Source organism: Ictidomys tridecemlineatus, chromosome 14 (genome assembly GCF_052094955.1).
Source record: "Ictidomys tridecemlineatus isolate mIctTri1 chromosome 14, mIctTri1.hap1, whole genome shotgun sequence".
Classification (NCBI taxonomy): Eukaryota; Metazoa; Chordata; class Mammalia; order Rodentia; family Sciuridae; genus Ictidomys; species Ictidomys tridecemlineatus.
Genome location: NC_135490.1, coordinates 69505922 through 69650100, shown reverse-complemented (window position 1 = coordinate 69650100; position 144179 = coordinate 69505922). Strand labels below are relative to the sequence as shown.

General features: G+C 42.1%; 1 protein-coding gene and 1 long non-coding RNA gene across 3 annotated transcripts; one reads left to right on the top strand and one right to left on the bottom strand.

Annotated features, from left to right (window-relative positions):
* Positions 1-42374: 42374 nt before the first annotated feature.
* LOC120891948 (uncharacterized) lies at positions 42375-51151 on the bottom strand. The gene is made up of 3 exons (XR_013430541.1): positions 51062-51151; positions 49962-50057; positions 42375-42490 (listed from the first exon to the last, which is right to left on the bottom strand). It is a non-coding gene; the product is annotated as an uncharacterized LOC120891948 (long non-coding RNA).
* Positions 51152-51347: 196 nt separating this feature from the next.
* Prag1 (PEAK1 related, kinase-activating pseudokinase 1) lies at positions 51348-106398 on the top strand. 2 transcript variants are annotated; one of them, XM_078031311.1, is made up of 7 exons: positions 51348-51580; positions 55244-55336; positions 56409-56825; positions 58900-60734; positions 87374-87531; positions 97813-98570; positions 104876-106398. In XM_078031311.1, exons 2-7 carry the CDS (start codon positions 55256-55258, stop codon positions 106010-106012), a joined length of 4386 nt encoding a protein of 1461 aa, XP_077887437.1. In that variant the 5' UTR covers positions 51348-51580; positions 55244-55255; the 3' UTR covers positions 106013-106398. The 2 variants fall into 2 exon arrangements, with proteins under 2 accessions (XP_077887437.1, XP_005330841.2); XM_005330784.5 differs by lacking the exon at positions 55244-55336.
* Positions 106399-144179: the final 37781 nt, after the last annotated feature.

Here is a 144179-nt window from a genome sequence, read left to right as displayed (position 1 = left end):
CCCAGTGCCTCATACATGCTAGGCAAGTGCTCTGCCACTGAGCCACAACCTCAGCCCCTTCAGCTAATTCTTAAGGGTGGTCATGACCCCAAGTAATACTTGAGATGATAAAAATAAACATCTGTGATTTTATTGTAAAAAAGAAAAATGGGTTAAAAATATAGTACAAAAAAATGTTATCAGGAGACTAGGCTTATGATCTTAGCATCTGATAAATTACTTGGAAGCTTTAGAAATCTTCTCAGAAGCTCAATCTAGAAATTTGCACAGTTCATATCGTTAGCAATTTTTAGTCTTATAATATAAATCCAATGTTCCCTCTCAGAAGATTTCCTAGGATGCTATGTTCCACAAAGTCCCTAAGAGTTCTTAAACTACTCTATTTAAGTAGAAATGGATATTGAATTTTTTTTTTTACTATGATTCTCCCCACATATTAAGGTAATCAATCATTCTGATTTCCCTGGAAGTTTTCAATTTTAGCACTGAAAGTCCTTGTCCCAAGAAACCTTTGGGTCCTAAGCAAAATGATACGATTGGTCAGCCCCTGTTTTCCACCATCTCTTTCTTTCCTTATAAATCCTCCTGTCTATACGATTCAGACACTGCTTCATCTCAGAATCTCAGCTCTTGTGCTTGGAAGAATGTATATGCGCACGCACACACACATACACACCCTCACAGTATTCCTCACAATGCTAACCCATGTACCACTATGTATTTCTCTTCCATTTCTACCTCATCTTTCCCATTGCCTTCACCACCTTATCTCTCCACAGGGACGATTCCAAAAACATCTTGTTCCCTTTAATCACGCTGCCAGAACAAATGTGGGGAACAAAGGAAAGTGATTCGTATATTTCAGAGCTGAGCTGAGATGAAAGGGTACCTCATAAAAGTTACAGGATGCCTTTTTATCCAGTGAAATAAATTTTTATTATCTACTCCTTCTGTGCCAGATACTGTGCTACCCAGAATCCATAGAGTATCTGGTGTCCAACTAATGAATGAGATAAATGTGCTCTCTTAACTTGGCAAGACTCATCCGCATCCTGGATTTCCCTGTTCTTTGAGTTTCCATCAGACTGGGAAAATGTAATTCTGATTTTGCCATTCTTTTTTTTTTTTTGTACCAGGGATTGAACCTAGGGTCACTGGGCCACTCAGCCACATCCCCAGCCCTATTTTTATTTTATTTAGAGACTCACTGAGTTGCTTGGTGCCTCACCAGTGCTGAGGCTGGCTTTGAACGCGTCATTCTCCTTTCTCAGCCTCCTCAGCCACTGGGATTACAGGCATGGGCCACCAGACCCCGCCTGGTTTTTGCCATTCTTTATCTTGGACTTTTAGTAGCAACTGACTCATTCCACTACCAATTCTTGCTTTCTAACTTCAGTGCTATTCCGAGGTTATTATGATACCCTCAATTAATTACTCTTAGAGGTTCCAGATCTTTCCCACACTTCGATGCCTTAGCCCACTATCACGTGGGACATGACTTTGTCGTCTCCCTTCCTGAGATCAAAATCACTGGATGGAATTCCAGCTAGCATTTCTCTCTCTACATTCAACTTTCTCTGGCTCATTGGGGTCCTTTTCTCTTGCCCTCTTATCTTGAATTTGACAATGTGTTTTCTCCCCTCTGAGGCTACAGCCTTTATTCATTATCACTTCCTCTTTTAACTTGCCTTTTTACTCATGACTCATCAGATGTAGCTTTTCCTTCTGTCTTCCGACTCCTCTTCAACATACAAATGTGCTTAAATCATAAGTGAGCTTAAGATGAAAAAAAGACATCGTCTGACTCCACCAATTAGAATTCCCACAGGATTTTTCCTTTCTTCACTTCCTCTCCCCCTTTCTTACCTCCCATCCATTTCTCAACCTTCTGCAGTCGGGAATTTGCTGCTAATGGACTAAAATGCTCCCTCCAGGGATACCAATAAACTGCTTATAGAATGCCATGCCCCCTCTGAAGTTCTCATCCTTCTCAGCTTCTTTGTGTCATTTGGAAATGTTAGAAATACCCTCTTTCAACTCCTGTCACATTATGTACCCTGATTCTCCTTGTCCTTCTATCACAGGGCAGTTACCTCCTATTGTCTATTCCTCTCCCTTGTCTGGTTCTTTACCTTCCTCCAGTCTCACTCCACGCCTAGTCCATGCCGTGGGCTTCAGATACTTCTCCATCCAGGAACTCCCAAACCCATATCTCCATCTGACATCTCCTCCCAGAGTTTTCCGTTCATATTTCCAAACACCTAATAGATAGGTCCATGTGGAACAATCCAAAGATCGTCAAATTCAGTAAGTCCAGAGTTCATTGGCATTAAAAATCATCATCCAAAATTCATTGACACCTGCTATAAAATGTGTTGCTAACTGCATCTTCCCTGCTAGACACGCCTGTATCATTCCTTACACTTTTTTGTTCATTCCCACATCTAAGAATTTAACACATTACAACATATTAGCTTCTTTGGTAGAACTTTCAATCAGCAATGGCAGAATACCAACTCAATTAGATTCAACAAGAAGGAATTTATTGGCCCATGGAACCAAACCATAGAGAGGAAGCTTCCACATGAATCATGCAGATTTCCCTCTCCACCGCTCAGCTCAGCTTTGTGGTTTTGCTTGGCCTCATCCTTTCAGGCCCCATGTAGAGGGAATCATGGCCACTAGCCACTCAGAAGGCATATCCTGATAACAGTAATGAGAAGAGACACAACATATGCCAGGTACCATTCTAGGCACTGCAGAGCCCATGAGGCAAAAAGAAAGAGAAGAAATTTTTTTTTTCACTTTAAATTTAAATCCATTGGGCTGGGGATGTGGCTCAAGCGGTAGCGCGCTCGCCTGGCATGCGTGCGGCCCAGGTTCGATCCTCAGCACCACATACAAACGAAGATGTTGTGTCTGCCGAGAACTAAGAAAAAAATAAATAAATGTTAAAATTAATTCTCTCTCTCTCTCTCTGTCCCCCTCTCTCTCACACTCTCTTAAAAAAAAAAAAAAAAAAAAAAAAAACCTCTTATAACTCAATCGTTTCTTCTCTGAACCTTTTAAATAAATAAATAAATAAATAAATAAATAAATAAATTTAAATCCATAAATGAAATGTAAATTGAGCTGGGTCATGGGTCATGCCCTCACTGCCAGAACAAACATGAGCCTAAAGCCATGAAGTAGATGGACAGGCTATGTTATGTGCCCACCTTAGAGGTTGGGTGTTTCAAGTAAGAGGGTCCCAGTAATCAGAGCATGTGAGAAAGTGTGCCAAGCTAGGCTTCAGGGCAAGAAACGAAATGCAGAAGCTCGATGGTGCTGATTAAGGTTCAGAGGTCTCTGCCTTATCTTTCTTCTTTCTCATAGAACTTTGGAAAGATGTCTAGCTGGAAAACTTTCATAGGGAATGCTGAAATTGTGCACCAAAGCCATAAAAATCTCAGTAACACACCAGCAGAATGTTTGTTTTTATATAATTTAACCTACCAGGGTCCCTTTTTTCAGATAAATAGTTGTTCGTTATGCCATTATGTAACTGCATAAGTAAACTCAATGTTTATCAGCATTTTTGACTCTGGAATTCTGCACAGAGGAGATGGCGTTTGTCATGGGTAGTGTCCTTGTTTTTCTTCTGGTTATATATCTACAGTCCTTCTGTTGCTTTACTGACTTTTCATTCATCAGAAGAAAATTTCTAAACATAATGAAGCCTAAATGGCACACACAGGCACATGAATTCCATGGCATGTGTAAATTAAGCCTCTTGCTGCAACATGTGGGGGAGATATTTCTCCCAGAGCTGAATGCTGCCAACAGCCAGGTGTGTGATGAGATGCTATTTTCGTCTCTCGTGGTTTAGGATGTGTGTGTTTGAGGGGGAGGGTTGCCCCAAGTCATTGTTGTGAGAAATCATTATCCTACCTCATGCTCCATTGAGCTGGAGAATGAATAAGAACCAATGTTCAAGAATGCAGTCTCCACATTAAGCTATTTCATCTGTTTTCTTTTCCTCTTGCACTTACATGTGATCAAAAGATCTTCCAAAATGGAATGCAGTCTTGTACGAAATTAAATTAATCTCTTATTTGTGTTTTACCAGAGAATATTTATCCAGAGTACGATTAGGCTGCAAAGCTTCCTAATTTGTTAAAAATAAAGGAAAGAAAGAGCAAAAGCCATTTAAGAGGAACATTCAAAAGAGAAAGCGCTCAGTATATTCTATGTTTGAAATTCTACACGCTGTCAATCAACTGAATCCTTCCTGTGAGAGACATGGGTGTCCTTTTGCTGGATGTCCCCACCTCGCTCTTCACTTTGACTCTGCCCAGTCAGTTGTGTACAAAGTCCAAAGCTTTCTAAGAAATGTCCTGCCTGAGCCAGAATCAAAGGGAAATGGAATACCAGCAGCACAGCTCCTTTTGTTCATGTTTTCCACTCCACATTATTTTTTTTACTGTTAGCAGTGTTCACATTTCATACACAAAGCCACCTGCTATCAAATACAAATGAAGGAACAGTCTTTGTGGGTGTGCATGCTTGTGTGCTTGTGTGTGCCTGTGTGTGTCAGTCTTGGGCCTGGGGTAGCAATTTGGGTGTTGCCATGAAAGAGTCATTTATATGTCTGTATTTGAACGGTATTGCACTCAACAGGCAGGAATTACCCCCACCTCAGACTGCTAAATCCCAAATGAACATGACAGGGTGTGACATTTCGGTCACCTCTTCATAGGAAGGGTCAAAATCATTCCATGAAGGCACTCATGCTGAGAGGCATTTGGCTTAACAGAGAGACCATTGGCCTGGGGGGTCAGGGGACCCTCGTCTTCCTTAGCTGTGGAAATTGGAGTACACAGGCTGTTGTTGTGGCTCAGTGGTAGGGTGCTTGCCTAGTACATGTAAGGCACTGGGTTCCATCCTTAGCGCTAAATAAAAATGAACAAATAAAAGAAAAAAAGACAATTGGGCTACATCACATTACTGTGGGAGTTGCAATTTTCTCATCTGAAAAATGAAAAGTTTGGACTAAGTCAGGAGGTCTCTATTCTAGATGCTCATTCAACTTATTTGATTTTTTTTTTTAAATGGGGATGCAAGAGCCTCACCCTAGACCAGTAAAATTAAACCTATGGGTTGAGTAGGTGGAGCCCAGACATGTGTTTTTTATAACTCCCAGCTGAGCCTAGGTATGGCCAGGGTGGAGAACCACCAGGCTAGGTGACCTCCAACGTCTCTACCGTGCTAACCCTGATGGGTTTTGCCCATTGGCTCAGTCATACCTCCTCTGCCATCCACGTTGCCCAGTCATACTCTAATGGAACGTCCTATGTGCCTAAATCATTAGCACCACAGCTCCAACAGAATGTGCTGAAACAATCAACGTCATTAGCTGGATTTTTCCAAACTAATGGCTGAGGAGTTTGAGGGCTGGGAGTGAAGGCACTATTGTCAAAAGAACCTTCATGGCTCCTAAGCAAACTGCAGGACAGCAGTGAAGCCAGCTCTTTCCTCTCTCAGAACTCTGCACTTCTAGCTCATTTGCCTGCTTACACCCGGCTGAGATTTTGCTTCTGCAGCTCAGTTCTGTGCTGCAGAGATAAAATAATTTAATCAATAGCAAGAGCTGCATTTTGATCTTGCAATCATGTCACATAATTTCCTTTTCCAGGGCAGCGCACATTCCCGCCAGCCCCATCCTCTCGTCTCTCAGAGCTCTTTTCCTCCTACTTCTTTTCAGCCTGCCCATCGCCACGTGTTGTTCCACTGCCCACAGATCTGCTCCACTGCTCTGTGCTCCCAACCCCCACCACAGGGTCTTCTTTTGTGATTTTTCTCTCTCCCCCTCCCCTTTTGTACACTCTCTTCTTCTTTCCACTCTTGCATTTCCCTGACAATATTGCATGGCCACTGATGATCGGGAGGAAGTGAAAATATGAGACACCGGCATGAATAATAAATCAGAAGAGCCAGACCGAAGGCAGCAGAACTGAGAACAGTATTTCAGAAATGCAGCCAAATTATTGAGCAAGAGGCAATATCAAGTTACCGCAATCCGTGGAAGCCCCCAGAAACACTTAATTATGAAAATGCCACTCTAAGGAAGAACGCATGGTCTTCCAGAGGTGAGCTGAGGCTTCATCCCCTCCTGTGCACTGAATCTGGGCGTGTGCCCACTCCCATTGCACTGACCTGCTGGATGTCTTGCCAGCCCATTCCTGGAATAGCATTGCCACACTTGGGGGAGTGGGGCAGGTTGCAGAGGGAAGGGAATGGTTATAAGGGCTGGAACCAGAAACTCCACATAGCAGCCAGGTCAGGAAGCTGGGAGGAAAGAAAAATCCAGATTGTGAGATTGTCAGAGGGGAAATAAACCAGGGGTCTGAAAGCCAAAGACAGTGGCCTTGTTGCTCTTCGAAGTCACTAGAAGCCAATCTAAGTTTGAGATCTCAGCTCAGTTAGGTTAGGAAGGTCTGATCACACACTGTTGCATGAGGTCTGAGCTGCTGTTGGACCTCCATTTATATTCAAGATGTGGTCGATGTGTCTGTGAAATCCTTGGTCTAATCTGGGGACTTGCTGGAGCTGTTTTGTGAGTGAGAAGACTTTGGGACATCTTAGCCAGTACTCTCACTGCCCCTTTTCACCAATCCCCCAAATGCCTGTGTAAATTATAAATCCAGCTATATCACTATCTTGCCAGAAACCAGCCCTTAGCTCTTCATCAACTACAGAATCGAGGCTAAATTCTTAATCATGGCGTTCAAGTCCCTCTGTGACTTGGCCCAGCCTTATGCCATGTCCAACTTCATCTCTCTCCATCTGCAACTTTACCCGACCATCCAGCAGTGCTGAATGCTTTGTCCTCTGGGCACACTCTGCTGCCCTTCACCTACATGCCTTTCTTTCTCAGGTTTGTGTCTTTAGCCAGAAATTCCTTCTTAACCTCTCACCTGCTATAAACAGCTCCCACTTAACCTCTAAGACTTAGGAGTCCTCTTTTCTAGAAATTATTCCAGAGCCTTCCAACTGACCTAACTCTCCTCTCCTCTTGCTCCCTCCATGCCTACGCCCACTGCCCCTGAGAAGGACCTTCCTGGGAGCCTGGAATAGACATGATGAGGGCAGGGACCACATCTCATTCACATGCTAATGTTCCCAACATTCAACACAATGCCTGGAATACAGTACGCAAGACTCATGTTTATATGGAGAATTCTAGCTGGAAAAGAATAGTGACCTATGATGACAGTATTCCAGTGATATAGGTAGGAAATAACCACAGTCTCTGCATTGGATGAAGTTCAGCAATCTGAGCTACATTTCCCTTCCATGTCCCCCTTGATGAAGAGGTCCCTAGCACATCCCCCATCCTGAGGAGCTACAACTGTGATCTCATGATGTCAGCTGCTCCCACGTCCCCAGGCTCTTCTCATCTTGGTTGGGCCTTGGCAGGCAGCGGGGACACACCCTGATGACTCTTAGGTTGCCAGTGGTGAACTGGATCTTTCAAGCCAAAACTTACTTCATTTTTCCCCCCAATGAAGGCAATGTCTGAGTCAGAGAGGAAACAGGTAGAACAGGTATGAATCCCCATCTGCGAATTCAAATCCACAAAAGAAACTCGCCTTGATTTTTTTTTTTTTTTGTAACTCATTTGAATTTCTACTTCAGTCTCATTTGTTTTCAGAGTCACTGTTCCTTTCTGTCCCTTTTCTAGGCATCTAAGCCCCAGGAGGATTTGTGAGTCCTCAAGGTGAGGGTGCACCTCCTCTTCGTCCTCCATGCCATCTGTGTTCACGCTGGTCCCCAACGGGAAAGCCAACCTTGCCCAACATCACTGCCCACCTCGGTGGCTGCCAAGGGGACCTCATTCCTATCTTCTGTCTGCCACTTTGGGGGGACAAGAAACCATGCTGGTGCTCTGAGAGGGCCTGGAGAACTCTGTAGGCTGACTATGGCACCAAATCAGCCAAGACACACTAGACAGTCATTGCTAATTCCTCAGAACCTTAAAGACATAGGACACATGGTCACTCAATTCTCAGATCCTATGAACTTATATGTATGGTGGGGGGATTGGGTTAGTTGTTTTTTTCCTCCATAGTTCCTGACATTTGGCACAGGAACTGGGACTCGTGAGCCTCTTTCTCAGGAAGCTGCCTGGACCCATACTCTCACAGAGCCCCTATGGAACCTGCTCTCTATGGAGTCTATGGCATCCCATTGCAGCCAGTGTATATGTGGGGAGAAGGGCAGAGAGTCTTCCTACCTCATCTGATATTCTGCTGCCCCATTATCTTGCATGTTTCCATTTCCTCAGAGCCTATTTTTGGAAAAATCAAAAGCCACAGAAGACATTATTCTTCCTTCTGATCTTTGTGGCCACATCCTTCTGTGTGTCAACAATCAAAAACTGCGGTCCTTCATTGACTGGAGAGTAGGGGCTACGTTGGAATGTAGGAAGAGCTTCAAAGGGGAAATAGTTAAGAATATAAGCAAGAATATAAGCCAAGAGTTAGATAGCATTTGTAATGAAACAGGTACCATTTTAAGATTTTGCAAATATTACCTCGTGAAATCACAGCAGCCCAGTGAGGCAGATACCATTATTATTCCTGTGTTACAGATGGGGAAACTAAGGTTAAGCAGTGACCAAGTGGAGGAGTTGGAACTTCAGTGCAGGCAATGTGGCTCCAGAGTCTGTACCCTCACACACTGAAATGACAGCTTCTCACAAACCAGAACCCTGCCACACATGTTCTTATTGTAAGATTCTTCCTTGAAGACATGTAGGAGAAGAAATATGTTTTAAATATTATGATGGTGTCTTTCTTTTCCTACTCAAAGTGCTTATGCTGGGATTTAATTTTGATTGTTGTGAGACATCTATCAGTCATCTGTGTGCCTGTCAAAAAAAAAAAAAAAAAGGAATAGAAAAAGTCTAGAAGTCCTTAAAAATTCTCCACCATTACCAATGCCTTTATCTGCCTGCAGATGCTTTATTAAACCCTTCAGCCGTGGGGAAAGAGTTATAAGGCCTGACCTCTGAAAAGATCTGCTAATTCCATATACTTCATTTTGCATGCCATTAATGGCTCTGCTAATTATCCTCCCTCTTGAAGGAAAAGGTACCCAAGAACACTTGTGGGCTTCTAATTTCTCTAGAACAATCATTTTCAACACTTTTTGTGTCTTAGAACTTTTGCAATCTATGAAATTCTTCTCCAAGAAAAATAAGTGCATAGATCCAAATGCACATGCCATTTGTCATAAAATGCTAAGCAAATTACTAAGTTCTGTACATGCAAATTCTTCCCAGAAGGGAAGTCATTTGACTCATTTCTGTGTTTTCAATACCTAGCAAAGATTTAACTAATTGAGTTAGATACATTCTGTTCCCACTCCAGCCCCCAGCCCGTCAATAATGTCTCTCTGTGGTACCATAAAAGAAAGAAACTCTTCCCCTATTCTTCATCCAACCCAGATTTTCTGCAAATGCCTGATGCTAACAAAGGACTGTTCTTTGTTTATTGTATGCCTGTACATTAGCCTCAGAGGCCCAAGCACTTACTCTTTGCGGGAGCTGATAAGAAGGGACCCCTTTGGTTTCTACACAATTTTGGGGTGGCACATACAGCTCTATTTGTCCCATGGGAGGGATCTGGGATGGAAGGCACTGAGGTTCTCATCCTCTTTGGAACCCTTGGAGGATTCCTTCCTGCCCCATTACTGCAGGACAGGCCACCCTCTAGCTTTTTCTCTCTCGGAAGGAAAACCACCTCAAATTTTAAAACACCTTCTCAAAGAAAACGAGTTACCCTGGAAGTTCACCTAACTCATCTTTTCACTTCTCTAATCAAGCAGCAGACAGAATGTTTGGGTCATGGCCAAACATTATTCTCCCTTTGAAGGAAACACAGAGGTAGTTCAGGATAAACTATATGCAACTCAGAAACCTCTGCAAGAATCATTGTACCAGTAAGTACAAACTCGTATATATGTCTTGTGCTTAGTTGGGTTCATGCCATTATTAAGAATAAATGGGCCAGGCACAGTGGTGCTTGCTTGTAAATAGTGGTTTGGGAGGTTGAGGCAGGAGGATCCTGAGTTCAAAGCCAGCCTCAGCAAAAGCAAGGCATAAGCAACTCAGTGAGACCCTGTCTCTAAATAAGATACAAAATAGGGCTGAGGATGAGGCTCAGTGGTGGAGTGTCTCTGAGTTCAATCCCTGGTACCAAAATAATAATAATAATAATAATAATAATAATAATAATAATAATAATAATAAATGAGGCAAAGAAGGCAGAGGCAGTTAAAAAGATCTTGGGAAATAATAAGAATGCCTTCTCCATTCTCCTTTTCCTTTTCCTTTCCTCTGGTGTTGGGTTGGCATAGTTTATCCTTTTTATTCATTCCTATGAATGTTCTCTGTTTCTTTGGTGATTTCTTTCTTGTGATCTATTCCTGTCATTAAAGTTTAGGATCTTAACTGTATTCATGAATTTTTATATGTATCATGGAAAAGACCATCTTTGTTTCTTACAGTGATCTCTGATCCTTTATGATTGCATATGCATTGGTAACTTCTCCCTGACCCGCTGCAGGGCTAGAGATCAAATCCAGAGCCTTGTATATGATGAGCAAGTGCTCTACCTCTGAGCCACCTTTCCGGATTCAGTTATTGGGCTTGATGTATTTCCCATTCTATTTATGATTAAGGAAATCACATATATGTAAAACTCTATGATGACCGTCTGCATATTATAAAATACCACAAAAATAAGTTATAAAAAGATTAGATGAAAACCATTATAGATGGAACTCCAATATTTTACCCTTTCTCATAATAAATTATGAATGCCCCCTAAGGGTTTAAGCATCATGGTTTGGAACACAGAACTATGTACCATCAAACATGTAAAACAGCAGAGCAAAACCCACCAAAAGGTATAAAGCTGACTGTCACTGGCTCAGGTCTGCTGTGTAAAACTCCCATCACCTTCCATTCCTATAGGTGAATTCATCAGAAATGACCAGAAAACCCATCCTACTTTTCCTTTACTCTTAACTCTGTAAACACAGATTATTCTTTTTCCTCTAAAATTTTATAAACTCTATAAAGTTTGTTATCTGTTACCAATTTTATGGTCAGCTTTGAAGAAAATATTTAAATACAAATACACATATGTCGTATGTTGTTGTTGCTTTCATTGTTTGTTTGTTTGTGTGAATGAATGCTTTCATTTATAGACTTTAGAGGAAAGGAATAATCTAGGGAATTTACAGAGTTTCAGAAGTGTGCAGGCTTTCCCACTGCGCTATGTAGTAATTGCTCCCATATCTTGATTCCAGCATATGTCTCTGAGAGGCAAGAATTGAAGGGGCTGTGGGAAATAGTCAGAAACTGAAGCTCTGCTCTTGAAATTTTTATGAGCTGCTGTTTCTTGACATGATTCTGAGGAGATAGCCTAATCTGTTCTTCCACTGAAAACAACAAAAACAGACGCTGGTTTTGTTTATTTAACTTCTAAAAAGTAAACCTCTTTCTAAATGAATTCATCAACAAAAAAAGATAAGAAAAATTATTGGAGAGTAAACGTTATTTAAAGGGAGAAATGCGTGTAGATAACAAAGCACCGAATTTGGCTTTTGTCCTGGGAATATTTTAAACCATGATTATTTTGAACTTCTGTTTTCAACAAATATGTAGAGTGTGGGAGACATGAGACAAATCCTCGAACCCAACTGAGGGAGACAGTCTGGAAGGAAACCTCAGAGGAGTCTGGGAAAATTAGACAAAGCTCAGAACCCACAGAAAGGACTATCATAAAGAACTTTTTCTCAACCTTGGCAATAGGTTGAAGGGAAAAATATCTCTATTGAGAATTCCTAAGCATCATCTAGTTTTCATAGGAATTTTCAAACCAAATTCACACTACAAACCTAGAATTGATTTTAAAATATCCACTGGCTGGAAGTCCCCTCCTGGTATCAAGTATAAATAAATGCATCTTCCTTCTGATAGAACTTCTCTTCAAACAGGACCTCAAAAATGACTAAAGATAAAAACCCCAAGAAACATCTATCCATAGTCAATAATCATAATAAACATATAAATACAAGGTATTATGAATGACAGTTTATAAAAATCAATAAAGAAGATTCAAAACAAATCCAAAACAACATTTAAAAGTACATAGTAATTGCAATCAAACCCAATATTCATGTGACATAGCAAATACCGCTTAAGACTAATTTAGAGAAATGGAAAATAGTCCTGCAGAAATTACCCAGAGTTCAACACAGAGAATACAATGTAGAAAAAAAAAACTAAAGGCCTTAAGAAACTTTTTAGTTAAGAACCTTTTAGTTAAGTTAGTTTCAGGATCACAGAATCAGAGAGTTGCTGAAGAACATACTAGAATGAGGAAGAGGCAATATTCAAATTGAAAATAACTAAGGGTTTTCTGTTGTTGTGAGAGATTCCCGTTTTCATACTTAAAAGATGGACATATGCAAGGAAGATTAAAATTCCAGGAATCTACAATTATGCACAGCACAGTCATATTGCAGAAGGATAGTAATGAGAGAATTTACAAATAGTCAGAAAAAAAGAAGTCTTGTCTACAAAAGAGTGACAATTGGCAGCAGACTTCTTAATTAATATAATGGAAGTCAGAAGGTAGTGGAATGAGATTTTCAATATGTTGAGAGGAAAAAAAACTCAAAAACTACAATTTTATACCCACAAGTTTGTTATTCAAATATGAGAATTACATGAAGATATTTTAAGATAAACAAAAACTAGTAATGATTCCAACAAACAGATCTCCATATTAGGATTTCTAATAAGCATTCCCTCCAGAAAGAAACAAGTCCCAGACACAAGGTTTGAGATGAAAGAAGGAAAAGAAGTTTTAAGAAAGAAATGAGTAGAATTGTGGGTATACATAAGTGAATTTTAACGTGCAAAAGAATAATATCCTCTAATAATAATATTACTAAATACATGATGTCATAGAAGAAAATAATTGCAGTTAAGGTGCTCATAAAGTAGATTGTTTGGGACAATGGTAAATATATTGATTAGTTTTAGATTTTAAGTTTGCATTCATATAAAAAATCGACAAGGTGTTGAGCATGGTAGCACACACCTGTAATCCCAGCTACTTGAGAGTCAAAACAAGAGGATCACAAGTTTGAGGCCAACCTGGTTGGCTTGGCAAGACCCTATTTTAAAACAAAAAGACCTCTGGGATTCAGCTCAGTGGTAAATTCAATCCCCAATACCACCAAAACATAAAACTAAAAATAATGCCTAGCTAACCATTGTAAAAGTAACACAAGACACATATCCAACAATTCTACTTCTAGGAATTTATAGGGATAGAAACAAACTGGAAACAATATAAATGATTATTAACAGAGAATTGGTTAAAATAATTGTGGTATGATAATAAGATGCTATGTTTTCATTTTAAAAATGTAATTTTTTTGAAATGGATTGGGAAGTACAGAATATCATGTGCACTATCTTTTGTGTTTTTTTTAAAGGACCAAAATAGATACTATATGCATATACACATGCCTACGTTTTGACTGGTATTAATGAAAGAGTCACAGGATACTGACAACAGTAATTGCCTCCAGGTTAACTTTTGGATTTTCTAGTGCATATGTTACAACAAGATTTTTTTTTCTTTTAAAAACTTATCAGATAGACAGCAATAAAAACAGGGGGGAAACATGCAGAAACAAATACTCAGAGACATGCACATATGCAAACACACCTGGATAAAAATACATAAAGGAACTTATGGCAAAATTTGTTACATTAGTGTAAATTTATGGGGGAAAACTGGCTAAAAGAAGCACTTTGAATGCCTTTTCTCCTAAATAATGACAGAGCTCGCTAATCCTTACATTGTCTATAATATCTATTATGAGGATCACCCTGTATCTTCTCTGTGCCTCTTCCAATTGCACTTTTCTTGAAGTCCTGACTCAAGTCTATTATTTCCTTTCTAAATCTCACAAAACACATGGTAGGAAGTTTTGTATATAAAAGATGCTTAATAAGTAATGAATATGTATGAATCTATTTTTATTTTTTAGATGCTTCTGGGGATCAAACCCAGGGCCTTATATATGCTAGGATGTGCTATATTTTCTGAGTTTGAAATTTTAACTTACTGCTATATCTTTCTGAATCATATTAATGAGTTTTTAAAAATGTATAAAATTCAACTGCACACATAAGTTTGGGGTGGTTTTGAAATTTTTTTTCTTTTTTTTTATTTGTTTTAATTAGTTACACAAGACGGTACAATGATCTTGACATATCATACATTTGAATCAGATGGGGCATAATTTCTCATTTTTCTGAGTGTACAGTTTGCAGAATCACATTGGTCATGCAGTCACTATATACATACAGCAATAATAATGTATTTTATTCTGCTGTCCTTAGGATGGTTTTGAAATTTGAAAATTCTTTTTTTTTTTTTTTTGGTGAGGGGAGGTACTAGGGTTTGAACTCAGGGCACTTAACCACTGAGCCTCATCCACAGTCCTTTTTATTTTTATTTTTTGAGACAAGTTCTGGATAAGTTACTGAACTTGCAATCCTCCTACCTCCGCCTCCTGATTTCACTGGGATTACAGGCATGTGCTACCATGCTCAGCTGAAAATCCATTTTTTAAAACTTCTAGATTAGTTGCTAAATTTGGCACAATAAGAAAGGCTTATTTCAAGCATTTAGGAAAGCAAACATATACATAAGCATGTGTGCACTCATGCACACTACAAAATTGTCTCAAAGGTGCTATATTAGCATGGTTTAATGTCTTCATTCTGTGTGACTTAAAAGTTGGCATATACAATGCATTCTGTGGTCGTGTTTGTATATGTCACGTTCTTAAACTTTATCAGAAATGAGGAGGAACTCTTGGGATGCAGGCCAGAACTGAGCACTGCATGAGCGGTAGGGTCTTGGGTATGCAACTAACAAGGGCATTAATCCCAGATACCATAGCCAACACTCATGAAGGTCTTAAAAAAAACCACTGAGTTGACAAATCAGTTGCAGCTGCAGTTACTGAACTGTGTCCTAGGCACTGATTAAGTAAGTGGCTTTCTTGTCCTGAAGTTATAGACAAAAATCACTTTCTTGCCTATTTCATTTGTATATTTTTTGGAGGGTTGAGGGGTGCCAGGGATTGAACTCAGGGGCACTCAACCACTGAGCCACATCCCCAGCCCAATTTTTGTATTTTATTAGAGACAGGGTCTCACTGAGTTGCTTAGCACCTCACTGCTGCTGAGGCTGGCTTTGAACTCATGATCTTCCTGTCTCAGCCTCACCCCCGATCTGCTTGGATTACAGGGGTGTACCACCAAGCCTGACCTTCATTTGTAAACTGCAAGATGTAATCACTGAAGAGGAGCATGAGAAGGTTCCTTTCAAATGTATATGATGGCAGAGTTGTCTCTAATTTTTTTTTGTCTGGCCACAGAAGCATTTCTTTAAACAAAAGTGTAGAAGGGAATCCCATGGGGGTTATGACAGCTCAGAACTCCCAATTTCCAACTCCTAGCCTGGGATCCCTCAATCAGCAATGTCAAACTTTAGTGGGTGTAAGAATCATGTGGGAGTCCATAAAATGGCAAACTATTGGATCTAACCCCTAGAGAGTCTGATCAGAAGGGCTGAGTGGGGTCTGGCAGTCTATTTTTATTTTTTAGGTGCTGGGGATCGAACCCAGGGCCTTACATATGCTGGGCAGGTTTTCTACCACTGAGTTACATCCCAGGCCCTGACAGTCTAAATTTTAACAAGTACCCCAGGAGAGTCCACACTCTCATCCTCTGCAAAACCCAGTGTGAAAATTTAAAATCATCATGCAAGTGTTCTCATGTCAGTTTCACTCTTTGAGTCACCAATGAAATGATGGAGGCCTCTGATTCTCAACTAACTTTAGTTCATTTTACCATAAGTTTTCTATAGTTCCAAACCTGAAGAGGCAACCTGATTTTATCAGGTTAGGGAAAAAAAAAAAAATCTGAGAACTTGCTGAGAGTTCTCAAGTCACTGGGATCACGCACACCTGTGATCCCAGTGACTTGAGAAGCTTAGGTGGGAGGATTGCAAGTTCAAGGCCAGCCTGGGACACCTAGCAAGACCCTGTCTCAAACTTTTAAAAATAAAAAGGCTGGGGATGGAGTTCAGTGGCAGAGCACCCTGGGTTCCATCTCTATTATCAAAAAAGAAAAAAGAATTCTAAGGACTTCTTGGTCAAGAAGCAGCAGCAGTGATAACGCAAAGACTAAAATTCCATCCACCACTCATCTCCCAAATTACCTCAGTAGAAGGACCGTGTGGGACTGGTAGAGACACCAGCTGAAACCCTAAAAATAACTGCATCATGTCCTAGGCCCGGTCAGGGAATTCCTTCCTGACACTTGGCTTCAATGGATTTCCATGCATGCACAGCTGCTGGGGAAATGTAATAAAACAAAGAGCTTTATATTTTAGAAATAATGGTCATTAATGGCCCCACATGTGACTTGGCTACTTATATGCCCAAGAACTTGGGCATTGGCAAAACCTGAATATCCCGAATGGGAGAGTTCTGCAGAGTAGCAAATGCATTGCTATCTTCATTTTGAATGTGGTAATGCATTTCTTCCTGTGCCCAGCCCATCTCTAGGGTTAGAAGTGGGCTGGGCACAGGAAGCTGAAACCCGTAGATGTGGCTTGCTTTATCCAGATTCAATCAGAGTGTTTTTTGATGGTGTCAAAAAATTCCAGATGATTCCATTTGGACATAAACGTCCTGGTAAGATGGTTCTGAGGTCTTTTTTTTTTTTTTCTTTTCTTTCTTTCTTTCTTTTTTTTTTAGGAAGACATCATAAGGATACTTTCATTTGTTTTGACAAAGTTTGCAGGATTGTAGTTTCTTGTTTTTTTTTTTTTAAATAACATTAAAAACTACACATTAGCCAAAAAAAAAAAAAAAACAACAACTCAATTGTGGTAGTTATATTTGGTCTTTCTCTAGAACCTGAAGTTTCAGAACCCGTGAGAACTTAATAAAAAGACACTATATAGCTTGCTCTTTTCATAAAGATTGTGAAAATGTTTAGTCTAAAATCCGCAAAGCCCTTCAACTTGGGGGGAAATAATCGAATAGGAAAGACAAGATCATCATATATTAATCTAATGTTTAAATGAATATAGTACAACTCTAGTATTAAAATAAGAATTACTTTCTAAATAGTCACATTATAATAGTCAGGGAGGTGCACACCTGTAATTCCAGTGTTTTGGAAGGCTGAGGCAGAAAGATCGCAAGTTCAAGGTCAGCCTCAACAACTTAACAAGACCCTCAGCAACTTTGTGAGACCCTGTCTCAAAATAAAATATAAGAAAGGACTAGGGATGTAGTTCAGTGGTAAATACGCACCCATGGGTTCAATCCCTAGTACAAAACAAAAAGAAAAAAGAAAGAAAAATAGTCATCCTGTAAGTCTTTATTACAATGCAGCTGTCGTTTTTCAAATATTTATAGACTCCTTTAAAGTCAAGTTGGGAGCCACTTAAGAAAATCAGTCTTATTACAGTATATGTTAACCTTTTTTTAAGTTCATATATTTTTTGAGATATTAAGAGCGGGGGGGGGGGGGGACCCTCAGCCATTCTCCATCCGAAATACTGTTTTACTTATTGTATCTTCTAAGAAAACTTAAAGTTGAAATTTTATTTTTGTTGTTTAATGAAAATGAGACTTTTTTTCATTTTTAACTATGAATATATTTTCAAAATACACCACAGAAGACATTCCCAGAATTTTCATTTACCCACTGAGAATCATAGCCTTATATTTTAGTCAAAGCTTTTAATCAAAACAAAAGTTTAATTCTCAGCTTGACTATTCACTTGAGTCAACAGCTTGCCTATAAATGGAGGTTTTTTCCAAAACTCAAATGCATGTTGAACAAGAATTTTCTATGATAAACTAAGAAATGGTACAGACTCTGGAAGGCAGTTCAGACAGAGCCTTAAAGATTTTTATGTTCTTATGTCAGAAAAGGACAGTACTTATTTGTGTGCTACAAATCTAGCAGGCTGGTTTTTAAAAATCAATCCTAATAGCTCTTTTTAGTTAGTTAGAGTTATTAAACATAGATGTTCTTATAACGCAGGTCATTGGATCGAGACCCCCTGTGTGTTTAAAGAGTCTGATACCTAGTTTATCAACCATACAGCATATAAATCTGAGATCTGGAAGGACAGGCAATGGGAGAAGGCATTGTATTTATATAACAAATTCAAAAGCAAGAGTGAAGTGCATTTCTAGAAGTTGTGTGTGTATGTATGTGTGTGTGAGTGTGTGTGCGTATGCTGTTCACATGGGTGCATGTATGTTTTAGGAGGTCGGAAATGGTGTGAATTAGGAAAAGGATATATTCAAATTTACTTCAAAGACATTTTTAAAGGCTGACCACTTCCAAATAAACAACAAGAAGAATTTGAGTGATCAAAGAAAGGAGTTTGTTCACAACCTCTGCCATTAATGCATCTTGGATATTTGTTTTTGCTCTCTGGAAGTCTGTGTCCTGTCAAAGTCACGTTGAAACAGTTGAAGTTTGAACAGGCATGGCTAATTGTGGGAAATACCATTTTCCTAAAACAACAATGAAAACCATCCATGCGATAGTCACAGGAGGAAGAGAAAAAGCTGCCTCTGTCCTAGTGTAAGAAAGTCTGAGATGATGATGATGATGACGATGATGATGACGATGGTGCTGTTGGTGGTGGAATATGTAGTGTGGGGCTGAGATTTCAGAGGTGTGTGGCCCTTTCTCTCAGGAGCCTCCCCCAAAGTGGAAAATATGATTTCCTGAAGTTTCAAATTACCTCAGAAGCAAAAATGAGTCACTTACGTTTTGAAAGATTGGAAGAAAATGAATCAAAGTGCGAGACGGTGTACATTATCAGAAGTCGTCCTTGGCCTCCATTGTGAACCTGGGAACAGAGCCTTGGTTTGCAGATGTACCACCGCAGCCACATAAATTCACAGTGACATGCCATGGGGTACTTGAGCTTTGGTTTTTCTCTGGTAAATATTTTTAAAAAATACATATTTTTGAAGTGCTACTGTGAATTCCTCTTGAAATATAGTTTTTTAATACAAATACAGTTTTAATACAGGACTAATACAAAACTTCCAGAAGTTGATCAGTATTTTTTTAAGAGTGAAGAGCATATCCCCCGTACCACATAAAGAAATAAACAAATAAAAAGAGTAAAGAGCACGGTATTATAGGATAAAGGGAACTTGGTTCAAATTCCAGCTCTCCCACAGTCACATTGTTTGAAGTTAAGCAAGTTAACTTCCCTGGGCCTCAGTTTCCCCATCTGTGAAATGAGGATGAGAATCAACATGTCACACGGTAGTTAAGAAGAGTCAATCTGTCACTTGTTGGCAAACACAGGGGACCCAGGAAGTGCCCCCTTGGTGACAATTACCTTATCTTTCCTCTTTCTATAAGAACACAGCAACCACTTCCTTTGTGCCAATCTCTGAGCCAGGCATTCTGAGGGATGCAGAAAATAAAAAAGAGACAGGTTACAGTCTGCCAAACACCTAGGCAGAATCATGTGGGCCTTTTCGGGGGATAATGCTCTGCCACCAAAGAAATTTAGTCCTCAGAGTGGTTGGGCATTCGTTGTTTGTGTCAAATAACAGAGCATCTCAAATGTCAATGATTAGCTTACCTCCACCCAGACTTAGAAGACCCACTTTAGTATTTGTTTAGAGATCAAGGCCTGTGGTACCAAAAAAGGAAATGGAAAACAGTTGTCACTTGTGCTAAAGCTAGAAAGCTCTTCGGAGCTGCTAATGTCTACCTTGTCTTTTGCAATGAATTATTGTTTATACCTTTACTTAAAAATAAAATAAAAAAAGAAAGAAACCCACACAGCTACACTGGCAGTAAAGTGTTATTCAGAGGAGATCAAACATTTAAGCACTTTATGAAGGATTCAGAACCCTACAAGTGTTTGGCAAGCTTCCACTTACACATTTTATGACCTTTGTTGTTTTAGTGTGGGTTATAGCAAAGGCTTTAGGATTGGGAGAACACAGACCTCCACCTGCATGGAGAGAAGACTGAGAGAGAAGACTGTGTTTACGTGTGTGCGCGCACACACACTGGGGCCCATGTGAAGGAGACCAAGGGAGGCCTTGTTCCTAAGGGCTGCCATTAGTTTAAAATGTTTGAAATAGTGTTCTATTTTTAAATGCTAGGGGTTTTGCCCTCCAAATTATGTACGGAATTTGTTTCTGATGAGCAATGTCATGCCTTTCTTGGGACAAAATGCATAGAACAGTGTTCAGGGGCTGGAAAAAAAAAAAAAAAAAAAACTAAGTTCAACCTTTGCATCCCTGGCGTTCCCAAACTCTGACCTTCAATGACAATTGCACTGTCTTTGCACCCAAGATATGAATCCATCAACATTCTCCAGTCGCCATAACGGATGTTCTCAGGGACAAGTTTGGGTCTTCCTTGTTTTCTATTTCTTGCTGCACTCCAGAGCCATGCGTCTCTGTCATCATAAGCACAGCTGTCTCTGCCTCCAGGAGCCACACGGTCACTTCAACTCCCCATAGTAGTCCACATAGAGTACATAAGCTACCAGGCATCAGGCTCTTACTAGGACTTTTTGTTTGTCAGCTAAGTGTTGCTCACAACCTCTTCTGGAATAGTACACTCAATTTCAAGCTCTGACCGAGCCTCTGTATACCTATGGAACCTAGGTGTCCCCAGGACTGGGGTGTCCCCAGGGTACCTCAGAGTCTAAGCCCAATTCAGTCTCCATAGAAATTTTCCTTCCTAGTCCAAAACCCAACCCCTTTCCTCTCCTAAAACAACTGATCACTCTTCCTTCTCTTTGAGTGCCCTTCTCCCAGACTAGTCAGACCCCATAGTTAAGGCTTGGCAATCACAGAAGCCACAAGAACGACCCAAGTTCTGGTCCATGTGGCCTCCAGCACTGGCCCACGCAGGCAATGGCTGCAGTTGGTGGGGCGTGCGCTCCACCAGCCACTTCTCCTCTCCTCATTTTCCTCCCTCCAGCCTGCAGGAAAGAGAAGTTCAGGGAACTGCGTCCTTCCTCCCTAAACTAGGGTTGGCTCCCAATTTTTTGAAAATAACTGTTTGGACAGTAAAGTACACATGCCTCCCACGAACAAAAATCATGTTCTGGGAAAACATTTTTCTACCTCATCAGACGTAGAGTGCTGTTACTATTTCTAATCAACATTGTCAGGCACCTAATAACATCTCATCCTGAAGCTCTAGGGTTCTTTTCATGGGTTCCAAGTTTCCTATAAACAAGGGACAGTTGTTTGACTTATAATTAACATATCCAAAGATCCTACTCAACAGTCCCTCCTACCACAAGGCAAGGCTCCACCCCCCAGGTACTGTGTACCACCCCCAGTGTGGCAGTGATTACTCATCAAAGCAGAGCTCAGGGTCAGCGAAGCATCCTATTTCATAAATGTTAATAGTTTAAGTAAATCGTTCTTAAACTTTCCAACTCAGTCATACAATCCCATAGTAATCTTCCTCTCTAGTCTTCAATCAGACCCACTTGCAGCTGTGGAAATAGCCCTCATCCAAGACCACCTGAAACAACTATATGGTTCATGGTCATCCTGTGAATTAGGCAAGATGAAGGTGGAAAGATTTACAAAGGATCTGTGTCCTTAAAGAAGAGTCTCTGTGTGTTCAATTATTAATGCCAGCAAACTCATTCCCTCTCCCGTTTCCAAACAATTGCTTTTGCTTCCTTTACTGGCAAAATTTTACATTTACATTTGCTGTTTAGACAATGTGGTTGGTGCAACAAATAAACCCATTTAAAAAAAAAAAAAAAAACAATGTGGTAGATCACTTGCAACTCTGGAGTGGCTTAATTGTTGTTTTCAGCAATCCCAGATTGACAAAGGGGATTATAATTTAAATTGTGTGATGGCATTTGTATTAGACAAAAGCTACTGCTGACTTTAATAGTCATTATTCTCCTCTGCAGTTTAGATGTGTGTGGTTTTTTTTAACTAAAAGCAAAAGAGCAGTAGAAGAAAAACGAATTCTAACCTTATGCAAATGATAGTCCCCAAATAGATTATTTTTGCAGATTCTGGAACCACTGAGGGAGGTTTGGTTACACAGATCTAAGGAATCCTAGAACCTTAAGACATGTGACTATAAATATCACAATCCAGTTTTCTTAGTGCTTTCAAAACTGGGATGCCTATGCCCTGCTTATGCAAGGATTTAACAGGAACTAGAAACTATGAGATAAAGCCTCACAGACTGATGCTATTCTAGGATGAACAGGGGTAGGTACTTGGGAAATATCTGTTGAATTGATGAATCCCCCTGATTTATTAGTTACACTGAATGCTAAATAATTTAAAACATTCTTTTCCTGCTAAAATAAATCTGAACAAAGAATGAATTTTAATGTATTCAAATTTTAAAAACACTGTTCTATGGTCCAGACAAAAGGTTTTTTGGCTATGACCCGCTCCCCCCCACACACACACACCCCAATGCTCAGGGGATAACAGTAAAATTTGACTGTTGGAATCACATCAAAACAAAAAGCTTGCAGGGCACCGTGGCACATCCTATAATCCCAGTGGCTCTGGATCCTGAGGCAGGAGGATTTCAAGATCAAAGCCATCCTCAGCTACTTAGCAAGGCCCTAAGCAACTCAGCAAGACCCTGTATTTAAATAAAATATAAAAAAGAACTAGGGATGTAACTCAGTGGTAAAGTACTCCTGGGCTTAGTCCTTGGTACCAAAAGATAAAAAACAAACAAACAAAAAAAGGAAATAATCCATAAAGTAAAGAGACAACCTACAGAGTGGGAGAAATATTTATAAGCTATTCAAGGAATTAGCATCCTGAAAATAAAAGAAATTCAACAGCAAAGATAATTAAAAATATAATATAAATCCAACTGAAAAATGGACAAATGACTTGAATAGACATTTCTCAAAAGAAGATATACAAATGGCCAACTAGTATTTTTTTTTAAATAGAAAGTTAGTGTTAGAAGAAACTTTAGGACAATTTAATGTAACTGCTTAAGTTCTTTTTTTTTTTCTAAGAGAGAGGAGAGGGGGAGAGAGAGAGAGAGAGAGAGAGAGAGAGAGAGAGAGAGAGAGAGAGAGAGAGAGAGAGAATTTATTTATTTATTTATTTTAGTTTTCGGCAGACACAACATCTTTGTTTGTATGTGGTGCTGAGAATCGAACCCAGGCTGCACGCATGCCAGGCAAGCGTGCTACCGCTTGAGCCACATCCGCAGCCCCCAACCAGTATATTTTTAAATGCCCCACATCAGTAAGCATCAGGGAAATGCAAATCAAAACCACAATGAGGTATTGTCTTACTCTAGTTAGAACAGCTATAATAAAAAAAGACAAAAATAATAAATACCAGACAGGACGTGAGCAAAGAGGAACTCTCATATACCCTTTAGTACAGCCATTATGGAAAAGAATATGGAAGTTCCTTAATAAACTAGAAATATAACTGTCATATGATCCAGCACTCTGACTCTAAGAATATATCCAAAGGAAATGAAATCCGATATCAAACAAATATCTACACTCCCACATTTGTAGATTATTATTATTATTGAAGCACTATTATAACCGTGCTGTAAAATCAACCTCGGTGGTCATCAGTAGATGAATGGATAAAGAAAATGTGGTATGTGTACGCACGCAGTGGAGTATTATTCAGCTATTAAAAAAAGAAAAAAAAACTTCTGTCATTTGCAGCAACATGAATGGAACTGGAGGACATTATGTTAAATAAAATGATTTGGGCACAGAAAGACAAATACCACAAGTTCCCACTACATGTAGAAGCAAAAAAGTTAATCTCATAACAGTAGATAGTAGAATAGTAGTCACCAGAGTCTGGAAAGGGTTTGAGGAAGCAGGAATAGAGAGAGAATGTCTAATGTACAGGGATACAGTTGGATAGGAAGAATAACTTCTTAACACAATAGGGTTACTACGGTTCACAATAAGTAATTGTATATTTCAAAATAGGCTAGTAGAGAGGGTTTTGAATGTTACCAACACAAAGAAATGATAATTGTCTGAGGTGTTTAATATGCTAATTACCCTGTTCTGTCGTGACACATTTATACATGTATCGAAATGTCATACTTTGTTCAATTTCTAGGTGTCTATTAAGATTTTAAAATATACGTTAATAATCCTTTAGGAGATTTCCAGAATGGAATATAGAAAGTAACAGAACAATTAACTGTATTTTGATCTAACTGTATCAGATGAAACAACCTAATTGAGGGGATGGGGGAATGTGCTAACCTTAGTAACCCTGGAAACCAGTGGAGTCTATAAGTCTGAAAGACTGCAAGACTAAAGCTGTCTGTACACAAGACCTGTGCTCTGGCTGATAAGGGAGTTACCCATGGAGGTGTAGAGTAACGATTCAGGTACTGCTGTACATACATTCTGAAAAGAATAGTTAAGTAAATGGGTAGCAGATGGTGGGGTCAGACTTCTCCAATGGAAAGGTGTTATAGATAAGCAAAGAGAGGATTCATGTATCAGTGGATTTGAACTGGAAACTCTTGTCAATTTATGTTAATCTTAATATAGATACCAATGTGTCTGGATGAACTTTAGGTACATGTAGAAATATTTATAGAAGCTAGAATAAAGAACGCCTCACACAGCTTCTAATACCCTTCTCCGGTCAGAGGAACCAGGACTTCTTGGAGAAATAGCCTGGGGCCAGAAATCCATAAGAGGAGACTGGAGTATCATATAAGGTCAGAAAGTAAGGACGCACTTTATAAGGCCTATGAAATTCCACGGTAATAGTATGTCAAAGGGAGACTGAAGCAACTGGAAGAGCTCCTAATAACCAAAATTGGAACCATTTGAGCACCAGAGTAAATAAAGTAGAATTGGATTATAGCTTAAAGCATAAAACAAGTATTCATAGGTCTATACTAATGTCAATGATGAAATGAATAAAGAAATGAGGCAAATCCGTGCAGAAAAATCCCAAATACTTTGTGTAGTCCTCCCTCGGACATGACTATACTTCCCCACTTGATGAACCTGGGCTGGGCCAAGCGATTTCCTTCCAGAAGAGCCCAGTATAGAAAGGGGAGGAAGGAAACTTCTGGGTGAAGCAACTGGACAGGCACTCCCCCAACCAAGAGATCAAGGTCAGCATCAAGTGGTAAGTGGCAGAGGCAGTAGGTCCTCTTGGTAAAGCTGCACTTCAGCTGAGGTCTTCCTCCTAGAAACCTGCAACCCTGTCTAATCATCAGAAAGACGAGAAGAAAATCCCAATGGACATTCTTTTTTTTCCCCTATATCTTTATTGGTGATTTGTAATTACACCTAAGAGTGGAATTCCACGTTACATATTTATACATGAGGCGCACACACACACACACAAAAAAAATACTAGGTTAAAAACCAAGGAAATCTGAATAAATTAGGGACGTTAGTTTGTAATAATGAGTCAACATTGATCCACTAATTATCATACTAATATATAATGTTAATAATGGAGGCAACTGGCTATAGGGTATATGGGAACTTCAGTACTATCGTAATTTTCCTATAAATCTAAAACCTCTCTAAAAGACTTGATTTTTTAAAACTCTGCACAGGTCATGGTGAAAAGGCCAAATATGTATGAATCTTTAAATAAGTGTGTTGAATGCAGACTGATTAGGAACCACCCCAGAATGTCTGGGTGTGTTTGATTCTCTTATGAAGCTAGACTAAGGTATTCTGGTGGCGAGGTTTGTGGTTTATGAAACACTAGCTTCAGCTTTGGACTTTACCTAAGACAACTCCAAGGCAACTTTAAGGATTTATGATCTTTTTATTGTCCAAGGAGTGGGGCAAAAAGAAAGACTTGGAGTCCTCTAATAATTAACCAAAATGTTTACATTATCTAGGCTTAAAAAAAAAAAAAACCCTCTTCATTTACAGAGAGTTAAGTCAACCACTTATCAGTAAGACTTAATAAAATATTTTGTTTTCATAACATGTAAAGATGATAAGCATAGCTGTTTTATGTTAGCAATATTTCCTTGTTTGGTTTTACAATCCTGGGAAAGTTTATAGGATTGTACATAGTTATTCAAATAATGTACTCAAACTCATTTCAGTAATTTCCCTCTTTTGCTTTAAACATAGGTAATATTCCAGGTAATTCTAGAGGATGAAAAACTTATCCGCTTAATTTATATTTATTTTTTTCAAGCCTTTTGAAATGTATTGCACTTATTTTTTTTATTGCATATGGCCCATAGTACCTGTTAAATTATAACTGTTTTAATCCTAAGTAAATCATACTTGGTTATAAAATTATTATTTTTTCTTTGTGGTGCTGGGGATGGAACCCACGCATGCTAGTAAGCACGCTACCACTGAGCTACACCTCCAACCCCAGCCCTCTTTTTCTTCTAAAATGCTTATTGAACATCTACCGAGGTTAGGATTTGGGAAAATGGCAAGTTGATATTGAGGAGCTTGTAGTCTAGTGAGAGAAGTGGATAAAAGGCAGATAATGAAACCTCCTTGCAACGACCAGGATCAGGCCAGAAGTGCAGAAGATGCTCACGATGAAACACAGGACAGAAGGCTGCTTCAGACAAGGCAGGGTCCTCTCTACACTTCCTCCCCTTACCCAAAACTTGGCTAGCACCTCCAGAAGATTCCTTCTTCTGTCCTGAGATGCATCTGAAACCTGATTACTTTGATCAACTGTCAAATGCATCGGATGTAATGGACTCAATCAAACCTTCCTTTTATCATGTCCCCACGTCTCTTTGTAACACCTTCTACAAGGACATACCAAACTGTTTGCAATAAATCCTTCGAAACACAGTGAAAGTCTTTCTGTCCCCTGGCCTTCTCCGTATTAAACACATAAAACAGAAAGGGTTTAGAAAAGTGGTCAGATTTAACTACTTTCTATATTATTTAGGCTAATATTTGTCTTAAAAGACTTTTTTTAAGGGATGAGAAATATACTGAAATAATTTTTAATACTTTTAGAAAATTTTCTTCTTAGATAACATTTTGTCCTTTTTGAGTTGTGGATGATTTGAGATGCCTGGATTTTACATCAACCAAAGTGATAAACAGCTATCAAACTATCATCTGATAATGCTAAACTCAATGACTGTCTTGGAAAAAGAAGGACCCCTTTGTAACACTGCAAGGGGCAAAGTGAAAGCCTGTCCAAAAGGTCTTAGTGTCACACTTTTGCTCCCAAACATGCTGAATATCATGGGCTCGTGTCACATTACTGTGTAAGGCAGTGCCTGTGTCGGTACACAAAACCATACTATGTGGAGCAGATAAGAGCCACCAACAAACATTAATAGTGGCATGAGCTCCAAACCCATCAATCAGCTCAGTCTTTCGACTATCAAACTTGGCAGTGCCCTTTCTAAGATTTGTATGCAAGGAGTATGCTATTAAAATTCTTATTTATTATTTAATAAAGGAAAGACAGATTTAAGATTTTTTCAACATCCGAGAAGAAAAATTATTTACATATAAATTCTAATTGCCCCGCCGCACTTTACTGCATAAACTGCATCCTGCAGAGCGCTTTCTAATGGTGACTCTTAATTGAAGATACTTAGGAAACCCACTAGGGTGCCATCTGAACTCTCCCTTGTGAGAGCCAACCATTTCTGGAAGGAAAGAAGCTGTTATACACACAGAGCTTCTTACATTACCTGGCTCGAGTCAACCGTGGGGGTGAGTCTGGGTGCAGTTTTGGTTTGTCTACAATAGTTTTGCTAAATAAGGAAGGTCCCGAAGGCAGTTCATACCTCTGCTCCAGTCCAGACCAAGAGTGTTTGGGGGAAAGAGGGAGCACAGGCATCACCCCAGGTGACGGACCCTTCCAAGCTTATGGAGGGAGAAGCTGAAGGTATGTTTCCTACTGACTAAGCCACTGTTACCAGAGGAAGAAGCAGGGAGGGTTTAGAGAGCTCATGGATCCACAGAAGACACTGCCTCACCCATAGGCCTATTTCCCCGGTTTCCCCCAGCACCATCTACAGGGTAGCTGTGGGCAACAGAGAGAGGCAGAATTCCATCCAGGGAAAGTCATCCAGAAGCAGTGGCCAAGTGGTGGCCCCAGAATCCTGAGCACCTACTGCCCTTCCTCTCTTTCCTGCCTTTCTCCTTCACTTTGTTGGGAATAGCCATTACTCATCCTTTAAGATTCTCATCAGACACCACCTTCACCAAGAAATAGCTCTTGTTCCAGGATAACTCAGAGGTCCCTGGCTTCCCACTACCAGGTCCCACCCTCGGGGCGGGTGAGCACCCCCTGAATCCTCCTGATGGTATGTATCATCAAGCTGTCTGTGCATGACTGTCCCAGTCACCACTTGAACATTTGTCCAGGCAAATAAATGCTTTAAAGAGAAGTAAGAATGGTGACATTGAAGGGTGAGGGGAAGTTCCCGGGGAGAAGAGAGACTCGCAGGATGGATGCAACCTACTCTGAAGTCACCAGCATCGGTCGGTCTCAGCACAGGAGGAAAAAGGCCAGGGCAAATGTGGTCCCTCTCACATGGGAGGAGAAGAAGAATGGGGTGAAGATAAAGCCAACCTTGCCTTCTGGAAGCCATGGAGGAGCTATATCAAAGTAAATCTCACGTGTGTGTGTGTGTGTGTGTGTACGCACATACCTGTGGGCCCAGAGACATGCACACAACATGTACATTGTACACATTGCTCTGTAAACCCATGAGCCAGACCGCGGGCGTGTTTCCCTTTGCCTCTCAGGGGAATTTTCTTGGCTTGCCATGACTGGCGTTAGTTCAAATAAGATAATGCCTGCCACATTGCTCACCCTGTCACTCCAAAACCCAGAAAAGGTTCCAAGTCTTAAAGTAATCGTTTCTGTCCTCTCAAAGACGATGAGAGCCGCCAGCTGATGGATGAGGCCACCCCACTAATTCCCAGTCTCATCAAAATGAGCTCCTTGAGAAGTTTGCTACTCGTGACATTGACCCTCTCCCTAGGTTCAGAAGGACTGCTCAGAACGCCATAGGATGACTAATCTCTGTTCAAACATGAGAAACTGGGCCACAGTGACCTGGCAAGATTGTCCCCATGTCCCTAAGATTCTCTCAATGTAATACAAGGAGGTCAACTTCAAGATAAATAGGTAACAATGTGGTTTCTTATTATCCAGTCTAATTACTTGTGAAGTATTACTGTCGCATTCTCCCCAGTCAGAGGTCAAAGGTCAACAAACTTTTCTAGAAAGGGCCCGATAATCCATACTGTCAACTCCTGCAGGCCAAACTGTTCCTATCACAGCTCTGCCATGGTAGTATGAAAAAAAAAAACCTAGAAAATATGTTAACAAACGGACATGGCTATGTTTCAATAAAACTTTAGAAGCACTGTAATCCCACCAGCTCGGGAGGCTGAGGCAGGAGGATTGCAAGTTTAAAGACACCCTCAGCAAAAGAAAGGTGCTAAACAACTCAATGAGACCCTGTCTTAAACACAAAATAGGGCTGGGGATGTGGCTCAGTGGTCTAGTGCCCCTGAGTTCAATCCCTGATACTAAATGAACAAACAAACAAATAAACAAAACAACAAACTTTTTTAGAAGCATTTAGGTTTCTGACTTTTTTAGAGTTTTTTGTTTTTAAAGAGAGAGTGAAATTTTTTTAATATTTATTTTTTAGTTCTCGGCGGACACAACATCTTTGTTGGTATGTGGTGCTGAGGATCGAACCCGGGCCGCACGCATGCCAGGCGAGCGCGCTACCGCTTGAGCCACATCCCCAGCCCCTTTTTTAGAGTTTTTAATGCCTATTCTGTTTGTTTGTTTGTTTGTTTGTTTCCTCTAGGTTACAATAATATACCTCTAGGGTAAAGGATTTTATTCTGGATCCCATCTGGATGTGAATGTTTACACTGCCCCTCATTAGCTGTGTGACAATGAGGATGTCATTTAACTTCCTAAGCCTGGATTTCCTTATCAATAATACAGACTGACAATGGTACTGATTTCATGGAGTTGCTGGGAGGGTTAAATAAAACAATAGGTGTCAAACGTGACAACTGCACAATAGTGCTTGTCACACTCATTTACATTATCCTGGGAAATCCACCAAAATATCTGTGTTTATCACCAAGAGAGCCAAGCGCTGCCTCACCTGCTCATGAATGCCAGGCAATCTTGAGCTCCACAGGTGGTCCCAGCTGGTATAAAGTTCTGCTCCCTGGAAGTTCTGTGCACTGGCTCACCTAATGATCCCTATTAAGGATAAAAATTCACTAATTGCCTTTAAGCAAATCGGCCTAGGACAAGGACCTGGGATCTTTCTGCATTTTTTTAAAAACCAATTTAATGTTGCATTTAGTTGCACATGATCACAGTTTTGTGTTCTCCTCCCTCTTCTCCTGGACACAAGGGACTTTTATCTTGCAGTAATTAGCACAGTACCTATCATACAGTAAGGAATATCGGTCACAGGATGGAATGGAGAAAAGGAACCAGTATAAGGGAAAGTTCCTGTTTGTGAGTCGCAGGGCATTTCCTTGGGACCAGGATTTCCCACCCTGTATCCAGACTTTTCCAGGAAGAGGACTATCTTCAAAGCAAGGAGTCATTTTCTCTAGGTTCTTCCTGGCGATGGACAAAGCAGGCACTCATTCTTTACACCCAGCTGGGCATGAAATGTTTCTAGATTTTTTTACTGTAAACTCAACTAAAATTGTGCCTCTCATCCTCCCTCTGTTGAAGAGACTTAACCCGGTCATTCCAGTTTCTCATTCTTACTCCATCATTGCTTCGAAGACATCATGGGATCTGAGGTTCCTCTAGTCACTATCTGTCCAAGCTGCATCCCTGAGAGACCCAGTGTCCTGCCCAGCCTTGATCATCATGCGTAGAGGGCAGAGTGTGCCACCCCTCATGGCCACCGCGATGATTCTTCCAACGCAGCACTCTTTCTGTTCCGCCCCTTCCAGAAGTCACAGAGTCGACTCTGCTTGTTTCCCATCGCTGGGCAGGAGGCCTGAATGTCCCAGGTCATTTATGGAGGGAGGCCAAGGATACGTGGAAACGTGGTGGACACAAACATGCAAAGAAAACTGGTTCGTAGTTTGGAATTATTCTGCCACATAGATCATCCAAATGCAGATGAATTCAACAAGGAGAATTGTCTACCTGTGTGCAAATATCTTGCATGACTCCTAGCTACGGAATTGGACTAATGGGTGGAAGACCTTGGGAAATAGTTCGGACTACATGTAACAAACAAAAGGAGATCCTTTGAGCTGTCCTAAAGTAAAAGTAGCTGCTTCAGTGGCCGCTGGGTTACTGGTCAGAAAATATTTAGCTGAGGTCCAGCGCTTGCTTAGGCAGATGCTAGAGAAGAGATGTATGAACAAAGGAGAAGTAATTGTCTTCAATATTTTCTTAAATGTGATTCTTTAGGAAGGAGAGAGAGAGAGAGAGAGAGAGAGAGAGAGAGAGAGAGAGAGAGAGAGAGAGTGAGTTTACAGGGAACAAGAAAGGGAGAAAGATAAAAAGAAAGAGGAGGATTTGGCATATGCAATTGTGGAGTCTTGGTAAATCTAAAATCTTCAGGGTAGGTCAGCAGGCTGAAGACCCATAGAAAAGCTACAGTTCAATCCAAAAGCCACTGCTGCAGAATTCCCTCTAGCTCAGGGAATGCCAATCTTTAATTTAAAGTCTCCAATTTATTCCCCACCCACATGATGGAGGATAATCTACTTTATTTGAAGTCCACCAATTCAAATGTTTACCTTATCCAAAAAATAAATTAAGTAAACCTTCATAGAAACATCCAGAATAATGTTTGACATATATCTGGGCACCCCAAAACTGAGCCAAATTAATCACCCCTGCTGTGGTTCTCCACAGAAACTCATTCCAGATCTTTCTTGGTTTCCCACGTCCTGACAATCATGTAACATCACTTGACTCTGATTTTGAAAACAACTTTTAAGATTCTAAGATAAAAGCTGCTGTATAATTACCCAGGTTTACTACTTCCTCCTCCTCCACTCCCTCCTCCCCTTCCTCCTTCTGTGTCTTCTCCCCCAAACCTCTTTTTTCTGGAAAGAGGAAGAGGTTGGAGAAAGAAAAGAAAGAAAAGTTTTAGCTCGGGTACTTTTACAGTGTGATACCACAGCATGTTACCACCCCATGATGCCCGAGGCAAATGCATCTCAAAGACAAATTCCATTTTGGGTGCATGTACTATACAAGAAGTCAGCACTTACAGATCTTAGCACTTTGATGTCTTTATAAGTATTTTTCTTCTTACTCAGGCAGGTAATTTTCAAAATGAAACTGTTTGAACTATTAAAGTTTGGCTCCCAATTTTCTATGGGAAAAGTTTAGAAATCATTCACACCTGATTATATCTTCCCTTTATTGCAATTGTGACTGCTGGATCCCAGGCACCTGTGGCTTCTGTTGTGTGAGCCTCCTCAACTGGCAATCTCTCTGCAAGAGGTTCTGAAGCAGGCAAGAAGCAGTGCTCTCTTCCTCATGTGGAAGGTCACAGGCCTAGAATGACAAGTGCAGAAGGAAGGGCACCAGTTGGGACATCTATGTGGGAACACAAATTGCCCCGACCAGCCTGCCTTGATTATGGTCATATGTCAAAACAAATACTCCGGTGGAAAGTACAATGGAAAGTGCAAAAGACAACTTAATTTCACACCAAACTAAACATGCAATTGCTAATTGCTACATAAGTAAGTTATAAATTGCACAAAAACAAACAAAAGATAAATTAACTTACAAAAAAACCCTTCAAGTGAATTTTTATTCAAAATTATCAAATCCTGAAACAACCATAATGTCCAGTTACTGGTGAATGGAGAAAGAAATTGGAGTACATTCCTGTGGTGGAATATTACTTAGCAATGAAAAAGAACAGATATGGATATATAAACCATAACACTGTCCAAGCCCAATCAGCAGAAGTGTTTGGCTACAGGGAACAACCTGGAGAGAACTCAGAAGTATTATGCTGACTGACAGAAGCCAGACTAATATGTTCAACACTTTTATCTAATTCTACTTAAATGACTTTTGGGAAAAAGCACAACTGTAGTAGGGCTATAATCAGTGCAGCAGCTGCCATGGTGTGGGATGGCAGGAGGAGTTGACAACAAAGGAGCACAGGGAACTCGGGAAGCTGAAGGAAGGATGGGTTTTATATCTTGAATGTGGTAGTCCCACGACTTTATCAGTCTGAATCTTCAGAAATGTCACACCTAACAAGCGTGAATTTACTGCCTATAAATCATAGAATCACGACACGTAGAAAGAGTTCACCGTACATAAATGATGCCTCGGGAAATGTGACTCTGAAAAATGATGTATGGGGACGTCAATGTCTGGAGAAAGAGACAGTGGTTCCTGGGAAATGGGCCCTGAGAAAAAGTTAGACCCATTATGGAGCCTTGGTCTCCGGACCTGCCAGGGCCACCGAGAGCCCCAGCCTCTGGTTTGCAAGGGAGGTGGGAGGGGTGGAGCAGAGCTCCCCATGCAATCCTAGACTCTCCTGCTGCCCGAGCTTGGCCTGGGCTGTGGTTCACACATCCAACACTTCCCCTCCCTCTTGGAAGGCTGCAGACACAGGAGTCAAGTTTAAATTTCTTTGTGTCCAAAGAGGCCCAAGTGGCCCTTCCCCAGATGCTGGACTTTCTGCACTGAATAGACTCTCAGCTCGAGAGTCCTGCTCTCTTCTTTCCGTTTCTGGACCTTGTCTACTCTAGTTTGAATTGGTTTGTCCTCTTCAGGGGGGTGGAAATTTAATTAACTGCTGTTTAGAGGTGAGGCCTCTGGGAGCTGATTAGGATTATTAATAACCAGATAAGATTGTTAGAGTGGAGCCTCTGTGATTGAATCGTGGTGTCTTTATGAGAGAGACCCCACTCTACCTATCTCTTGTCACATGCTGCTCTCTATCCCCTTTGGACTCTGCCAACAAGAAGCTCACCTCCAGATGTGAGCCCAAACAGACTTCTTTTCTTTATAACTTATCCAGTTTGTGGTACTGTGTCACAACATCAGAAAATGGGTAAATACAGCACAGTGGTCTGCCGTACCAGGAAAACGGAAAAGACGTGTTTTTCATTTGCCTTGAAGAATTGGGAAAAAAAAAAAAAAAAAAGGAGAAGACTTGCCAGAATAGGTTAGCCAAGGAGTTTCAGGGACAGCGACGTGCCACTAAAAGTGCCGGCCAATGTTTCATTTGGACACAGTCACAGGCTGTGAGCAGAAGCAGAATAATTGAACCCTGATTATTATAAGAATGGGGAGAGTTCATGAAACGGGGGGCTGGACAGGGGGTGGGAAGAGGGACTTGAAAGATAAGCAAATCTAGGTTTCCATGGGTTGAAATGGATTTCAAATTGCATCCCACTGTGACTTAACTATAGAGCTATCTGCAGAGTATAATTTAAATATCTCCTTTCCCAGTACCAACTAGAACCCTGATTTGCTGATTTTTAAACTTTATTTCTCGGCAAAATGGGGTCATTAGTAAACTCTCTACATTTTCCCCACAGGGGAATGTGATGAAGCCATTTTTTTAGTCCTGATAGATTGCTGACTTGCATTGGGATTGCAATCTGTACCTGCGATCTGCAAAACAAACAAACAAAAACCCCCCCAAAACCCATTATTATTATTACCAGGCTAGTTGGTGAGCTCAGAATTTGCATAGCGTATAAAGCTGCCTTTTCCAACCTGTGTGTGTGTGTGCGTGCGCACGCGTGCACGCGTGCATGTGCCTGCATGCATGTGCGTGTGTGCGTGTGTGTGCATGTGTGTGTGCGTGTGCATGTGTGTTCTTTCCTTTACACACCTAAGACCACTCATTGCACTCGCCTGAATGAATGAGGAACCAGCACTTGACAACTGTGCTAAGAGCTTCAGGAGAGGGGGAAAGCCTTTCAGAGCTAATTACAGGGAATAACCTTATCTAAGAAATCAATTGAGTCCGTGAGAGTGCTGCTGTTATTAGTAAGTCTAGTTTCCAAGGAACAGTCTGTCTGTCTTGCCTTTCCCCTTCTGTTGGTCGTCTTTTCATCACTACAGTAAAATGCCTGACATAACCTACAAAAAGAAAAAGTTGATGGTGACTCCCAGTTTTGAAGTTCAAGTTCAAGATCAGTTGGTTACATTGTTTTGGGGCCTGTAGGGAGGTGGCACATCTTGGCAGGAATGTAGGGTGGAGCAAAACCACTTCATGGACAGGAAGCAAAAGAGAGAGGGTCCCACAATCTCCTTCACTGCATGTCCATCGTGACCGAAGATCATTCCCCTGGATCCCATCTCCTAAAGTCTCATAGCACCTCTCCACCGTGCCACACCAGGGATCAAGCTTTTGACACATGGGCCTCTGGGGTGGTGTTTCTCTGGTGCTTCTCTCTAATTAGGCTCTTCAGAGATGCCTCTCGGTCCTCTGCCAGCAAACTTCAGAGCAGAAAAGTATAAGAAAGAGTCCATATTCTTTTTTGTGTTTGGCGGGAGGTTACCAGGAATTGAGCTCAGGGGCACTCAACCACTGAGCCGCATCCCCAGCCCGTTTTTGTATTTGATTTAAAGACAGGAAGTGCCTCGCAGTGCCTCGCTTTTGCCGAGGTTGGCTTTGAACTCACCATCCTCCTGCCTCAGCCTCCTGAGTCTCTGGGATTACAGGCACGAGCCACTGCGCCCGGCTTCTATATTCTTTTTAATAGCTAAAACTTCCTTTCTATGTTCATGTTGTGCTGGGTGCTTTCCATATGCTACTTAATTTACTGCTAAAAACAGTGCTACCAAGACGGTAGTGTTCGCATTTCCATTTTCCAGAAAAAGACACAGAGACCTAGAGAAGTTAATGAACTTGCCGAAGGACATTCAGCTACTAAGAGGGTAGAGATGATAGGTGGTCAGTGCGTCACCAAAGCTGGAGTTCTTGCCCCCCCAAGCGAAGACTGTTTCATTTTTGTAAAGTCATTCCTTTCTGAAGTAATGGGCATCTCTGTGTTGGGCATGGTGGAGCATACCTCAGCAACGTGGGAGACTGAAGTTGGAAGATCCCAAGTTCGAGGCCAGCCTCAGCAACTTACACCCTGTCTCAAAAAATGGAAAGAGCTGGGGGTGTAGCCCAGTGTTAAAGCACCCCTTTCAGTCCTCAGTAAACAAACAAACAAACAAAAACCAGTAATGGGCATCTCTAAACATTGCTTCCCATCTTTCAAACTTTGAAGGAAATATAATTAAGGGCTACAGAATCCTGTCAAAGGGACTATGACATCAGGCAGGTTTAGAGTCAAATTTAGGCACAGTAATTTAATGATCATGTGAACTTAAATAAATTGTTTGCTCTCCCCAATTCTATAAATGCTAAAGTTAGAATAATTGTGCTTGTTTCATTGAATTATTATAATAAATAATCCAATTTAATGGGATAGTAAGTGTGACATTATCTCAAAAAATGGTTCATTTTCTTCAAAAAAAAAAAAAAGTTCCCCAACATCAAATTATTTGGGTATTTATTTTTTGCAGAGCTGGGGATTGAACCCAAGGCCTCGCACATGTTAGGCATGTGCTGTACCACTGAGCTACATCCACAACGTGGGAACTTATAAACTGACATAAAAAGAAAAAGAAATCTGGATGCACACAAAGAAACCAGTGTTTCTCAAACTTTAGGAGAAACAAATCCTGGTCTTGGTATTCGATTGGGTACTGGATGAAAAGGATGGAAGGAAATTAGAGATGCTTTCTGCATGGCTCCCATCTTTTCAGGAAAGATCTCCGACTGTGAAGACATCAAGACTGATTTGGGACAAACCTTCTCCCTTCCCATACACCACCCACAATCCTGCCTTTCTATAAAATCTTGATTCATCCATTAATTTGAAGCTAGAATCTTATTGATGATGCTCTATCTCCTGGAAGACATAAGTGGATGGGAAAGCATCGTAGACTGGAAAAACCTGGAAACCAAATTGATTTCTGTGTACCATTGGGGAGCGATCAATTTTTAGTTCTGCACAGTACAAGAATCTCTTCCACAATATCTGGATTAATTACCTGAACTCAATCTTTCTATCTTAATAATATTAGGAGCTCACTCACCATGTTACAAAGCAGCTCCTTCCATTTTTAAAGGGATAAACCTCCCTCACTGGTCCTAGCTTCCATAAAACGAAGTCCCACCTCCATGCGACGTCTAACAAGTGGAGACAAATTGTGGTCCTGCTACTCCCTCCCTGTCATGGAATTTTTAGTCGATGCCTCCATGTATTGCAGATCGATCCTGCATGGTCTCCATCCAACATCATAGTCCACTAAGTCCTCTTCTCTGGCTGATAACAGTGTCCAGGAGCTTGGCTGTGTTAGACCTTCAGCTCTGTTATTACCCCACACCCAACATTGCCGTGAGACTGATTGTATGGAATATTCTAGAGAGCCCATCACTTTGCTGTTGGCTGACCACTGAACTTGGGATGATAGAAATTGCATAAGGAACAGTGGTGAACCCTGGACTCAGAAAAGTGGTGGAACAAGCCCAGTGTTTGTGGTTAGACTGGGACAGAGCACCAGATTCTATCAGCACCTTGAAGGTCAATCATGCTGTCTGTGGCAGGAGGAGCCCATGAGATTGACAATAGGTAAACACCAGAAAAGCGAGCGGATTAATTTACAATGAACAATCATTGGCTGCTTTAGGGTCCAGAAATGGTTCAGGTTCAACACAATTGTTTCCTCTTCTTTCACACAAAAAAATGTCATGGAATTCTTACTCAATGCCCCCATGCATTGCAGAGCAATACTGCCTGACCTTCATCCACCAGCATGAGAGTCCACTAAATCACCTTCTTCATGTGGGAATAAGTGGCCTCCACAGTTACTTCAGGGATCCTCTTGCACACAGGCAGAAATAATAGAGATCCAAGTGGGAATAAGCTTGATCTAACAAGATCAAGTTAGACTAAACATCTTCTTGACAAAGAATGACGGGGAACCCTCAAAGTCTCTAGAACACAGCCAGCCTATGGTTAAACTCAGCCCTGCAGGTTAAGACCATATAAAATGAGATAAATCAGGATTTCTGATCTCTGGGCTTTTTGTTGTTGTTGCTCTGCTGTTGAGACAAGAACCAGAGAGAAAACTGTAAAAATGCTTAAAAGCATGCAAATAAACCATTGATATAAATGGTACAGGAGTTTAAAATGGATTCAATTAAGAGGGCAAGACATGGAGGTCAGAGGGTATGACCTAAGATGAACTTTGAAAAATGAATAGCATTAAGTGGGGGAGGGGGAATGAGCCAAAAAAAAAAAGGGCTTTCTAAGCAGAACTGATTAAAACAGAACATATGGAAGAAAAACCCATTGGTGGGGTCAATGGGGACATATTTAAGGAAGCATTGTCTAGGGTGAACTTATATAGAGAAGCTTAGGGAAGACCAGCCAAGAGGGATTGGGAGAAAACCTGCAGATGAGATGAGAGAATGTGAAGTGTTTCTCTGGAACCCAGAGAGGAAGTAGGATTACCCTTTGAAGGCAGAAAATGACAAAATTTGGTAAGATAAAGTATTACTTTACAAAGTAGTTGGAAACATTATAGGACTTCTTAATCTTAAAAGATGGACTATATTTTTGTTGTTTCAAAAGGCAGGAATACAAATTTGTAGTTTATACCTACTTGATGGGTTACTAAGAGAAGCCAGGGGTGTGTGGGTCCCCTGACTGGTATTAGCATCTCAAAGGACAGCAACATCTTTTCTTAAATCATTCCTGAACGTTACTATCCAATGACAAGACCCAATGAAGCCATTTTTCCAATTGCATGTCTTAAACAGGATTCTACAGATTGCATTTTCTGAACAGAAACGTTTTCTAACAGCTTGGTTTCCCCAGAAGAACACCTGATCCTTTGTCCAGTTTTCTCTGAAGCAATTTGTGTTAGGAACCTTGCTTTCTCTATTACCTTGTTTACCCATGACACTTTCTGTGCTGTACATTTCTACATATTCCACCAGCACTTGAAAAGTATTAAACAACAGATTTTGAGGTAAGCCTAAAGAAGAGCCTTCTGGTTTATGATATGTTGGTTAAAAATAAGTGCACTATTAATATGCCGTTTGGATAGATGATTTATTTTGGTATCACGCACCCCATCCTGGTATTTCAATGTTAGTTACTTGCTTTCTCTTCCAGCACCACAGAGAGCCTAAGAGCTGTGTGTCACTGATAACAGGTTTCCCTATCACTCCCATGTTTCTATTCCACAGAAAGAGAAGTTTCTACTTTTCAAATTATTTATTTTATAAAGTTAGAGGGCTTTTATGGGAGAGAGAATATGTCTCTTACCACTTTTATGTTAAAAATATTTAAATTACATTAGAATTGCAAAGCACAATTTTTATTCCTTTCTTCTAGTAGAGAAACAATGGAAACCCTGGGGTCCTTAATATTATATTTAACTGGCTCTGCATTTAAATTTTTTCAAAAGTGCAAAGAGATAGCTTGGTGCATATGACTGAGACTGGCGGGGAAGCACATTGGCACAGTGTCTTTGGTCACTGTGGCTTAAGGATTAAGGAAATGCCAAAGAGGTTTTCAGGGAAAGCACATTTGTCTTTATACCTGGAGTAGCCACAAGAAGGTAGAGCACAGACAAAATAGCCTTGAGGCCCGAATTTCAACTGAATGGTCTAACTTGCTGTGTGTCCTTAATACATAGGAAGTTGTTTCTCTGAAAGGTGTTGTTCCCTGTTTTTTTTTTTTTTTAACCCATAGATTCAAAATGATATCAGGGAAGAGGTTGAAGGAACAGAGCTCAGCAAAAGCCTCCAGCTTAGCTGCTTTGGGAGCTACAAAGGTGTTGGTGTTTTGAAGCTTTGAACCCTCAAAGGGGTTCATGTCTCTGTGGGCCGCCCTGCGCTTAGCACAGATAATCAAGTACTGGCTGAAATAACCCTATGGTAATATGGTGGAGAAGCCCCCACATCTCTCCTAGTGAGTGTCCCTTAAAGAGCAATGGAGACAGAATACTCAGTTGATGATGGTTCTGACATGGATTTTAATGTTCTAAAAATAATTAAATTGAGCATATTATAAAGTTGAAAACTTACACATAGAAATTAATATTTCTTTCTTTTTTAAAATCTTTTTCTTTCCTTTGTCTCTTTATCTTATCTTTCTTTCTTTTTTCTTTTTTCTAGCGTTGAGGAGACATGATGGGGATCTCAAATAAATTGTACTTTAGACCTATAGGAACCTTAGTAGATATATTTTTTTTCAAACCCTCCCATCATAGACCAGCCCTGTGATATAGTCAAAAAACCTGGAACAAACAGCTCTACATTTAAACTAAATTCCACCACAACTAGGTGCATGCCCTGGGTGAATGCGCGACCTTTTGGAACTCCAGTGTTCTCCTGACCAGGGAGAGAATTCAGCTCCAGCCTCTCAGTGCCAGGATCCTTGTGTTTGCTGGAGTATCCTCCGGGCACCTTCCTGTTTGCATCCATAATCCTCCCCAGGTGTTTCTCTGCAGATCACCTGACCTTTTCTCTGGCATTGTCTGTGCCCTTGTGATGCCAAAGGATAGCAAATCAAGTCCTGGCAAGCGCCCTGCAATTTAGTTCTTCCCACTGCACACCAATAAATATTCTGATCCTCCAAGAGGATGAAATTAAATGACAACAGACCAGGTACCCTTTCTGGTATCCCATCCTCCAAGTAGCCAAACTGCATCTTTGCAATCTCAATCCAGTGTCAAAGAAGGCCTCCCCTAGCTCTATGGCCTTATAGAGGATGGTCCCTTCAGAGCACCTGTCACAATTTGCCATCAAGAACTCGTGACCGGGGCTGTGGTTATAACTTAGTGGTAGAGAGCTTGCTTAGCCTGTGTGAGGCCCTGGGTTCGATCCTCAGCACCACATAAAAACAAATATATAAAATAAAGGTATGTGTTCACCTACTACTGAAAAAATTTAAAAAATGAAAAGAACTCGTGATCCCACTTGGCTCTGTCCTTCCTCCCACTATACTGTCCCCCTCATCACTGCGCCACTCAGGCTCCCCTTGGGTCTTGGCTCAGGGTGAGTCCTCAATAAAAGGGCCCTGTTAGGTGAAGGAATGGATTCCACCTTCTGGTGAATGCTCGAAAACATCCAACATTTACCAAGAGCAGGGTATATGTCAGGTTAGGAACTAGGCACAGCACCTAACTTAGCCTATTTATCTCTTAAAACAATTCCCTGAAGAAGGTATAAGTCTGATCTTATAGGCAAGGAAATGGAAGCTAATGAAGCTCCAAGAAGGGACATCCAAGGCGGCTCCAGGAGTCAGGGAAGGCTTTTCAAAGGGGCTGAGTATGATGGCAAATGCACACACACATACACACACACACACACACACACACACTATATATATATATATATATATATATATATATATATATATATATATATATATATAATATCTTTACTGAGATTGAGATTGACAAGTTGCCAGATAAGGTCCACAATTAAATTTGCTTTAAGCAGGACTTGGAAGGAATTAAACAAGGTGTCATCCTACTCAGCATCTTTTAAATATATAATATAATATATATATATATATTATCCCCAGATATTTGTGTATGTATTGTATCCATATATATATATATATATATATATATATATATATATATATATATATACACATATATGTATACAAATGCTTACTGAGACTTTATTAACCGCAGGAAATATCAACAAATGAGGTAGCCATCTGGGGTTAAATCTGGCTAAGATGATTACCCAAGAAGGGTTTGGGTTTTTTGTTTTTTTGAGTGTGTGTGTTGCTCTCCCACCTTCACCCCACCCAAACGTTGCTCCTTGGAAACCAAGAACTGAGCCCCCTGGTTCTTGTGAGATACTGATGCCAGTCTGCCAAAACACAGGTTTAGCTGTATTTCACCCCAAAGCTGGTGGGTCTCCAGATGACCTCTGGCAATACAATAGCATTGTAATGCCCGTCCTTTCATTGGATGACAAACAAAGCAGCACTATGCTCTGATATGAAAGTCACATTTATTTTCTTGCTGGACCCCAGCTCTGTGGGATCTCGCAAGTGAACGCTGCTGTCATCCCGACTGGGACTTAGTCAGCTGAGTTGGAAGAGATTTTCTGTTTGTTTTATTTATTTATTATTATTATTTTTTCAAAGAATACATGTCTGTTTGAAAGTGAATTTCTTTTTTGATCAAAACACCAGCTCCCAGTCCCGGCTCTGAATCCTCTCTCTCTCTCTCTCTCTCTCTCTCTCTCTCTCTCTCTCTTGCATCTTGGGATGCTGACCTAAGGGTGAGAATATAGATAATGGAAGATTTATTTAAAAGAGAGTCAGAGATAAAACTCCACCACCATTCCCTCATCTCACAAATGCACATTTTCCTTGTGCTTTTATATTCTTTGGCTACATCTTTTTGGAAGCTGTTTTCTCATTCAAACAACCCCCACTGGGCAAGCCTGTCTGGCAGCGCTGCAGGTGTCCCTCAGTCCCCCGCTCACAAAGCCTACTTGTTAATCAGCCCCATCACGTGTCTTTTGACCCCCTTCCTACCCGGCTTTCTCCACGTCTCTCCCAGCCAACCACCACTACCACTTCTAAAAGGGGAAAAAACTGAACAGCCAGTCAAAAGAGCTATTATCTTAAAGACTCCTTAACAAGGCCTGGGCTTTCCAGTAAATTAGTCCAATCTTTTGCTTCCCTCCTCCTTTCTAGACATCCCCCCTTCACCCCCATTCTTAGGTCACTGCAAAGCTAGCTATGTTCTGTGGCCGCTGGACATTCTTCCCAGTGTCCCTGTGGAAGCCTCTCAGCCACCATTACTGTCTGTCCTCCCCTTCAGAACCATGAGGAATGTAAATCCACAGGCATATCCTCCTCTCCCTAACCCAAGTGTGGCAACCCGTGACATTAGACAGATGCTGTTGGGGATCTTACACAGAGAACCTGGAAGACAAATTAAGCATCTCCTGTGCTTAATTACTCAATGGTCTAGCTATATAAGTCCTTTCCCTCACTTTCCTGGGATGGAAAATGAGAATATTAATTCCGTGCATGATGACTTAGGGAGAGGTTATTTGCTAATAAGAGCCTGTGTTTGTAGAAGGCTCTGGAGTTGGCGTAGCTAGGTTAGAGATGACCTGTGTCCGTCACGTACTGCGGACCTGAAAATGAAGGCAAGTTGCAGGGATCTGTAGGTCCTGGGGGGTGGGGATGGGGGTTTTGTTTTTTCCCCCCATGTGTCACTAAGTCCCACTCCCACCCTACCCATGTCCACATCAGGTGACATCTTTCTCCTGAATGAATTCATGCCCTCAGAATCACAAAAGAAGAGAGCACATTCAAGTCTTTTTCTGTTTTGCTTTGTTTGGGTGTGTCCTGGGCCCTGGACAGAAATTGGAAATTTCTTCAGGGTTCCTTGTGCTGTAACAAAATGCGACTTCCTCAGTGTTAGTTCTTAGTAAAATGCTCAAAGAGCCCAAAGAATTATCTTAAAATTCTTTATGGGCATATTTACTGTGAAAATCAAAAGGAAAAATGGGAGTGAAGGAGAAAAGGTCGTCCCACATCAAGGATGAATAAGAAAACATTTGATTTTTTTAACAGATTTATAAAACTTGTAACATATGCAAATAACATTCTTTTTGGATAAATAAAAATCTCTCTCTTTTTTTTTCTCATGGATCAACACTCAGGAATATTTGTTTGAGGGCATCCGGTTCCCTTTTGCAATCCTAAGATATGGTCCATGTCACAACATCTTCACAACTAGGTTTTGGCTATCAATAAGGAGGGGTCAAAGGCAACGTTACAAAGGAGCCTTGGATAGAAGCCAGCCAAAGAGGCCAGAGGCCAGGACTTGCTGGAGTCTGCTGACCTAGTAAAACCCAGACTACAGCTATCTAGGGTGACAATTTTCAGGGGTGGGACTGTGGAGCCACAGCAGAGCATGTGCGGCTTTCTCTTCTAGGGTTTACCAAGCAGCTGTAGACCTGGAATTTTTGTAGTTTTATAGAAAGATATGTTGATCTATTTCCTTCAGTTTAAAAACTGATGGCTTTTTAAATCAAACCGATTGAGATTTCTCAAACTTGTTTCAACTAAAAACCAATTCACACAGGTGTTCTCTCTCTCTCTCTCTTAAATTGCAATAAAATATATACAATATAACCAGGTGTAGTGGCACATGCCTGTAATCCCAGTGACTTGGGAGGCTGAGGCAGGAGGGGGATTGCCAGTTCAAAGACTGCCTCAGCAATTTAGAGAGGCCCTAAGCAACTCAGTGAGACCTTGAGTTTAAAGAAAATATTGAAAAAAGGCTGGGGACATGGCTCAGTGGTTAAGCGCCGCTGGATTCAATCTCCAATACACACACACACACACACTTACACACACACACACACACACACAACCATCTTAACCAATGGCATTTGGTATGTTCACACTATTGTAAAACTATCATCACCAAAACATTTCATCTTGCCAAACAAGATCTGTATCCATTAAACATGAATTTTCTTCTTACCCCTATCTACTTCAGCCCTTGGCAACCAACATTTGACTTTTTTTGGGGGGGGTGTACTGGGGACTGAACCCAGGGGGGGCTTTACCACTGAGCCACATCCTCAGCCCTTTTTATTTTTGATTTTGAGGCAGGGTCTGACTAAGTTGCTTAGGGCCTCACTTAAGTTGCAGAGGCTGGCTTTGAACTTGTGATCCTTCTGCCCCAGCCTCCCAAGTCACTGGGATCACAGGAGTGTGCCACCCTGCCTGGCTTCATTCCCTCCCTTTTTAATAAACAACTTTATCAAGATATAATTTACATAATTTAAAGTTCAACCATTTAAATGTTCAATTCAACATTTTTTTATAAAGTTGTCAAGTGGTTCCACAATGGTCTCAGGGTGGGTTTAGAACATTTCCATTATCTCAGCAAGATCCCTCAGGCCTATTTACAGTTGATCCTGGTGCCCTTTCCTCTTTACCTCCCCAGCCCTATGCAAACACTCATCTACTTTTCTATCTGCATGGATTTGCATTTCTGGACATTTCATATAAATGGAATAATATCATAAGTAGTCTTTATTTATTTATTTTTATGTGGTGCTGAGAATCGAACCCATTGCCTCATATATGCAAGGCAAGGCAAGTGCTCTACCACTGAGCCACAATCCCAGCCCTCCTAAGTAGTCTTTTGTGTCTGACTCCTTTCGTGTTGTAACATTCTTCATTACGGAATAGTATTCAATCGCATTAGGTATTTCACATTATTGTTCATTTCATGAATTGAGGGACATTTGAGCTACTTTCACTCTGCTGTTGCTAATGACGCTATATGGGCATTTGTGTGCCTAACTATGTGTGCAGAAATTTTCATTTCTCTTGAGTGATACCTAGTAGTAGGATTGCTGGGTCATATAACAAAACTTACATTTAACTTTAAAAGAAATTGTCAAATTATTTTCCAAAGTGGCTTTATTGTTTGAAGATTCTCTTTAGGGCAAATGAACTGAAACTTCAAGTGGGTGATGTTTTCCTTTGATTCTGCCTCTTCCTGACTTTGACCCCAGTTCAGACTCAGACAGAAAACCAAGCCCAGGGAATCATGAATTAATTCCTCAAATATTTCCCGTTTTCAGTATCCTTAGCTCACAGCTAAGTTCACATTTAATCCAAACAACTTTGAAGCCTCAGAAGAAGTCCTATGAGAACTTGGATGAGTCTTGACCATTTAGAGCCTCAGAGTCCATATCTGTAGGGGAAGGATTAAACCCAGGTGATCTCTAATGTCCTTTCTAGCCACTGGCGTCTCTAGTAGGGTCTGCGGACCCAGAGTGATCCTGAATGCCTTCGATATGCCTCATTCACAGTGTCAGTATCGAGGCAGAGTTTTTCACCTGTGCACGTGCCAATCCAGTAAACAAACCAGGCCTTTCTCCTCACCAGACACCCTGAAATGGGAGACAGCAGCTATAGGGAAAAGAATGACCATTCTCTTCATAGGACAAGCCAAAGCTCCCAATGAGAGAAGGAGGTGACACCTGACCTTCCCATTACAAAGTAGTCCAGCAATTCATCCAGAGTGGGTGGGCGTCAATTGACCTGGCTCCCATACATCACATTCTTATGAGTTGATCTTCTGAAAACACCAGGAGCAATTATATATATATATATCGCTCTTTGAGATGCTTTTGTATTGATAACTAGGATTGTTTTCCCAGGGCTACCAAACTGGATAACTTAAAACAACAGAAATTTATCATCTCATAGTTCTGAAGATTAGAAGTCTGAAACCAAGGTGTCAGCAAGGCCAGGCTCTGTCCGATGGCCATAGAGAAGTCTTTCTTTATGTCTCCTTGCTTTTTGGTGATGGCTGGTGATCCTTGGCATTCAGCGCGTGTCTTATACGGGCATTACGCCCATCATGTGACTGTCTACTCTGTCAGTGTCTCTATGCTGTCTTCTCTCTGCATATGTCTGTCTCTGTTCAAGTTCCTCTTTTTAGAAGGACATTGTTTATAATATTTTAGGGTCTACCCTAATGACCTCATTTAACTTGATTCAGTCTGTAAGTCCCAAATAAGATCACAGAATACTGGCCATTAGGATTTCAACATGTCTTTTTAGGGGGAAGGGTATACAATCCATAACAGTAAGATTTTGAAAAATGAAGTTTCTAAAAATTTAATAAACATTGAATGTACCTGTAATCATAATTATACACAAAAAGGGAAAATGTGTTTTCTTTCTTCAGCAATGACATGAGCTTTATAGGGCTTGAGCCCAGAGAAAGATCATAAGGACCTTGAATCTCTGGCTCTCCATCCCGTGTGGTTTGAGACATGGACACCCATGGTTATTTTTAAATAATACCTTCCCATCTGGGCAGGAAAAAATAAATAAATAAATAAGTAAATAAACTATTCAGTGCTTGGAATATAATACCATAAATTATTTATAATGTTTTTTCCTCCTAAGGGCTTCCTATGACTAAGATCAGGGAGGAAGAATAAGAAATTGGATACGGTTTTAAAAAATTGGGACACAAATTTGAGATGCCATGATCACAGAACAGGATCAACTGATAAGATCACTTCAATTTCTACACCTCAGAGAGGGAAGAGAGTGCTTGGGATTTGCTGCTGAATGAGCTGGTTGTCGCTCTGGGAGGAAAGACTTTGAGTGGGACCCTGTATGCTTGCTAGACCGACCTTTAACAGGCTTGCAGGGATACAACCATCTAGCAGATCAGAAGGAACCCAGAAGAGCTCCTCACAACAAGGTTTCAGAAGAACTTTTTCCTTATTTCCAATCTCTTCCATGGTGATTTTGGGACCCCACAAAAAAAAAAAAAAAGGACAGGCCTGGCTTTAAGCCCAGTGTTTAGTGAGCACGTGTCAATGGTTTGCAGATGCACTAAACTCTCTCCTCTGCAGTTGCTCTCTCCGTTTATAAAATACTCCTTATCTCTACTTGCACCCCAATCAAGCTCTCTCTTTAGCCATCCCATTTGTCCTCAAATCTGACTCCTTTCTTCCTTGGGGTCCTTCTCAACCTCCTGCTGCTATAAACAAAGGAACTAAGAGTTTAATTTTGTGTCGCACTCTCAACCTGATGCCAATCACTAAAGCCTGGAATGCCCTTGGTAACACCTCTTCCTTCCGGCTATCTGTCCTCTTCAGGAGACCTTGTTGCAGACTGCTCTGGAGTTTCAAAGGTCTGGAAGAAAAGGGGCCACCCTTCTTTTCTTCATGGCCTCTTTTAGATCACTGTGTTTGGGTTTCGATCACAGTGTTTGGGTGAGCTTTAAGTGGGAGAAACCACGTCAACTATTGGGTACACAGGGCTTGACATGGAGTAAGTGCTCCGTTATGTAACCTAGTTACATTCTCCAAAAGTCTCCTTCTTTTCGTCTCTCCAAACCATCCATACACCATCCATCTTGCTATTTCCTTCACTGTCTTTCTTACCAAAGCCCACTGCCTCCCATCTGGACCAGGGATAGAAATTCTTAAGCCAGTCTCCTTATCTTCAATCTCTTCTCCTACTCCCTAATTAATATGGATACTGTTACCCTGCTGCTCAGAAGTGTCAATGCTTTCTTGTTGGCTTGCTTTGAAACCCAGCCCTTCCTATCCAGTACTACCTCAAATTTCCCAGTGTATCTTCAACCAGATTATAGTGGGAACTCAGAAAAAGTCTTCTACCTCTCCCATGTCTGTTCCATTGTGGGTAATCTTCTGTCAGTCTAGAAAGTCTCCGTTATCCACAAGTAGCTATCTTATGGTGCAAAGCCCCCTTCTTCCATGAAACTACTTCTTGTGTTTCTGTTTTTTTCCTGTTTTGAATCTGCTCTGTCCCCAGCTCATCTTCCTCTCCTAGAGCTTATATTTTTTGCCTCTTACTCTTTTTTCTTTAGTTTCCCTGTGGAACCTCATCTAGTGCTTCATAAGGAGAAAGCACTCAATAAATACCCACGGACTAAAATTAAACACCTTTCACACTTTAAGGTGAGAGATTCCTCTCTATTATTTGAGACCTATCCTCCAGCTGGGAAAATATCACTCACGGAAATTCCTTGGCCCAGTCTATATGCTTCTCAAACATCCCAGATTGCATTTTTCCAGGATAATTGAATACTGTGTTCTTTCTAATTTTGCCTTTTTTGCTTTTCCAATTCCAAACTACCTTATCTTGCTCACCCAAAAGCCCTACCTGTCCCAACTCCTTATCTTAATCTCCTAAAATTTAACTTCCATCTTACACAGAATGGTGCCTGTAAACTAAAATACTGGAGAGAATCACTCTTCTTAAAGGTCTGATCTGTTTCAGGAAGCCCAAGCCCAGCAGTTAAAAGTGTAATGAAAATGGACTGATAAGTAGCAGAATGCTGTGTCCACACAAATTGCACTGCATTGCAGGCAGGGTGCAGTTTGGAGAATTGTTCATGAGTTTACCATAGCTTGATGAAGGATACCTCATACCTAACAGTCACTAGCTGAGCACTGCAAAAGAGGATGGGGATTTTATGCGCATCTAAATGATTCTCTTGAAATGTCTTTTGATTCTTTTCATTAGGCAAGATGAATCCATCTTTATGGCCATGTTGCTGGCATAAAAAGATGCACATTATATGTCAGCAACTACAGTATAATGCATTTATTTTGTGTGAGCGGAGCAAACCACTTGAGAATAGTTTATTTTGCAGAAACATGGGATTAACACTTCAATTGCTGTCCCAAGCCATAGGACCAGTGGTCTTGTCATGCAAAGACTTTTACTTCTATTATTATTATTATTAATTATGTTCTTTAGTCTGTTCCTATATTAAGGATACACTTAGGTTAAAAAAAATTAAAGTATCTCTTATGTGTTTGGCATGACCTTTATTTATCCTGTAAGGTGGGTGTCCCCTTCTAGTGGATCTTACAAAGGAAGAAGTGAAATAGCTAAACTAAATCCTAGGAATCATGAACTTCTCACAAACCTTGATAGAGGTTCCAGTATAATTGAATTGCATGCACCTCCCAAGTGACTTTTGTATTTCTTTAGTGTAAATGACTTTATACCTACCTGCTTATCAGTACATTCCCCTCTTGGGTCTTGGTAGATGCATGGACTGGATCTTTCAGCTCATGTGGATGCTGATAGAGCCTAACCAAAGTTTTCCTTACATATTTGTTCAAACTATTTCCCCTTGCACTGGGAAGAGAGATAGGGCTGGACTATCACTACTTGGGGAGGGTGTTGTGAACTCACCTGTCAGTGGAATCAGACAGCCCTTGATTCCAATTCCAGTTTTCAGCTGAGAAACCCTGGCAAATAATGTGGTCCTCTGAGCCTCAGTTTTCTTCTCTGTAAAATGGGGTGGAGGACTTTTTTTTTTTTAACCCTGCATGGGCTTGCTTGACACAGGATATCTACACAAATGTTAGTTCCTCTCCCCTCTCTCTATACCTTCCTTGAAATTCTATCCATACTCTTAGGAGAAATTGGTGACATTAGGGCAGGGAAGTATTCCCTATGTCCCCTTTTGCCATTTTTCTTTTTCCCCACAGAAGGCAAACATGTCTCAAACATGTCTTCTCCTTCTGTTCCCTCCACCTATCCCCTCCCCCTCACTCCTGCTATATAACTGCCACAAAGGGAGGACAGTAAAGGAATCTAAGGACCCAGCTTCCTCCTGTGGTGTTGGTGACTCATAGGCTTATTCTGGAAAAGGACCCTATATGGAATTTCAAACACTGTCTCAGCGTTTTTTGTGGGGTCTTTTCCTGTTTCAGTTCTCTCAGCCTAGAGCCCTGGGAGGTGACTTTGGCCTGGGCTTTCTGAGGATACACCCAGGCCAAGGTGCAAGCCTGTCCTACCTAGGTAGCGGGAGGAAGGGAGGGACTCGGAGTTAAAAGACTTTTCGACGAGGAGGAATATCTCGAACTCTTTCTATCTCGGTGAATGACTCACTGGAACTCGTGTAAACACAGGTGTAATATGGGCCCGCGGAGGACTTATAAGTCCCAGCGAGATGGTAGGCCAGCGCTCTCTTCCAACCTTTGCATTCCACATGCAGAACACTAAAGTTCAAAGAGGTTAAGCAATTTGCCAGAGGCACCCCGCAGGACCTGGAATCTGCAGCCTGGGATTCCCAGCCTCGCTCCTCCAGCCACCACCACCCTTCTCCCAGGGTAAGAGGAACGGGCAGTGACTGTATCCACGCCGCTTTCAGAGCCTCAGACCCATACCTGGTCATTCCTCTCCGGGCCCCTCACTTCCTTCTTTCTTCCTCCTTCTCCCTCCCTGACCAGGGTCTCGCCAGGCCAACTGGATGAATGGATGCACAGCACCTATTCCCATAACTATACCTGTGCAAGCACTGTGGCTAAGAAAGCCTTCAGACACGGAAGCTTGCTTGCCCCTGCAGAACTGAGCAGAGTCATGGCTGAGGAGAGGGTGGCCAGAGGGGGTTAGCTGGGGGGTGGGGGGGGGCGGGGGTCAGCTGGCGCCGGGAGTCGGGGCGGAGCTTCGCGGTTGCAAGCTGGTGGGCAGGGAGCGGGAGGCAGGGGCGGGGCGTGGAGTTTGGAAGGATCGGGGGGCTGGAGAGCTGTAGCTGCTGGGCGGGCTCGCTGGGCTGGGGGGACGCGGAGAGGCGGCGGGGACTGCGGAGGTGCGGCGCGAGCCGCGGAGGGCGGCGTAACCGGAGGCGGAGGGGGCGGAGCCGCGCTCACAGCTGCCACCCGGCCGCCGGGCCCAGGCAGAGGCCACCCGCCCGCCGCCGGGCACGCACCGCGCGCAGACACTCTCCAAACAATGATCCTGGGCGCCCAGTTGGGCGGCGGACGGCGAGGCCACCGACGGCGAGGCCAGAGGAGCGCAGCCCCGAGGTGAGTCCTTGCGGCTTTTTGTAAATTCGGGCTCTTTTTGTCTGGCAAACGTGGCCTCACCGGGTGGTGGTGGTGGTGGTGGTGGTGGGTTGCTAGAGCGCTGCGGTCGCCGCGCAGGGAATCCCCTGTCGGTGTCGTCCTGGGTGACAGGCGGCGGATCCCGGCGAGTGGAGCGACTGAACCGCGTGCACCCGGGGTTGTGCTGGAGGTGGAGGCGCCGAGCGGGGAGAACTGGGGAGCCCGAGTGGTTTTCAATTCATTCGAGTATCGCGCTCTTTAAAGGGGGAAACTTTCTTTCGAGTTCCGGGAGCGGGGAACCGACTGTTCTGAGGGTGGTACCGGTCTGGCTGCTGTGTGCGATGGGAGACTGAAACGCTTTCCACCGCGAGCTTTGTCAAAGGAGCGGAGAAGGAGAGATCGCCCGGGCTGCTCCGAACAGTTCCCTAGGACGATTTGGGAGTTAGGGTAGTTACCTCTTTTGCAGCAGCGGGCCTTGAGAAGCAACTGGGTGATACCTTTTTCCAAGCCCGAGCTGAGCTCCCTAAATGCTGTGAGCAGGTTCTTAACCTTTGCTTGTGCTGCCCCCTCCCTAACCGGCGAAACACACATACACACACACACACACACACACACACACTCACACACACACACACACACACACACACACACACACACACGGAAAATAGAACCTCTCTACTTCATGTCTTGTGAATGGGAATGGAGCCGCCTGAGTATTCGCAGCAAGCAGCGGCCACTGGCTCACTGTGTGTATTTCTCCCAGGTAAAGCTCAGCCAGCACATGGTTTGCAGAGCCCGTAGCAAAGCCCAAAGGTCTAGGGGCCAGGAGTTTTGCAATGCATTTAGCCCTGAGTCGGGTTTGAAAGGCTTTATTGATCACTGGGCTGAACTATCATTAACAACGCTTTCTCTTCCTTTTCTGAAAAGGAAATGTGACGGGAAACCCTAGGGAATTCTGCAGTTTGCTATCTTGGGGTCCTGTAGAACTCAGGTGTCCTTCTTATCAGTTTAGACTGTAGTGGGTGCAGAACCACATTCCTCCTGCCGAGATTAGATTACACAGCATTGGAGAAAGAAAAAAGAAAAGAGAAAGTTGTGTGAATATAACAACTTATCCTCTGAGTGTGTTGGTTGAGGGGGTAGTTACCATTGCCACTTTCTCTCTTCTGCCTGGTTAACCCTCGCCAGCAAGAGTGTGTTGAAATCCACGTGTATTTCCTTTTTCAGATGTTGCATTCATTTAATTGCAATATATAGATTTTTTTTTTTTTGGTTAGAGTTTTGCGGAATTCTGTCACTTTAGAGTAAGACGTAAGTAACTTGCTGTAAATATGAGGGGTATTTTGAGCCAAGATATTTAATTTTATGGATCTGGCCACCCATTTTCTTCAGATTCTTCAAGAAATGGGGTGGGAGTGTATCTGACAGCTTTGGTCTTGTAAATTGTAGCCACAAATCTAGCGCAGAAGTTTGCAGAGATGAAGCTATTTTGTCATGGCTTAGATCAGAAAGAATGTTGAAATCTTTTTCTAATCTTACACTGCTGCCTCCCACTGCAATGGGGGAATTTGCATAATTCTGGGGGCGCCACCCCTCAGAGGTAAGGAATGTGGGCTGAGAAGGTGCCATTCCCAGGCTGAGGAGCTGGCACCTGTGAGGTGTGTCAGCTCACTCCTGCATGGTGAGCGCCACTTGCTGCATGCTTCACTATTTTTAATTTAAAACAAATAGGAGGTACTTCCAGGCAAAGAAGTGCAACATGAAAAGGGCCCTTTCTGGCCAAACAGACATGGTGGTAAATTCTGTTTGCTTTGACCGAGAAACCAGTTTTAATAGGATATAGTTAGTGATGATGGCAAATCCAGAGCTTCATTTTGTCCCCTTATTTAATGGTGTCCCCTTTAAATACCCCTCCACTCCACCCTCCATCCTGGAGATGAAACTCAGGGGTGCTTTACCACTGAGTTACACCTTCAGCCCTTTTTGTTCTATATTTCGAGACAGGATCTTGCTAAGTCAGTGAGCCTGGCCTTGGACTGTGAATGCAGGTGTGTACCTGGGCAACTGGCCCCTTTAAACAGCTCTGTGTCTCTGGGAAGTTGTGTGGTGAAAGTTGAAACTGACCTGCAGAGAATTTCAGAGTTGACGCTGAGAGCAAGGACAACATCATAAACTAGGGAGGGGGGCCTCAAGGAAACCTGCAGGATAGTAATCCCAGGCCTACCTAACTCCCAGGGCTATTGCAGGCCAATGGCTATAAAGGAGGGTGAGTGGGGGGGCTTAGAAAGTGGGGCATCTGGCACCAAGCAACCTCCCCATCCCAAATTTGGGTTCCTGCTGAGGAAGGAAATGAGATGTGGCCTTGCAAAACGGCTTCTTTGTGAATCTGTGGTAGCCGCTGAGGAAGTGGTTAGATGCCAACCTCCTCAGATAGCCCAGCTTGACCAAGAGCTGGCAGGAAGCTGATGAGCCCACACAGAGCTGGTTTCCAAGCTCTCTTCCTCCATCCCACAGAGGGGGCGTGGGAGCCTCTGCCTGTTATAGATGTGAGCCTGGCGGTGTCTTCCGGGACTGGTCTAGTCAGCCTTGGCTCATCAGCTTCCCAGGAAGAACCCACTCCCCTCCCCTGAAGACCAAAACACTCCCTCCACTTTCCAGCTAGCCTGCATCTCTGACACTACAAGGGAAAGAGAAGCCCTGGGCTATGCCTCCTCTGCTGGTTGAAGCCCATGACTTGTCCTAGAGAACTTGGCAGGGAAATGAACCTACTACTTGGGTGTAGTTGGAGAAGAAGAATTGAAATAGCAATCATTAAAGAAAAGGATCAAAGGCTCTAGGTGGCCACTGACAGTCTGTTCTTCTGGCTGTTCCTTTAGCTTAAAGATGGGAGTTGGCTTCATTGTTAGCTTCGGAGGAAAAAGTGTTCCATTTAGCTTCAGCACTCCTTGAGTATAAGCACCTCCGTCTGTGAGTGTGGGAGACAAGAAAGAGGGCGCTTCCCACAAAGGCTCTGGAATTTTCTTTGGAGCTCCTGGCACATTCTACCTGGTTAGTCCTGTTGATTGTTTAGAGAACATCAACCTCAAGCAGATTCTCACGGAGCAAAGTGGAGTGAAACCCTCGGGTGAAACCCTCTCTGAGCAGTGAGAATCTCTTCACCTCCGGGACTCAAGGAAGAACAGGAATGAGGAACAGGGAGCAGCAAGCTCCTCAGTATTTCCTCAGTATCTGGAACCATGAGGTGAGGTGAAGGACTGCCAGCAAAGTTGCCTTCTCTTGCCACAAGCACCAAAACCCGTGTCCTTGGACGAGTGTCAGATTTTGTCCTTGCTGAAGTTTCCCCACCTGTAGAATGGGGATCACAGCTGCCGAAGGGATGTTATTCAGATTAATTGGCTAATGTTTGCAGCCCTTTGATCTCCTCAGGGGTGAATTTACAGGGGGCATGGTGCAAACTGGGCTTCCAGCTTTATTCTCAGAAGAACTGAACTCTTTCAAGAAGCTGATTAATCTTCACCCCCGAGCTACGATAGGGAAAACACCATCTGATAATCACTTCTCTTATATTCTGTCCAGTTTACTTTCAGGCCAGGACTGTGATGACCATGCATTTCTCTCTCTTCTGTCTTTCTCCTTGGCTTGCAGTGCCCAGCTTTGATGACCTCACTCAGCTCAGGCAGGGTTGAACCCAAGGAAGAGGAGGGGCCAGAATTCCCAGATGTCAGATCTCCTGACAAGGTGCTCCTGGAAGATGGACCAGCACCACACCTCTTCCTCACCCATTTCCACCTCCACCTGTCCGGCATACGGATGACAATGCCCATTTCAGCCCTTCTTCTATTTTTTTTTTTTTTTTTTGGCTGGAGGGTGGTGCCAGGGATGGAACTTGGTCACTTGGTCACTGAACCACATCCCCAGCCCTATTTTTGAATTAGATTTAGAGACAGGGTCTCACTGAGTTGCTTAGCACCTCACTTTTTGCTGAGTCTGGCTTTGAACTCAAGATCCTCCTGCCTCAGCCTCTGGAGCCGCTGGGATTACAGGCGTGTGCCATCGTGCCTGGCCCTGCTTTTATTTTAATAGAGTTCTTGATCAAAAATTGTGGGTTATCTAAATGAAACATGTAATCCTGGCTTGGGGCCTGGAGGCCACCTGTCTGCCCTTAAATTGCTATAAGAGACATTACTAGTATAATCAACATCTTAAAACTACGTATAGGTATTGAATCAATATTACTTTCTGGTTGTGAATTGTGTGGTTAGACGTGCAGATTATTAAATGGTTCAGGGGGGAAAGTATGTGTATGTGAAAAGATAAAGCAAAGAAAGTCAATGTAATAAAATATTAGAAAATCTGGAAAAAAAATTGTGAGTTATCATCTGGAAGCCATTGTTTTTATTTGTTGTACTACTTTGAGGTTCTTCTTTCTTGGAGGCAGTGCCTTATGCTCTGGACTCCGTCTGCAGTATCTTAAAGAATATATCAAGGAGGTACAGGCTTCCCTTCTCAAACTCCATGATTCCCTCTTATAACTGTCCCACACCCTCAAGTACTCAGTGTTTTAAGGACCTGAAATGTCTTTTATTTTGCAGTCTAGTTTTTGCAGCTCCTGATAAGGTCACTCCACTAGAGAGCATCCAAGAACATTGTGACAAGAGCGTGAGGGCCCCAGAATAAATGGAATACTCCTCTTTACCTTGTTGCTCCTCTTTACCCCACTGTGTCCTCTGTTCTCTTCCCTAATCAGATAATTAGACTCTAATTGCTAATACAACCGTCTTCTAATCAGGCCAGTGATCTGCCTTTCCAGGTGTCTGCTCCAGGACCTACCTCTGTCTGCCACAAGACTACGCCAGAGGGCTGGGCACAAGATGAACCAGCACACTACTGGCCCACGATGCTCCAGACCATCCGACTGAACCCTGAGAGCCCCAAAATGTCTGCGTGCAGTGACTTTGTGGAGCATATCTGGAAGCCCGGGTCCTGCAAGAACTGCTTCTGCCTACGGAGCGACCACCAGCTGGCAGCTGGCTGTCCCCAGCCCAGAGCAGGCAGCCTGCCCCCTCCACCACGCCTGCCCCCCAGGCCTGAGAATTGCCGCCTGGAAGATGAAGGTGTGAACAGCTCACCCTATTCCAAGCCCACGATTGCTGTGAAACCCACCATGATGAGCTCAGAGACTTCCGACGTGTGGACGGAGGCCAACCTGAGTGCTGACGTCCAGCAGGTGAGGCTGACTAACCCCTGTGGTATTTTAATAGGGGCTGCTTCTTTTCTAACACTTGGTGACTGGCTGGCAGCCAGGGAGGGCTGTTGGAGCAAGAATCCGGTAGGATGGCTGCCCGTTGGCTTGCCCAGAGATTGCTTTGCCCTGACTGCTGCTATTTGGCGATTGCCACCCTCCTTTGTATCTGTCCCTTTAGGCTAATTATTGTCTCCAGTCCCTCAGATTTCCTCCTGTGATACGGAGACTTGTCTCAGGGCAGACCAAAAATGAAAAACCTCTTTTAAAAATTTCAACTGATGATTTAGCAAGGCCCTAAGCAACTTAGTGAAACCCTGTTTCAAAATATAAAATTTAAAAAAAAGGGCTGGGGATGAGGCTCAGTGTTAAAGCACCCCTGGGTTCAATCCCCCATACCAAAAAGTAAAAATAAAAAATTCAACTGACAATTTTAGATGTATATACAATTAGCAGTCATTACATAATGAATCTCATGCACACAGCACTCATCAACATAAGCTTCAAAATCCATCAGCTCATGACCAATCTTGTTTCATCTCTGACCTTATGCACCAATTGCATATCATTTTAGTAATGTTAAAATATAAAAGTTTTTATTAAAAAAAACAATGCCATTACCACACTTAAAATATTAACACTAATTATTTATTATCTTCTAATACTCAGGGAAGATTCATAATCCCCCCTCTTTTTTTTTTTTTTTGGTACCAGGGATTGAATTCAGGGTTGCTTAAATACTTACTAAGCCTCATCCCCAGCCCTTATTTATTTATTTATTTATTTAGAGACAGAGTTTTATTAAGTTGTTTAGGCCCTCAGTCTTCCAGGCTGCTGGACTTACAGGCATATACCACCACTACATTCAGCTTATAATTTTAAAGCTTGGATTTAACAAACAGTTTTGATCTAGAATCTATTGAAACAATTACATCCCTAAAGGTTAGACCTTTCTGCTCATCTCACAGATAACCCTTAGGAATAATAATTGAGATGACACATAGACCAGGGCTGCTTGAATTTGCCGACTTGGGACACATCTTGGAGGCTTTATGTCTAAGACATTCCTAAGAACTGCTTGCTCCATGTTGACCTCTTTGCATGTTCTAGTTTTTCTCAGCCAATGTGGTGAGTGGATCAGGAAGGGTGTGTGAGCTTTATGTGAAAACAAAGGTCAGTTTTAAATCGGAGGAGGCTTAATTGAAGAGAGGCATTTCCTGTGGTTGCTATGAGTTCCATGTCCCTCACAGCGCTGTTCCATTTTCCCTAAACTGGTTACACCCATTCGCCAGGCCATTCCCTACACCTTCAACCTTCACCTACATAAGCCAGGGACTCTCCAAGTTCTGAATCCTTTGGGAAAGGAGCCAAATGCAGGCCCTACTTTGAAACTGTTTCTAAAAGGGGTGGTGATGGGGACTTTAGAAGGGAAGGAAAAGGGAACAGGGATGGGAATGGCTAGTCCACATCTCTCTTTCATAGCCCAACTGGTCTAGTCACTTAGGCAACTCTGGCTGAGGTAACCTTGTTAACTGGGAAAAAGAGCAGCTTTTTAGCTTTGCCTGAGGCAGAACCCAGCTAGGAGAGAAGAAGCCTGGACTCAGCTAAGAGTGATCCCTCACTTCCTGCCCTGCCCGGCCACACACCCCAGGTGTTTAAAAATCATATGACTTCTGTTTCTTCTGGAATGCACCGTGACAGGGTTATCAAAAAGCCAACCAACAGAAAGCAAAAACTTAAAACCAAACTCCAAGCCTGTAAGAGACCTATTTCACCCAACACTTGTGACAAAGGCAAAATGTTCTCTTTGAGGGTTTGTGGGGTTTTTTTCCTATCTCACAGACTTAAGCCAAAAGCATTACAGACCCTGGGATGGAAGCTGGGCTCAGTGGGTGCCCCAGCAATGCTCCTAAGCATGGGGAGATCAGAAGGGGGGTGTGCCCGGGAGTCCCTGCTCCCACGTGCTCGCACTGCACTATAGAAGGCAGTTGACAATGTCATGGCACTTGGCTGTCACTTTTTCTCTCTAATCTAAGTCTTTTCACCTTGGTCTGTGTAGGCACTCTGGAGACGAGCCCCGGGCAAGCTCCCCCTCCCAAAGCAGGAAAGCATGCCCATAGTTTACCTGGGCAGCTTCCGCGGCATACAGAAGCCTGCGGCTCCCCCTGCCTGCGCGGATGGTGGCCCTCGCTGTCCCCCTGCCTATGCCATGGTGGGCCTGCACAACCTGGAGGCCCGTGGGGAAAGGAACATCGCCATCCACCCCGGGAGCTTCCCCGACGAGAAGCCTGGACGGGAAGAGAAACCCCCCTTTCCCTACCCAGAGCTGCCCACGGCTCAGGAGAGCTTCCGCCAGAAACTGGCCGCGTTTGCCGGGATGACATCTGGCTGTCCCAAGAGCCCTAGGCCCTGCCCCTCTCCTCAGCCCCTGCGGGAGTCCCTGCCCTCTGAGGATGACAGCGATCAAAGGTGCTCGCCCTCTGGAGACAGTGAAGGCGGAGAATACTGCTCCATTGTGGACTGTTGCCCCGGGAGCCCTGTGGCCAAGGATGCTGCTCGTGCTGAGGGCTCCCGGGGCAGACCTGGCGCAGGGACCTGCTCGCCCACCTGCTGGGAGCAGGGAACTTGTGCTGGGCCTAAGGACGAGGAGAAGCGGGTTCTGAGCTTCCCCAGTGAGTGCTGTGGCCAGGGCCCCACAGCCAACAGGCCCCACCTGGGTCCCAAGAAGCTGTCCCTTGCTTCAGACGCTGCCAGTTCTTCCGATGGCCTGTCCTGCGGCAGCACCCACAGTGGCGCCAGCAGCCCCTTCGCTGCCCACCTTGAGAGCGATTACTGCTCCCTGGTGAAGGAACCAGAGTCTGGGAAGCAACAGGACTTGGGCTGCCACTTGGCGACCTCTAGCAGATGCCCAGGGCTGGCTGGAGAGCCCCAGGCCCCACCCCACCCCAGGGAGGCTGTACAGCCAGAGCCCATCTATGCCGAGAGCACCAAGAGGAAGAAACCAGTGCCGGTGCCTTCCAGGCCACAGGCCAAGGCAGAACAGGCAGCAGCTACTCAGGGCCAAGGCCAGGGCCAGGGCCAGGTATGGACAGGTGATGTCTGGACTCAGAAAACAGTGTCTGGCTGGAGTCAGGACAGGGAAGGCTCAGACAGGACTCCCCAGGTGTCAGCTACCATTACAGTTATGGCGGCCCACCCAGAAGAGGACCATCGGACCATCTACCTGAGTAGCCCTGACTCTGCAGTGGGGGTGCAGTGGCCACGTGGGCCTGTGAGCCAGAACTCAGAGGCTGGGGAAGAGCAGACCCCAGATGGGCAGGGACCGAGCTCCAGTGAGAGCCATCCTCATGATGCGACTGAGAGCACACCCAAGGCCAGGCCTGCCATCCCCCCCAAGCTGTCTAAGAGTAGCCCTGGTGCATCTCCGTCCTCTTCCCCACTGGCTGACCCCGGTGAGGGGGGCTCCAGTGGCAGTGGCCTTGGACCCCAGCCTTCATCCCAAGGCCCCACCGACCCCACTTCTTCCTGTCGGATCAATGGCATCGTCAGCAATGAGCCTGCCAGATGTCTTCCACCCGCCACCTCTTCAGCCTTGGACCAGAGGCGGCCCAGGTTCCAGACTGGTGCCTGGAGTCGTCAGTGCCGGATAGAGGAAGAGGAGGAGGTGGAGCAGGAATTGTTGAGTCAAAGCTGGGGAAGAGAGACAGAAAATGGCATCATGGACCATTCAAATTCCTCTACCTGGCACCGTCTCCACAGCATGGATGGCTCCTCGGGACAGAATAGCAAAGCTGGGACTGGGATGAGCAAATCGGCTTCTTTTGCCTTTGAGTTTCCCAAGGACAGAAGCAGGATGGAGGCATTCTCACCTCCTCCCCCGCCTCCCAAGTCCAGGTGAGTAACAGTGTCCTGTGGGAAAACAACTTGGCTCTTAAGGAAAAGTACCTGTTGGCAGGTCCAGGGCCTCTCTCCAGAAAGCTTGACCTTTGCTGCCTTGCTGGAAGGCCTTTAGGCCCAACCTCCAGGCCTCCCCTCTGGGCAGCAGTGTCTGCCCAGAGGCCATTGTGCCTTTATGTAAATTTTGAAGAGGCCCAGTGCAGCCTTCAGAGAAAAAGAATTATTGTTTGTGCTGGAGCTTTGCAAACAAACTTACAAGCAGAGCCCTGCAGGGTTTGGCTATTTGCAATGAATCCTTAAGGAGCTGGGGTTGTGGCTTAGTGGTAGAGCACTTGCCTAGCGGGTGAGGCACTGGGTTCGATTCTCAGCAGGTGTGTAAATGAATAAATCATGAATAAATCGATAAACATCTAAGGAACGAATATTTTAAAGCTAGAGGTATAGCTCAGGGTGGAATGCATGCTTGAGGGGGACTCTGGGTTCCGTCCTCAGCATCACAAAAAGTAAAAATGGTGTTGGGGGGGGGTGAGAAACCCTGCCAGGCTGTCACCCTTATGGTATCCATATTTTTATACCTGGTACTCTTTTGTTCCACATCTTTCTCTCTGTCTCTCTGGTACTAGGAACTGAACCCAAGGTTGCTTTATTTCGGCCTTTTTTTGCCTTTTTAAAAATTTTCAGACAGGGGCTTGCTGAAGCTAGCCTCAAACTTGCTATCCTCCTGCCTCAGCTTCCCAAGTTGCTGGGCCTGGGTTTTTGTTTTTTTATTAGTGTCTTCTGCAGGATTTTTTTAAAGGAACTCTGAAGCTTTTTATTTGTATAAGCATGCAAAAGAGGGCTAAAGAAAGCAAAACAGGCAAAGCCAAGTGTGTGCTTAATAAACTATTACCCGGATGGTGATTAGGTACTGGGGCTAAAATTAGAAAAGAGGAAGCTTTGCACTTGGTTAGTAACTCTCAGATGTTTATTTTTTTACTTCATTTTTTTCAGTCCTGGGGATTGAACCCAGGGCTTTGTACATGCTAGACAAGCGCTCTACCACTGAGCTACATCCCCAGTCCTCAGATGTGGTTTTTAAAGGAAAAAAAAAAAATGTAGTTTCATGTTAGCACGTTGAATCTCACAGCTTTTTGCACAGCCTCGCTGCTGTCCTGCCAGTTTAAAGTACCTTTCAAAGGCTCCAGAAAAATAAATGCCTTTTTAAAGGTACTGAGCTGTGCATGGGATTTAAATTGTGAGGGGGGAAAAAAATCCCTCAGTGAAAGCAAAACTGATTTTATCAGGGGAAAAAAGAAACCTGCTGTTTTTTAAAAAAAGACAGATTTCTCTAGTCCTGTCATTGCCAGTATTCTGTTTCAGTGGATGTGCCCTAGGTGGATGTCAGAAACAAGGGAATTGACCACAGAGAGAAGCAGCTGTGACACTTGACTTTGAACGTCAAGGCTCTCAGGATGTGATGTGATCTAACGTGGGCTTGTTCTCATGGCCATCATCCCTTTGTTCTGGTAATGCATAGGCTTCCTACCATGCAGAATAGACACCTTTCAGATCTTCAGGTGATTGCAGACTCTTTGGCTACAATTTTAACTCCCTGAATGAATGAACAATTCACCAGCCAAAAATGAACTCCCATCTATATAATACTTCCTAAGGGCCAGGTACAGATTCAGGGATGTTAGACATGATAACTCACTTCAGCCCTAAAGGGGAAGGATTACCATCCCCAATCCCTAGGTGACAAGACAGATATAGAGAGCTGAAGTAACCTGTCCAAGGCCGCAACCATACCTAGCAGTCCAGCCCCAGGTCTGTGCTCCTAAACATACAGTACACATCGTCAGGCATAGGAGCATCAGCCCCTTGTATTTGTGTGCCTCTGTTTCTGGTAGGTTGGTGGAAAGTACCATTGTCAGTGTCAGAAAACCAAGTTTATACTCCATCTCTTTTATTGAGTGGCCTTGCACCAGCTGTTTACTGTGATTAGAGTTTTCGGGTTCCTCTTTTTCTAAAATGGGATGATGATAAGACTTTCATAACATCCTATTATTGAAATAAGTCGAACAACAGAACCGAATGGGGGCGGTAAGTTGTAATGTAGTCAGAAGCCACCCAGAGCTGTTAAGTGTGGCAGCAACCACCCATACCCTATAATAGAAACCAGCCTGGTCCAGTCCCGGAAATGCCACCTGAGCCTGGGGAAATAACTAAAACTTTCTCACTTGAGAGTCACAGTGCTTGGAGAAATCCCAGTAACCATAGCAGCATGACTCAGGAAGGGTTTTAATTAGCATCTGGATTGAGATCAGAGTTTTTCAGTCCAATATGTTTTGATAAAACCCTTGGAGTAAATTTAGCTCAAATCAGGTAGGAATCTCAGAGGTTCCAGCTCTTAAAGAACAAAACAAAAAGATTTTAAAAAGTTCTTACTTTGGGAGAAAATGTGGGAGGTAAAATTAACTTAAGGGAACACAGAAAAAAAAAAAAAGAAAAGAGCATCTTGTATTATTTAAAATAAGCCAAACTAGTCCATTTGAGAAGCCTTTTCATTTTTCAAGCATTGCTGACATAATCCTTTGAATCTTCATGTCTCCCCTGTGAAGAGATAAGAGGGAAGGCTTGGGACCATAAGCTGACTTTTAAATCTGGAATTTCTCTGGGGAGAGAGGGTACCATGAAGTCTAAAGCCTTCAAACCTAGCGGATTGAGGTGTAGGCAAATCAAGAGTGTTAGTGAGAATTCAGCCCATAGCTGATTCAGTACCAACACCAGTGTGCACCAGTAATTATGGCAGGCTGATGTCTGTTTTCCAAAATGGAAGTTATGGAACATCTTCAAGCAACGTGGGAAGTTAAGCTGATTTCTTGCATGGACCCATCTGTTAAATGCTTTCTGTATCTAATGATTAGATGATATATGTATGCTTTATGCGCTCTGAACTCGAGAAAAAGAATTACTTCATGCAGGGCTATGTTACTTTCCACTTACATGGTGTGGAGAGATGGACAGATTTGTCTGCTTTCTTGGGCCACCATGGAAGAACAGAGAATGAATTTCTGGGTTGTCTATCATCCCCCTCCAAACTGGAGGGGAAAAAATAGATGTCAAGAATGACTTGGTTTTCCTATGGTCCTGTTTCGAATGTTTGATAGTAGTAGCCTATCTATCTTTGAGATACTGTCTTCTGTAAGCTCCCATTTGCATTCCTGAGAAACCTCTTGCTATAATGTTCTGCAGAACCAAGATCCTCCAGGCACATTTAATGTACTGAAGGGTCTTGCTCTGGATGTGTTTAGGGTGCATCCTCTTTCTGAGAAGTTTGGGCCTTTCCTGACCCTCTGCTGCTAAGGCAACCTCCTGTATCCGAACACTGTACTTAGAATGATGGACCACACCAATCTCTGGGTCATTTTGCAGGTTATAAGGTGAGGATTGACAAGTACCATTGCTTAGGAGTTGAAATACTACAGGCAAGAGGCATGGCCTGTTAAACATCACCTTCAAGACTTAAGGCAGTTTAATGAGCTGCAGCACCTAGGGAAACAATTAAGATGCAAAATAATGACATTTCTTTCTGCTCTTTGTTTCTTTGCAGATGCAAACCTAGTTTGAAATGACTTATGACTTTAACAAGTCAGTTAAAGGAGACTCATCTAGTTAGTGCAGATACGTGTTTCACCCCAAATTAGGATGATAGACCTGAGCATGGAGGTGAAATTGAGGATGATTGGTGAATCAGATATGAGACAGGTTTATATAGTTTTAGTTCCCAAATAGTCTGGTCTCAGGTAGATAAGACTAATCAATAGTTTCCTCCAAGAAAGTGAGAGATGTGTTTGTTTTAAAATTATCACTCAGGACCATTTTAATTTTAACTCACCGCCTGGTCAGTTCTCCCCTTCCTCTCAAGGATGCTGGGGAGCAGAGGGTTCATATGTCCTTGGGCTTTTTCTCCCTCTTACAGTTGCTCCTGCATTGCTTCTTGGCAGACAGGTAGACACAGTGTCATAAATAGAGTTCTTTTCTGTTCACAGAAGTGGACGCTTTGCCAACCCAAGGAACCAAAATGACTTTGTTGTGTGGTCTCTCTTGTAACCTGGTCACTCAGCATGAGGCCGGAGAATGACAATAGAGTGAGTGAGGTGGCTATTTGTCTCCAAACTCCATATCCAATCTGATTAAAGCTCCAGGTGCTTTGTTCTGAAGGCTCCCTTTACTGAAGTGAGTTTCAGGGGGTGGTACCCATTTACTAGGAAATCCAATAGTTTCGGTGCTTCTTGAGCTTATCTGTGTGGCATTTGAAAATCACAGTTTATATAAGGAAGCTCTGTATTTAGATAATCTTCTTTAACTATGTTTAGGCTTCTTGACCAAATTTAAATAATAAATAGGCTAGAATTGGTCAGAGAGAAATGAATCCTGGGCATACTCCAGTGGGAGAAATTGCCCCCTCCCTCCTGTCCCTCGCCAGTTGCACACAGAGATTGGCGAAGGAAACAAAGCGCGTGTATCAACAGTGCAAGTTCATACTCTGTGCGAGGCTAGAGGCAAATCAAAAGTTAGCCTCTCCTATGAGTTTGTAGATAGAACCTGGAAGCATGGGGGACAGTCCATGTGCCATACGCATTAAAATTGATTCCCATCTTCCTGCTCTGTAATATTTAAGAAAAAAAAATCACTGACTTGACAGTAATTTATATAAACTCGTAAGACATTCTAATTTTGAGCATACATCCTTGTCTAAGGTGAGGAATTAGAGATTCTTTAATTCATCAAATATCTACCAATTGCCTGCTTTTTCTTGGGCTCTGTGCAAGGCGTTTAAAACGCCAGTTACTGGGGTTCTGTCCTAAGGATTCTGAGGGTTGAATAGATATGAATTCAGTCAGCAGATGTGCAGCACAACTGCCAAAGGCTGGCTCCTGCTTTGATTTTCTTTGATGAGTTCTGTTCTCAGAGGATCTGGATTCTTTCTCTATAAAATAGGCCAGGTGCTCCTTTGCGATAAAGAGCATGCTTAGCCATTCTGGGAGGTCTAGACTGGTTCCTGGCATAGAGTAGATGCTCAAGACATGTGTTTTAAATGGGACAGTTGTAGGCAGAGACCATGCCCTGTTTATTTCATTTTACAGAAAAGCATCTGACTTCAGGCTTGGCACATAATAGGTTGCTTAAGACTTGTTGAGAGAAACAGCCCAGTGGGGCTTTGAATCCGAAGGATCCATCCTGCTTGCCTCGACACTGTGTTCATGCCTGTTTTTGCATGGAACACAGCATGTCTTCTGTTGCGTTAAAATGGGTCCATGTTTGCTTCTCTTGAAGAAATTGTAAACTTCTGGGTGTGCAGGGGCCACAGCTCTTCTAGACTTCTCTATAAAGTACCTTTCACAGAAATTGACACCCAACAGGTGTTCAATGCAGAATTGAATTTTAAAGTCCACTGGACACTGTAGATGAAATATTTCTTGATTTGATTTTTCACTGGATATGGTTTATAATTCTTGGCTGTCTATGCTCAATAAAACATTGTCACCATAAGTTAAAGAAGTTGAGGTTAATAATTGTTCATGCTTCAAGGTGGGCAAACATCACATGGGCACAATACATACTTTCATGGATTAATTATCCTCTAATGATTATACATTTCACTTTTGCAAGTGGGTTTTATTACACTGCCCCCCACCCCTTTTTAAAAAAGCTGAGCAGGTGTGTAGAGCCAGCCCTCTCTGTCACAAGAATGTTCTTTCAAGGAGCAATCATCTAAGAACTTTTTTTTTCTTCCACCTAGTAAGTTACCGAGTAATTCTAGGGTGTGGTTTTGCTTCTCTGAGAACAGATTTTTTTCATAGTCTCTGAGTGGGGGTTGGAAAACACAAACTTGGACTATATGATTGCGCCTCCTCTATCTATCATGCAGACAGAGGGACTTTGTTCCTAGAACGGCTGGCCTACTTTTTTGGGCACAAAGGTCACCAATTGGTGAGAAATATTCTCTACTAGTGGCCCAAGGAATGTTTTGTCGTTGGATTGTTGTTTTGATTGAATTTGTACTTCTTCTATCAGGGTTGATTAATCAACTATAAAGAATCATTTGTGCCCTTTTCTGCAGCTAATACGTTTCAGAGTTGGAAGATCTATAAAATAGGCCAGGTGCTCCTTGAAGATAACGTCTTCATTCTCCATGTTTAAATTGCTCATTATTTCTTCTATTGACTTTTGGGCAGATCCCTAAAGATGCTGGGTGTTACGAGTGTTTGTGCTGTTCCCATTAAACTTTGGAAAATTCCTTGCCTTGATTAGCTTGTGTCCAGTACCCTGGATGGCTTATTCTCTGTGCTTCTCTGTCAGGCAGACTAATAGAAACAATTCTTCTTTGTTCAGTGATAAGGGGAACTTTCAGGTTGAGGACTACCTTAAAAAAAAAAAAAAAAACAACTTCCCTTTTACTCAGATATTTTGCTGTTGAGTTAATTTTAGTATCTGTCACTATCAAATGATCTCCTTGACTCCCCAGTAATTTGGTTTTTACCCATTTCTTACCCATTTATATATGTGCTATAAAAATTTTTCTGACATGCACTTGAAGATCACTAAGAAAAGGGAAGGAAAGTCTGGAATTTGCATCATTTAATATGATTCTTTATAGGTACTGATCAAAAGAAAAATAAGATTTTGTGATTGTGTAATCTTGAACCGTGAAGGCAGTTGGGTTGCATCCTCTATGCCAATCCTGACCAGTTGGAAGACTGCTGTGGAGCTCCCTGTGGGAACCCACCCATAGCCAAGTTTGCCACCATCAATTGGTACTGCCTGCAGGTCATGCAGAGGTAGGGGTACAGGCACAGGTGCCAGCTACTTGCAATCCAGTCTTAAAATCTAAAATTTACCATTTAAAATGCGAAATATCTGATAGTCAATAACCATTCTCTGTGTTCGATTAAGAATACAAGAATTCCCTTACTTTGTGGATGGGGTCTGTGGTCTGTCTAGCTCCGTGGCCCTAAGCTCAGTATTTGGCAGAAGATGTCATCCTCTTTGATCATAGCCTCACATTTCAGACAAGATGGCAAAATGTTTTGTTTCCTCCCAGGGAAATTATCATTATAACTACTCTATGAATTTTAACCCTTTGAGAACTCAGTATTGAAATAAACAGCAACTACCCTTAAGTGTATTACCCATTATTTAAAGTATTGTTTTCCTTTACAAACTTAAATTCACTTTTTCAGTCCTTAATTGTTGAGCAGTGACTGGTCACTTAGCCTTTCCTCTTTGGCTTGTCCCTCTGATTTCCTTTGTCCAAAATTAAGGGTGAATTCAGGAGATGGTAGATGCAGAAGGTGTGTCAGAATCCTCTAGAAGGCTAGTTTAAGCATGAAAATTAGGTATTATCAATTGGGGAAATAGAACAAAACTATTGTTTTCATAATACACAGTACACAGAGTTTTCTAACATTTCTTGACTGTTAATAAGTAGACTTTTTTTTTTTTTTTTTTTTTTTTGCGGTGCTAGGTACTGAACCCAGGGTCTTGTTGCATGTATGTTAGGCAAGTGCTGGACCACTGAGCTACATCCCCAGCCTCTAGTCCATCTTTCTTTTAGAGATGCTCAATTGGGGACAGACAGGTTCCTAGGAGATAATAGAAGAAAACCAGGACTGATATTTGCTGATGTGTCATATTTACTTGGTAACCCTCCTTCACATCTCACATAATGTCTTTTTCCTATTCATGTCCTCTCCAAAACTTGAAATAGAGAAATTGTCTATCAGTGAATGCTAAACTCAGACCTTTGACCCCACAGCTTATCCTCCTCAGTGCTTCTCCATTTTTCCTACAAACCATAAAGAAAGATCTGAGAGCCTTGCGTCCCAAATGGGCCAGACCTTGCAGGTCAGGGTCTGAGACTTTTTTTTTTTTTTTTAAATCTTGGCATTCATTGATTCAGTAAATATTGAATGGAAACCCAGAGCCTCACTGGGTATAGGTGAGCCCTTACCATTCACAGGTGGGTAAAGTACAGATGACTCATTAGATGATCTTAGCACACTGGTTTACTGTATGTACAAAAACAAACACAAAACCACATTGAAACTCCGCTTTATATCATATGTGAAGGTGGACTACAGATAGTCTAATGACCCAAATGTGTAAGATAAAACCAAAAATCTAGTTTAAAAATGTGCACAGGAGTTTTAAGGTCCTAAAAGTATAAACCATAACATGATTAATGGATTTGAATTCATCCAATTAAAGATTTCTGTGGATTGGAAGTGCCATAGGCAGATAAGAGATGAAAGATTGAAAAAGGTATATAAAAACCTGAAAGGGATTAATATAGAGACTATCTAAGTGTTCTTATAAATCAACTAGAGAAATCTAAAAAAACCAAGAGCAAAGTGGGCGAGAGACAGAGTGAACCAAAGGAGAAACCAAAACGTATGACAGAATAAGAGCTACTTAACCTCATCAATAAGCAGAGATGTGGCATTAAGGAATAGGAAGTGTTATGTCTACCAGATTGATGAAAATTACAGTCACATGATAACAATTTGGGCAAAGATCAAGGAAAATAGCTGTGCGTGCCCTGCTGGTAAGAGTGGAGGCTGGGTCAGTCGTTCCAGAGAATAATAGGACAGTACTCAGGAAAATTAAATATGAGAAAGAGCCATGTCCCCACAGTCCTCATTCCTGAGTGTGTGCCTCAGAGACACCCACACAGAGGTCCACAAGGAGGCAGCTACAGGAAAGATGACAACATTGTTTATAGTAGCAAGGAGTTAGAGCAAACCCAGGTATTCATCTCTAGAGAAACAGATAAATAAAATGTGATGAGTACGAAATGAATTGCTTAGTAGAAGTCAGAAGCAGTGAATCGAAAGTATGCACAAAAACATGGATGGACCTTAAACAGGTATTGAGTGAAATAAAGAAACAAAAGATGGAGGATCCTCACAGAGTGTATTTAATATAAGTTAAACACACAGTAGCACTGTATTTTTTTTTTCTTCTAGGGATTAAACCCAGGGCCTCACCCATGCTAGGCAAGCACCCTATCACTGAGCCACATCCCCAGCCTACCACTTTATCTCTTTAAAGGAAAGCTACTTTGTTGATATTCTACACAATTTTTTAAAAAGCTGTAGTAAATTGCATATAATATAAAAATTTACTATCTTAACTATTTTTTTCTAGTACTGAGGATTATACCCAGGGGCTCACAAATTCTAAGCAAGTACTCTACCACTAAGTTAGATCCTGGGTCCTTTTTTTTTTTTTTTTAAGTAAGTACTTGTGTTCTTTTTTTTTTTTTAATTTATTTATTTTTTTTATTGTTGGTCGTTCAAAACCTTACACAGTTCTTAATACATCATATTTCACAGTTTGATTCAAGCGGGTTATGAACTCCCAACTTTACCCCGTATACAGATTGCTGTATCATATCAGTTACCCTTCCATTGATTGACATATTGCCTTTCTAGTGTCTGATGTATTCTGCTGTCAGTCCTATTCTCTACTATCCCCCCTCCCCTCCCCTCCCCTCCCCTTTTCTCTCTCTACCCCTTCTACTGTAAATCATTTCTTCCATTTGTATTATCTTGTCTTACCCCTCCATTACATAGTTCTTGATATATCATATTTCACATTTTGATTCAAGTGGGTTATGCACTCCCATATTGCCCCTTATACAGCTTGCAGAATCACATCAGTTTCACTTCCATTGCTTTACATATTGCCATCCTAGTGTCTGTTGTATTCTGCTGCCTTTCCTATCCTCTACTATCCCCCCTCTCCTCCCCTCCCCTCCCCTCTTCTCTCTCTACCCCCACTACTGTAATTCATTCCTCCCCCTTGTATTATTTTTCCCTTTCCCCTCACTTCCTCTTGTATGTAATTTTGTATAAACCTGAGGGTCTCGTTCCATTTCCATGCTATTTCCCTTCTCTCTCCCTTTCCCTCCCACCTCTCAACCCTGTTTAATGATGGTCTTCTTCTTGTGCTCTTCTTCCCTAGTCTGTTCTTAATTACTCTCCTTATATCAAAGAAGACATCTGGCATTTGTTTTTTAGGGCTTGGCTAGCTTCGCTTAGCATAATCTGCTCTAATGCCATCCATTTCCCTCCAAATTCTATGATTTTGTCATTTCTTAATGCAGAGTAATACTCCATTGTGTATAAATGCCACATTTTTTTTATCCATTCGTCTATTGAAGGGCATCTAGGTTGGTTCCACAGTCTTCCTATTGTGAATTGTGCTGCTATGAACATCGATGTAGCAGTGTCCCTGTAGCATGCTCTTTTTAGGTCTTTAGGGAATAGACCCAGAAGGGGGATAGCTGGGTCAAATGGTGGTTCCATTCCCAGCTTTCCAAGAAATCTCCATACTGCTTTCCAAATTGGCTGCACCAATTTGCAGTCCCACCAACAATGTACAAGTGTACCCTTTTCCCCACATCCTTGCCAGCACTTATTGTTGTTTGACTTCGTAATGGCTGCCAATCTTACTGGAGTGAGATGGTATCTTAGGGTGGTTTTGATTTGCATTTCTCTGACTGCTAGAGATGGTGAGCATTTTTTCATGTACTTGTTGATTGATTGTATGTCCTCCTCTGAGAAGTGTCTGTTCAAGTCCTTGGCCCATTTGTTGATGGGATTATTTGTTATCTTATTGTCTAATTTTCTGATCTGAGACAGGATCTCACTAATTTGCTGAAGCTGACCTTGAACTTGTAATTCTCCTGCACTAGCATTCCAAGTAGCAGGAATTATAAGTATGTGCCACCATGCCTGGATTTAATAATTTTTAAGTGCAGCTTAGTTGTATTCACAGGGCATTGATTCCACAGGGGATTGATTCCAGAACAAACCAAGGATACCAAAATCCATGGAACTCAAATCCCATGCACAAAAAGGACATGTTATACGTGTGTAACCTACACACATCCTTTCAGATATTTTGAGTCATCTCCAGATAACTTTAATACCTAATAAAATGTAAATGCTATGTAAATAGTTGTTTTACTGGATCATTTAAGGAGTAAAGACAAGAAAAAGTGTCTACACAGATAATCAGTACAGATGCGATTTCTGTTTTCAAATGTTTTCTATTTATGGTTGTTTGAATCTGCAGATTCAGACCCATGGATAGGGAGGGCTGACTGTACATTCATGTTGTACAGCAAATCTCCAGAGTTCTTTTCATCTTGCAAAACTACAACTCTAGGGCTGGGGCTATAGCTCAGTTGGTAGAGTGCTTGCCTTCATGCACAAGGCCCTGGATTTGATCTCGGAAGGGGCGGGGGGAGGGACTACAACTCAATACAACTCCCTGTTTTTTTCTCCTGGTTGTGTGAATTTCATTATTCTGGATACCTCACATAAGTGCAGTTGTATAGTATGTGTCTTTTTGTAAATGGCTGTTTCATTGTACCTGATACCTTCACCTTTCATCCATGTTGTAGCATGTTTCAGAATTTCCTTCCTTGGGTTTGCTTGTCCATTCATCTTTCAATGAGCATGTGAGTTGCTTCCAGTTTTTTGGCTGTTGTGAATAATGCTGCTATGAACATGGATGTACAAAAGTCTCTTCAAGACTTTGCCTAAGAGTAAAATTGATGGATCATTTTGTAACTTTATTTTTCATTGTTTGAGGCTCTGCCTTGCTCTTATCCATAGCTGCTGCACCATGGTGCACAGGGGATCCAGTTTCTCTACCTCCTCTCCAACACTTACCGTTTTTAGTTTTTTTGATAGTTGGCCATCCTAATGGTTCTGAGGGAGAATCTCCTCATGGTTTTGATTTGCATTTCCTTAATAGTTAGTGGTGTCAAGAATCTTTTCATTTACTTATCGACGGTTTCTTATAGAGAAATGTCTGTTTTAAGTTCTTTGCCCATTTTTTGGTGCCTCATTGTTATTTTATTGTCATTGTTGTTGAGTTGTAGAAGTTCTTTAGATAGTCTGTATATTAACCCCTTATCTGATAGTAGAATTTGTAAATATTAACTCCCATTCCATGGGTTGCCTTTCACTCTGTTGATTATGTCCATTGATGCACAAAAGATTTTAATTTTCATTCTGCCCTATTTATCTATTTTTCTTTTGTTATTTGTGCTTTTGGTACAATACCTTAGATACCAAGGCCACATCCAGTGTCATGACGTTTTTCTTTGTTTTATTCTGACAAGTTATAGTTGTAAGTCTTCCATTTAGATCTTTGATCCATTTGGGTCTAATTTCCGTATGTGATATTAGGTAAGGGTCCAACTTCATTCTTTTGTATGTGGGTACCCAGTTTTCTCAGCACCAAAAGAATGGTCTTTGCACCTTTGTTGAAAATGATCTGACCACATATGAAAGGTTGACTGCTGAGCTTTCCTGTCTTTTCTACTGGTCCATATGCCCATCTTTATGCCAGTGTCACATTGTGTGATTAGCTTTGTGACAAGTTTTCAAATCGGGCAGTGTGAGACATATAACTGTTCTTCCCCATCAGGATTGTTTTGACTGTTTGTGGTTCTTTGGGATTCCATAAGAATCTTAGGATAAAATTTCTTTTTGTAAAAAAATTCCCCTGGGATTTTGATATGGACTTCATTGAATCTATAAATCACTTTGGGTAGTGTTGGCATCTTAACAATATTAAGTCTTCCGGTCCATGCGAATGGGATGCCTTTCCATTTATTTGCATCTTCTTTAACACTGTATCTTTAAAAATAAATGAATAAATCCAAAATATAAACCAGATACCAAAAAGTAGAAATGAGGAATTTGAGGAAGTAGGGAATTAGACTAGAGATGGGATGAAAGGTAAACTAAAATACAGAGCAACGTGAAAATGTATCATTAAATGAGACTTATGGTTATCTCTGCCCTTGACAGAAGCACAAACAGGAAAAGAGACCATGACTCATGGAGAGATTGAAAGAGGACTTATTGAAGGAGATGAGTATGGCAATTAAGAAAATGAATAAAAGTGATGAATGGTTGGAACAGCTTCTTTGGGTTAAGTACAGCATTTCCTGGGAGCCCAGAGAGGTAGGACAAATGAATTAGCCTGCATGGCTGTGCACCTTTATAGAGAAATACTGGGCTTGCTTGACAAGGTGCAAGAGTGGCAGGTTTTGGGGGGTTACCCAGAGTGGGGTGATTTCAGCAAATGCTGGAAACAGGGAAATGGAACTATTGAGGTAAGATGGTGTGGAACCTCCTAGGTTTCCTCCTAGGTCTGATCCATAATTGGGCAACAGGCTGAACCAGTATGAGAAGTGGGGAAGTAGCTTATTCCAAGTAGTCTCCCAAGCTAGCAGGATAGGAATGAAGGGCAGTAACCCGAATAGTTGGACTCACATGCTGGACTTTCAAGTCTAGCAAAGTGGACTTGAATTATTAGCAATCAAGAGAAGGGGCAGGTGGTCCAAGAATTTTGAAAGCAGGGTTACCAAATCCAATAGTCCAGAAATGAAGATTCCCATCAGGCACAGGTGATCTTGGTGGATTAATTCTTACAGGAATAGATCAGGAAAAGAACCACAGTGACTCTCAAGTTCATAAGAGCTCACTACTGGTTTCATTAGTCAATCAGCAGAGGTATATGGTGGCGGGTGAGTTCTGTGGGGTGAAGGGAGAAGGAATCCTACAAGGCTGGAGGTACTCAAGGAAGATTGTTTTTGCATGGGGAAAGCAGGTTAATACAATTAAGGGACTGTTCCTTTTCTAGACATTCCTATAATGGAAACAGGGTGACAGAGCTGAGCAACCTGATGAGCTGAGGATTGTGTTGGCCTCTGAATCTGAGGCTAAACTCAACTGTCAAGCTCGTGAACACATGGATTCAAAATGAGGTCTGGTTGATGGATACATCAACTCTTTCTGTTTATTTTATTTTATTAAATCATCTTCTTGGTTATCTTTCTTCCTTCAGGCTCCCTAAAATGTCATAACACATGAGGCAATTTTGGGTGAATTTACAATAACTGGGCATGGTGGTGCATGCCTGTAATCCCAGAGGCTCAGGAGGCTGAGGCAGGAGGACTGAGTAGGCCAGTCTCAGCAACTTATTGAGGCCTTAAGCAACTTTGCAAGAGCCTGTCTCATAATAAAATATTTAAAAAGGGCTGGTGATGTAGCTCAGTGGTTGAGTGCCCCTGGGTTCAATTCCTAGTACCAAAGAAAGAAAAATTAGAGGTCTTAAGGTGAAGTCTCTAGCCCATCTATCTAATTCTGCTTCCATCCAGGAAGCAAAAGGAATCACTCATTTACTGTAGGCTACTGAAGTCGTCTCTCTGTTTATCCATCCATCTATCCATTCATCCATCCATCCTTCTGCTTGACTAGTACTTTCCATACACATAGTGCAGTTTTTAGCAGTTTATAAATATTAACTCACTGAATCTTCCTAAGAGATAAGCATTCTTGTTATCTTCATGTTATAAATGGGAAGCTATAACACAGAGAGATTAAGCGCTTTCTTCCACAGCCAATAAACAGGGAGCCCTAATGTTCATGCTCTTAACCACATCAGTGGCCTTCCTAGGAGACTCTGAAATCCGTTTAAGAAGTTCTCAGTTCCTTGAATAGCTCTTCTCTCCAAAGGCTCCTGGGCCTCTGCCCACACGGTGCCCACCCGTAGCCAAGGCAGCTGGCGGGAGACATTCTTCAGTGCTTTGCAGTTGTTCGGTCTTTAGTTTCCATTTGTTACCCTCTTTTCATCTCCTCTGCCCGTCTGCCCCTCTCGTGTGAACAGGTGTAGACTTCCTCCTCGACTTTTCCATGCTCCAGAATGGAGAGACAGTGTTCTTCTTAGGTGATTATGATATAGATGAAAAGTGTAGTGGATTGGGCAACAGGTCAGTTTCTGAGTTCTTCAATTCTATTTCTTTCTTTCTTTCTTTTTTTTTTTTTTTTTTTTTTTGAGACACAGATTTGCTTAGGAAAGCAGATAGACATTTAAGGAAGAATGTGAACTCTCTCGGGGGGGTGGGGGTAAACTAAGAATTGCACATTCAAAGGAGATCGTGGGCCATCTCCAGAGGAAGAGACGGGCTTCAGCACTCCTCTTTGCACTTTAGCTGCAATTGCGCCCATGCGTGCACGCAATCCCCCGCCCTCCCTTTCTCTTTTGCCTCACCTGAAACCTGCAGGCCCTAGGAAGTTCCAGGCATTTGCCATCCCCACCCCTGCAGCAGGCAGTCCAGAGCTTCTCTGGGAAAGAACACAACCATGCAGACTGGGACCATGAATAAAAGATTGGTTTTCTGAGATACGAATGGCCAGTCTTTAACAAATATTTATAGCTCTCAATGTCAAAGTGTATTTGTCTGCAAATCTGACCAACTTAAACTTTTTGATTCCTGATTAAAACCAACTAGTAACCTACAAGTGGTGTCTATGTGTGTGTGTACACACACGTGCACATGTTTCTCTAGAAATATAGGGAAAGGCACATTCAGTTTCTCTGTTATTCTCACTCACCAAATTGTCATTGTAAAAGGGTTCAGGGGGGTTCAAAGAAGTCTCTCTACTCAGATCTTCCTGGTTCTGGACCTGCCTAGCTCTTGACACATCACTGACAAGAATTGAAGGATGCTTCAGGTTTTGACAAAGAAAGAATTTCATTAGAAAGTGAAATCAGGAGGATCATGAGTTCAAAGCCAGCCTCTGCAAAAGCAAGGCTCTAAGCAATTCAGCCAAACCCTGTCTCTAAATAAAATACAAAATAGGGCTGGGGATGTGGCTCAGTGGTTGAGTGCTCCTGAGTTCAATTCCAGTACCAAAAAAAAAAAAAAAAAAAGTGAAAGGTGAAGACAAGACAGGAATTCTCAAAGCTGAATTTGGGTTATCTTGAAAGTGAGAAGCACTTTTAGGGGGTCTCCTGCTCCCTGCCCATCACCCTTTGGTACTTAACCTTGGGCCTCACTGCTAAGTGCTATACCATGAACCCCATCCCCAGCACTTTTTATTTTGAGACAGGATCTTCCTGAATTTCCCAGGCTGACTTTGAACTTTTAATCCTCCTGCCTCAGCCTCCAGAGACCCTAGGATTATAGCCCATCTGATTTGGCATCATTTTGAAGGAAACTAGAGGGTGCACATGGGAGGGATGTGGGAAGATGTCAGTCTGGTGAATTCGATTCTTTGATCCTGGGCAACAAGTGTCTGGTGCTCTCCAGGAACCGCAGGTTGGCATTGTCTCCTCTGTCTTGATAATGTTTGGAATGTGACCTGTATTATAGGTTTCTTAAAATATGTCATCTAACTTGAAAATATTAGATAGGCTAACATGCATATTCATTTTAATTTAAATGAGGCAATTTTGGGTGAATTTACAATAACTCTAAGATTTGTAAATATCTCATAAATTTGGGAATGACAGTCCTGGAGGAGAAACAGGTTTGGGGAGTAAGTCTGATCCAGGGCCTTTTAGATTTACAGGTCCAATCTACTTTTCCTCTGCTTTTGTCTCCTCTCTAGCTATCTTTATTCTTTCTATTTGAAATGACACAGAAGACTTCTGTGACCAAATATGTGTGGGGTTTACCCCACACACCGAGCAAGCAATTCATTCTGCAGAGTGCATGAGCTAGGTGTCCTCTAATTCGATTCTGTTCTGTCACTATACCTGGAGATGGCATCAAAAACTGCCATTCCCTGCAACTTCTGAGGCCAGTTGCGAGGCCCAGGTTGTGTCAGGCTCTGACTGACAACCCCCTCTTTGGGCTTAGTTAATGTGTGGAGCAGCTCACAGAATTGGGGGAAATGCTTACAAACAAAATTTCAAAGAATAGTGACGAACCCCAGGTGGAGAAGGGAATAGGACAAGATGCATGAGAAGACGTGCGGAGCTTTCATGATGTTTCTGGTGCACCACCCTCCGGAACCTCCAAGCGTTGAGCTAAACCAAAAACCCAGTCCTTTAGGTTTTCTTTAGAGGCTTCATGAATAGGTATTAAATCTTTCACCATTGATGATCAGGTTAACTTTGAGCTCCTCTCCTTCCCTGGAGGTGGGAAAGTGAGACTGAAAGTCCCAACCCTCTAATCCTGACTGGTCTTTCCTGTGTCCCACCTCCATCTGGAAGCTTCTGAGGGGTTTCCAGCCCTGAGTCAACTCATTAACACACAAAAAGACACTATCACTTTGGCAATTCCTAGAATTTCAGAAGCTGTGTGCCAAAGAAACTGGGTAAAGACAAATATATATTTTATGGTGTCATAGTTTCCCTGTCTTTTAAAAATAATTATGGCTGTGCTGGGCATAGCCATGTCTGTAATCCCAGTGGCTGGAGAGGCTGAGGCAGGAGGATCACAAGTTCAAAGCCAGCCTGAGCAACAGCAAGGTGCTAAAATGAGACCCTGTCTCTAAATAAAATACAAAATAGGGCTGGGGATGTGGCTCAGTGGTTGAGTGCCCCCGAGTTTAATCCCTGGTATCAAAAAAAAAAAAAAAATATATATATATATATATATATATATATATATATATATATGATTTTGATCCCTTTTTTATTTCATTGATTTTTTTTTTTAAATTCCATTTTTAAATGTTTCCACTGAATGCAAAATTGAACCACAGCTTGGGAGCCCCAGCAGAATTGGTGGGGCATTCACTGTAAATGCAAATTAACAGGCTTGCCTCATGGGGACCATACGGGTCACCTGATCAAAGATGAAACAGATTTTCTATTTTTAAACATGCAAATAATTCAGTGGGGAAAACATGGCCCCAGAGCAGACTAGTCCCATGAATCCTTTCAGGTGGCATTTAGGCATTTGCAAAATAATTCTCTCAGCATCTTCCATCAAGAGGCATAAAGACAAAAATAATAAAAGCCTTTCCAGTTTCGCTACTTGCCTTTTTCACCCCTTCTTCTGAAAAGAAATTTCTTTAAACAATAAGATTTGTTCAAATTCCAAGTATTTTAAGACTTGTATTTTGTAGATGAAAATGGTTCCGCTGTTGAATCAGTATTCCTGAGGTTGTCGGTTGCTCCTTGTTCCTGCCATTTGCAAGTTTTGCTCGGCAAGTGTAATTCTTTCTTCAAGAAAGTATTTATTCTTCCAGATGCCACTGGGGTATTGAAACAGAGGCAGATAAACTTAATCAAGAAGTATTTAATAATTACTCTGTGTTCCAGCACATTCTGACTGTAACACAGCTCCTCAGACTGTTTATAATTTTGGTGTGGTCATAAGCCTGTTTTGCACAAAACGATTAGAATAATTTAACCAGGATTATAACCAAATGCTCAGTGAAGTGATTCAGTGCAGTGTGAGTTACAGAGGGGAGGGACCTGTCAGAGAAGACTGAAATAGGTTAGGAGGAATTTGTCCGGTAAGTGAAACTGATGCTGGATCTCAAGGATGGAAAATTTGAAGCGGGAGAGGGAAGAGAGAAGGAATATTGGGTGCTTTGGGGACAATCAGATGAACCTGACTGGAACAAAGAATTTGTGAGAAGTGGTAGTATATTAACCAAAATGGTGCTGCTGCTTCTTTGTCTTTTTTTAAAATAAATCAGAAAAAATATTATAATGCATAGACAGTTTTTATAATGTATAGACTGTGGGGAGGAATTTTTGAAAATGATCCTGTCAAAAAAAAAAAAAAAAATCTGAGCGGCTCAGGAGGCTGAGACAGGAGGATCACAATTTCAAAGCCAGCCTCAGCAAAAAGCAAGCCACTAAGCAACTCAGTGAGACTCTGTCTGTAAATAAAATACAAAATAGGGCTGGGGATGTGGCTCAGTGGTTGAGTGTACTTGAGTTCAATCCCTGGTACCAAAAAAGAAAATCTGAGATGAGTCTTTCTGTCACAAGGAAGTTGTAAGTTGATCCAAAATAGTGGCCAAAGTAGTGTATCTTTACAAGAGCTTTAAGTAGGACTCTGCCATCGTGGTGAGAGTCATATTTTAGGAAGATTTTCGAGTCAGGATACTCTTCCCCAAGGTTGCAAAGCTTTTCTGAAGATGTCACAAAGTCTTTTTAGAGGAGCTTGATAAATATTTCTGTATCTGTTGCAGACTGTTGCAGCACAGGGATTGTGCCAGCTCTGTGCACTGTCATCCCTAAGTGCTAACACAGCACTTGGCACCGAGCGGGCAGGCAGGCAGGCAGTATTTAATATTGAAAAACCCAGGAATGGTATTCAGGATAAAGAGGAAAGAAGACGCATTGCAGTTAATACAGGCATAAGAGATATTTAAAAACGGTGTTCTTATTCACCCAGCAAACTGTGGCTAAATAGTAGAAAATAAATGAGGAGAAACAATGTATCTGAGAACGTTGGAATTTCTTCTAGTCTTGGAGCCAAATAAGACAATTGGAGATTAAAAGCTGCAGGTCAGAGAGGCAGAGCCGTCCCTATTTTCCTGTGCTTTTGCAGGAAGTGCATTTTATAGAAAAGTCAGAGAGGAACTGGGGGGAAACAGAGAGCTCTGAGCTGGGGAATTCATCGCAGCCTGACAGACACCCAGGGCTGCCTCTCAAGCTGGCCCTTCCTATGGGCTGCTCTATGGGACCCTGAAGTCACTGGCCAGCCTGTCACAGGGTCACGCTGGTGAGGACAGCACATCGAGCTGGAGCCTATGATGGTAAGAGTTTCCCATTCTTTGACTGAAGCATTCATTGTTTGAATCTAAAGCCAACTTTTTACTTCCTCTTGGTGATTTTAAATGATGTATAGAATTTTTTAAAAATTCATTTATGCTTTCAGAGCATTAATGTTATTCTTTAAAACTCTCCTTTAGGTCTTCTCCACATCATTAGTAAATTTAGTAGTGAATCTGCCCCATCCCCAGACTCGGTGGTGGGAGTGTTTGCTGGGATTTAAAGAGCTAGTCTCAAACTGCATGCTGGTATCATTTGTGTTTTCAGGTCTTTAGCTCCAGAGGCAGGATGCCCTCTGCCTAGTGTAGGTTAACTAAACCAAAATCAGGCGGTGAGAATGAAAATTGGCCTCAGCCACTCTGTAAATGGTGCTGTCATCGGAGGGTTCTAGCAACCACGTGAAGTTGGAGATACCCGTCCCTGCCACACGCTGGGGCATGGCCTCCATTAAGGATCGCGGACATTCTGGAAGCTCTGCGGGTATTTTTAGATGGGGCTTGTTCCTATGAATGAGGAAGTCTGGCAGATGGCTCTTCCGGCTGGATTATTTTTTTCCAACTTTCTACCCGTGTTGTATGGAGACCACTCTCAAAAAGCTTTGCTCTCTAAGGACAATGGGGGGAAAAGCCATTCTAAAAGCCCCTGGGTTGCAGCTGCAGGGCTGAATCTGGCAGGACGCTGTGCCACTGACTGGTGTGGTTCACACAGCTCCTGTGACCAACAGTGGGAGGCGGGAAAGGAAGTCTGAGTAAGAAGTCGTTTATCACAGGGCGTGAGCAGAGACATCTGTGGAGGCCATACTCTTGCTGTAGCTGATAAGAATGTTGTTCCCCCGTTGAAGAGGAAAGACTAGAGCATGTGGTTTACATCCATTGAAGCCATGACATCAGATTTCATTGCATGACAATCAGATTTCATTTTATAGAGGGTTTGCCCGGATTTTATGAGGGACCAATCAAATTAACATGGATGAGGGAAACATGCCATTTAAAAAATAAGTCTATTTTTACTATACATTGTTAAGTGCACACATATTGTTAGTTGGCCTCACATCTGACAGAACCCTCCATGAGAGCTCAGAAAGTTCACCTTTGGGAGATTAAGCCTTTTCCAGGGATTCTTAATGTCTATTGTACACACAGGCTGAAGAATCAAAAACATCTTGATTGTGAGTCTCTGCTTTGATGGCAATCTCTCCTTTCATTTTAAAATTTAATGTGGTTTTGCTCATTCCCTAATTAAAGTGGCAATATTCAAAGAGTGCAGATTGCACAGATTTCCAGGGTGAAAGGTTGGTATTTTTTTTTTTTTTTTTTTTGAAGGGAGGATAACCAGAGATTGAACTCAGGGCCACTTGACCACTGAGTACAACCACAGTCCTATTTTTTTTTTTTTTAATTTAGAGGCAGGGCAGGGTCTCGCTGATTTGCTTATTAGAACCTCACTTTTACTGAGGCTGGCTTTGAACTCGAGATCCTCCTGCTTCAGCCTCCTGAGTTGCTGGGATTACAGCCCTGAGCCACTGTGCCAGGCTGGGCGGAAGGTTTTTGATGCAGTTCATGCAAGAGTTATTTCTCCTAAGATTTTGTGGCTTGAGCTCTGTTTGGCTTTTGTTTTGATTCTGTTTGCAGTGTTGGGGATTGAACCTAGGGCCTCAAGCATGCTTGGCAATCCTCTTCTGCATTTGAGCTACACCCCTCGCCCTTCCTAAGATTTTACTTTGAAGGAAAAGTGTCACCCAGTGTGCATTAGAAAGCAGGTTCCCTCCCCGAGCACACCTGAGCATTTTCAGTACCTGTTCAATTTCAGTTGCCTAGTGGGAATCTGAGTTTCATGAACTTTTCCAATAGGGAAGCAGTGGTCATATCCCCAGAATTCTACTCTTGGCCAGGATACCAAGATTTACCAAACTAGACAGGGGAAGGGTCTCTGCCTTCCCAACACAGGTGCACATGTGCCATACAGAGAATGTCTATCCTGTAATGGAGACTGCTTTTGTCTGTGTTCATGTAGTGAGCATCTTCAGGGCTGTGACTTCTCCCTTCGTGTGGGAGGAGATTCCTCCCAGTTACTTTGTGCCTTTTAGAAGCTCAATGAAGGATTAATTGGCATAGCCATCTCCAGACTCACTCAGACCCTGGTGAAGTCATTCCTACTAGACACGTTCATTTATCAAGTTCTTTAATCATCCAATGAAGTTCTAAAAATAATTCAACTGACACTCAAATGTCTCAGAATTTTTCCAATACTAACATTTTGCATTTGTGTGTGTGTGTGTGTGTGTGTGTGTGCGTGCACGCGCGCTGGGGATTAAACCTAGGACCTTTACATGCTAGCACACACTTCCTCCACTAAGCTAACACCCCCAGCCCTAGATTTAAATAAATAAATAAATAAAATATTGCTGATAAAGTGAAAGATTCCTTTATACTCAATTCTCATTTTAATTTCCCCCCTGCTCCCTGGAGCAATTACTGACTTAAAGTTGATAAGCATCTTTTACATTTTGTTACGTGGATCTACAAAAATATTTATTACTATGTGTTTTGAAAATGTATATAAATGGTATCACATTATATATGAGTCTTTTGATTTTTAACATGTTAAGATTTTTGTTCCATATTGACACATAATCCATTCTATTTATTTTTGACTCTTATGTAATATCACACTATGAGACTGTACCATAATTTGTCTATTCCTGTTTTGATGGACAGATTGTTTATGACTTTAATTTTAGTATTTGTAACACTAAACACATCCTTGTCCATGTATTTGAAAATTTCTCTAGCTTTTGCACTGTGTAGTATGGTAGCCACAAGTTAAAAATGTGATTAGTCCAATTTTCAATGTGCTGCCAATGAAAAATATATACCAGATTTTGAAGACTTAGAATGAAGAATATAAAAATCTTATTAAAAATTTTATATTGACTATGTGCTGAAATAACTATTTTTGATATGTTGTGTTAAATAAAACACATAACCATTTTATGTTAACCATTTTAACATAAAAATTAATATCACTTTTTTTTTGGTGGTGTTGAGGATTGAACCAGGCCTTGTGCTTGCGAGGCAAGCACTCTACCAACTGAGTTATATCTCCAGCCCTCACCTATTTTTTTAATATTTTAGATATAACTACTAAGATGTTTTAATTACTTAAATGATTTGCATTATATATCTACTGTACAAGGTCATTCTAGACCAGGAGTCAGTAACTCAGGGACCATGGGCCAGCCATCTGTTTTTGTAAATAAAGTTTTATTGGAACGCATACACGTTCATTTAGATAGTGTCTGTAGCTGCTTTCCTGCTACAGCAGCAGGTCAAGTAGTCGCAGTCTATCTGGTTCATGAGCCTCAAATACTTAGCTTTTGCCTGTTTAAGGGGAAGTCTTGATCCTCATTCTAGAGTAATGATTTTTAAACTTTCTTTCAAAACATGACCCACAAAGATCTATATTTAATGTAATTAGTATCAATTAATTACATTTCTTTATAAATGTTAATTATAGTTTTTGCATTTATTTATAGATATATTTATAGCAATTAAATTAATAAATATTTTCAAAATTCATATATTTTATACAGGAAACATTTAATATTATGATCCCACACAGACACAGTTGAAACAAAAGTTTCATAAATCCTTGCTTTATTTATTTTTGTATTTTCAAGGACACATATACTTCAGAATGGAGTCACTGAGTAACAGGAATGTGCACATTTAACTTTCAGGATTCATTAAAGTGCTAGCCTCTGTGAGAATGTGTGTGTATGAAAGAGAGAGAGCAGTCACATGTAGGTGAGCTAATCTGTGGTCCCACAAATGGTACAAGAAAATTCCCATTTTTTTGTGTCCTTAACTATACCTGGTATTGCTAGTCTGATCTGTGTGTGAAGTGAGATTTGTTTTGTGGATAATTGGTTACTGTAAGGTTGATCATTTTTTCTTGTGTTGACTGGCCTTTCATGTTTCTTCTTGTATGACTTGCCTTTCCCTTTTTAAAATGGCTCATTTATCTATTTCTTACATTTGTAGGCATTTTTTTCTATATTTTGAGTACTGGTGCTTTCTTTATCAGTCATGTGGATTGCAAAAATGTAGGTTGCCCACTCCGAGCATTATTTTTTTTTCACCTTCTTTATAAGGCTTTACATTTTTTCAGACAGGAGTTTTACATTGTAAAGTAGTGAAATTTTTCCTTTATGGTTCTATTTATACATCTTATTTGATCTTATTATCTTATTTGATCTTACTCCTTAATGGTTCTATTTATAGATTTTATTTGAGAGATCCTTTTTTCTACTCAAAGTTTGTAAAGATTGTCTCTCATATTTTTAACTAACAAATTTAAAATTTTATATATATATATATATATTTATTTATTTATTTATTTATTTCCCAATCAAAATTCACACTCATGAATGGCACAGGATGTGGCACAGCTCTCTTTTTCATTTCTGTCTAAAATAGCTGGTGTGAGATCCAGGAACTGACCTGTCTCTATTCCCAGCAGTGTGGTGGTGCTATTTGTCACACAAGTTCCTACACATGGGATCTATTTCTTGGCTCTCCGCCAAAGCATTATCAGTTCTAGATGGATCAGAAAAAAAAGTCTTTAGTGATGTCACTTACACTGTGGGTAAGCCTTGGGCCTCAATGCCTTTATAGAAAGTTTTACTGACCTTTTAGGGATCACATAATCCTTATCTTGTAACAGTTACACCAGATAATTTAAAAGTAGAAAAAGTACTCAATTCATTTTGCAGTTCTGATTTAACCAATGTACCAAAACTGGACAAAGAAACAACAGGAAAGGAAAATTACGGACTAGTCTCTATTTGAATGGAAATGTAAAAATCCTAAAATACTAGTAAAACTAAATCCAGCAATGGAGAGTAAAAGAAGTTTATGCAAAATGTGCAACCATAGTTTTATTTAAGAAAAGTTATTAATAACATCACATGGTTCCCTATTAATATGTACAGTTTTTACATTTTTATGTGTCAGTTAAAGATAACTACTGAGCCACATCCCCAGCCCTTTTTATTTTTTATTTTGGGACAGTCTTGTTAAGTTAATTAGGGCCTCACTAAATTGCTGAGGCTGGCTTCGAACTCACGATCCTCCTGCTTCAGCCTCCTGAGTCACTGGGATTGAGAACACAGTTCTAACTGCTTCATATAGTTTTCTTGTGTGCATCTCGATAGTAGTATATTCTAGCTTAGAAGCCAGGGTGTGGGACTTTCTCCCTTGGTAACTTTCTGGACCTGAAGATAAGACCCTACAGATGATTTGGAGAGGCAAAGTATTTGGTTTCCCCTAGAGCCAGCTTCTAGACTTAGGAATTGTCATTATCAGCTTCATGTCCTGGCTTCATCTGAGAAAGCCACTATTGATGGATTTGATAAGCATAAAAATATTGTAAGAGACTTTCTATGACTGTATGTTGCCAAGGGTTAAATGAAAATCATCTACCGCCATAGCATTTCCTAAAGTGTATTTCCAAGATCCCAACAGTGATACTGAAATATAAAGAATATGGTCATATGATATTTGACAGCTTTAAAAGCTTTTTTTAATGTGGTTTTAAGGGTTAGGAATTAGAGAAAAGACATGTTTTCTGAAGAGCACTTTTCATGGTAGCAAACAAACTTTCTCCAAACTTTTCTGTTAAGAACAAGGGATTCCAATGACTATGAAAACTAACCTAGAGCCAGCAATATTGAACTCAAAAGAACAATCAATGCATTTTTGCCAGTAAGGTCATACGTATTAAATCAGGCAGTTCTGATACCAAATCAATACTGCATTATGTATTTGCTATGTCAGATATTGAGGTATAGATCTGCTGTAGTAGGAACAGGAACGTCATCAGGAAATATCAGTTCAGACAAATGTATGTTACCACCTATGGGGAAAGAGCTGGATTGATTACAGTCTGTCTCGTTTCTTGGTGAAAATGTCAAATCAGGAGTGAATATTCATGTTCTTGGGAAATGGGGGAGGAGAAATCAATAAGCTAAACATTCTACCTAGTGATGGAACTGTTTTCTCCAAGGAGAATTGTCTTGTGTTTTTTTTCTTCTTCTTCTTAAAATTGGTCTTCCCATCTCTGGAATGCTGGTAACACTGTTTTAGAGATACAACAAAAGATTTTACAAAAAGCCAAAGGGCAGATTCCATAGTTCTAGAATAGGGGTTATGGCCAGATCTGGTGGTGCCCACCTGTAATTCCAGCGGCTCGGGAGGCTGAGGCAGGAGGATCACAAGTTTAAAGACATCCTTAGCAACTTAGCGAGGCCCTAATCAACTCAGCAAGACCTCATCCCAAAATAAAAAATAAAAAGTACTAGGAATATGGCTCAATGGTTAAATGTCCCTGAGTTCAATCTCTAGTATAGGGAAGAAAAAAAAATAGAAATAGGGGTTATGGTAACTCAGTTCTATTTAAGCATTTCATTGGAAATCTGGTTAAAATTTAAATAACGTTTTCCTTAATTCCAAGGAACAACCTAGACCTTTCAATGCCAGGGTTACAGAGTATCAGGCAAATGAAGAAATCCCATATTTAGAGACCTAGTTTGCAATTCACATGTCTCAGGTTTCAAAAACTACCCAGTCTCATATTTCTCTGTACCTTTATTTATATGATAAAAATTTTGATTTTTCTTTGTAGAAATGTAACACATGATATAAGAGAGGACATAAATGTTTTGGTAGATGGGGTCAGAATGTGAAGCAGTTCCTCCCAAGTCAGGATTTTGGTGCTTGTTTTTATAAACTCTCTCTAATCCCACTCAGAAAATCTTCCATCCATGTTCATAAGATTTCAGACAAATCCCTGTTCTCTCTCCCCCAAATGTATATACATATGTGTGTGTGTGTGTGTGTGTGTGTGTGTGTGTGTGTGTGTGTGTGCAGGCATTGGCCAGGTTTCAAAAGCATAGGAGGTTCATGACCCATCAGCCTAGTCTCTGAGTGGAAACCAAATGGGTTATTTTTACTGTTTGTTCTTACCTTTTCCAGGCACCTTTTAAAAATGAACAAGAGCAGCTCTGATTTGGAAAAAGTGAGCCAGAGCTCTGCAGAGAGCCTCAGCCCGTCCTTCCGGGGTGTCCCCATCAGCTTCACCACCGGCTCCACAGACAGCCTGGCCTCAGACTCAAGGACCTGCAGTGATGGAGGTAACAGACTGGCCTTTTGGTGAAGAGGTTCAGGTTCCCCTGGATCTACAAGGCGGGTCTGAGTTGACTGCTGGGATTTGAAAGGGTTAAGCAAGACCTACTGCCTTGATCTGCTTCCTCCTCCAAGGAGTAGTTAGTTCCTCAGTGAATACATGACAGCTGCCTCATCCCTATTGCCCTCTCTAATCCAAAGTGCATTGGCATGGCAACAGGGTGGGAGGGGGTTGGAGTTGGGAGCATGCAGAAAGGCTCCTGATTCCTTGGGTAACCAGCCAGCTGTGTCTGCAGGTGTACTTCCTCCCCTGAGGGTTAGCTCTAAGGGGACTGGGTGCACACCAACCACTGGTCTCATCCTCTGCATTTCTCTGTGTGTCATTTGCATGTACTCTAGCACAAGCTCACATGGACACAGCAGGTGTTTACATAAATGTTTGCTGAATTAAAGCATGAAGGCTTCATTAGGTCCAGGCCACTTTTGTGGATTAGACTCTAAAGTCTAATAAATGGGTCTTGATGGGGCACCTTCCTAAAAAGGAACTGCTGATTCTCTGTGCCTGTGGTCTGGATGGGGAGTATTTAAAACCTCTCACCCTTTCAGCCTTCTTTGTGTGTGCCCTCTCCTGTGTTTCTGTGTTTTAAACATGTGCTAATATGGCTTTTTTTCTCCTTCTTATTTCAGTACTTCTTCTCGGTAGGCCATTCTGGAGTAGAGGGTGCCATTGTAATTCTCTTGTCAGCAACATTTTTCTATCCAAAAGATGAGCACTGGCTAAGATAAAAGCATGTGTTATAAGTCAGACTATGGTGTGTTCTGATGGGAAACCTCTAATAGCTCTCACTTAAAAACAGGAAATATTTTAGTCTTGATTTTGGGGGAAGGTAGCAAAATGCAGATTTTTCCGGCTCCTATCTTCTTCCTTTTCCCATCCCATTGTGCAAACATTCAGTGAGGCAGATGACTCGCTGAAATGTTGGGCATCTGAACCATGATCCCTGTGATAGTCAGCTCTGATCCACTCGTTGGAGGACAGTGACCAATTCCAAGAGTGCCATCCACAATGGGCCCGTCTGTGGTGGCCATGAGAACTGGAGTTCACTTCCTCACCACTTTGCTTCTCAGTAAGTCACGATATCTGCTCTCAGGGCTCTTAAGGACTAGCCAGGAAAGATAAGATTAAAACACATGACACATGGGTGCGTCGGACAACATGGGAAACTGGGCTGCCCACAGCATGAAGGCTTACGCAGGCTTCCAGAGCCCAGGGACCTGCTGAGCACCAAGGGAGGGTTTGGGAAAGGGTTTTTGAGAAAATGGGACTTCAGCTCCTGTCTGCAGTATGGTTGGAATTGAGGAGGTGGGGGTCAAGAGACAGAGGACTTTTCAGGTTACAGAAACAATAGAGGAACCCAAAGCACAGGGTGGCGGTGCAGAGTGGGAAGGGAAGACCAACTAGGGTGCAGAGGTGAAGACAGGCACAGGAAACATGGGAACATGGGACGTGAGGTTGGACAGAAGCCAGGACTGGATTTGTTCAAGGCTCTCAAAGCGAGTTTGTGGGGTAGGACATAGAGAGCTGCTGGAGACTTCAAGCCACAATGGAGTCACCCAATTAAGAGAGTTTTTCTTGTTAGTTTCTGAATAACATGAACTAAAAGGAATGTATCTTCCTGTTTTTTTCTTTATCACAAGTTATTCAGTGGAAAAGCACTTCAAAATGTAGGTTCCTACATCACCAGACGCTGAGCCTTAGGGGCCAACCATTTCTCCCTGCTGCTCTTTCATAGAGCTCTGTACCAGAACCAGAGTTGGAAACTGGCAGGAGACCAAAGGTATTCTCTCTCCCTTCATTCAGGTTTGCACCATGAACCAAGGCAGCTTGCTTTAGGTCTGTATTAAACAATTATCTGTCAGTCCCTTGAGTTGTTACTTACTTTTCCCTTGTAGCTGAAATATTTACCCAAGAATATTTATTCTTGACTTGTATTACAACTTGATATCTGGTAGTGAAGCTGAGACCGTGGATCAGAATAAAAGTATAGTCAGTTCCAGTGAAATGGCTCAAAACTAAAATGTAACATCTACCTCCCTAATGGTATATGTAAAGTGAAAAGATACCCTTAGCACGTACATTTATTTGTCAGTAGGAATTCACTAAGGAGAACTGAATTTTGTTGACTTTTTATATCCACGGTATGGGCTGGACTAGGTGAGCTGAGAGAGTCATTCCGGGACATATCATCATAGTGGTTTGTATAAACTTCTTGGAAAATTATCAGGGTTAGTGTTTAAAGCGTGTGATCTGCTACTCAGGTTTTGTGGCTAAAAAAGTAAAATGTATAAGAAAAACAACCAAAATCTTTAACTTTGTTATATTTCTAAATCAGGAGTTTACCCAATTTTTTATGGTAAAGAAATAGAATTTTTTTTAATCAATGTTGATTTTACTTTCTACTTGTATCAGATTTTGTAGTCTTCCCAGCACATCTGTTAACGCATTTGTCCATGGAGCAGTTTGGTTGAACAGGGAGTCAACTCTGTGGAAGGAAAAAACCCATCTAAGCAGTTGTTTGTCTGCTTGGTTTGGGAGGACAGACTGCATGTGAAAGCTGCCCAGAGGGAGATTATCTGTGGTAGGTGGACGTGAGAGGGAAGATGGACAAAGGAACATCAGAAATGGTCCTCAGAAGACTCTTGTGCTTTTAATTAGTCATTTTTTCTTATTTATTCATTTATTTTGGTACTGGGAATTTAACCCACTGAGCCACATCCCCAGCCCTTTTTATATTTTATTTAGAGACAGGGCCTTGCTAAGTTGCTGAGGCTGTCTTTGAACTTGCAATCCTCCTGCCTCAGCCTCCAGAACCATGAGGTTGTAGGCATGCACCACCACGCCTGGCCTCAAGTTGTTTCTTTTAAGTACACAAGACTAATGTCACATTAAGATAATTCCCCTCTTTGATTTAGGATGACATTAAAATTTAGTTAACACGTATTTGTGGATACCAGGAGATAAGATTAATTACAGTTGTCTATTTAATTGAAATGATTGGTACTCACGATAGAGAAGAAAGAAGTCTGACTCACAGTGAGCAGGTATAAACCACGAAAAGCCAAGTGCCAGGGCACTCCTGCTGTTCTTATTTTTAGAGAAAGCAAACCAGAGTTAGAAAAAGTTAATTATATATTGTAGCAGTCATCAGCTCGTTTTTCTCAACAATAATGCCAAACAGAATTTTTATACATACATTAATCATCCAATAGATATGTGTTGAACGCAGACTATATGCTGGGTATAGTTTAGCCTGTTGAAGATCCAGCAGTGGAAAGAACTCTCCCATCCCTTCTGTCTTGGGGCAAGTGGCTAGTAAGTCAGGTGGCAGTAAATTCTGTGGAGGAGAAATCCAGCCAGGAAGGAGGTGGGAAGGGGGAGGGGAGGAGGGGGAGGGGAGGAGGGGGAGGGGGGGAGGGGGGGAGATGGGAAGACCACAAAGATCAGACCTCAGTTAGAATGAGTGACAGCTTGACCTTCACCAAGCACTGGCTCCCCCTCTCTGATTCTCATCTGTGACTTGGTAAGAAAAAATTCTATTTTTAAAAAGAAGATTCTGGAAAAGGCATCTAAAACTCTCTATTTAGACTCAGTGTATTTTCTAACTAGCAAATAGGCTTATTAGAGCCCTTAATATTAAATTCACTGTTTGAGTCTAATATAGTACTATTAAACTATTCTCATATGAAGCTATTATCTTTAAACTGAGTTTTAAAGATTAATATGAATATCAAGTTAATATGAATATGATAAAAGTCAAGTTTATATGAATATGATAAAAATTCAAACAACACAGAAAAATACAAAATGAAATGTGAGTCATGGGAACCCTCATCCCACCTCTTTCTACCACTTTGAACATTTTTTATATTTTCCCAGAATTTTTTTTGGGGGGCGGGTGCAGAGGCGCATACCGGGGATTGAACCTAGGGGCACTCAACCACTAAATCACATCCTCAGCCCTATTTTGTATTTTATTTAGAGACAGAGTCTCACTGAGTTGCTGAGTGCCTCACCCATTGCTGAGGCTGGCTTTGAACTCACAGTCCTCCTGCTTCAGCCTCCTGAGCCACTGGGATTACCTCTCCCCACCAGAAGTTTTTAATCTATATTTGGGGATGTCATAAAATTCAGTTCTACTCATTTTTATACTTAATGTACTTTGAAGTCTTTCAGAAAGGAGATCTACCTTATTTTTTTAAATCACTGTATATATTTTTATTGGATGAATTGGTGAGACCCTTCTATTCCAAAGCATGTTTAGATTTTCATTACAAGACTATAATAAGATCTTGCGATGTCTGTTGGCTGAATTTGGCAAGCACATCTGTAAGACAAATTCTTAAAAGACATTGAACTGATCACAATGGATATGTATTTCAAATTGATATTACCAAATTAACCTCTAAAACATCAATTTGCCTCTCTGTCAACAGTATATGAAAAGTGCTTTGAATGAACTTTTAACTCTTTTGGAAGAAACTGCTTAATGATCAAGTCAAAAAACAAGACATTGAAAGATCACAATTCAGAACCACAGTTGAACTACAGGCAGGGCCTGAGAGGTACCTAGGGCCTGTTTTCCTGGCTTTCCATCTTTTGCATGTAAATCACATTCTCCTCTTGATTATTGTTTCCTGGGATGATTAAGTGGTCTGGAGAGATTCCTCACAAATGCCACATTTCCATCTAGTTGTAAAATGTTAATAACATGCTTCCAATTTCAGACCACGTTTACCTTCTTGAAAAAGCAAAGCATTCTTTTAAAAGGAATGCTGAGCCTGTTCCGACTGTAGACCCAAACAAAAGGTTGCACAATTTTCCCTTGGAGGAAAAAGTTACAAGTGGAGCTCCAGCACCCCTCACCCTCACCCTTCACATCCCCTGAGGGGAAACCCACGGAACTGGCAGAAACCTGTATGACTGCCACTTCATGTTGACAGTAGCAAGTTGCCTACACGGATGGCTGTTGTTTCCTCACCTCTAATATGAGGGGACTGAACCAAGCCATAGGGCCTAAGAAAGTTTTCCTCCATCCACTTTGTTCCCAGTGCCTTGCACTTAGTGTGTGCTCAAGAAACACAGACTGATAGGTGGACGAATCCATGTAGCCGTTTGCTGCTATACAATCTGGTATCCTCATTAAAAAAATGGATCCATACAATATTCCAATAATTCGGTTTGCTTTATCTTAGTCAAAGTTGGAGAAGAGTCAAACCAAAAGCAAAGAATTTGGGTGGGGATTGTGTCTTTTGCCTCCATCTTTGCTCTGACCCAGCTGCCACGAGGCAGCAGAACCCTGCACAGAGGGAACCCAGCACTCATGCATATGGCTCAGAAGCTCAAAACACAGTGACCACTTCCTCTGTAAGCTCAGTCCTCATTTGGCTGTAAAAGCAATGTAAGTGCCCATCAAAACCTGAAAAGGAGGACTCTACCCTAAGGTAAACCACACGGTACCACGTTTGAACTTGTGCTCTGCGTTTCTCCGTAGGGGTTAAACTGTTCTTCCCAACCACTGAAATCCTGATTAGTCAGTCTTCTTTGTCTTCTAAACATAAGAACACAAAACAAGTACACATTTCCCTCAGCCCTTTTAAGATTCCACACTGAGTGCTGTAGGTGGTGGGTGGTTTCCCACTAGAAACGCTGTCTCTTCTCCAAAGCACATGCACTAAGGAGATGCCGGAGCTTTTCTCTCTAGGTCCTTCCTATAGATGTAGAATGGGAATTGAAACGAAAACTTAGGAACTGGTGTTTAGAACCTCTGACCCAATTAGTACGCAAAATCATTAAAAACTTCCCAAAGAGGTGACCATGACATAGTCATAGTTACCAGGAAGGTTTCTTGCCCCGCACCCTGACCCTTAATTGTAAGCCAGAATTTGGGGACAGTGATCTGACAGCAACATATAACCAGGATATAGTTATATAGTTGAATTAGTTTCATGTCCCTTTTGGCTGCTGGCCAAAGTTGGTGTTTTGTTGTTTTTTTTTTTTTTTTTTTTTGGTAGATTTTTTTGAACCAGTGGTCTGCCTATGAATTTCAAACTATTTCGGTGTCAGGGCATGTTTATTCTCTCTTCCTGGCTTTTCTAAATTCAGAGTGTAGCAGCTGCTGCATATAGTAAGAATTCAGCCCCTGACTCGCCCATGGCCATGTTTATGAAGGGATCGTTCCCCAGTCAGAGTCAAGAGCAGTGCCTCTGATGCTGGAGAAGACAGCCACTTGCTGCTCACTGGTGGAGACAGACGGGCCACATGTTAGCATCTGTTTCAAAGCAGCCCTAAAAATATTAACACCTGAGAAGTTACAGCATCCTGAGGTCCCTGGTGGGGAGGGAGGCTCTCAGTGAATTGCAGCCTTCTGACCAGTTGAGCTTCCAGAAGTTGAGACGCCTGCGTCAGGCCGGAAGACAGGTGTGCTTGTAACAGACTAGGGTTTCCTCGCTCCCTTCCCTCCTTCATTTCCTCCTTCCTTTCAGTACAAAAATCCTGATGGAATATGTAATATGAAATTCCCTGTAATCTGGAATACGTAGACATAATTCCCAGTTATATGCGTGAAGTCCACATGTCCCTTGAGCCTCAGGGCGCTCATCAGTTTTGTAGAACTTCCAGCTTTCCCCTCTGTTGAGCAAGGGTGTGATCGCGGAGTATTTCTTACATGGGGCCGTCCTCTGATTAGTAGTACGTGCATCATGGAGTTATTGTCGGAAGAGGCTCATAATATATATCTAAGAAACAAAGAGAAATCAATGGTATGAATTAACTATGTAAATGCACGCTGTTAATTCATGAAGCCATGCCTCCCTCTTCATACCTAGCACTCCCCTTGCCAGATTGACCCCAGAAGCTCCCGGGTTTAGATCTGATTGCAGCCACTGGCCAGCACGGTTCCCACGGGAAGGCCAGAGAACACTGCGTAGGGTCAGGGAGACAGGCCCTCCTCCCGCTGCCTGAGCACATAGCTACTGCTCTGGGCCCTACTGTAAAGTCTGTAGCAGAAGTTCTTGATTCTCTTGGGTGATATAAGAAATAAGAAACATTAAAGATCATTTTTTTTAAAGATGCCTGCTATTCATAAAGATTAAAAAGTTTTCCAGCAGCAAGCTGTGGGAACTAGAGATAGAGGGAGGAACTGTGGAGGCATGATAACCATCTGCCTACAGGTATTTTTATTTTGGGCCAGCTTTTCAGACAAAATGCATGTTGGGAGAGACTGCAAATGGAGAGTGGCTATAATTATAGACTATTAGTGCTGCAAGGGGGGGCCTTTCCAATGATGCAACCTGGTCCTTTTTTTTAAGGAGGAAACAAAGCCAGGTAAGGCCACCAAGTTAGGTTAGGGTTCATTCCTACATTTGCCCTCAAACAGGGCAGACGCAGAAAGGGGCGTGTTGGAGACATCCGGAGAGCTGACGTTAAAGACAGGACCCCACCAGTAAAGATGGGGAAATAAACACAAAGCTTAAAGAAAGGAGCAGTCGAGAAACTGGTATGTTTGAAAGCCTCTTCCAGACCAGGAGTCCTGTCCCCCGGCAGACTGCCCTGTTATTGAAGGCTCTGATTAAAGCACCCACTGGGTGCTGGGCTCCTGCTCCAGTCCCAGCCTCTTCTGGTTTCTGCCATGATGGTAATTGAGAATCAGGCGTCTCCATGGGGATAATAGTGTCTACCACCCAGAAGGCTGAAGACTTGGGAAATGGTGTCCTTTGGCCTCTTCCCACCCTCTTGCTTATCAGAGCTGGGAGAATGCATAGGGTAGAGATGATTCCTGTGCTTGGGTGTCTTCTTCCTGGTCTCTTGAGCCTAGAAAAGCTAGTGAATGGGCCTCCTTTCTCAGCCTCTTCTGCAGAGGGAGGAGGGAGAGGAAGTGAATCATCTGTTCAAGCTGCTGACCAAGCTCTTGGAGCAGAGGCGCTTTCCTGGGAAGCCTGGGACTGGAGACCTGTGAACTTACGGGTCTCAGAGCCCACTGAGACCAGCAGAGAGTAGCATCTCCACTCTTCCTTGGCTGTTCCTGGAACACACTCTCTTCTGACTGTTAGGAGGAATTCCTGGGCATATCAAGCTGCTGGTTAGAGTATGCCTGTGCTGCCTGATTTATTATTAACCTGAGTCCTCCTGGAAGGGACATAAATCACTCACTCAGCCTTGCTGGCAGGAGCTCTGCCCGCCCTTAGCAAAGCAGGGAGAAATGGGAAAGTGCCCTATGGTCATGATAAGCCACTAGCAAGCCAGAGTGGTTATCTCCTGGGACGGGGAGTGTGTGAGGGAGGAGAGGAGATGGAGCCAGGGAGAGTGGTGCTGTGCAGCTGGCATGACAGTCTTTCTTGCTTGACTGTTGGGGTTCTCAGCCAGAATCCACAGGCTGCATGCACCAGCTCTGTCCTCCTGTGAACTTTGCATTCAGGGCTATGCTAGGCAGGCGGCGCCGGCTGTCACACACTGATGCTGCATCTGAGAGACTGGGGCAGGAATGTCAGCATTCTTTGCCCTGAGCCCAGAGGACATGCGCATCTGACATGCTCCCAGGGGGCCCCTTCCCTCCATGGAGTGTCCCAAGGAAGGAGACCCAGTTTTGATCTGAGGGGCTTCAGTAAGGCCCCCAATGTCCCTATTTGGGTTGGAGAAAACCAAAAAGGTTCAGTGAAGCCCTAGAAAAGTCAGGGGCTTCCTTTCCCAGAATTTCTCCCCTTGTTAGTCCTGTGATTTATGGGGTTTTTTGTTTGTTTGTTTGTTTTTTTATTGTTGTTGTCTGTGTTTTCTTTGTTTTTTTCCTGGTCTCACTGCTAGGACTGCAGAGGTAAAGAGAGGTACTAAATGTCCTGCCCTTTAGGTGACCTGTCACAGTAGACTAAATATGAGGTGTACCTCCTAAGTACTCATTGCTTTGAATCTAAGACCCATGTTTTTATTCACAGTTTAAGATTCAGGATAATAGGATGCATTTTACAACATATGAATAATGTGAACATTTCTTTATTCCCCCCTCAAAGCTGTTATTAAAATGGCGGAGACGTCTTATAGTCAGTTCTTTGAAGGAAATGAGTATTTTGGGTACTTGGGATTGAACCCAGGGGCACTAAACCACTGAACCACATCCTCAGCCCTTTTTATTTTTTTTATTTTGAGACAGATTCTAATTTGCTGAGGCTGGTTTTGATGTTATGATCCTCCTACCTCAGCCTCCCAAACCACTGGGATTACAAGTGTGTACTTGTGCCCGGTTTATATATATTTTTAATTTTACTTCTTGTTTCATTGTGAAATAAGTATTTCATACATTGATATGAAAAATGTGGTTCAGCAGTCCATTTTGCTATCGGTGTGATGGCTAGACAGGTTGTCTGAATGTCCCCACACTCTTCAGAGATCTGTGGCCCTGACTAAACCTCCTCCCAATCAGATTCAGTGTGACTCCTCTTTGGCACCCTGGGACCCCACCTGGGACCTTGGAAAGACTTGCTTTCCTTTGATTTGTCTCCTTATAAAATCTTCCTACTAAGATGTCTATGAACCAACTCTGTCCCCTAAACCAGCAAGATGTTTGTGAAAACTCAAAGAACTACACAATAAAAAGGGAGAAATTTTGCTTTAGGTAAACTGCACCTTCCATACACCTAACTTAAAAAAAAAAAAATGTACTCACACCATACATGTTCAGGTTTGCAAAATATTAGAAACAACCAAAGGGCTCATCAAGAGGGCACGAATTAGGGGTCGGGGTTGTGACTCAGTGGTAGAGTGCTCGCCTAGCATGCATGAGGCCCTGGGTTCAATCCTCAGCACCACATAAAAATAAAATAAGCATACATACTGCATCCACCTAAAGCTAAAAAATTAAATATTAAAACAACAGGGACTAATTAAATTGTGATACCTGCGTGTGATGGTTATGGTATGGTATTCTGAAGAGTGGGTCCTCTTTGCTCTCATTTTGTATAAATGTGTGTGCTCACACTCACACAGACGCACTTCTCTTTGCACTGTTAGAAGGATGCATGAGAAACTGCGGAAATAGTCTGGCAAGAGGGACTGAGTACCAAGGGACAGAGTAAAGACTTAATAATGATCAATGTGTACCTTCTTTGCATTTTGAATTTCAAGAAATAGGAAAGAAGTAAAATGAACTGAATTGCTTTGGTGGGGAGAAAACAAAAGCTGGCAAGACCTGGTGCCGAGTGGCATTGGCCTCTGCCCTGATGTTCCTGCTTCTCTCTTTCAGGTCCACCCTATGAGCCGACCCACTCGCCCACCATCAGTGGGAAGAAGCTTTTTGCTCCTGTCCCATTCCCTTCGGGCTCCACTGAGGATGTGACCCACAGTGGCCCTGCTCAGCCCCCTCCACTGCCCCAGAAAAAGTTAGTGAGCCGGGCAGCCTCCTCTCCTGATGGCTTCTTCTGGACCCAAGGCTCCCCCAGGACGCGAACCACAAGCCCTAAGCTGAACCTCAGCCACTCGGAAACCAATGTCTGTGTCCATGATGAGACTCACTTTAGCTATTCCCTGAGCCCTGGGAACCGCCATCACCACGTTTTCTCCTCTTCTGAGCCTCTGGAGAAAGCTTTCAAAGGCAATGGCCACTGGGTCCCCGTCCCAGGGCTGGCGGGCGGCAAAGGCAGCTGCGGGAGCCCCAGCCTCCAGTGCAAAGCCGCCACCTCCACCTCGTCCTCCCAGCTCAGCGTGTGCAGCCAGGCCTCCTCCAGCAGCACCCAGCTGCAGCTCCACAGTCTCCTGAGCAGCATCAGCAGCAAGGAAGGCACCTATGCCAAGCTGGGGGGGCTCTACACGCAGTCCCTGGCCCGTCTCGTGGCCAAGTGTGAGGACCTCTTCATGGGCGGCCAGAAAAAGGAGCTTCACTTCAATGAGAACAACTGGTCCCTCTTCAAGCTGACTTGTAACAAGCCCTGCTGTGACTCGGGGGACGCTATTTATTACTGTGCTACCTGCTCCGAGGACCCTGGCAGCACCTATGCTGTGAAAGTAGGTACCACCCCCTTCTTCTGTTCTGTACCAGGACGACTACTGGTCCTGGCTTGAGCGAATCTTCTCACCTCTCCATGCTTTAGGAGTGTTGGTTCTCGAGCTTCCTTTTAACACTTAGTGCTCGATGACTTCACTCTCTGCCTGGCCCGGGACATGGTACAATGAGATCTATAGTACAAAATGCCTTCTGTGCTTTCAGGAATGTCTTCAAACATGTGGCCGGAGGAAAATCTTTAGCTTGTGGGTGTTTTCCAAGCTATCTCATTGGAAAGGAAACAGTTAATCTTTTAATGCAACAGAGTTCATTCATTTATTCAAACTTTTACTTAGCTCATACTCTACACCAGGTATTTTGCAAAGATCTCGGTAGGTAGTCTGAGGAAACTCTAATGGAGTTTCAGCCCCTTAGATCTAGACATCATCTTGAATAACACAAGTGATATCAAGTGATATAACATTTATTGAACATTCACTATACATATACTCTTGACTGGACATAGTAACTATTACCCATAGTTCCAAAAGTAATTTTGCAGGATAGGTAGATTTTACAGATTGGCAATCTGAGGCTCAACATGATTAAGTAATTTGCTCACAACTAGTTAGTAGCTGAAATGGATTTGAATCCTGGTTTTTTTATGTCCACTTAAGAAAACTAAAGTTCAGAGAAGTTAAGTGATTCACCCAAGGTAACATAAATCTTTAGTCTTTGATGCTGGACTGTGGGTATTGGTACCACACCTGATTGCTTTCTCAGAGTGAGGCAGCTCTGAGCAAGCTAGTAGAATCACCCACACTCATTTGCAACACTGTGATCTGTACCAGGGGCTCCAGTCCTTCCTGGTGGGTTCCTGATCCTTCTATAAATGCAGGCTTCTGTAGGGAGTGAGGAGAGGGCCTGAACTCTTTTTCTGCCATTATCTCTATCCCAAGACATATTATTTTTCCAGTTAGAAAAATGCAAAGAGTGAAGTAACTTGAAAAGGCCTTGGTGATGTAGCTTGCTCATCAGCAAAGTTTTTAAAAATAGGATGATTAGCCAAGGAAATTGCAGGGAATTTGTTTTGAGATTTTGCTTTTCAGAAATTTGAGATTGAGAATCCTGATTAGTATATTCAAGGGGCTGTCTGTACTTACTGGCTGCCTACCATGAATAAAACAAGAGGGAAAGCTACTGGAAAGATCCAGTTTATTGTGCAGAAATCAAGGCTTTATAATCAAGTTTATGGCCAAGGTGGCGGGCACTGGAAGGAAGAGCGCACACAGATCCTGAGATTCTAGGCTGCTATTTCTCAAACTCCGTTGCCTCTTTATTATCTACACCCAGCAGCTACCTTCTTGGTAAGCTATACTTCCCTGACACTCCCACAGTCCAAGTTAAGAGAAAAGAAATCTGAGTTTCCCTTCCTATTATGACTGCTGTATCAAGTATGGCGACTCTTCAGCTTAACAATGGTGTTATGCCCCCCCAAATCCTCTTGCTCTATCCTCCTGAGCCACTGGGATTACAGGCATGTGCCACTGTACCCGGCTATGGTCCCTCTATTTTGTGGAAGGAAAAGTCTGGTGAAAGAGACTTAACCCCTCTTTCCCTTGGTATAGAAATCAGTGGGACCACAGCAGAGAAGCCTGGCCGGCTGGTGCAGGACACGTGACTCTGCCACCAATCTGAACTTTACAAAGGAAAGGGTTGTTTTACATCTGATTGTCCTGTGCCGTTCGAATTCTAGGGCCTTTATAATAATGTAGACTTAACCATATTCTCCAATATATCATGCAAAGAAATGTGCTTTCTGAGAGGATGTTAAAAACGAGCATCGCTCCTTACTTCATTAGAAGTCTAAACCGTAAGGAAACCAGAAGATAAGCCGCAGTCTCCAAAGAAGAGAGTCCCAGGGGTATTTTAATGGACTTTCCCAGAGACTTGATAGCTCAAGGACCACCTCTACCATGTGAAAAGGTGAAAAGTGGAGTTTGGAGAACAGCGTAAAATATTCAGAGAATAGGAACCTGGGAACCAGATTACCAGGAATGACAATATCAATTTGCAAGTGTGCCTCATCTGGTAATTGGGGGGTGGGGGTTGTGAGCATCATTTCGCACACGTGCAGCTGTTCCACTTCATTAGCACTCCAGTCTAGACGGAATATAGTCATCTGGGAGCCCGAGGGAGGGGGAGCCTCTTGTGAGTCGCTGAGAGCTCATTTCGCCTGCGCATGTTAAGCAGGGAGCCCACACTGAAGGCTGACACAGCCTTGGTTGCAGGGCCCCAGTGAACAATAGCAGGCTTGCACCTGTTCTTCCTTGATGTAGGATCCCCCATCCGTGGGCTGAGGGACCTGCAGCAGTCAGGAGATAAAACCAGCTCTTGAAGACCCGACTCCTCGGACATGTGGTGGGAGGGAAATCTTTAGCTTGTGGGTGTTTTCCAAGCTGTTTCATTTCTCCACAAGAACTTCAACTCCAGCTCGTAATTAGGAGTCTGCGTTAGGCCTCTGGGCCTTTTTTATTTAACAGACGTGACTTAGCCCAGATTTTCACCCATCAGTGAGACCCTGGCTCCAGAGTTTAAAATGAGACTTGGCTCAGCAAAAAAGTTGGAAATTTGAGCTAAACCAAAGGTCTATGTAAAGTTTACGAGCCAAAACCCAGGGCAGGACCCTGTGAAAGTGAAACCGGTGGAGGAGGAGAGGATGGGGTGGAGAAGAAGCTGTTCTCCTCTGTCCATCCCCCCATCCCCCATCCGGCACTATAGAATGATCTCAGGGGATGCCCTGCCTAGGGCTCCCAGGGCTGGTTAACATGCCCTGCACAGCCCTCTCCAGTGCAGGCTGTGAAGAAGTTGGAGGTCTTGCCAGAGGCCCTGCTCACTGATTTTGAAATGCATCCAGCCCAATTGCCGTTTACCCTGCTCCTTCATTTACATCTCGGTGCAGATTGTCAGTTGCTCAACTCTGGAGCTCTGGGTCCAGGTTTGCTGGGCCTAAGCTTTTCAAACCCTGGAGGAAAGGGGCCCTTGGAAACACCTCCCAGCTCCTCGCAGCTGCCTTCTCAGAGTTGCACAATACCTGCAAGCTAGCTCCGGATTGCAGGGCACCACCACGTGGCTTCAGCGAAATGGCAAGGGCAGTCACCATAGCAACCTTTCACATCGAGTGCTCACCGTGGGCCAGGCCTGGTGCTGAAAGCCATATACCTGTATTATTTCACTTAATCTGCACAATGGCCCTGTCACGATAAAACTGTCACTTGCAGTTAAATCAAGGAGAAAGTGAGCTCTGAGATAAATCCCCCTGATCCTCATTATTCGTGGATTCCACATTTACAAAATCTCCTACCCACTCAAAGTTATTTGTAATCCCACAAATAATATACTCAGAGCACTTTCGAGACATTTGTGGATATGTGCAGGACAGGCAAAAACAGGAGTCCTCCCATGTACTTGTTCCCAGGTGAGGGGGAATAGAGTCACTCTGCCATCTCGTTCCACACTAAAGGAAGCAAGTGCACTTTTTGCAGTGTATGGTAGTACACCCCCCTGGTTTTTTTTTACACTTTTGTGCTTTGTGTTAGTGAGTTTGCTATTTAAAACGGCCCCCACATCTAGTACTAAATGCTGTTAGTGGTTGCAAGCACATGATGGCTTACAGAGAAAATGAGTTTGCTGCGGAGGCTTCCTTCAGGCCACAGGGCAATGTTAATGATCAGCACCGTATACTAAATAAGATGTCTCCAAACTGAAGCACACATAAAGCAAGGTTATGCAGTGATCAGTTGAAACAAATATTGTGACTAGAGGTCCACAGAAACCTCAGCCTCTTACTTCCCCTAGGATCCCTGCTTCAGTATTTGTTAATTTGATGTTTGCATCTACTTAATAGAACATAACTGCTTCAAACAACTTGCCAGTTTATGGAGTTGGCATTTAAGCCCAAGAGATTTTTATTCCAAAGCCCATGCTTTTAACAACCAAAATACTGCCCAGTTGTCTAATCTTAGGCAAATAGTTTCACCTCCTAAAACCTTAGTTCCTCCTCTGTTATAGCATCCACCACTTTGGGTGAATGAGATTTGGTGAGACACTGTGGGAAAAGTGCATGGTGTTGACACAGGGTCTCACTTGTACAAGGGTCCAGTGTGTGTCTGCTGTGGTGAGAAGGTAGTAGGGTGCTCTTGCCTCATGTGCACTGAGCGTACTACAGACAGTGGTTGCACAATCACTGAGTGTTTATATGTAAGACTCTTTTGTTGAAGATCCCCTCCCCCCACAAGTTTTCTTTAGCTTAATAAGTGTTCCAGAAGACTGCCATTTAAAACCTGAGGACAGCTAGGTGGGCTAGAATAAGAAAGAGCCAGAAATAATGCCCTTTGAGCATGTATTCCAAAATCATTTTTGTTAGTGCAATAGAAAGCAATGCCTGGGGTAAAGATACTTCCCTTTTATTTCTGTTCTGCTTCCATAATAGAGAGATTACTAAATTAATGTGCTACCTTCTCCCTCCCCCAATTAGTTCAGGGGAAAAGAAAAAAAAAAAAAAACTTTCCTTGGAGGCTCAATTCTTTTCTGTGAGGTTTCATGCCGAAAGGTTTGTATAGCTACAATATAAATAAATCTCCTTGAAAAGGTGCTTGCAGTAGAACTTCTGAAAGCCATAAGCATTGTGGTGCTTCCAAAACACTGCCATAATCATTTTTGTGCAGCAGCCCAAAGCAAGGGCTATTTGAGGATTATTAGCCGGATGGTATTTTATAGGTAGATGTGAGGTGCTTTTCTTCTCTTGATTACCCACTGATCCTTGCTTTTACAAAGCCTCGGTGAGATTGCACAGTCTCTGACGGAGAGAGACCACTGGCCATCTTCAGTCCCTTTCAGTGTAATTACAGGGAAATTGAGGCCTGAGAGAGGACTGTTAGGGCTGCCTCAAGACTCTCCAGTTGAGTGGCAGCTCCATGAAGATTAGTGTTGCTCAAGTGGCTGATGCTGTCCTTGATACAGCCAAAGAGATGGAAGAGGCAAGAAAGACACAGTTGTACAGATCCCCTAGGCACTCTTTCCACGGAGGAGCTTGAGATCACCCATCTTGTTTATTCCTACCTTCAGTTCAGAGGATGCCTTTGGGCACTGGGGGGTTCCCGTTCCCTGGAGAACTTAGCTGTTTTCTTTCAGCTGCTGTGATTCATCCTTGGAGGAAAAGCCTGAGGCTTCCACCTAGCAGCTCCACTAGATCTGGACCCACAGGTCAGGTCAGCTAGGCATTGCATATTTACCTGGATCTAAAAACTAGGTCAACCCAAGAGAATTTGGTCAAGTCCCAAAGGTTTAAGGCCTGCATCTGCATCTGCCCCTAAAATTCCCCACAGACAACACATCAGCTGTCAGGTAGCTGCCATGTCAGGTGAGAGGATTGTTGAGTGAGGCTGAGTCCTGTGCAGACCCTATCTAGCTTTAGGAGGATGCATCCAGCCCCCAGGGCAATATCCTCCTACCATTCCACAATGCCACACTGTTGGCTGCTCTGCAGGGACCCCACTTACACTGGGTCATGTGGTTGTTTTATGTTGAAGTTTTAAGAAGTTGGAAAACCTTGTTCTAAAGTGGCTGCACTATTTTATATTCCCACCAGTAATTATGAAATTCTCCTTTTTTGGGGGAACTCAGGGGTCAAGCTTTAGGATTTGGCCAAATTCTCTTATGTTGCCCTAGTTTCTAGATCTAGGTAAATATGCATTGCCTCCTAGGTGGCATGACCTGCAAGTCAGCCTTAACAGAGCTGCTATATATGAATGATGCACACTTTGCTCCAAGGGTAGGCCCATTCTCCACATCCTCAGACACTTGTTAGAGTCTTTTGTTTGTTTTATTTGAGACAGCATCTCACTAAATTGCTTAGGGCCTCACTAAGTTGCTAAGGCTGGCCTTGAACTTGTAATTCTCCTGCCTCAGCCTCCTGAGTCACTGGGATGACAGGCTTGTACTCTCATTTTTTTTTTAATGCTATATCTCAAAAGCACAAAAGTTTAGAATTATGAAGTCAAGTTTATGGATTATTTTTTTGTGGACCATGCTTTTGGTGTGGTATCTAAGAAATCAGCATTCAACCCAAGGTCTTAAAGATTCTCTTTCATATATCTTTAGCTCTTACCCTTAAGTGTATAAAATCCACTTTTGAATCAATTTTATGTATGGTATGAGGTTAAGTGGTTAACTTTAGCTTTTTGCATGTAGATACCCAAATGTCTTAACTCCTGTTGAACAGAACCATGGATCACACTCCTGAACTCACTTCTCCTTCTCCCCACAGATCTGCAAAACCCCTGAGCCCAAAACAGCCTCATACTGCAGCCCCTCTGTGCCCGTGCACTTCAACATCCAGCAGGATTGCGGCCACTTTGTGGCCTCAGTGCCCTCCAGCATGCTCACCTCTCCGGACGCACCCAAGGACTCTCTGCCTGCTCCACCTTTACAGCCCCCTGCGCAGGAGCAGGACTGTGTAGTGGTCATCACCCGAGAGGTGCCTCACCAGACGGCCTCTGACTTTGTGCGGGACTCTGCTGCCAGCCATCGGGCTGAGCCTGAGGCTTATGAGCGGCGCGTGTGCTTCCTGCTTCTGCAGCTGTGCAACGGGCTGGAGCACCTGAAGGAACACAGGATCATCCATCGGGACCTGTGCCTGGAGAACCTGCTGTTGGTGCACTGCAGTCCCCAGGCCTCCCCGGGGCCCTCCCCTAATGTCCCCGCCCCTCCCACCACCACATCCCCTAGCCCTTCTGCCCCCCAAGCCAGTGTCACTCCCAGTCCCCCAACTGTTCCCACCTGTCAGGGTGTGCCTAGTGAGAAGCAGTTGCCCAGGCTCATCATTAGCAACTTCCTGAAGGCCAAGCAGAAGCCAGGAAGCACTACCAACCTGCAGCAGAAAAAGAGCCAGGCCCGGCTGGCCCCCGAGATCGTGTCTGCCTCCCAGTACAGCAAGTTTGATGAGTTCCAGACAGGCATTCTCATCTATGAGCTGCTGCACCAGCCCAACCCCTTTGAGGTGCGGACCCAGCTGCGGGAACAGGACTATCGGAGGGAAGACCTGCCTCCACTACCCACCCTGTCCCTCTACTCGCCTGGCCTGCAGCAGCTGGCCCACTTGCTGCTGGAGGCTGACCCTATCAAGCGCATCCGCATAGGTGAGGCCAAGAGGGTGCTGCAGTGCCTGCTGTGGGGGCCCCGGCGGGAGCTAGTGGAGCAACCGGGCACCTCTGAGGAGGTGCTGTGCAGCACCCTGCATAACTGGATCGACATGAAGAGGGCCCTGATGATGATGAAGTTTGCAGAGAAGGCGGTGGATCGCAGGCGAGGGGTGGAGCTGGAGGACTGGCTTTGCTGTCAGTACCTGGCGTCCGCTGAGCCCGGAGCCCTCTTGCAATCACTGAAGCTCCTGCAGCTTCTATGAGCAAAGCCCCCACCTTGCGCTTTTACTGCCCCCTTCTATACCTTCCCCTGTGCCCTTGCCTTGCCTTGGAAACATCCATGTCTCCCCGGGAAATGGTACAAACGACTGTCATACCTGGATGTAAAATATATGTACAAATAATATATAAATTTGAAAGACTAAGGACATCATTGCCCATTCTAGCCTCCCCTCCTCGCCAACCCCCCACCCACCTGCCATTTTCTCCTATAATCATGTAAATTTCTAGATCAGTGCAAGGAATTAAGTTCTGCCAACAACCTGAAGCCAAGATGCTGGCCTGACTACCCCATTATGGAATCTCTTCACCCTCTTGTCAAACTGTAATTTAAACAACAATAAAAAAAAAAAAAAGTTTTAAAAAGCAACACTAGCATTGGACCAAAACTTTAGGTTGGGTCACAAGCCAAGGCTGTTTTATCCTCATGAGCCTAGATGCACTAAGATCTCTTGACAGCATTGAATCCAAACCTCTACAATCATAGCAGGGCTCTCTTAAAATGCTTGGTCTTATACTTCTCATGAAATGGCAGCAGTCAATGGAGCCCTGAATGTGTTGATACCAATTAATCCTCCCACCTAGCAGCCTCCTAGAAAGAATCCAAACAAGGCTGGTGTGATCTCAGTCCTTTGGAGTTCAACCCACTACTTCAAACACATTTCCAGTTTGCTAAAACTGATCTTCAAAGGCCTGGCTGAAAAGACAGTTCACCCCCAGATGGTTCAGATGAAAAGATCTTTAACAGAATCACTTAGGAAGTCCTAGACAAGCTAAGGAACAATCAAAAAAGGATGATGGGCGGGCTAGGGGTACAGCTTAGTTGGTAGAGTGTTTGCATTGCATGCACAAGCCCTGGAGTTCAATCCCCAGCACACCACACACACACACACAGACACACACAAAGGATGATGGTGCAAAAGCAAGAACTGGAACTACTACAGAACAGGCGCCACCTGCAGGAGGAGTTTGCACTGTGGTCCAGAGGTGGAAGAGGGAAGAATTTATGTATTTCGTAACCCTCTTTCCCCTCTGTCATCTCCAGGCTCAGACCAATTGGGACACCACACAGCAAGGACATTTGGATATGCTGTTTGCAGGGTCAGCTTCCTGGGCGGGGAGAAAGTAGAGAAAGATTAGGGTGTTATGTGACAAACAGCCCATTGTTCCGACTGTGCCAGTGCAAGAGTGGAACTCAGGAGTTTCAATTCCCAGACCAGTATTTTCTTTGCTGTTCTAAGTTCCTTCTGGTCTCCTTTTCTTAAATTATTTAATGTATGCTTTGAGTCAGGGATGAAGGACGCACACCTGTAATTCCACCAACTTGGGAAACTGAGGCAGGAAGATGGCAAGCTCTAGACCAGCCTGGGCAAAAAAATAAAAAAGGGGTGTAACTCAGTGGTAGAGCACCCCTGGTAAATGATCAGTACCATAAAAAATGAATAAATGTTTCTTGGCACCTGCTACCCACCAAGGTCAGTGTTTGTGCCCATGCGTTTAAAAATGCACCAAATCATGCCTATAATCCTAGCTGCTCATGAGGCTTAGGCAGGAAGATTGCAAGTTCAACACCAGCCTCAGCAACTTAGCAAGGCTGTAGGCACTTAATGAGACCCTATCTCTAAATAAAAGAACTTTTTAAAAACTGGGGATGTGGTTCAGTATCTGAGTTCAATTCCAGATATCCAAAAAATAAAAAATAAAAATAAAAAAGTAAAAGTGCTCCAAGTGGATTAGGAGACATCAGATCTTTCCTTTTCGAAACTAGTCACACAAAAAAAGTAAAAAAATAACTAATTTGGAAGGAAACAGCCCCAAGACCCTTGTATTTTTACCTAAAAGTGAACTAACTAATTTGTTCTAACTAGTGAACTAATTAATTTCTAAGACCTTGTTAATGACCTATGGACAATTTAAAACAAATGCATAGATGTCCTGTGTGGTTAGCAATCAGGATGGGGAACTCTCTCAGGTCTCTTCCTGCATATGAATGTCACCTCTTCTGCAAGCTCCATCTTCTGCATCTGGTTACACATAAACACATCTACATTTTCATGCATCAGTGGGTAAGACCTCACCTGGGGGTACAATTGTAATTTTCATCATTGCCTGAGCTTTTGAGGAAAAGAGCTGGCTAAAGTTAGCTCCCAGCTATATACAAGAAGGAAAAAAAATCTTTTGAGCATGGAAATCATAATTCTCTGCAAGATCTATCTGTTTCAGGGGATGTTATTTTGTCAGTTGTTTTTCCTTGGGAATTTTCTAGGCAAAACCCTCCTCCCTCGATTTGCTTTTGTTTTCTTGTCCTTTCTCATTTCAAACAAACAATGGAGAGGGAGGAAACAAACATGTCGCCAGGAGTATACGTGGTGCCATTTGGAAACACATGGCGCAGGAGGCATCTTTTTAATCCCTGAATTAATTGCACCTCTTTAATATGCCACCCACTTTGGGGGCAAAATTAGGTTGCACAAATGGTTTTAAAACCAAAATGAAGCGAAAAATTAAGGTGGTTAAGAGAAGAAACTATCGCCATAAATTCTGATTGAGAAGACTGAGAGCAATTAAACTTAACTTCTGAGCTGCCCACCAACCTAGAAAAAGAAAACAGGGGTGACAGAATTCCTTTTGTGTGATTTTAGGGAACTGCTCATCAGGAGGAACAAACCTTTGCCCAGCACTTGATTCTAAAGGAAATTTGTCAATGAGTCTTTGTTTGAAGACGTTGGAAAATCAATCAAAAAACAATTTTTAAAAGCAAGAAGAAAGCATTTTTTTTTTTAAAAAAAATCAGGGCAATTTCTTGTATCCACCATTGGTAAAATCCAAGTGTGTAGGGTTTATTCCCAGGTCTGTCAAGGTGACTCTCTGGAGTCATTGCCACCTATTGGTACCCATGGGTTGGCTTTTGCCATGAATAGTAAGTCATGTAGTTATAAAGAACAGGTTTGGTGAATAGCTTCATTCACAGTAAACTGGTCTTTTGTTAACTTCATACATCTGGGATGCACAGCTTTATCTCACAGAAAACTCCAGCACTAAAATGATCAAGTCCAGAAGCAATAATTTCATGTAGAACTGAGGATCAGAAGTAATCAGGAACCCTTGCAGGGGAACTGTCAAATGGCATCCAGCTATTTAATACTTTTGCTGAGGTTGAGTGTGGCTTTGTTTAGAATGTGAGCTTAGCATGCACAGGCCCTTGGTTCAAACTTCAGCACCCACCACCACCAACAATAAAATCCAATGAATATAATAAAAGAGTTTTTTAAAAAATATTTCTGCTGTGAGTTAATCTCCCCTTTTTCTTGGCTTTAAACCTAACTACTGGTATTTAAATCTCCAATTTTTCTTCTCTTTGCTCTGAGGCACAAGTTGCCCCCACATCCTTTCACCTATGTGGCTTTTGTTAATGGGCCTTTCCCATTTTCATGCCAAGATGTAGAATCTTCTTTTCTGTAGGAGTTAAGATGCCTCCCATCTAAACTGTTGATAGCCGTGCCAAAAGCAAGATAGGCTCTTCAGGGAATACGTATTTATCACAACACATGGTTTAGCTCTGAAAAGACTGGGCTCTGGGGAGATGTAGTTATCACTTTATATAACACTCCCTGTTTTTCAAGTGCTTAGGACTAGAGGAAACTCTTTAGTGATGCACACATGTACACAAAACATGGTGAAGGAGAAAGACAGTTACTTGAATGACTTCTCCGAAATTTGCTCTTTAAGTACATAACCAATAAGTGAAGCAGGCCCTTCCCACTCCACTCTGCTGAATATCTAAGCATCTTTGAAGAGCTAAAGATAAGCTTACTAAATCTTACTAAAAGGAGTAGATTTGTAATGTAAATTCACTTGCTATTTTTAATAAAGTATGATATGAATGGAATTGATTCATTAGAAACCAAAATTTTAACCCAGCTGAGGTCATTGCTAAAAATAGAAAAAAAAAAGGAATAAAATGTTTGGAGCATGGGTCATGGAGTGAATGTTCTGACAAATTACTCTTTCTCTTTTCTAGTACTAATTAATGTGGGCAAAGGGGCATCTTGTGTGTAAGAGATGTCCCGGGAGAAGACTTGCACCCTGGAAAAGTAATTAAAGAGGTACCCTGTTGGGATTTAGGGCCCAGGAAAAGAGTCAGAGTAACCCCAAAATGACAAGATCATTCAGGGGAAACGGGCCGGATCAGAATGTCAATGACCAATTTGGAGCCTTACTGGATCCAGGGTACTCCATCTTCTCTGATCTAGATCTTTCCTCCCAAGACTTCACTGCATCCATTTCCAACTTTACAGGGTGGAGTAGCAAAGTCAAGTTGACTCAGGATTCTTCTGCATGCCAACAGGCTCACTTGGACTATCTCAGTGGAGACTTGAACATATATATTGATCATATATTCTAAATGCTGCATTCAAATCTTTCTAACTCCTTTACCAGGGGAGTTTATAGTTATTTCCTTAAAGAGCACTGTCCTGGACACTGGATTGTCTAAACTGTCAGGACTTTTATGCACTCTCATAGACTGCAGGGTATTTTTTGACTCCTGCCTTACAGCCTTATTACCTCCAGTAAGGCATGGAGACAGGTTGAAGAAATTGAGTGGATGACTAAAGAGCAAAGAAAAGGCAGGAAACGAGAACATAAGATTTGAAGATAAAAACGTGTTGATATTCAGAGCCTGGATCCAGCCTTGATGACATCCCACATCCTGGAAAGGCCATTCATGTCTGCCTGCCCTTTACTGGGATGATACAGACTCCCGAATGTCTATTCTCTTCTCAAAGATCTCCAGAGATGAGGAAGCTATGCCTGTTTCCCTTTTTTTAGATTGTAGAGTTCAATTTTAGAGTTGGTAGCAGATTCTTTAAAGGCTAGAAGATTTTAAGGGCCCTTTATTTATTTTTTTTATTTTTTTCCCGACCCTTCCTACCTCCATGATAATATAGACAAGTTTCCGTTTTCCAAAAAGAGTAGAAGTTTCTCTGCCTACCTTTCAGATTTTGATTTTATTTATTTTGAATATGGGAACCATAACATGGCTCTAAGTCGAAGCTATTTAAAAACTCAGAGGAAAATACTTCATGATGATCTAAAACTCAGAGGAGTATCATTCTCCTGTGCCTTCCACCTGCTCTTCCTTTTTTACCCTCCCTTCCCACCACCTATAGTAGGCAAACTCACTAGTGTCAACCTTATCTGTGTGTGTGTGTGTGTGTTTAAAGATCAAACCCAGGGGGGCTGGGGTTGTGGCTCAGTGGTAGATACTTGCCTACCTAGCATGTGTGAGGCACTGAGTTTGATTCTCGGCACCACATGTAAATAAATAAATAAAGATCCATCAACAACTAATAAAAAAAATATTTAAAAAAAATTCAAATCCAAGGCCTCACTTGTGCTGGGCAAACCCCCTACCTCTGAGTTTACCCTCAGCCCCTGCTATATCCTTCCATGTTTTGTTTCCACAAATGAGCAACACAGTACAGATGGCCCTCTGCATCCTGGGATCCAACCAACCAGGAATTTAAAATATCTGAGGGGGGAAAAATTTTGTCTATCACTGAACATGTATGGACTTTTCCTCCCTTGTATTTCCTAAACAATCCAGTGCAACAACTATCAACAGAGCATTTAGGTTGTATTAGGCATTATAAGTCATGGAGAGGTGACTAAAGCATACAGAGGGATGTGCTTAGGTTATATGTAAGGCACTTGAACATCCAAGGATTTTAGTGTTTTCAGGGGACCCTGGACTAATCCCTGCTCCCACCAGATACTGAGTATTTCCTCTTTCCTTCTTATATGGAAGTTAGTACAGTAGACATGTAAGAGATCTTTGTTCTCTCAATTAGCAGGACCTCAATGGGAATGGTATTAAGAGAGTGACTTGATCTCTCCCTTAAGTCAGAGAATGACAAGATTTCACCATCCTTCCCAGGTGTTAAAGCATCCTTAGCTGCTTGGAGAGTCACTAATCTTAACTATCCTTTACTGGTATTGCATCTCCACTTATGCCTTAAGACAACCATTGTATTTTTTAAAAAAACATTTATTTTTTAGTTGTAGTTGGACACAATACCTGTATTTCAATTATTTATTTTTATATGGTGCTGGGGATTGAACCCAGGGTCTCTCATGTAGGAGACGAGCGCTCTACTGTTGAGCCACAACCCCACCCCCAACCATTGTATTTCTACTGGGAGATAAGGACTGTTTTTCTTCTCAAATGGAAATCCTAAGGTTTGCCCCAAATGGAAGCTGGCATCCATTGGCAGCAGGTCCCTAAATTCAATGGTAAAATCCGTCAGTAGGCCCTTACTAGTGCCTGGAGTGACACTGTCAGCCTTGCACTTAACTCTTCTTTAAGAAACCTAGTCCATCTTTCACAGCAGCCTCATGACCAAGGCCAATGCTCAGAGGAAAACACTTCATGATGATCTTCCAGGGTAGGGTTTAAGGAAGAATGAGGTCTTGTGACTGACTGTGTCCTGGCTTTTCAATGGCTCCAACGTGGCCATCTCTTTCCATGACTTTAGATACCAGCCATGGAAGCCACAAAGACTCCACTGACTGAAATCATTTATGGAACTTGCAGTTAACTCTTAAACAAAAGAAAGCCTAGTGCTGTTGGTCTTGGCTGAGCCTGGCATGAGTCATGTACTGTTTCCAGTACCTGATTGAACATGGATAGAATGAAGGAGCTAGCTGGGTGTGGGCCAGTGGAACAGAACGGTTCCCTGTGGAGACAAGAGCTGGGGAGGGAGGCGGGGTGGGAGCTCTGCTCCCAGCGGAGAGCACACACACAGGCACAGTGCAGAGCGCCTTCTTGGCCAGGACAGACTGCGCCCTGCAGCTGGAGTTGGCAGCCTCCTCCCAGCTATGAATCACACATTTGATTCCAGCCCTCATCCTGCCGACAGGCCCAGCCTGGGCCAGCTGCTGGGCCCTGGCTTATCACCCGGCAGCCCCCTTTGTTTCAACTCTGAAAAGGCAACAGCCCATGGGAGACAGCATTGGAATTAAGAAAACCAAGGCATTGTTAAGACGTGAGGGCAGCCATGAATGGTATTTTGGTAGGGTAACCATTTCTAACAACACCCAGCTCCTATAAAAGGGCTTTTCACCAGGGTGTAGGCCTTGGGAGCTGCTCTGCTGGGGGCTGGGGGTGGGTGGGAGATTATCACATTCCAGGGACAGGCCCTGTGAGGTCTGGAATTTCTCCTTTGTGGTAACTCTAAAGTTACCATGAAGGGAAAGAAAGGATAGAGGAGAGAGACACTTAATATTCCTGGAGGGAAGTTGTTGAAAGCATGCAGCAAGCCCTGAGAAAGAACGGCCATGGCTTGGCTTTGTGCGGTATCTCCGCGTCTGGAAACAGACACCACTCGGTTTGGTGAATAGAGACTGGCATGACATCCGGGTCGTTTGTCTAGTTTTCCTTCACATACCCTTGTGGTCTGTGCACCAAGAAAGGAATTCATTAATACCAGCGACCTATCATTCATAGACACCCTGGGTTGCATGAACAGAAGGTTTTGGTATGGTGTCTGATGAAAATATTGAAAAACATGAACGACATAATAATAGTCTCTTTGTTTATTGGCTTCTCTGCTCCAAAAGACTTCAAGGCCTGGCGTCTGAAATATTATTTTACCTTCTTACAACATTTCTCTGACATATGGAGAAAGCTAAATTTTAAGGTCATCTACCGTTTAACCCATTATATCCCAAGTTTTCAATTCTGCACATATTTCAACGAAATCAACACGGTTGCATTAGAATAGGTTGGAAATAATGATCTTGAGATTATTATTAATAAAGTATATATTAATATTTTTCTCATATTCTTATTTTTATATAATTATATTACACATTATATAATTATATACCATATTGTAGATTTGTTGGTTTTTTCTTTTTTTTTTTTTTTTTTTTTTGGTGTGTGTGCACTATGGGAGATATAATTCAAGGCATTTCACCCCATAGTGACATCCCCAACCCTTTTTATTTATCTTGTTCTCAATAAGTTGCCCAGAGTGGCCTCAAACTTGTAATCCCCTTGCCTCAGCCTCCCGAGTTGCTGGAATTACAGACATGTGCCACAGTGTCCAGCTTATATTTAAATTTTTTTTACATGTTCCACATCTGGGACAATGAGACAAAACAGGTTAAGGGTAAAGTCCCAAATGGAAAATTGATGGTGAAGGGTAAATTTGAAACTAGTTTAGATTCTGCCTTCCATCCCCTGCTAACATGTGTGTGACCAAATGTTTACCAAATGACGGGCACCCGAACATCTTGGCAGTCCTTCAGTGTTCAGCTCACATACTACTTTGTTCATGAAAGCTAGTGTCCCTTTCTCTGTACTCACTCACTTCTAGATCCTTCTTGACCTGGGAAACATCTTTTTTTTTTTAATTTAAATTTCATATTCTTTCTCATTCGGTTGTCTATAAATCCCTTGAGAGCAGTGGCCATACCCTAAATTCCTTTGTTATCCCCTTCCCTGGCCTCTTGGATTGTACAGCAGTTGTTTAATAAATGCTGTGGTGACATTAATGATGATGCCTGTTTTACAGTTCTTGACCACGGCAACTGCTGAGAAAAATGGTGCCCACCAATCACACAGCACTTCACAGTGGGCAAAGTGCTTTCCCATGCCTTACCCACCACAGCCCTCTAAGGTCATACACCATCCCTACATAAAGAGCATGATGATGAGCCTCAGAAAGACGAAGTGACTTGCTAGAGAGTTATGACGGGTAAATGACAGGACTCTGACTGCAACTGAGGGCTTTGGTATTGAAATCCAATGTTCCCTCCACCACAGGGCAACTGTTGCTCTTGTTTTTAAGGAATGGGGCAGGGCCATTACCCAGGGATCTGCAAAGCCTCTGTCTTTTACACTACCAGTAGTAGTTACTTCTAGTAGTTACTTCTCTTACCTAGTAGTTACTTCTCTTACCCTGAGCAGCTTTCTCTGCAAGAGTGACTATGACTCAATGCTCCATTGTTAATATCAAAACTTGAATTCAAAGGAGCTTTTCGTATTTTCTTATGCAAATGCTACCTGGGTCTCCAAAAAGGGTCTTGATGAGGTAAGTAGAGGTAACAGATACACATAACTTTGATTAAAAACACTTGCAAATCAAACATGATGATGCCCAGCTGGTAACCCTGGAGGAAGAACTTTCTTTCTCAGATCACTGGCTCCCATCCACCCAGCCAAGTTGCAGGTCCCCCTTGCTCCAAACCCTGGCAGGGCCTTATCAGATGGGCATGCAGGAGGTGTGCAAGGTGCCTACCCGCCCTCGGCCCCTGCCATGCACTGCCCCAGGCTCCACTTCTGCCCCTCTAGGTAGCAAACCTAATTCAATGCTGACTCCACAGTCACCTTCTCAAGGTACATGTGGCCCCTCTGCTTCTCATGGTTGCACCCAACACCAAGCAAGACAGGTAGAGGGACAGCACATGCAATTTGTTTTAGAGAGATAAAACATCAAATTTCATTTTTGTCTCAAACTAAGGCTAGCTGGAAAGGAAGGGAATAAGCATCTGTAAACTTCCCATACTGCTCATTTTTTTACTCTGGATTGTGAGACTTTTCTACTAAAGTTTGAATGTTGTCAAAATACCAGGTTGGTGGGCACTTCAGGTTTATGAGGAGGGTGTCCCAATACTCTTAGCTTTTTATATTTTTTATAGACCTCAGAAGCAGGATTCAGAATAACAGCACTCTGTTGAAGGGTATGCCAGACAGATGCAAATAACTTAAATATTGTCTGTGATTCCGAAAGAATACTGTCCCAATTCCCTGGACAGACATCCATTTATGAAGAGTGATTCTCTCTTTCGTTTCCTCAAATTCGGATCCCTTTTAAAAGATGTGCTTCCATTTCTTGACAATGGTTCACGGGCACCTTCTTTCTGAGCTGCTTCCCCCTATTTTGTTTTTACGGCAAGAATTAGTTTTCCAAAATAATTTCTCTGGTTTCCCAGGATAAAGGCACTTCCTGAACCCACTCCAGTGCTCCTAACGGCTGCAGTTGGTGGAGTTCAGACCTCTGCCTGGTTTCTCCTCCATTTCTGGTTTGAAAGATCCATCAAAGCGAATGAACACCTTGCAGATTATTTCATGGGGCCGGATAAAGGCATGTCAGAGCTCTGCCAGAAGAATCTAGTTTCAGAAGCAACTTTCCTTTTAAAGTGCCAGAGCAATCATTTCTGCCCAGAGTCATGAAGATCGCATTGCAGGAAGCACAAATGTGATAGCACAGCATCTTGGCGGGCAAGTGTCTTCCTTCTCCTCCCAGCTTCCAAACAAATAGCTCTCTGGGGGAGTGATGTCTACATCAAAAGCTACTTGTCACTCCGTGGGCCTCCCAGATGAGGAAGTGTTTGTTTTGGCTGAGAATGACAATTTTCTCTGCATCCGGAGCAGGAGGAGCAGGAGGAGCAGCGGAGGAGCCAGGGGCTGCCTGCAAGGACTCTGCCTACAGCAGGTGGATTAGCAGTTGCTTCACCTTCCTGGCTCCTCTCAACCAGAAAGGTGGGAGGAAGTGAAGACGGTGTAGCAGGCTTTCTTGGGGGCCCCCGACAATAACTGGAGATCTCCAGAAGTGTTCAGAGATTGCTGGTTATGGTACATGTGGTGGGGAAGGTGAGGAACTGGGGAAGGTCGCAGAGGAAGTGACAGTGGAAGTGAATTTTGAAGCATAATTAAAGTCTGTACTCTAGACTAGAACGAAAAGGGCATTTTATTTTTAACAGCTGTTTTGAGGGAAGATATACGTATATAATGATGTATATATACTTATATAATGGATAAGTGCATATATTTATATAAGGATAATTAGAAGTCTGCAATCTAGACAAGAATGGAAAGGACATTTTATTTTCAACAGATGTTCTGATGTGCTATATACATGTATATAGTACATTACATATATATATTGAACTGCATATATTTAAATACAAATGAACTTAATAAGTAAAACCTTAGTAAGTTTTGGCATATGTACATACACATCCATAAAACCATTGCTGCAATCAAAATAGTGAATATATTCATCACTCAAAAACATTTCCTGGGGTTCTCTTTAACTGATATGCTCTTTAACTGATATGCTTTCCCTCACAATACTTTACAGTTTTCTAGAATTTGGTATAAATAAACCCTTTTGTCTCTCATTCAGCATTAAACACTTTGAGATTGACATGTTTTATGTATATCAGTAGCTTATTTATTTTTATTGTTAAATGCTATTTCGTTATAACACGGTCTGTGATATTCATCTTCTTTTTCTTTTTTTTAATTGATATAGAAAAACACAGAAACTATATTATTAATTAAATACCATGTAGTGCTTGATAGATGTACATATTGTGCAATGTTCAAATCAGGCTAAACATATATATATACACACACACATACACATGTGTGTGTATGTATCCTTAAATATAGGATATATATACATACATTCATATATATATATATATATATATCCTCAAATATAGGAGATACATATGTGTGTGTGTGTATATATATATATATATATATATATATATATCCTCAAATATTTATCACTTCTTTATGGTGAAAACATCCTTTCTTCTAGATTTTTGAAATAAATAGTCCATAATTTTTTTTTTAAACCAGGGATTGAACTCGGGGTTTAACCACTGAGCAACACCAGCCACCATCACGCCCCCCACTTTTTTGAGTGAGAAGGGATTGTCAAGAACATCCAGGTCTCACTTCCAGATCATTAGCTAGTTCCTTCCCCAAGTATAGAATTACTTGGAATTCCTTTAAGTATGATTAAAGCTACAGCTTTTATTTTTCTGTGTCTTAAACATGACTTAGTTGTGATCACTTAGGAATATGCTTTTTTTTTTTTAATAATCATCTGTCTACATTTTTTTTTTGGAAAAATTCAGCCCAGGCATGACATTAGAAGATAATTTCTAATGTCTTTTTCAGTCTTTCAGTTCTCCTAAAACCATTTCCTTTATTTAAAAAAAAAAAACAAAACTGACTACTGTTTCTGTCAATGTAGGTAGCAGTGAAGTTTCTACAGATGTTAAGGAACTTTATTGCGAATGCAATCCTATCATTTTAACGTTACCGTTTGGCTTGGGAATTCTGGAATTTACTTTTCCTGTCAAGTTTTACTACACCGTGATTCCTCATATGGATGCCTGGCAGTATATGAGGTTTGCCTCCTTAGACAGCCAGCTCACCCCACCCTGTTAAGGAACTAAACATAATAGTTCTGGTTAAACATGAGCCAGACCCAGCTGAGGACTCAGCACAAAAGACAAGGACTTCCCAGCCTGTGGTGCCAGCACAGGCTCTCAGCAGGGGTGTCTGATGCCACCCCTCTGTTTCTGCTGTCCCAAGGGGCTTCTGAGCTAACCTTTCCTGTGCTCATAGGTACTGAGGGCCTAGTCATGGGCCTCACAGGGAGGTGCAGGTTGAACTGTTCACAACCGGATGCAGCCATTCTCTTAACTTATGATTAAAGTCCTTTAAATGTAAATGATTACTGTCCTAATGAAGAGTCTCTAACTTGCTCTTTTCCTTAGCACCATTCTTCTGAGATATCTATTAGCTAAACCTTTCCCTGAAAGGTTAAGGCCATCTCAAGAGGGTCAAATGGCTTACTTTGGTAGAGATTTTCTTACATTTTAACATTCGTTTGTCCCTGACAGTGAGGGCCTCTGCACTAGACATTGCTTGGTTCTTCTTCTTCTCACATTATCTTTTGCTGGCTCTCTTTAGCTTTTTCTTGATTTCTATCTTCCACGAGTGGGGAGTCATTTTTGCTTATTAAAACACCAACCGGAGAGTCATCCCATCAAGTGGAATTTCCCAGTTGAGTCTACAGACCTTCCCAGCCGGCCAGCTCTCAGGGGTCACTGTGCACAGTCTTTCTGAGCCTGTCCACCTTGTTAGGCAGAGCTTCAATCCTGAAGTCCTAGCCCAGTGGCTAACAGCCAGAGAGGAATTCTCTCCCACACTTGGTTTTCCGCAGTCCTGCTCTGGCATCACTGAACTCCTAGGATTTTTTTTTTTTTTTTTTTTTTTGTCCATGATGCCTGCACTGCTCAAGTATTCATGCTCCTTCTGTATTCTTATAGAAGATGATTGGAGAAATCATTAAATCTCTACAAAATAAGAAAGAAAATGGAGGAGGACACCTAAGTCACCCTCTGCATCATGGGGCTCCGCAATAACTTGGAGGCCAAGCCAAGTCCCCATATTTCAGCATCCTGTTCAAGGTGTCACCTGAATTACTGGGCCTTATTATGTCCTTTGAACCAACCCAGTCTCTTCCCTTGCCCCTCAGAGGGCTCTGTTCTCATATCCATACTGGGACTTTTAGCACAGAACCATGAATGAGGAGAAGAGACATCCCCCACCACCCCCTTCCCCAAGGCCACCTCTTTCCTGTGTTCTTCCTTGCCTCACTGAACGGGAGAGTTCCTTAGCAGCCTATTTTCACCACTCAGGTACCTGTCACCTAGGAAATGTCCCATTATCCTACAGAGTGTCCCAGCAGTGGCACTGAATCCCCTAAGCCCTGCTCCTGGGCACTCCCCTTCCTGGTACCTGAATCCCTCTGGCTAGGTTTGTCTCACTGCTCTGCAGAAGCCCCACTTCCTTGGGGAAGTGCTAAGGTCTCTGAAAAGGTCTTACTTGCAGAGTTCCTAGGAAAACTGTCTACTGTGTGTGTGTGAATGGGAAGGTGGCAAGCCAGCATTGGTCACAAACGGGTGCCTCGCCTCGAATGCCCTTGCAAGCTAGGGTGGTGACAACTGCTGAGGTCAGTAACACTCCCTCCCTGTAGAGGTCAAGGTCCCTGAGTCAGAGGATAAGAGGCACCCTGGGTCGATGTGAGCATGACTCCACACCAGGGGGCAAAGAAAAGGAGGAAGCCTGTTGGCTCCGACAGAGAACTGGAGATTAGTCACTCTGCTCGGTGCTGGGCCTAGGGCAGACTCTCAACCCATTGAGTCTGGCACATTCTTTTCTATCAAATTTAACCTTTCTGTTGCTCTATGGATGTTGCTTTTTCCAGAAAGGCCCCTGGGGAGTGAGTGCAGGAAGCTCCTGGCTGCCACCAGCAACCCCTAGGAAGGGAGGGACTGTTCAGGGGTGGGCAAGCTATGGCAGGGTCTTGCCTGGCACTGAGTAGGGGATCCAAACCTAAAGCAGTCACTGAGATGCGAAACAAGAGTCTGCATATGCACCGCATCCCAGAGGTCCGGTGCCTCAAACCCCTGCTGAATCACATTTTCTCAACACAATGGATTGAACTCTAAAGAATTCGCTGCCTCAGAAATGGCACAGATGGGCTCAGCACTTCCAAAGATGAGACTCTGGCAACCGAGAGAAGATTATAATGATTGTGATGGTTGGGATGTGGTTTATGGTTCTCCCTCAAACACAGTCCCTCTCTCAAATTACAGTTTCCCTCTTCTAGATCTGGGTTTTGCATAATGGGATTCAGCCAAGCTCAGACTGAAAATACTAGGAAAAAAATTGTGTCTGCACTGAACATGTACACTTTTTTTCTGGTCAGCTTTCCCTACATGATTCTGTATAACAGCTATTACATAGAATTTATAGTATTGGGCACTGTGAATCATCTAGAGATGATTGACCATGCACAGGAAGATGTGCATAGACAAATACTCCATCATTTTATATAAGGGATTGAATATCTGTGGATTTGGGTATCTGTGGGTACAGGTGCATGTGTGGGGGTGGGGGGTGAGCTCTTGGAATCAATCTCCTGAGGATTCCAAGGGACAACTGTAGTTTTCACAGAGGTGTCATAGGCTACCTTGTATCTAGCTAGAGTAAGGCTGGTGGGTCTAAACCTGGAGCTGGGCAAGTGGGTTGCTTGCAGTATGGGCTTAGTGTCCTGGGTTCTGAAGGACTCTGAAAGCCATAGTTGTGGTTGGGCTGAGCATGAAGAACGGTGCACAGTGATGGGGAAACTCCCCTGGCAGTAGGGGTTCAGCTGATTTTCCTGCCCTTTGATGCTCACAATATACACTTGACAGGCTTAGACCTTGCTCCACTCCCAGCATCCCTCCTTCTTCTGGGATAAGCCAACTGCAGCATAGTCAGGAAGGACCAAGTGCAAAGTGATGAACTTGACCTTGGCCATGCTCAAGTCATAAGGGCTAGGTGTAGAAGCCTCAGCTGGACCAGCCAGGTAGACGGGGATTTTCACCGTAAGGTTCAGTCAGGCGCCTCATTCACAGAAGTGATGACATTGATTTTTTTTACAAATGCCTTATCCACTCTTCCTTCTTACAGCATGGTAATCTCTTACTCTACTGGCCTTAGAGGAAATCTAGGTCCTTATTGTTTTCATATCAACAATCTCCCCTCCTCTTGTCTTTCATTTATTCTCCCTCTTCTTTCATTCACTCTATTATGAGTGATTCCAACATGCAAGGCCTTTGCTGCCCACAGGAGTACCTTGAGGATCTGTGTTCAGTTCAGTGCTGATGGTGAGAGGGAATCACAGTGGGGACCAAAACTAGGGACCTGACAACCAGACAATGAAGGGAAGAGCTTCTCCAAGAACAGCAGACTGGAGCTTCAAGCTGGGTGGTGAAGATGGAGTATGGTTTTCCAAAAGAGGAAATGGTGCGCAATCCAGGATCTGAGAAGCAGGTTGCTCTTGGAGAGCAAGAGCAGCCAAGCATGCCGAGTCCACGGCAGCCTCCCCAGGTGGAGCATCCTCATCCTTCATCTGAAAACCTGAGATGCAAATGCTCCAAACCCTGAAACTTTCTGAGCACCAACCTGAAGCCACAAGTGGAAAATTCTATGCCTCACCTTACAAGATGGGTCAGTACTGGAGTACTGGAGCTTGTGAGATTACTTTAGGTGATGTGTACATAAAACATCAATGAATACAATTAAAACACATATATATATATATAAGACATAGATGGATTTTGTGTTTAGATCTAGGTCTCGCCCTATGATATTTCATTATGGATATGCAAATATTCCAAAATTTGACTCCCTGCTCCAAAATCATCTGAATCCCAAATGCTTCTGGTCCCAAGCATTTTGGAAAAGGGCACAGCCTGTTTTTACAGGATGAATTAGGCCCAAGGCTGGGCTTCTGCCTTCTGACACTCCATCAAGTCATGAAAGACTCATGTGGTATCTGAAATTGAAGGGAGCTTAGAGGAGCACTGAAAACTCTCCTCCCAATTGCCTCCGCTCCTCTTCCAAACTAATTTACTGCTATACCCCTCTCACCTGGATCTTGATGCCCTTCCCACTTGTTCTTGATTTGACTCTGAAGTACCACTGCCTTCCCTTTTCCTCAGGTAAGGAGGAAAAATGAGTGCGCCTAACAGCTAAATAAACAGAAAACCAACCTCATCAGGAATCCAGGCAGAAGTTCTACACAAAAGCAGGAAGGATGTTTAAAAACAATCATTGCACAGGAAGTGGGGAGACCAAAATGAAAATGTAAAAGAGAAAATAAGCAACTGAGGTCTCCTGGGGAAGATACTAGGCCATCTAATGAAATACAGGAAATGAGAATGATTAGAAACTGCCAGGAAAAAATTAGTAGTAGCTAAAACTTAAATAGCAGTCACTACACATAGCATTTTTCTAAGCATGAAACATATATTAACTTCTTATAGCCTCTGAGAAGCCCTGTGAGTTGAATTCTACTATTATTCTCACTTTACAGATGTGGAGACTAAGGCACAGAGAAGGCGAAAACCTATGACTATATGCAACAGGTGAGAATTGGCCATCTGCATCGATTATTATTGTGATGATGATGATGATGATGATGATGATGATGATGATGATGCCAGGGATTGAACTCAGGGGCACTCGACCACTGAGCCACACCCCCTATTTTGTATTTTATTTAGACACAGGGTCTCACTGAGTTGCTTACACCTTGCCTTTGCTGAGGCTGGCTTTGAACTCCAGATACTCCTGTCTCAGCCTCCTGAGCCACTGGGATTATGAGTGTGTGCCACCATGCCCAGCTAGCCATCTGCATATATTATTACACAAGTTTACAAGGAGTAAGATTAGGTAAGGGGCTTGGAAGTATTCTCTTCTCCTCTTTTCAGAGCATTTACCTGCTGTTCTCAGGGGAGAGTTTACAATTGGATTTTTTGGAGTGTCCTGCCACCTTAAAACTCTAATCTAAAGTCCTACTCCGGGACACAAACATGGCCAGGCAACTAGCAGACTATTTCTATGAACACAGAAGTATCTCCTAGAGAGGAAAACCACACGCATGCTTCAAACTGGTATTAAGAGAAAGAGGACAGGCAGGCTGACTCGCCTCTTTCTAGATGGAAGGTGTAGTGACCCAGGAAAAAGATGGATGTGTCTGCCTCTCAGATCAGTCCTCTAGTCCAGCCACATGGATTCAGCCTTGAATCTTATTCTGAATGGAGTCTACATAGAATAACAAATAAGTAACAGTAAATATAGCTGATTTTCAAAACACGTAGTTTCTGAGCCAGTTTTCATGAAGCCTGGCACTAACAGCAGCCAAGAATTTTCTACTTCGACAAGGAATGTTGTACAGCCCATCACCCAGGTCTCCCACCCCTAAGGGTTCTGTATCTCAGTATCTACTGTATAGGCTCCAGGTATCTGGGATGAAGACAGCCAATGGGAGGCAGTTGTGGTTGGCAGAGTGGAGAGGGTAGCAGAGGCACATGGAGAGTCAGCCCCAAGTATGGAGGGGCAGCACATCATAGGCAGTCATGGGAGCCATGGAACCAAATAGAAGCTTCCACACTACCTGGAAGTAAAGGTGAGGCCTGATTATTACTGAAGCATCTAGCAATGTGACACCTAAATCAGGGGGGAAAAAAAGGAAAATAATGTTATTCCCAAATAAGTATAAGAGCAAACTTTGAATATGTGGCAAGAGCAAGAAATACTATAAATGTAACCTTCAATTTTAAATAGCTTAAGTACCCTTAAAGAACAATATTGGAGTTGCTTTAATTTTGACTTAGACTTTAGGTAAAAATCTGTTTTAGCAGAAAAATGTGTTCATATATAATTATTTTCCCAAGAAGAAAAAACATATTTTAGGTTATCACAGTATCAGGCCTAAAGTTAGTGGTTAAAAATCATAGTGTTTCATAAGAGTTTATGTTTATTTGAATTTTCCTCAAGTTTTGTTAATTATTAATGAACCTTTTCTACATCCTGTTCTTTGGACAATAATCTTGTTTCTATGAACAAAAATCTAACATTCAAGAATACAAAAGAAGTTTCATGGCATTTAGGTCAATGTGTGTTATTCAACTCATTTTTTTGAGGCATGGCCTTATCTATTCATCGGAATGACATTTTGGCATACTGAAAGGGCAATACTCTGACAAATAATAAGGCAAAAATATTTAATCTCTTTAGTCTTTCTGTATCCCCTTCATTTTACTTTAAAGGGCTTGTGTGTAGACAGTGTACTCAACTAGCCCTTATAGTAATTACCCTGGTTATACCCAATGTGACGAATACTATTCAACTTTAACAAATAAGAATTTTATACTGTCTGGTTTGTTCTTAATTCTTCCCTAAGGGCCTATTTGGTTTAGCATCAAATACAAGATTAAGAGACTCTAAACTTTAGCTGAACAGCCACTCAAGGGATTTAGACTTGATCTCTTTACACATAAAGAAAGAGTTAGCATACATCTGACATCCCTGCACAAGGAGCACATATTTATCCATATAATGGATCTCTGTTTCCTAATGTTCATTGTTTATTTGAAAGCCAAATGAAAAAAAAATTATCATATCCTCAAAAAAATCTCAGTTGTGTAAAACTTTGAGCAAGCTAAGTCTCTATCAATTTACGCTGAATAAAGCAAAAGAAGCAAATGAAGACTATAGCAACTGTATAATCACATAAAATATATGTGCATAGTTACATAGGTGTTATATGTGTATATATTTGCATATATCTTATATTTGCATAACAAAATTGAAATGGGTAAACATGAAAGGAATTCTTAGCAGGCTAAATGACTTGTCAAACCTAGTTACAGGCTTAAAAGGAATTCAAACTTTGGTCTCCAAACACCAATTTTAATGCCCCTTGCATCACCTTGTGCTGTAACCCAAATTGCAATGGAAACTTACAGCGCAGAGGAGAAAAATTTAAAAAATGAAAAAAAGGGGTAATATTTTTCAGTCCCACCAGTTGACTAATGATTAGATATTTTTGCAGAAGTAGTGAACCCGAAGTATGCAATTTCTCAAGTATTTAGACTTCATAAAATAATTTTAACAGTTTTAAAGTGACAAGGATAGAAAAACAGGAGAGATAGATGACCCAAAAGGTAAAGGGAACCCCCTCTTTTTCTTTCAGCTTTTTTCAAAGAACTCCATAATTCCCAAATGTAACACTATGAAGTTAAAAACTGGAGGAGGAGACTCCAAGGAATGGAAAAATGTACCAGGGCAAGTTCAGGAAGACAGAGAAAGGTCAAACTACAGCATGCAGCTTGGTCAGACCTGGCTCAGCTGGACATGTTTCGTGTCACTGGGCAGGAGTACAGCAAAGTCTCTTCTATCAATTAGTCTCCAAATTTATTTGCATATAAGAGAAATGTAATTTTTAATACTGGACTACTGTTTTTGAAGAGTAAATGCAAAATCTGAATAGATTTAAATGACTTAAATGACACATTTAATGATGATATGATAGTTAAATTTTCTACAATTAATTATTTCCATTTCCACAATGCTTGTGTGCACATGGAATCATTGGATGGAGAAGAGTACAGGGGTTATATGCCACCCCTTCTATTTACTGAGGAGAGATGGATATGCATATCACATATGGTGTGCAAATACATAGCTTATGCAAAGTTATATTTTTAAATGTGAGAGTGTAACTAAATATTCAGAAACTATTTAGACTTTGATTTTTCTGAAGTCCTAAGTTTCCTACTAAATGGAATTAAAGTATCGCCCTGGAATTAAAGTATTGCAACTTCATTTCCTTCCAAATTTGTCACCTTTTGCCCTAGTAAGAAATGCTGGTGATATGGCAACGGCAACCAAATAAAAAAATCACATGCTCTTGGAGAAAAAGTATTACTCATAAATCTGTATAATCCTGTCAATTATCCCTTCCTGATGAATAGTATGTGACCGGAAACAAGGAAGTGATAAAGCATCTTAATAACCCCATCTCCTTGGAGAAGAAGGTGGAGCAGGTGAGTGATTGCATACCAGGCCCTGTGCCACATACATACCAAGGCGGGCTGCAGGGGTTGGGTCCATTCATCCTGCAGTCTGCTGTAGATAGCTTCTGCTCTGTTCAAGGTGTGTGTCCAACAGGGCTCAACATTCAAGTCTAAGAAGTAAAACGATAAAGGATTCCAAATGAAAGTCTCATCCCAAACTAAACTATCAGTTAAGAGTGTAGAGAGGAGGATAATTGTGCAAGCAGAGAGTATATGAAAATATAGCTTTTGTACATTTTTTGTAAATGACATGATCTAATCAATACACCATGAGTCCTTTTTAAACTCTTTTACTTTTATTTTTGTGCTTCAGATTGAATCCAAGGCCTGGGTTCAGGATAAGCACTCATCCTACTACTGAGCTTGCTTTGGTTTGGATCCAAGGTGTCCCTGTATGAATTCTGGGATGTTCAGAGATAGAACAATTAAATGGTGAGTGCTGAACCTAATCAGTTCATCCTAGTTTGAATGTTGGGGTGGTAACTGTAGGCAGGTAAGGCATGGCTGGGGGAGGTGGGTCACTGGGGGTGTGCTCTGGCAGGATGCATCTCCCCCCGGCCCCTCTGCCTCTCTCTCTGCTTTCCTGCCGCTGTGAGGGAAACATTTTCTCTCCACTGGATCCTTCCCCCATGATGTGCTGCCTCACATTGGGCCCACAGCAATGGAGTTGGCTGTCTGTGAACTGAGACTTCTGAAACCGAGCCAAACGAAACTTTTCCTCCTCTCAGTTTTTATTATTGGGTGTTTTGGTCACAATAGCACAAAAGCTACACCCTCAGCCCACCATGAATCTGGTTTTCATATTTCTAAGTATGTCAATAGGCAGCAATAGTTTAGTTTTAGCATAAAGACTCTGAATTGCAGGTGTCCTAATGGTCTTCCCATCTAATTTCTCATTCTATAAAGGGACTCTCTCTACAATACCCTTGAGAGTGGTCTAGATCCAGTTATTCCCGAGATGTCACCAGTACTGTGAGCAAATCGTGAGCTAACCAGGCTTGACATTCTACTTTCAAATACTCTTAATAAAGTTATTATGTGCTAGAAAGGAGCTGGATATTGGATACTTCAAGAAGTTTGCATCTCCTTCAGCTGTTATCTACATGCCTAAAGTGATATGATTGGGAGCTTTCCTTGACCAAAAGGAGGAAGTCAAAGGGGAGACAAATAGAACAAACACTACACGGAATTTCCTATCTAGCCCTTTGGCCTGGTTGGAACTCCCATGGAAATACAGATTAAAGGCCAGAAAAAAAGAAAGACTCTGAGCACAAGCCAGCTTCCAGGGAACCCAGTGACCAACTGTGGCCAGCAGAGAGACTGTTCTGTAGTCCTCCATAGAGCTCAACTCTTTGGTAACCTTACCGAGGATGGGAAGATTTGGGAGCACGAGCAAGGACACCTTTGTACAGACATTGGGCCTTATTTAGAACCTGATCAGCTATAGCAAGATAGTGGTTGGCTCAAGTGCCCTTGTAGGCAGCAGACATGGAAAAGGGAGAAACAGAGTAGGAAATGAGGAATGTAGCAGATGTCTTGGGGGTACTGATGTGGCCAGGCTGGTTTGGCAACACATGTGAATATTTAGAAATTCTCAAAAATATTTTGGTCAGGAAGAAGCGGGAACAGGAGGACTTTTGCAAGGAAATGCCTGTGTGTAGCAGTGTGGGCAGAACAGGCTCCCTGGGTTGCTGGTGTTAAAGGATACCCAGGCTGGCGAGCCAGAGCAACATTTGGGCTACATTTATGTGGAACCGCAGTTGCTGTCTTTGCAACAGAGGCTAATTCAATTACTTCCCAGTCTCAAGATTATAAGGATCAAATGTGTAACCAACTCTCTGAGCAGTATTTTTTTCCCCCCTCAAGTCACAAATTGATTTTGTCAATAGAAATAATTTATGACTTCTATATTTTTCCTAGAATAAGATATGCTACAATCTAAAGTCATATTGCAGTAAGAAGTGCTGCAATAAAGTTAAAAGCTGTCACTTAAAGAAGGGTGACCATATAATCTATCATCCAAACCTGGACACTTTTGAGTGAAAAGGGGTATTATTACTTATTATGCTAGATGCTAGAACAAGAGATAATAACAGGGTCTGCTCAAGTAAAGTGGGAAGTACAGTTACCCCACCAAAAGGTGATTTGTGATTGGTAAGACGTGAGCCCTGAAATCAAGTGATGTCACTTGTATTTATCCAGCAGTGTGGAATGCAGCTTGAATCCAGCTGGACCATCTTGAAGCCACCCTCTGCCTGCTGATGCTAACCCTCCCCACCAAGAGTAACAAAGAAAGAAAAAAAGTGCAGACAATTCCAGAAACCTGGAAGACAGGGATGTAGACATTTTTTTTTTAAAACAGGGTTTCTTGAAGCGAGTGGTTTTAATGACTGCATCATGAATGTAACCAAACATCCCCCAATTCTTCTTGCCTCCTCTCTTTCCCCAAAGTCTCCACTGCAGAGGTCCCTATACTCTCCCTCCCTCTTCTTAGCCCCCCCCCACAGCTATTCTTCACTTTGTCTCTCTCTTCATTCTCCCCTCAAATCGCTCTTCTTCCCATCTGCCGGCCCCTCCCTGCCATTTCAAAAATATCAAGGGGAAAGAAGGACATCGTGAATATGCATGCATTAATTTCTTGTGTGTGTTTGTCACACCTTTTAGAATCTCATACAATAAAATTTAAAAGCTAAATTGGAGCATTTCATGACCCCAGTGTGAGACACATGTTGGAGACTGCAATTCAGATGCAGGCTGGAGAAGTAAGGGAACCTCAATTATCAAGCACAGACCTCTAAGCACTAGGTGTGAAAATGGAGCCCTCCTGTCTTGGTTTGTCTGAGGCCTGAAGATAATGGATGCTATATTCCTACCCTATGGAAATATTAAAGCACATTAGAAATTTACTATTCCAAGAGTAAAAAAGGTGTAGGAGTTTGAAGGGGATTTGTTGAGGTTATTTGGCTATTGCTGCTCAATTATTATGAGTTCCACCCATTCCTGCTTCTTACAGCAAGCCGAGAGGGGGGCTTCAGGGGACCATTCAGGAAACTCATGTTCCGGAATCTAGATGGATCCAGCAGACTTGGATTTGACTCAGGCCTGAGTAATCTGAGACCCCTAACTGGCTGACTGGCCTTTTCAATGACAGAGTAAAGTGGATTGTCAGACAAAAAGATCAACTTGAGTGCCTAGAGGTTTTATGAGTGTTCCAGGTGGACCTGAAGAGACGAGCTCATGATGCAGAGAAGGAATGAGCCCACATCTTAGAACTTGTCCCAGTGGACTCTTGGAAAAGAACCAGGCCTAAGCTGCTCTGTTCTTGTCATCAACCATTCTACTAGCCTAAGCCAAGCACTTTGAGCAGGGGCTGCCTGAGATTGGATGGGTCAGGGGCTGGCAAGTGCTAGCCTGTGGGCTGGCTGCCTATTTTCATAAACCCAGGTTACTGGAACAGTCACACCTACTCTCTGACACCATGTTTTTGGTGCTATAAGGCAGAGTCAAGTAACTGCTGTAGATAGAGACCATATGGTCCGCACAGCCTCAAATATTTACTATAGAAAACATCTGCTAACTCCAGGGATAAGTTCTCAGAAAGCCTTCAAAAGTGTCGCTGTAGTAAAGAGTTAGACGTAAACAGGTTTCACATTCAGAGCATGCAACCACTGGAAAATATTACCACGCAAGCAAAGGCTTCTCGCTTTTCTTGCATCAACCTATTAGGGCCAGAAACGGGCAGGAAAAGACAAAGAGGGCAATGACCTGCCCTTCTTTCCCATTTCAAGGGGTCAGCCCTCAGCAGGCCCCCTATGAGTGGAAGGACAATGTGGGACTTTAAGTCAGATTTTAAACTGTGCTTATTCCTTAAGCCTTGACACTATCAAAATTAAAATTTTATGGTTAAAAGGAACTGCACTTTTTTTTCAGAAGTTAGGAAAGAACTTCCACGGCACTGATTAAATATACCCACAGGAATGGTGGGAGATGAAATATAGATTTACCTTTAAGATAATGTCCCAAGAGACCTGCACATTAAACAAATGTGCTGTTTTCACATATATTTCTTCAGTTAGGAAAGCTAGCTTCCAGAGATGACTCTGACATTATTCATAGGATACAGGATAGTGCGTATCCTTTCTGGAACTTGGTTTTCTCTCCGCAAAGTCAGGGTTGGAGGATGATTCCCTTCAGCACCAATATGCTCTCATTCTAGAACTCCAGGTCTGTCTTTCAAGATGGGTTATGCCTCTTATAACTACGGCAGTGTGCAGCAATGTGCACTTGGTGTTAGAGCTTGTGTGCAGTTGCATATAAATATTGGAGAAATGATTCACGGTATATGCATCCGCTCACCCTCACCTCCAAGATAGACGCTGAGAGTTTTCCAACTGGCCAATCTTTTTACACAGGGTAAAAGTGGCTGAGGCAGACAGGATTTTGGTGTAAAGTTTTATGTTTCTGGGTAGGAGTGAAGCTGTGCTTACTGTTTGCTGTAACTGTGGTGTCTCTGTTGTTTCTGAGTTTTCCTAGACACTCCTTAAATGGGGTCTGTGGCTTGCAATTCCTTCTTCTGTATTCTTCTATGATTCAGGAGCTCTATTGGTGTGGTTAAGGCCAGCTGACGAAGAAGAGGAATTTATAGTCCAATGGTTAGGTCTAAAGTCTTTTCAGGAATGTCAGTTGGGCATTTCCTTTGCCCCTGTTAATTAGGCTTTGGTAAAATCCTGGTAGGTTAGACTCCTGTAAAATAGTTTTCCTTCAGAGCAGGCCTTTGTAAAGAGAACAAAATGTTCTGGGAATTTTCAAAATGCTTATTATGCACCCATTTCTATTCTGGAAACTTGAGGGAATTTTCTTCTGGTTTTCACAGAATCTGGTAGGTCTCTTGCAGGTAAAACTCATAAGTCGGGGGAGGGGTCCCCTAAGAAGGAATTTTTCACTCTCAAGCCCATCCTCTGAGCCTCCAGCAATTTCCCAGTTACCAGCTAAAGTGTTCTTATTAATTTTGGCTTTAGCCCTAGGTTTCTGCTTCTTGGACTTCTGTTCTCCGTAAATTGTGACTCCTCAAATCTGTCTCTTCTCTCCAGTTGTAGGGGAGGCAGTCAACCTTGTGACCTTAAGTCTATGACAGCTCTAAGAAGAGTTGTTGATTTTCACTTTATTCAGTTTTTTTTTTTCTTGTTGAGAAGACAAGAGTGACAGTTTTCAAGCTCTTTACATATCTGACCAGAAACCAAAGTCCTTTGATTTCTATAGATAAAACTATATAAAACTGTTAAAAGAACACAATATTTCCCCAACAAAATGACAATTTCATATGTTCAAGCAAATGAAAAAAGAAATTAATAAAGTGCAGGGAAATTGCTGAATCTGAGATTCTTGAGGAAACTGTTCCAGGTGACTCCGGAACTATTTTAAACACTTCTTATATTGCAAAATTCAGTTTGAGGAATTTAGTTATGTAAATCTCTTGAAAATAATTTTTTTGACTTTGGGACACACCCTAATACTATTTCATAAGAGATTCTTATTCCTGATCTTTTAAACAATACTCGACATGTATTTTATTTTTAAAATAATGATTACTTCCAGCATTTCATACTGTCCACAAATTTTTCACATGCATTTCATCCAAAGTGCATCTCTTGAATTCCATAACTTCCTATGGCAGTGGGACCAGCATGTGTGTGGCCATCCTGGGTACAGAGGATGATGCCCTATGACAAATATTTCTGGAGGACATGCATTTGCCAAACCTAAATTCATGAACAAAAGAAATATAATTTGAGAAACTTAATTCCTGAACACTCTTTCCTTAATTTCCTATATTTGAATTTTAATGAGGAAGTTCTGTGATATAATGACAGAATGCAAATTAATCTGCAGAATGATACTGAATAAAACTCTGAAGGACGATCAGTACATTTCTTCTAAATGAGGTTCTCTGAAGGCAAACACATTATAACATGTGACTCAACAAAGTGGAGAAATCATAATAGCGCCTTGAAGTTGAGACAGAGCCAGACACACAAAAATATGTCTTTAAAAGGTACATGGCACAATTAGCTTGATAAAATGACGACCTTGTAATGTCACCTAAATGTCCCTGGTTCCAATCCAGCTTTTCTAGCTGAGCTTGCTCTACAGGAATCAGGGATGGTCAGAAAAACAGCCAGACAAAAATACCAATGAGAGCATGCCTGTAATCCCAGTGGCTTGGGAGGCTGAGGCAGGAGGATCGTGAATTCAAAGCCAGCCTCAGCAAAAGCGAGGCACTAAAACAACTCAGTGAGACCCTGTCTCTAAATAAAATATAGAATCGGGCTTGGCAGGTGGCTCAGTGGTCCAGTGACCCTGAGTTCAATCCCCAGCACCAAAAACAAAACAAAACACCAACTGGAATCAGAAAAATCAAAGATGGTAGTGGAGCACACACAGCTATACGCAAAAGGTGCCAAGCACAAAAAGATCTGCAAATGCTCCTCCTTTATCTGCCTGGACCCATGACGTTCCTATCTTTCTCATAAAGGGAACCCCTCTTTTGCCCAGAAGGTGCCCTTAGAGAACGAACTCTGGCTGGGGCTGCAGCTCAGTTGTAGAGCACTTGCCTAGAATGGCTAACACTCTGGGTTACATCCCTGGAGCTGCAAAAAAGAAGAAAAGGAAAAAAAGCAGGCACTTTGACCAAAGAATGAAATTTTTGCTCTTTCTTCTTAAACCGAAGTTTGTACCATTGGCACTAGTGACAGCAGGGCAGAGTATCCTTCAAGGAGAGTTAGTAACAGTGGTTTGAGATAGAAGTAACTGTGAAAATTAGAACATTGAGAGCTGATAGTAACAAAATGCAGAATAAGGAATAAATGAGTGAATGCAATTGAATTATTTTATTAAAGAAACTATTTGGTATGATGCTTTAGTAGCCACTGAATGCGGGTCTATAGTTGTTGAAAGATGCTTCTCTGATCAAAGATGTAGCACACCCAGGCCTAGGATTCTTTCCACGACTTAAGGTACACATCAAATGATCTTACACGAGTATAATTTAAGTCATTTAATACCTATCACAATCAGTCATCAATGATCAATATTCCATTGTTCTACAAGACCTAGAGGTGTCTGATTTTAGGTTATTGACATGGCCTTTTTCTTTCTTTTTCTTTTCATGCTTTGATGTCTGTATTTTGCAGGCATTCACTAGTTACTGTAATTACTAAACTACCCTGTAGTCTAGAAGCCCACTGAAGCATGGAATTCTTATATTTCTACTGGAAAATAGTCCCTGAATTCTTGCCCCTGGCTATAACAAAAATCTAGTCAAAGCAAAAATCCGTTAGAATGTGTTGAGGGCATCAGGACAGGATAGAAGAGGAGATACTGGGATGAGGCATCCAGTTAAGGGATGAAATTTCTTCTATGGTCAGGTAAGCAGGCATCTGCCTCAAGCTCCCGAGCTGCGGGGATTACATGTATGCACCTCCATGCCCAGCATCCTCTGAAGTCTTACAGAGATTTCCTCGAGAAAGCTAGTAAGTTTTGCATGTGTATGCACATGCAGTAAACTAGCTCTTTTTCTGGCAGTTTGGCAGACAAGATATTCAGATAGACCTCTTTATGTATAACTCACTTAAAATGCATAGGTGTATATTTACATAAATATATGTATATGTGTATTTGGTTAGATAGATAGATATTACATGACTTAGCTGGTGGACACTAAGGAAGTATCCAGAAATGATAAGAAATCTTGAGTCTAAGGGGCAACTGTTGACACTGGAGTTTTTCTTGAAAGTATCTTGATGGCCTGGTACCCCACAGCCTGGTAGGGTATCTTGGTGGCCTGGTGCCCCACAGCTTGATTCCCATGTGGCCTAGAGCCTGAGCATTGTGAGAGATCACATATGAGAACCCCTTTATAATGCTGTACCTCCATGGGTGACACGTTTAGTATGAACTAGAAAGAACTTGCTGCAGAGAGAAAACAGATCTGCTTGCCTTGGTTTGGGTTGTGGTGGGACTAAGTGAAAATAGAAGAAAACTTTACTGTGAGAATTTCTAACCACTAGAGCATGCGAACAAGTGCCCAAGGCTAGAATGTCTATTACTATCTGTGTGACTTGGAAAAATCACAGATTTTTCTTAAATCTCTTAAAGTAGTTCTGAGGGGATAGTTCCCCTCTGGTGGCTCCCAAATCACTTGAAGAATGTGCACCCTTCAAACCAGATCTTCCTCCCACCAATGAGGAAGAAAGCCCGGGCTGTTTTGAGCCTGACAGATATGGGTGTTGTTGAAGAATATATAATTAGCATGTTTATCATATTTCGAGAGGGAAAAAGAGGCAAATTAAAAGAATGATAATATAATACGAGTTCATGAAAAAAAAGTGAAAAACTGGAAATTGGAAATTCAATGAAGATTCTGGGAAAACAGATGGTGAAATTACGCAGACGATAACCTAAATAAACATGGAAGTGAAAGAGATAAGCAATCAAGAGAGATGGTCTGTGGAGTAAAATCATTCAAATCCTTGGTGTCCCTTAGGGAATCAAAGCAGGATGAAGTGAACCCTCAGCCCCCAAGAATCTGCACATATTAATTTTTTTAAACATTTTTTTTTTAAAGAGAGAGTGAGAGAGGAGAGAGAGAGAGAGAGAGAATTTTTTTTTAAATATTTATTTCTTAGTTCTCGGCGGACACAACATCTTTGTTTGTATGTGGTGCTGAGGATCGAACCCGGGCCGCACGCATGTCAGACGAGCGCGCTACCACCTGAGCCACATCCCCAGCCCTGCACATATTAATTGAAAAGCCTAGGGTCTCAATGACACCTTGGATTCTGGAATGGAGGATAAAGAGACTCTTGCACTAACATTGTTCTGAAAATCCCCTGCCCAGATGTTTTTCCTGTAAAAAGAGAAAATTTAGACTAGTGTTCGATGATATTTAAGGGCTCTCTGAGCTCCAAAAAAAATCTTTCAGTCAACGATTAAGTAAGAAAGAAGTAAGTATCCACAGCTACGGGAATTTATGAGATTAGAATGAGTCATGAAAGAAACACTTGAGGACAAGTGTTTTTAAGAAGGGAATAGTTTTTAAGGCGTAACACTGTTAGAAAAAAATAAATCAGAAGACAGGGGATCAAGCTTGGAACTGAGTGACAAATTCCTCTTGAGCTGTACATCTCTTAATTCTGATCTTATATAGACCATAAACTGTTTTCCTACTCATCATGTGCAACAGTCCTTCTTGACGTTTAATGCACACCTGAATCACACTGGGAGATGACAAGGCGGGTTCTGGTTCACCAGGTTAGATTCTTTTTTTTCCTTAGCAGCCAGGATACACACACTGGGATCACAATTCAGTAAGACAGGCGTGGAACATTTGTAGTGGTGAGTAGACCTCTGGTGGCCACAGTGGAAATGTACACTTTGTCACACACCCATCAATTCTTTTCTTGAGGTTGTTAAGACAGTTCTCTCCCAAAGCCAGCAACTCGTCATATTATCCACAAAGCAACATAGTTTACAAATCTGGATTCTAACCAGCACAACATTGGCAAAGCCAACATGATTTATTAATTGGGACTCATGGAATTCGATGTCAGACCACACTGCTAGTGATAATCAAAGAAGAGACATGTTTAGTCTACTTAAATGCTGAGGCAAATGCATTTTTTTTTCCAAAAGAACATGTGAAACCAACCTAGAAGCAGCCTTTATATACAAACAATGAATGAGTTACAAATGATTTGTCTTTATAATTTTTTTTAAATCCTCAGGCTTTTAATTTGATTCTTCTACCTCTGTCAAGGGCTGTCATAAATTGTAATTCTTATAAAGCATTCTCTAATTTATTCCTTTGTATGAATCAGACTGGCCTCCTCTTTAATTAGGAAAAAATGAGGACAGTTTTATAGTAATTTTAAATTTCTCAGTCTTTTGGCTCCTCTCAGTCTGTGCTTCTCAAATGGAAAACAAAAATGGCCACGCCATGTGATTTCTGTCAGTAGTTCAAACTAAAAAATAACCCATAAACTTTTGAAAGATTTTTATTTTTGGAAACACTACTTTTTTCTTTTTTTTCCAAGCTGCGAATAAATTTTTTTTTTTAATTTTGAATGTCAATAAACACATTTCCTGGTTTTACCATGGTACATAGATAAATGCTCCAGAAATAATTCCATGTTTTGGAGATAATAAAATTATTATCACTCCAGGATGGAAAGGAAACATCCCACCCCAAGAATGTGCACATTTTCAGACTTGAAGTCCATCCAATTGAAACACACTGGCAATAAATATCAATATCAACTTGATATTGATATACACCTCCAATCATAGCATGAGACCTTATCACTAGACTTCAGTTCTGAGCAGATACTGGAAAATGGTGTGTTGGCTTATGGAAATTTTCTGGAGAATAGTCATGCTCCAGTGTCCTTGCATAGGGACACTAAGATCCCCAAACTGCTCTGTTTTCTTTGCGGGCTTTCTATAGCATCACCATATCCATTTATGTTACAAGAGTCATACAGATCTTATATGTTGTAGGAAGTTTTATATGCCTATTCAAACCTTTTATTTTTCAGCCTTATAAAAACATCTGGAGTCATTACTACTAATGACGGGGACTTGGCAGTCACTGAGAGAACTGTCTGTGTAGACAAGTTCAAAGGCTTCTGTTCAGGGGGTTAGAAGTAAGGAAGTCTTGGTGAGAGAGACAATCAGTGGTTAATTACAGATATTTCTATATCCTTAAAGTCTATAAAGTCACATAAAATTTCAAATATATCTCTGACTCAGGGATTTCCAGGCAGTTCATGTACATTACCAGACATCTCTTGGCAGTGGCTCTGATAGCTGTGTGTTTACTCACCTAATAGTTTCATTGCATTTTAAAACGTCTGCCACACAGGTTGTGGGTTGAAGTTAGCCATGCCTAACATCAGGTTTTTCTTATCTGCAGTTCATATGTTTTCATTATAACAAATCATAAGAAAGGAACAGTCGGGCGTGGTGGCCCATGCCTGTAATCCCAGCGGCTCAGAAGCTGAGGCAGGAGGATCACAATTTCAAAGTCAGCGATGGAGAGGCACTAAGCAACTCAGTAAGACCCTGTCTCTAAATAAAATACAAAATAGGGCTGGGGATGTGGCTCAGTGGCCGAGTGCCCCTGAATTTAATCCTCCACACCAAAAAAAAAAAAAAAAAAAAAGGAAGGAACTTCAGAATCTCAATAGATAACTTCCTAAAATGCAAAACATCAAATATTTTCCATTTGAAATTTGAACTTACACTTTTCTTAAGTCTCATTTTATTCCCTGTTGTTCATTCTGTGGAGCTCTTCTGTCCAGTCAAGCAGAGAACACAAAGGTCTCAATGGAAGCGAATGTTCAAGCTACTGGAAGTAGTTTCTTATGCCAGTGCTTTGCAAGAACTTCAAAGAAACAGTAAAGAATTAACATTGGTTAAAGCAAATATGTATTTCACTACCAAAACATGCAATCACACAAGAAATTGAATACTTGTGTTCTCCTATATCTTGCTCTCCACTGGGACAGAGAGAGCATTTGAAAAACCCAAACATGAACAGAATCTGTAAATTCAGAGGTTGAGTAAGTTTCAAGGAAATAAGGCCCAATTAAGGGTAGACTTGGGGAGATTTCATCCCCCATGAAAGAGTGACTCACACCAGCTTAGGACTTCTTGCACCTTAAATATTAAATGTGTATTGTTACATTTACTGATTTCTAAAAAGCAGAAATATGTAAGATATAACCAAATGCATTACGTGGGTACCAGCAATTTTCACATGAGATAGAGTCAGTTCAATCAGATGGCTTTCCTCCTACCTGTCCAGAGCCCTGAGGGGACAGCAGTTTTCCCAGGGATTGTAGATTCTAGAATCATCTCTCCAATAGCCTTGTTGAGTCAGACGAGGCTGACAAAGGTGTACACCCAGACTGTGGGTTGGGTGGGGCAGAGGAATGAGTGTCTGCTGCTGGGAGTTGTGGTGCAATGTACAGACAGGTAAATTCTGAAAGTCAAGTCCCTGAATGAAATAAATCAAAGTCAGAGTAAAAATAAACATCCTAAACTGGGTCAGCAATCCTAGGGGCCAAATGGTGGGAACCGAGGGAAGGCGCCAAATGGGTTAGAACAACAAAACAAAAAGGAACAGCTGAGTGACAGACTATCTGGAAGGATCCAAAGATGCAGTTCTTTGAAGTCACACTGACAGCATTCAGCATTTAGAACCTGCACCCATCCCAGCAGCACCTCTAAGCGGTCTCCTCTAGGGTTTTCCTAGTCGGGTAGAAGACATTGTAGGGTCTGGAGCTTACGTTTCTTTTCTTTTTGTTCTTTTTAGTAATACATTTCAGAAGAAGCCACTTTGATATAATTATACAGGCTTGGAATATATCTTATTCTAATTAGGACTCCATCTCTAAGGTGGAAGGAGGTACCATTGTGACAGTGAGTAAGTCATTGGAACTCTTCTCGGAGTCCAGTGTCTTATTGGAGGGTGTCTGGCTGCAGCAGTGATCTGCATGAGGAACATGATTTGGATGTTTTCAGAAAAATGAAGCTGGGAGTGGAAAATTAAAAGGTCAATGGCCTTCGAGGGCATGGAGGACTCAAGTGGTCCTCTGGTTCCTGAAATGTCAGGTCTGCAGGAATCTGAAGGAGATCTAACATCTTCTACTGTGGTGTCCTTTTGCAGGACTGAGAGCTACCAGTTGATGGCTAATTTTGACCTTCAGCACAACACAGGGCACAGGGTTGACTGGGGGTCCTTTTAGTAGTCTGTGGAGAACAGACTATGCCCTACTCTATGTTACTCCAGGATGTGTAAAACGGCAGTTTTGAGGCTCTCCCTAGTCCTGACTTCTGCAATTTTGTAGAGCAGTAGTTCTCTGTAAGTTATTTCATTTTGGATATATGTGAAAAGATTCTACACCTTGTTTGTATAAGTAAATAAGCACCTTCTACCCAGTCGTAAAGGACAAATTGACAAATAACTTATGACAATAGAAAATAATTTATCAAATGATGTCAGGAATACATGGACTAGAGCATATCAAACCATACCAGAAACACCAGACACAGGAGCTTACCAATCTCATCAGACATAACCCCCTCATCTGAGACCCATAAAAGGAGGAGCACCCCAAGACTGGACACAGCCATACATTGACCCTTGGGTGAAGCCGTTTGTCTTGAGCCTTGCTTAGGAAAATGAAGATAGCTAGGAACTTCCAATTCTCTTTCCCCAGGCTTCAGCTCAGCAGTTGCCTCCTGCCCTTGACTACCACAGCAAACTTCAAGCTGACCATTAGAAACTGCTTACTGTCCTCAAACCCTAACCTTGACTCCAAAAAAAATTAGTTTATTAAAACTCTTATCTATCTGTAGTGACTCTGCCATTTGTATCTGTTTGCTGCCATTTCTCTTGGCAAGGCCTGTTAAAACCCTGTGGCTTCCTTGTCCCTCTCTTTGCCTTTCTGTAACCTATATACATGATGAGAATATGATCTGTGACTTGAGCGTTATAGATCTTAGTGACTAAGACTGAAATGAAATAAAATAACTTGTGATTGCCAAGGTGGTGACACCAAGTGAACCATGAATATTTAGTGAATTAAAGTTAATGAAATTGATATAGCTTCAGAATTGGTTATTCGATAAATTTTGACCTTGTGGAAAGACATCAATGTGTCCAGTCTATGTGAATGACATAGCTCGCTCATGACGGTGTTATAGCCTCCACTTACTCCCAAGTGCCAGCCAACTGCCAGGTCCATAATGATAGAATGGAATATTGTTGGAAAAGGTCTACAGCATTTTTTGTTGTTGTTGTTCTAGCAAACACCAGAGTTGAGGTGGATGCACTAATTGTTTTGGAGCCTTAGAGCTGTAAAAGTTTCCTACATTGTTCTTTTACCACACTAAGGTTGACTAATTATTTATGCAAGCCAAGCACAATAAGAAGCACTTTATAAGCCCTTCCCACTGAATCCTTATGGCACTCTATAGAAGACCCTTCCCCGGGTCCAGAGCGCCTTCCTTCTTTTCTACCTAGTTCCAATTAAGTTACCCACCTCCCCAAGCCATCTGCCTCATAAGAAGGTCACCTCATGCTCTTCTCCAGGGTGGTCCTGATTATTCTGCGTCTTCTCCCCTTCCTCCAGTCAGTTCCTGTCTCAGGAATGAGTCTATGACCACATTTTGGCCAAGAAGACTTGAAGGGACATGTACCAGAGGTAGGGAAAGTATTCCCTCATCCCTAAAGGAGTGGCATCTGAAGGAGTGGCATCTTCTTTCTCTGTTCCACAGTGCGTAAATCTAAATCCTGCAAATGCCCAGGGTTGAAGGAAGAGGGTAGTCCCAGAGAATCAAGAGAAATGCCATCAGAGTCCTGATGTTCTGTTCTGAGCAGATGCTTGTCTGGAGTTGGCCTGGTGGGGAAGGTGCTTCTGGAGGCCAAAGACAAATAGAATCAGGAATTCGTAGGCAGTAAAGGTCGGAGTACATAGGGATGAGCAGGACTCACTCTATGTTACTTAAAGACTCTTATTCATCCTTCATGAATAATCTTAAATGCCGTTTCCTCAGTGAGATTTTTCCTCCTACCTCCCAGAGTTGGCCAAACTCTGCATTACATTCTCTCTGAGACCTAAATTTCCTTTGTGTACCTGTGTTCGTCTGATTTTCATCTCCGTGACCAAAATACTTGACAAAAAAAAACTTAAAGGAGAAAGTATTATTTAGGATCACAGTTTCAAAGGTTTTAGTCCACGGTCAACTGACTCCATTACTTTGGGCCTGGGATGAGGCAGAACATCCTAGAAGGAGAGTATAATGGAAGAGAATCGCTAAGTTCATGGCACCCAGGAAGCAGAGAGGTGGTGGAGGGGAAGGGTCTAAGTTAGGGTACCTAACAGCACACCCCCAGTAAACTACATCCTCCTATAGTTTCCATTACCTCCCAAAGTCCATTCAAATTACAAATCCATAAAATGGATTAATCCACTGATGAGGTTACAGCCTTCATGATCCAATCAGTTCTTTAAAACCCTACCAACTGAACATTGCTGCATTGGGGACCAAGCCTTCAACACATGAGTCTTCTGGGACATTTCATAACCAAGCTGTAATAGAACTCTAGCTGTAATTAGTTACTTGGTTAATAACTATCTTCCCTGAGAACTAGAGATTTTATTCTTTCACTGTTTCCTTTTTTCTCAATCCATGTCTGTTCTAGCCATTTATTTGGTTTTCACATCAGATGACGTGTGTGCACCCAACAAAACAGACAAGACATCTATGGGGTATGGGCCAGTCCTGAGCGCTGTGCTACATGGAGGCAGGGGCTTAGGGAGAGATGTCACTATGTCAGAGTATAGAAAGGAAATGGAAGGAAACCACGGGTGAACCTCATCTGTTTCAATATTTCCACTAGAAATTCCACATGTAGAAAGGAATGTCTTCTTTGATATAAGGAGGGCAACTAAGAACAGAGCAGGGAGGAAGAGCATGAGAAGAAGATTAACATTAAACAGGGATGAGAAGGGGGAGGGAAAGGGAGAGAGAAGGGAAATTGCATGGAAATGGAAGGAGACCCTCATTGTTATACAAAATTACATATAAGAGGAAGTGAGGGGAAAGGGAAAAAAAGAGAGAGGAATGAATTATAGTAGATGGGTAGAGAGAGAAGATGGGAGGGGAGGGGATGGGAGGGGGAATAGTAGAGGATAGGAAGGGCAACAGAATACAACAGACACTAGTATGGCAGTATGTAAAAAAGTGGATGTGTAACCGATGTGATTCTGCAATCTGTATACGGGGTAAAAATAGGAGTTCATAACCCACTTGAATCAAATGCATGAAATATGATATGTCAAGAGCTTTGTAATGTTTTGAACAACTAATAATAAAAAAAATATTTTAAATTAAATGAGGATAAAAAAAACCTTATGTACCTTATGGAGGGACTAAACATGTTGATATTTTCTAGCCATTCAAAATAGTGCCTAGCATATTCTAAATGTACAGTATATATTATTTGGTTTTCCTTGTTTATAATAAATATTGGAGTCAGACTTTTTAATCTAAAAAAAAAAGAAAAGAGGGACAAACACTGTATCACCTCTTCACCAGCAAGACACACACACACACTCACGGAAATACAAAAATAAGGGAGATTGAGCTAATATTTTTGTCATTATCATCAAGTTATATAAGGTTTTATGAACTGGTTTGAAAACTTCTCTGTCACTTGCAATTTAGTTCTTGTGGGAAAATATTTTCAGAGTTCTCCAAATATATACTGCAGACAGACATTTTGTAAAATACAAATACTGCTTTGTATTGAAGTGAATTTTGTTGGTGATTTTTGGCTCCTTCTAAAACCCAGTGTGCTGCCTGGAACCTAGTAGGTGTTCAATAAATACTTGTTAGATTAAAGAAAAAAATGGATCACTGACCAGGCATTATTTCTGTGCAGATAATGAACATAATTTTTTTTTTTTGCAAAGAATGCATGTTGCCAAGGATGTTGCTGCCAACAGAATTCTCTTCAACCAATGTTGACTGAAGAAGATAAAAGAAAACAGCAAAGAACCTCAAGCTCATTAGAAGCAAAGGGAAGCAGTAAGACTTGCTCAGGTCAGGGCAGGGCTTGCTGTTTCTTCCTTTATATCATTAATAAGGTCTCTATTCAGGACAATACTCACAGTACCATACTAGCTATTACGAACTGCACATAAGGAGGTAGAATACATGGCTCTGTAAGGAAAAATGCCACAGTCACAGAATACGGGCAGGGTATGGTGGTGCACACCTGTAATCCCAGCACTCAGGAGGCTAAAGCAGGAGGATCACAAGTTCAACACCAGTCTCAGCAACTTAGCAAAGCCCTAAGCAACTCAACAAGATCCTGTCTCAAAATAAAAAAAATGAAAAGGACTGGGTTTGTGGCTCAATGGTTAAGCACCTCTGGGTCCAATCCCTGGTACCAGAAGATAAAAAAGATTAAAAAAAAAAAAGTTAGAATGTGGACATGTTACTTTCCATTGCACACAGGACAATCTTCAACCTGCATGTCTTACTGTTTGCCCATCTATTCTCCAGCTAGTCTCCTGCTTGACTTTCTGCTCCCAACTCTTCCCATGTTTCAGTCCTTAGAACACTTAACACTCCTGTCTCCATGCAGTTCCATCTGCCTGAAGTGACCTCTCTCTCCCTTCCCATAGTTGATGCCCACCCATCCTGATGAGGTCACATCAGTCCCCATGTATTCAGGAACATTCTCCTATAGTCCTAGGCAGAGTCCAGTGGCCATCCTTGCCCTTGCACACAAGTTCTCTGCCTCTTCAAAAGTACTTATCCAGATAGCAATTAAGTAAACATGCAAGTTATGTGTGTAATGATCTTCTCCTCTCCAGAATTCAAACTTGAAAAAAGCAGGCAAATTATCTTATCTCTGTGGAATTCCCAGGGCTCCATGGTGATCTGTCTGCTTTTGTTCAGTGAATGAATGCATGCTTCCTCTCATGTCTCCTGCTTGTATGATCTCCCTAACTCCTTTCTGTTGTGGGCTTCTCATATCTCGACCACATAAAAAAATCAGGGATGCTTAGGGTTGTGTCCTGAGACTTCATTGCTTCTGTTTAGCTAGCATTCCAATGAGATCCCAGCAAATACCAACCTGGTGCTCATGACTCATATATGTATACCTCCCATCAAGACCTCCCTCCACAATTCCCAGGCATCTTCATGTGGATCTCACACAAGTGCCTACGCTTCATTTTTTAATGTAAGCCCCTTTGTAAAAGTCTTGTCTAGTTTTGCCCACTT

Coding starts and splice junctions, on each gene's coding strand:
- Prag1 (XM_078031311.1), top strand. CDS start 55,256: ATGACCTCACTCAGCTCAGGCAGGGTTGAACCCAAGGAAGAGGAGGGG. Junction 56,826..58,899: donor TGAGTGCTGACGTCCAGCAG/GTGAGGCTGACT, acceptor TGGTCTGTGTAG/GCACTCTGGAGACGAGCCCC. Junction 60,735..87,373: donor CCCCCGCCTCCCAAGTCCAG/GTGAGTAACAGT, acceptor TACCTTTTCCAG/GCACCTTTTAAAAATGAACA.